The sequence below is a fragment of the Coregonus lavaretus genome, assembly GCF_964263955.1.
Source record: "Coregonus lavaretus genome assembly, chromosome: 11".
Taxonomy (NCBI): Eukaryota; Metazoa; Chordata; class Actinopteri; order Salmoniformes; family Salmonidae; genus Coregonus; species Coregonus lavaretus.
Window position 1 is genome coordinate 25,494,348 of NC_139998.1, and position 144,179 is coordinate 25,638,526.

At 42.8% G+C, this 144,179-nt stretch overlaps 5 protein-coding genes across 5 annotated transcripts in view; 3 read left to right on the forward strand and 2 right to left on the reverse strand.

Annotated features, from left to right (window-relative positions):
• Positions 1 to 37,755: 37,755 nt before the first annotated feature.
• LOC311137231 (dynein light chain roadblock-type 2) lies at positions 37,756 to 54,373 on the reverse strand. The gene is made up of 4 exons (XM_084171614.1): positions 54,238 to 54,373; positions 38,714 to 38,789; positions 38,231 to 38,398; positions 37,756 to 38,028 (listed from the first exon to the last, which is right to left on the reverse strand). The coding sequence occupies exons 1-4, from the start codon at positions 54,238 to 54,240 to the stop codon at positions 37,985 to 37,987; spliced, it is 291 nt and encodes a 96-aa protein (XP_084027740.1). The 5' UTR covers positions 54,241 to 54,373; the 3' UTR covers positions 37,756 to 37,984.
• Positions 54,374 to 54,385: 12 nt separating this feature from the next.
• LOC311137228 (26S proteasome non-ATPase regulatory subunit 7-like) lies at positions 54,386 to 57,360 on the forward strand. The gene is made up of 8 exons (XM_084171611.1): positions 54,386 to 54,533; positions 54,972 to 55,063; positions 55,225 to 55,317; positions 55,437 to 55,534; positions 55,686 to 55,766; positions 55,906 to 55,997; positions 56,185 to 56,383; positions 56,672 to 57,360. The coding sequence occupies exons 1-8, from the start codon at positions 54,460 to 54,462 to the stop codon at positions 56,924 to 56,926; spliced, it is 984 nt and encodes a 327-aa protein (XP_084027737.1). The 5' UTR covers positions 54,386 to 54,459; the 3' UTR covers positions 56,927 to 57,360.
• Positions 57,361 to 60,137: 2,777 nt separating this feature from the next.
• Positions 60,138 to 69,603, forward strand: LOC311136980 (hypoxanthine-guanine phosphoribosyltransferase-like; the record flags this gene model as incomplete). The annotated part of the gene is made up of 10 exons (XM_084171313.1): positions 60,138 to 60,155; positions 60,387 to 60,440; positions 61,476 to 61,582; positions 65,469 to 65,652; positions 66,082 to 66,147; positions 66,328 to 66,345; positions 66,604 to 66,686; positions 67,165 to 67,211; positions 67,942 to 68,018; positions 68,206 to 69,603. 10 exons carry the CDS (start codon positions 60,138 to 60,140, stop codon positions 68,251 to 68,253), a joined length of 702 nt encoding a protein of 233 aa, XP_084027439.1. The 3' UTR covers positions 68,254 to 69,603.
• Positions 69,604 to 77,628: 8,025 nt separating this feature from the next.
• On the reverse strand, positions 77,629 to 120,246 carry LOC311137216 (nuclear factor of activated T-cells 5-like). The gene is made up of 12 exons (XM_084171585.1): positions 120,133 to 120,246; positions 90,814 to 90,945; positions 86,637 to 87,261; positions 86,295 to 86,478; positions 85,987 to 86,177; positions 85,610 to 85,782; positions 85,279 to 85,413; positions 85,053 to 85,105; positions 84,767 to 84,899; positions 84,421 to 84,605; positions 81,957 to 84,207; positions 77,629 to 81,867 (listed from the first exon to the last, which is right to left on the reverse strand). Exons 1-12 carry the CDS (start codon positions 120,203 to 120,205, stop codon positions 81,449 to 81,451), a joined length of 4,554 nt encoding a protein of 1,517 aa, XP_084027711.1. The 5' UTR covers positions 120,206 to 120,246; the 3' UTR covers positions 77,629 to 81,448.
• Positions 120,247 to 134,511: 14,265 nt separating this feature from the next.
• Positions 134,512 to 144,179, forward strand: part of LOC311136981 (WW domain-containing oxidoreductase-like) — a gene marked incomplete at its 3' end in the record, with an annotated part of 25,659 nt that continues 15,991 nt past the window's right edge. Inside the window, exons 1-4 of the mRNA XM_084171314.1 lie at positions 134,512 to 134,742; positions 135,007 to 135,071; positions 136,688 to 136,745; positions 137,257 to 137,426. Of these exons, the coding sequence (XP_084027440.1) occupies positions 134,636 to 134,742; positions 135,007 to 135,071; positions 136,688 to 136,745; positions 137,257 to 137,426 (400 nt within the window). The 5' untranslated portion in view covers positions 134,512 to 134,635. The remainder of the gene's footprint in view (positions 134,743 to 135,006; positions 135,072 to 136,687; positions 136,746 to 137,256; positions 137,427 to 144,179) is intronic.

Here is a 144,179-nt window from a genome sequence, read left to right on the forward strand (position 1 = left end):
GTTCAAATCCTGTTTAGTGCAGAATTAGATCACTTCTGTACTCATATCCTTCCATATCCTTGTCTGTACATAATGCCCTGAATCTATTCTACAACTCCCCTTTTATTCTCTGTACCCAACGCACTAGAAGACCAGTTCATAAAGCCTTTAGCCATATCCTGCTTCTATTCCTCCTCTGTTCCTCTGGTGATGTAGAGGTTAACCCAGGCCCTGTAGCCCCCAGTATCTCTCCTACTCCCCAGGCGCTATCATTTGTTCACTTCTGTAACCGTAAAAGCCTTGGTTTCTTGCATGTTAACATCAGAAGCATCCTCCCTAAGTTTGAGTTATTCACTGCGTTAGCACACTCCGCCAACCTTGATGTTCTGTCAGTGTCTGAATCCTGGCTTAGGAAGGCCACCAAAAATTCTGAAATGTCCATCCCCAACTACAACATTTTCCGTCTAGATAGAACTGCCAAAGGGGGCGGAGTTGCAATCTACTGTAGAGATAGCCTGCAGAGCTCTATCATACAATCCAAGTCTGTGCCCAAACAGTTTGAGCTTCTACTTCTAAAAATCCACCTTTCCAGAAATAAGTCTCTCACTGTTGCCGCTTGCTACAGACCCCCCTCAGCCCCGAGCTGTGCCCTGGACACCATATGTGAACTGATTGCCCCCCATCTATCCTCAGAGTTTGTACTGCTTGGTGAGCTAAACTGGGATATGCTTAACACCCCGGCCGTCCTACAATCTAAACTAGATGCCCTAAATCTCACACAAATTATCAAGGAACCTACCAGGTACAACCCTAAATCCGTAAACATGGGCACCCTCATAGATATCATCCTGACTAATTTACCCTCTAAATACACCTCCGCTGTCTTCAACCAGGATCTCAGCGATCACTGCCTCATTGCCTGCATCTGTAATGGGTCCGCGGTCAAACGAACACCCCTCATCACTGTCTGATATTAGGTTTTTATAGTGTTATGATGTCATGTCATAGTATCGTGGGGAACAGGTTAGAGTTACTAGATAAGTGGTTTCGGACCATGGAGTCTACATTCCGTTATGTCAAAGGAGATTACTGATGTTTAGGATAGCATGATTGATGGACAGGATATACTGACTTGGGGTAAAGAGTAATAACATCAAAGAATGGGAGTGCTCATTGACGATGGCCAGATGTGGTTGAAGAAATGTGTAACCAAGAGTATAAAAGATGTGAGATTTGTGTACGTGGGCAGTTCAACAGACAATGGGGCAAGGCTATGTCTGTTTGTTAGATGAACCCACGGGCTCGTGATCAAATAAAATCTCCACAGTAAATTCTTGCATCTTGAACTTCTCAATACCAGAAACTCATCATAACACAGGCCTTTCTAATTGATCTGGCCCGGGTATCCTGGATAGATATTGACCTCCGTCAGTAGAGGATGTCTGGTTGTTCTTTAAAAGTGATTTCCTCTCCATCTTAAATAAGCATGCCACATTAAAAAAACTAAGAACAGATACAGCCCCTGGTTCACCCCAGACTTGACTGCCCTTGACCAGCACAAAAACATCCATTAGCATCGAACAGCCCCCGCGATATGCAACTTTTCAAGGAAGTCAGGAACCAATATACACAATCAGTTAGGAAAGCAAAGGCTAGCTTTTTCAAACAGAAATGTGCATCCTGTAGCACTAACTCCAAAGAGTTTTGGGACACTGTAAAGTCCATGGAGAATAAGAGCACCTCCTCCCAGCTGCCCACTGCACTGAGGCTAGGAAACACTATCACCACCGATAAATCTACAATAATCGAGAATTTCATCAAGCATTTTGCTACGGCTGGCCTTGCTTTCCACCTGGCTACCCCTACCCCGGCCACTAGCTCTGCACCCTCTGGTGCAACTTGCCCATGCCCCCCCCACTTCTCCTTCACACAAATTCAGACAGCTGATGTTCTGAAAGAGCTGCAAAATCTGGACCCCTACAAATCATCTGGGCTAGACAATCTGGAACCTTTCTTTCTATAAATTGCCACCGAAATTGTCGCAACCCCTATTACTAGCCTGTTCAACCTCTCTTTCGTAACGTCTGAGATCCCCAGAGATTGAAAAGCTGCCGCGGTCATCCCCCTCTTCAAAGGGGGTGACACTCTAGATCCAAACTGTTACAGACCTATATCCATCCTGCCCTGCCTTTCGAAAGTTTTTGAAAGCCAAGTTAACAAACAGATCACTGACCATTTCGAATCACACGGTACCTTCTCCGCTATGCAATCCGGTTTCCGAGCTGGTCATGGGTGCACCTCAGCCACGCTCAAGGTCCTAAACGATATTATAACCGCGATCGATAATAGACAGTACTGTGCAGCCGTCTTCATCGACCTGGCCAAGGCTTTCGACTCTGTCAACCACCGCATTCTTATTGGCAGACTAAATAGCCTTGGTTTCTCAAATGACTGCCTCGCCTGGTTCACCAACTACTTCTCAGATAGAGTTCAATGTGTCAAATCGGATGGCCTGTTGTCTGGACCTATGGCAGTCTCTATGGGAATGCCACAGGGTTCAATTCTTGGGCCGACTCTTTTCTCTGTGTATATCAATGATGTCGCTCTTGCTGCTGGTGACTCTCAGATCCAAATCTACGCAGACGACACCATTTTGTATACATCTGGCCCTTCATTGGACACTGTGTTAACAAACCTCCAAACGAGCTTCAATGCCATACAACACTCCTTCCGTAGCCTTCAACTGCTCTTAAACACTAGTAAAACTAAATGCATGCTCTTCAATCGAACGCTGCTGGCACCCGCCCACCCGACTAGAATCACTACTCTCGACGGGTCTGACCTAGAGTATGTGGACAACTACAAAAACCTAGGTGTCTGGTTAGACTGTAAACTCTCCTTCCAGACTCACATTAAGCATCTCCAATCCAAAGTTAAATCTAGAATCAGCTTCCTATTTTGCAACAAAGCCTCCTTCACTCATGCTGCCAAACATGCCCTCGTAAAACTGACTATCCTACCGATCCTTGACTTCGGCGATGTCATTTACAAAATAGCCTCCAACACTCTACTCAGCAAATTGGATGTAGTCTCTGGATGCGGCTCACTCTTGGATTGCGTCCTACCTGACAGGTCGCTCCTACCAAGTGGCGTGGCGAGAATCTGTCTCCGCACCACGTGCTCTCACCACTGGTGTCCCCCAGGGCTCAGTTCTATGCCCTCTCCTATTCTCGCTATACACCAAGTCACTTGGCTCTGTCATATCCTCACATGGCCTCTCCTATCATTGCTACGCAGACGACACACAACTAATCTTCTCCTTTCCCCCTTCTGATAACCAGGTGGCGAATCGCATCTCTGCATGTCTGGCAGACATATCAGTGTGGATGACGGATCACCACCTCAAGCTGAACCTCGGCAAGACGGAGCTGCTCTTCCTCCTGGGGAAGGACTGCCCGTTCCATGATCTCGCCATCACGGTTGACAACTCTGCTGTGTCCTCCTCCCAGAGTGCAAAGAGCCTTGGCGTGACCCTGGACAACACCCTGTCGTTCTCCGCTAACATCAAGGCGGTGACTCAACCCTGTAGGTTCATGCTCTACAACATTCGGAGAGTACGACCCTGCCTTACACAGGAAGCGGCACAGGTCCTAATCCAGGCACTTGTCATCTCCCGTCTGGATTACTGCAACTCGCTGTTGGCTGGGCTCCCTGCCTGTGCCATTAAACCCCTACAACTCATCCAGAATGCCGCGGCCCGTCTGGTGTTCAACCTTCCCAAGTTCTCTCACGTCACCCCGCTCCTCCGCACACTCCACTGGCTTCCAGTTGAAGCTCGCATCTGCTACAAGACCATGGTGCTTGCCTACGGAGCTGTGAGGGGAACGGCACCTCCGTACCTTCAGGCTCTGATCAGTCCCTACACCCAAACGAGGGCATTGCGTTCATCCACCTCTGTCCTGCTGGCCCCCCTACCTCAAAACTGTTCGCTGCTCTGGCACCCCAATGGTGGAACAAGCTCCCTCACGACGCCAGGACAGCGGAGTCACTCACCACCTTCCGGAGACACTTGAAACCCCACCTCTTTAAGGAATACCTGGGATAGGATAAAGTAATCCTTCCACCCCCCCCTTACCCCACCCCCCAAAAAAAACATATTGTAAAGTGATTATTCCACTGGCTATAAGGTGAATGCACCAATTTGTAAGCGTCTGCTAAATTACGTAAATGTAAATGTAATGTAAATGTCTATCACAGTGCCATCCGTTTTGTCACCAAAGCCCCATATACTACCCACCACTGTGACCTGTACGCTCTTGTTGGCTGGTCCTCACTACATATTTGTCGCCAAACCCACTGGCTCCAGGCCATCTATAAATCACTGCTAGGCAGATCCCCACCTTATCTTAGCTCATTGGTCACCATAGCAACACCCACCCGTAGTATGCGCTCCAGCAGGTATATCTCACTGGTCATCCCCAAAGCCAACACCTCCTTTGGCCGCCATTCCTTCCAGTTCTCTGCTGCCAATGACTGGAACAAACTGCAAAAATCTCTGAAGCTGGAGACTCTTACCTCCCTCACTAACTTTAAGCATCAGTTGTCAGAGCACCTTACCGATCACTGCACCTGTACACAGCCCATCTGAAATTAGCCCACCCAACTACCTCATCCCCATATTGTTATTTATTTTGCTCATTTGCACCCCAGTATCTCTATTTGCACATCATCTCTTGCTCATCTATCATTCCAGTGTTAATACTAATTGTAATTATTTTTCACTATGGCCTATTTATTGCCTTACCTCCATAACTTCCTACATTTGCACACACTGTATATATATATATATTCTGTTGAATTTTTTACTTTATGTTTTGTTTTACCCCATATGTAACTCTGTGCTGTTGTTTTTATCGCACTGCTTTGCTTTATCTTGGCCAGGTCGCAGTTGTAAATGAGAACTTGTTCTCAACTGGCTTACCTGGTTAAATAAAGGTGAAATAAAAATAAAAATAAAAACATACCAGTCTACTGTATCCTTTGTTGTTTACAGATGAACATGCTTTATTGTATGGTTACACATCCTCATGATCAGTTTTCATGTTTTACACATCCTCATGATCAGTCTTCATGTCTTTCCAGGAGACTTGCAGTACAAACAAATATTCTACAAGAGATCGAAGCAGTGGGTGGTGAAGAAAGTGTACAAGTGGCGTGTCCACCTGGCTGTGGAGTGCAGAAAGGACCAGACGGTTGTCTACAAAGAGTCAGAGTCACAGCCCCCCAAATCCAACTTCATCACCACCGCGCCAAAGCTTGCTAAACCAGCTGCCATTACCCAACACAAGAACAGGTTCACCAGCTGAAGAACATTCTGGAACCTGCCTGGAATATTCAACAAACACAACATCCATATTCAGTTAGACTGATGTTGTGGTATAATATAGAATGCCTAGTATACTCACAACTGCATTGTGGTATAGATATTGCTAGCTGTTGTACATATGTATATAATGGTGTTTTATATATAATTTTTTACAAGTGTACTGACAAGTGGCTAAATTATTCTAGCTGCATCAGAAACCAATAAAGTGTTGATTTCAACTTCTTCAAAAATGTATTTGAATAAACTAGCTTCAGTCTTATTGCTAAAACAAATGATGCAGGGAGTTGGTGTATCATTTAAACTAATTTGTTGGCAAGTAAACATGTTTTAATAAAACAGTAAATTAGTCTGTCAATATAGCAAATAAGTAGACGTGGCTTGTATTCAAGATAACGTTTTTTTGCTCTGGAGACCGAGTTGAGTTTGGACAGCAGTATGCAGGAACATGGCGACGTATGATATAGTAAAATAAAAATATACTACTAATGCTTATAATAAATACTACAGTTCTACAAAGGGAATACTAGCATATGGTGTGTTTGGGTGGTGCAGTGAGGTGTTCGGAGCCACTTTGATACAAGGGGAGTTTGTTGTTATGGGACCTTTCACATCTCCTCTTGAGAGTCAGCAACTTCTTTGTATCTAAGTGGTATTGTCTGTGAGAGAAAGATTAAAATTATATTACACATTTATGAGCAATCGTTGTGTACTGTCTGTATTCCTACTGTAGCTGCATGGTGTAGAATATGAGACATCTGACAGACACACATTAGCTAGCACACAGGTATAGTTACTCCAATACTAATATGAGTCATCAAGCCAAAATCATTCCTTTACTCTCTGCCATCATCATAAAAAAGAAATATCCAGTTTTGCTCATAATGAGAGGCACTGAGGCTACCTAGGCTAGTTAGCTAGCTAGCTATACCGTTAGACTACAGTACATTTTAGGTATATCAAACAACACAGCTAGCTAGCTAGCTAGCTAAACTTGGCCATCTTGGCTTGTATTGGTTCTACCAAGTCCCATTATGGCTGAATAGATCCCAAAATTGTACTGTACTGAACAACACTACCTCGGTTAAAAGAGAGCTAGCTAGCTACCGACAGCAAAACAACTTACTCGTTTGTCAATACCCTCCTGTCCTGGTCCAGCTGGTCTAAGCTGCCACCGCTGCTTGCTGGTCTCGCAATTATTTTTCTCGCTGTCCCCTCTTCAGTGTATCCGGGCTCAAATAAATAGGGCTGTATGTTCCTATGTAAAAGGACATCAAAATATGTTTTCTCGTCCAGCTCCTTTTGGAAGGAGGAATCATCAGAAGCAGCCATTAACCACGTTTCCATCCACAGTTTTATTGCGAGTAAAGTCTTACCATATAAAAATAAATCACGACAGCTGTGATGGAAACAATACGTTTCGGTACAATTTTTTTTAATGCCGACAGATAATTTGTTAGTTTGACATGGTGGGATCTTTTTGTGTGTATAGAATTAATAATGCAAGAAATGGCGGTGGAAATGCCTTTATGCACAAATATTGATATAATAACCATCATATCGAATTAAACTTCAAGTCACACGATGATATTGTGTGTGGTCCACCCACTACGACTCGGGAAACCATGCAGTTTATTAGGCTACAGAGGAAATAACTTATGATTAACTGTTTTTGTGACAAAACTATCAGTACAGTTGAAAATCCAATGGAAATTAATCCAATGAACTTGAAAAAAAATCCAATGAACTTTCGATTTTTATTCTGTACGTGAAAACTTAAGCGAAAAAATATATTTTGCGTCATCACGTAGTGATTTTTATCCATAACAAGTCAGTTTGGTGGAAACACACCACTGGTGGGAAAATGCGCATATTCACTTTATGCGCTTTTTTGAATATTCGCATGAAAATCTGTCGCCAATTGGATGAAAACCTAACTAGTGTAGCTAATTATTTAGCAGTCTTGGATAGACAGTGCACGTTAATATAGCTCCCATGAACCTGTAAACTAGTACCGCCCTGTTTTGAAAAATCTACTCGCTGCTAGCGTGTTGTGCAATCGGCAAAACACGAAGGCCACAATAATTGCTAAAAAACATGACTCCATTTTTAGATCAGAGAGCAGCCTCAATCAACCAATGACGTCATTGGTTGAACTCTCCTGGCACGGAAATTCAAAAATACAGCTATAGTGCATAGTTATGTCTGAAACACCCTCTCTACACTCATCGTTATGTAGGGAGACTTGAAAAATACCCCAAATAGTGTCTAGTGGTGAAGTTTCCCTTTAAGAACCAATTTCAGTTCAATTAAGGCTTTCTGCAGGGCAATACGTTCTGACAGAGCCTGGTCAGCTGTGGGGGCAATTGCATACACCACAGTACAGTATCATCTGCATACAGGTGAAAGTTCAAGATTATTTTTATTTAAAGAAAAAACAATATTGTTAAAATATTGAAAAGAACCGGACCAAGAATCGATTCTTGTGGGAAACCCTTTGTTATGTCCAGAAAACCTGATTTAACACCATCAGTAAATACACACTGTCCTTTCAAGTGATCCACTGTCCTTTAAATAATTTTCAAACCAGCTACACGCAGTCTGGTCCAGGCCAATTGATGAAAGCATCTGTATAAGTAACGAGTGATCCACAGTGTTGAAGGCTTTAGATAAGTCAATAAAAATGCTGCACAGTGTTTCTTCTTATCCAAACAATTAAGAACCTCATTTAAAACCAAATAAGTATCAGAGATGGTGCTATGACCTGGTCTGAAACTGACTGCTGTACATTTAGTAGTTCAAAAGAATCGAAATTGAGTATTTACCAAGGATTCTAGAATTTTTGCTAGACAAGAAAGTTTGGAAATCGGGCGATAATTATTTAGGTCACATGGGTCACCACCTTTGTGAAGGAGGAATATATGGGTAGCTTTACAGACCCTAGGGATTGTACCAGAAATAGTTGACTGGCTGACCAGGGTCAGTTAAACCACCATTTATTTCAAATAAAAAGCCTACTAAGATAAAATGCTGATTAAAAGCATCACTTATCTCATTTTTCTCAGTAATGATGCCAGAGTCTGACAACTAGCTTAGGCAGGGGAGAGGAATTTCCATGCTTCAGTGCATTAACTGTTTTCCAAAGGTTTGACGGATCATCAGCAGAGTCTGAGATAGAACTTAGAAAGTAACTAGATTTAGCTTTCTTGATTGAGGAAGTGCATCTATTTCTCATTGTCTGAAAAACTGACAATCAGCTGCAGTCAGTTTAGCTAGCCTTGGCCCAGGCCTGATTTGTCATCATAACAAGATCTGAAAGTTCTGTAGAGAGCCAAGGATTTGTTTTATTTTTTCCCTCTAAGGCGTTTAAAGGGAGCGTGTTTGTCTGCCAGAGAGATACAACCAGATGAGAACAATTCTAGAGCTAATTCAGGGTCAAGCATGCAGCTGATCACCACTTTATTTTAAGAATGTGAAAGAGAATGATTTCTTTCAGCTTTTATTTCTTTCATCACATTCCCAGTGGGTCAGCAGTGTACATACACTGAATTAGTATTTGGAGCTTTGCCTTCCAATTGTTTAACTTGGGTCAAACGTTTTGGGTAGCCTTCCACAAGCTTCCCACAATAAGTTGGGTGAATTTTGTCCCATTCCTCCAGACAGTGCTGGTGTAACTGAGTCAGGTTTGTAGGCCTCCTTGCTCGCACACGCCTTTTCAGTTCTGCCCACACATTTTCTATAGTATTGAGGTCAGGGCTTTGTGATGGCCACTCCAATACCTTGACTTTGTTGTCCTTAAGCCATTTTGCCACAACTTTGGAAGTATGCTTGGGGTCATTGTCCATTTGGAAGACCCATTTGCGACCAGGCTTTAACTTCCTGATTGATGTCTTGAGATGTTGCTTCAATATATCCACATCATTTTCCTTCCTCATGATGCCATCTATTTTGTGAAGTGCACCAGTCCCTCCTGCAGCAAAGCACCCCCACAGCATGATGCTGCCACCCCCGTACTTCACGGTTGGGATGGTGTTCTTCAGCTTGCAAGACCCCCCTTTTTCCTCCAAACATAACGATGGTCAGTATGGCCAAACAATTATATTTTTGTTTCATCAGACCAGAGGACATTTCTCCAAAAAGTACGATGTGCAGTTGCAAACCGTAGTCTGGCTTTTTTATGGCGGTTTTGGAGCAGTGGCTTCTTCCTTGCTGAGCGGCCTTTCAGGTTATGTCGATATAGGACTTGTTTTACTGTGGATATAGATACTTTTGTACCTGTTTCCTCCAGCATCTTCACAAGGTCCTTTGCTGTTGTTCTGGGATTGATTTGCACTTTTCGCACCAAAGTACGTTAATCTCTAGGAGACAGAACACGTCTCCTTCCTGAGCGGTATGACGGCTGAGTGGTCCCATGGTGTTTATACTTGCGTACTATTGTTTGTACAGGTGAACGTGGTACCTTCAGGCGTTTGGAAATTGCTCCCAAGGATGAACCAGACTTGTGGAGGTCTACAATTTTTTTTCTGAGGTCTTGGCTGATTTCTTTTGATTTTCCCATGATGTTAAGCAAAGAGGCACTGAGTTTGAAGGTAGGCCTTGAAATACATCCACAGGTACACCTCCAATTGACTCAAATGATGTCAATTAGCCTATCAGAAGCTTCTAAAGCCATGACATCATTTTCTGGAATTTTCCAAGCTGTTTAAAGGCACAGTCATTTTAGTGTATGTAAACTTCTGACCCACTGGAATTGTGATACAGTGAATTATAAGTGAAATAATCTGTCTGTAAACAATTGTTGTAAAAATTACTTGTGTCATGCACAAAGTAGATGTCCTAACCGATTTGCCAAAACTATAGTTTGTTAACAAGAAATTTGTGGAGTGGTTGAAAAACTAGTTTTAATGACTCCAACCTAAGTGTATGTAAACTTCCGACTTCAACTCTATCATGAAGAAAAGCTTGTAGGGGAAAATGTTTAATTATAATTATACGAGGATCATTGTTAACCTGTTTGGTATCTCTAATACATGTACTAGGACAGTGATCACTGAGATCATTAGCAAATACATCACTAGACAAGTACTTTTGTCAGAATTTGGTCAATCAGTGAGGAGTTTGCTGGATTTTTTACATTAATCCGTGTGGGTTTTGCAATCAGTTGAGTCAGGGTTAAGTCAAGACAAATATTCTTAAAATGGGGTGGTAAATCCTTGCAACAGATAAATGTGTATTTTGGCTTATGGCCACATTAACCAAAAGCTCAAAAGTGGAATTCAACTTTATGGTCACAAGATTATTACTGACAATACCCCTGGGAATATGGTTATCTGTAGCAGTGCGATGATAACGCTGTGAAATAGTGGGAATGGGAAAAAGTTCCCTGAGCAGGGGTTGGGCAGTTTTTGAGTCAATGTTTTACAAGAGCCTCCTCGATGTTGGCTGAGATAAATTTTGCCCCTTTAATATTAGGATGCAAGCCATTCCTCTTGTAAAACTGTGGCCTCTCCCAAAAGTGGTCAAAATTGTCAATGTACTCCAAATCCATCGAGGAACAGTAGGATTTAAGCCAGTAATGTAGCCAGTAGACGACTAAACCGTTCCATTCCGTGACCTATTGTTGGTAGAGGCCTAGAAATGAGAACCCGCTTGTCTGTCTCTACTTTGGCTATGAGCACTCTGAAGTCAACCTTTAATTTACGAAGATTGATGTTGTTTGTACCAACATGAATGACTACATTGTGAACATTTGGGGGCTTCTCCATCACAGCAGGGACCTGGTGATATATGTAGAATATAAAAACAGCTTCTAAACTGTCCATCCACTGTTAGTGTAAAACAGATCAATAGCATTCTGTTATGAGAGAGAATCGTGTCTTATTCACTAGAGCAGACATACACATTTCATATGTTTGTAATAAGTTGCACATAGGCCTACTTGTAGAAAGAGAGCGGAGGAGGGAGAGAGAGTTGTGGGGGAGAAGCAGAGAAGAAAGAAAATGGAAGAGGGAGGAAAGGAAATGGAAGAGGGAGGAAAGGAAATGGAAAAAGGATGCTTCCATGCTGTTTCAATGTGTAGTATCTCTGCAGCTTGTGGGCTATTTTCTATCTAGATCATAAAGTACATAACATGCTGTCCTTTATAGAAATAGGTACACATTAACTGCATCCCTTAACCGATTTATGTTGCATGCTCACTTACACACACATCTGTGTGCATGAGTGTGTGAACATGTGTGTGTGTGTTGAGCTGTCAGAGGAGATCAGGTGATAGTGGGGTAATCGGTGTTAATTCCCCATCTGTCGGATAGCCAGCAGACCTGGGTCGTTAGTAGAGCCAGTACAGCCACAGGGGAGACTCATACTTTCTTTCTATTTCCCTCTCTCTATCTCTCTCTCACACTCTCTATTCTCTCTCTTTCTGCCTACGTATATTGTTCTCCCCCTGCTCTCCTCTCCTTCTCACTCTCTTGGTATCACTCTCTCTCTCTCATTTTAGAATGATCACGTGGATTAGCAGCCACAGGTGATGACTCTGAGAAGATGATTTTCTATCTGTTTGTAATGAAAACATACTCCAGCATTCTGATTATCTTAATGCTCCTCAGATTTAATGATTTATACCAATGTTTCAGTATCAATAAACCATCATCAGGGTTTTTCTCTGGTTTTGACAGACAACATATGCCCTCTGCTGGCCAGACACTGTCTGATATCTGAGTTCACACAGAACCAGAGAGAAAGCCAAGTTTCAAGTTCAGTGGAACCAACTCCTACTGCTCAGAACAAACCGTTAAAGGGAAATTACACTTATCTCTGTGACTCTGCTACTCAGTGTGTGTATCACCATGGCAGAAGCAATTTTAGAAGATAAGGATTTGATGACTTGTTCAATCTGTCTGGATGTACTGAAGGATCCAGTGACCACTGTCTGTGGACACAGCTACTGTATGGGCTGTACTAAGGACAGCTGGGATCAGGACAATCTGAAAGGTGTCTACAGCTGCCGCCAGTGCAGACAGATCTTCACCCCAAGACCAGCATCTTGGATGACTGTCATTCATATTCCATTCATCCACTCAGTGTAACATCGATAGGTTTAAACTGAATGTTCCCTATACCCATCATGAGGTTGCTACAACCTAGCCTACGAATTAATGTTTACAACGTAGGTGCACAGGTCAAGAGAAAATGTTGAGTAATGAATGTGACAGACAGTGACACATTCAATACTGCCTTCCACACTCTTGCCTGCATCTAGCTGATCTAGGTTGTAATCATTAGTCCAACAGCTGCAATCGAGAGTTTCTATTGGACAAATTCAGGTATGTTTATTCCCATTTGTTGCGTTTGCTTCCGTTTAAGAAACATTTTTCAACAGAATATGCGTAATGAATACACCCCTGATCACATACAAAAAGCATGCTCACTTTGCTCGTTGTATACAGTGCATTCGGAAAGTATTCAGACCCCTTCACTTTTTCCAAATTTTGTTGCGTACAGCCTTATTCTAAAATGGATTAAATTAATGTTTTTCCTCATCAATCTACCCCATAATGACAAAGCAAAAACACGTGTTTAGAATTTTTTTCAAATGTATTACATATAAAAAACGTAAATATTACATTTACATTAGTATTCAGACCCTTTACTCAGTGCTTTGTTGAAGCACCTTTGGCAGCGATTACAGCCTCGAGTCTTCTTGAGTATGACGCTACAAGCTTGGCACACCTGTATTTGGGGAGTTTCTCTCTTTCTTCTCTGCAGATCCTCTCAGGCTCTGTCAGGTTGGATGTGGAGCATCGCTGCACAGCTATTTTCAGGTCTCTCCATAAATGTTAGATCGGGTTCAGGTCCGGGCTCTGACTGAGCCACTCAAGGACATTCAGAGACTTGTCTCAAAGCCACTCCTGCGTTGTCTTGGCTCTGTGCTTAGGGTCGTTGTCCTGTTGGAAGGTGAACCTTCACCCCAGTCTGAGGTCCTGAGCACTCTGGAGCAGGTTTTCATCAAGGATCTCTCTGTACTTTGCTCCATTCATCTTTCCCTCGATCCTGACTAGTCTCCCAGTCCCTGCCGCTGAAAAACATCCCCACAGCATGATGCTGCCTTTGTCATTCTCTCTCTTTGAGTCAACTACTCACCACATTCTATGCACTGCAGTGCTAGCTAGCTTTAGCTTATGCTTTCAGTACTAGATTTATTTTCTGATCCTTTGATTGGGTGGACAACATGTCAGTTCATGCTGCAAGAGCTCTGATAGGTTGGAGGACGAAATTGTCCTAATTATGTGTAAGTCTATGAAAGGGGGTGAGAACCATGAACCTCCTAGGTTTTGTATTGAAGTCAATTTATCCAGAGGAGGACGGAAACTAGCTGTCCTCCAGCTACACCATGTTGCTACCCCAGAGAGTGCTGTTGAGGCTACTGTAGACCTTCATTGACAATTAGTGTGTTTTAATCAATTATTTGGTGACGTGAATATATTTAGTATACTTTCATCTAAAAATTATAACTTTTTTAATGTTTCACTATTTTATTTTTATGAAATTCACTGAGGAGGATGGTCCTCCCCTTCCTCCTCTGATGAGCCTCCACTGCCCAATACCTTTTCTGAGGAAAAACACTGTACTTACTGAATTAGTGGAAAAACTGATGAAGACAGGACTCCAATCTGCTCCTCCCCTTCACTGTTATGCTGGACCTTTAGGTGTGGGGTGTGACATCTTCACTGGGAGAAAACCCATAGCTGTCAAGTCCTGTCTGATGTGTCTGGCCTCTTACTGTGAGACTCACCTGAAACTTCACAATGCCCTCAACCCAGGAAAAAAACACATGTTGATTGATGCCACTGGACAACTAGATATGAAGAGCTACTCTCATCATGCCGTACCGATCAGCAGTTTATCTGTCTGCTGTGTGTGATGGATAAACATAAAGGCCATGATACAGTCTCAGTTGCAGCTGAAAGGACTGAGAAACAGGTAAAGTTCCACATCTAGCTACATTTTAATTTTTTTGTCTGGCATCGAGACCAGTGACTGAGAATAGTGTAATAAGAAGAGTAGAGAGACTCACACGTAGTTCATTAACTAGCAAAAACAGTCTGATATTGCCACATTGATTCGTAGAACAAGTTACAATTCTGGTTACATAGTCTGTTCACTTTTTGCTACCTCATGTTCCATCTGATAGGTTGATACCTCTGGTTCTGCATACAAAACAGGGAATGATAGGTTCAATTTGAAAAGGGGTCATCCAATCAGTGTAAAGTCAAAATCAAATCAAATCAAATTGTATTGGCCACATGCGCCGAATACAACAGGTGCAGACATTACAGTGCATTTATTTCGTAATAAAAAAGTAAAATAAAACAACAACAAAAAAGTGTTGAGAAAAAAATAGCAGAAGTAAAAAAAATAACAGTAGGGAGGCTATATATACATGGGGGTACCGGTGCAGAGTCAATGTGCGGGGGCACCGGCTAGTTGAGGTAGTTGAAGTAATATGTACATGTGGGTAGAGTTAATGTGACTATGCATAAATAATTAACAGAGTAGCAGCAGCGTAAAAAGATGGGGTGGGGGTGGGGGGACAGTGCAAATAGTCCGGGTAGCCATGAATAGCTGTTCAGGAGTCTTATGGCTTGGGGGTAGAAGCTGTTGAGAAGTATTTTGGACCTAGACTTGGCACTCCGGTACCGCTTGCCGTGCGGTAGCAGAGAGAACAGTCTATGACTAGGATGGCTGGAATCTTTGACAATTTTGAGGGCCTTCCTCTGACACTGCCTGGTATAGAGGTCCTGGATGGCAGGAAGCTTGGCCCCAGTGATATACTGGGCCGTACGCACTACCCTCTGTAGTGCCTTGCGGTCGGAGGCCGAGCAGTTGCCATACCAGGCGGTGATGCAACCAGTCAGGATGCTCTCGATGGTGCAGCTGTATAACTTTTTGAGGATCTAAGGACCCATGCCAAATCTTTTCAGTCTCCTGAGGGGGAATAGGCTTTGTCGTGCCCTCTTCACGACTGTCTTGGTGTGTTTGGACCATGATAGTTCGTTGGTGATGTGGACACCAAGGAACTTGAAGCTCTCAACCTGCTCCACTACAGCCCTGTCGATGAGAATGGGGGCGTGCTCAGTCCTCTTTTTTTTCCTGTAGTCCACAATCATCTCCTTTGTCTTGGTCACGTTGAGGGAGAGGTTGTTATACTGGCACCACACGGCCAGGTCTCTGACCTCCTCCCTATAGGCTGTCTCATCGTTGTCGGTGATCAGGCCTACCACTCTTGTGTCGTCGGCAAATGTAATGATGGTGTTGGAGTCGTGCTTGGCCATGCAGTCATGGGTGAACAGGGAGTACAGGAGGGGACTGAGCACGCACCCCTGAGGGTCCCCCGTGTTGAGGATCAGTGTGGCAGATGTGTTGTTACCTACCCTTATCACCTGGGGGTGGCCCGTCAGGAAGTCCAGGATCCAGTTGCAGAGGGAGGTGTTTAGTCCCAGGATCCTTAGCTTAGTGATGAGCTTTGAGGGCACTATGGTGTTGAATGCTGAGCTGTAGTCAATTAAAAGCATTCTCACGTATGTGTTCCTCTTGTCCAGGTGGGAAAGGGCAGTGTGGAGTGCAATAGAGATTGCATCATCTGTGGATCTGTTGGGGCGGTATGCAAATTGGAGTGGGTCTAGGGTTTCTGGGATAATGGTGTTGATGTGAGCCATGACCGGCCTTTCAAAGCACTTCATGGCTACAGACATCAGTGCTACGGGTCAGTAGTCATTTAGGCAGGTCATCTTAGTGTCCTTGGGCACGGGGACTATGGTGGTCTGCTTGAATCATGTTGGTATTACAGACTGGGTCAGGGACATGTTGAAAATGTCAGTGAAGACACTTGCCAGTTGGTCAGCACATGCTCGGAGTACACGTCCTGGTAATCCGTCCGGCCCTGCGGCCTTGTGAATGTTGACCTGCTTAAAAGTCTTACTCACATTGGCTACGGAGAGCGTGATCACATAGTCATCCGGAACAGCTGGTGCTCTCATGCATGCTTCAGTGTTGCTTGCCTCGAAGCGAGCATAAAAGTGGTTTAGCTCGTCTGGAAGTCTTGTTTCACTGGGCAGCTCGCGGCTGTGCTTCCCTTTGTAGTCTGTAATAGTTTTCAAGCCCTGCCACATCCGACGAGCGTCAGAGCCGGTGTAGTACGATTAAATCTTAGTCCTGTATTGACTCTTTGCCTGTTTGATGGTTCGTCGGAGGGCATAGCGGGATTTCTCATAAGCGTTCGGGTTAGAGTCCCGCTCCTTGAAAGCGGCAGCTCTACCCTTTAGCTCAGTGCGGATGTTGCCTGTAATCCATAGCGTCTGGTTGGGGTATGTACGTACGGTCACTGTGGGGACGACGTCATCGATGCACTTATTGATGAAGCCAGTGACTGATGTGGTGTACTCCTCAATGCTATCTGAAGAATCCCGGAACATGTTCCAGTCTGTGCCAGCAAAACAGTCCTGTAGCTTAGCATCTGCGTCATCTGACCACTTTTTTATTAACCGAGTCACTGGTGCTTCCTGCTTTAGTTTTTGCTTATAAGCAGGAATCAGGAGGATAGAGTTATGGTCAGATTTGCCAAATGGAGGGCGAGGGAGAGCTTTGTATGCGTCTCTGTGTGTGGAGTAAAGGTGGTCTAGAGTTTTTTTTCCTCTGGTTGCACATTTAACATGCTGGTAGAAATTAGGTAGAACAGATTTAAGTTTCCCTGCATTAAAGTCCCCGGCCACTAGGAGCGCTGCCTCTGGATGAGCGTTTTCCTGTTCACTTATGGCCTTATACAGCTCATTCAGTGCAATCTTAATGCCAGCATTGGTTTGTGGTGGTAAATAGACAGCTATGAAAAAAATAAATGAAAACTCTCTTGGTAAACAGTGTGAGCAAAACCTTGAGACTTCCTTAGTATTTAATTTTGTGCACCAGCTGTTGTTTACAAATATACAAAGACCGCCACCCCTTGTCTTAACGGAGTCAGCCGTTCTATCCTGCCGATGTAGCGTATAGCCCGCTAGCTGTATGTTGTCCATGTCGTCGTTCAGCCACGACTCGGTGAAACATAAGATATTACAGTTTTTAATGTCACGTTGGTAGGATAACCGTAATCTTAGGTCATCCAATTTATAAATCCAATCCATTTTACTGACAATTGAGTGTTTACAGAAACCAGACTGTTCAGTCATATCACAAATTGTAAGAAAAAGCAAGATTTCTCACATACAGAAAAAAACTGTCCGTTAGGTTTTATTACATTTTATTAGGATCTCTTTTCGTCCTCATTTGGACTAATCTTCCAAGAGTCCTTAAAATGTTTTAATACAATTTATAATACAATCACATTTTCACATATACAGTGGCTTGCGAAAGTATTCACCCCTCTTGGCATTTTTCCTATTTTGTTGCCTTACAACCTGCATATTAAAATTGATTTTGATTGATGATTTGATTTTTTTTTTAATCATTTGATTTACTCAACATGCCTACCACTTTGAAGATGCAAAATATTTTTTATTGTGAAACAAACAACAAATAAGACAAAAAAACTGAAAACTTGATCGTGCATAACTATTCACTCCCCCAAAGTCAATACTTTGTAGAGCCACCTTTTGCAGCAATTACAGCTGCAAGTCTCTTGGGGTATGTCTCTATAAGCTAGGCACATCTAGCCACTGGGATTTTTGCCCATTCTTCAAGGCAAAACTGCTCCAGCTCCTTCAAGTTGGATGGTTCCGCTGGTGTGCAGCAATCTTTAAGTCATACCACAGATTCTCAATTGGATTGAGGTCTGGGCTTTGACTAGGCCATTCCAAGACATTTAAATGTTTCCCCTTAAACCACTCGAGTGTTGCTTTAGCAGTATGCTTAGGGTCATTGTCCTGCTGGAAGGTGAACCTCCATCCCAGTCACAAATCTGTGGAAGACTGAAACAGGTTCCCCCTATATTTAGCGCCATCCATCAGTCCATCAATTCTGACCAGTTTCCCAGTCCCTGCATATGAAAAACATCCCCACAGCATGACGCTGCCACCACCATGCTTCACTGTGGTGTTCTCTGGGTGATAACAGGTTTAGGGGTTTGCGCCAGTCATAGTTTTTTCCTTGATGGCCAAAAAGCTCAATTTTAGTCTCATCTGACCAGAGTACCTTTTTCCATATGTTTGGGGAGTCTCCCACATGGCCTTTGGCGAACATCAAACGTGTTTGCTTATTTCGTTAAGCAAAGGCTTTTTTCTGGCCACTCTTCCGTAAAGCCCAGCTCTGTGGAGTGTACGGCTTAAAGTGGTCCTATGGACAGATACTCCAATCTCCGCTGTGGAGCTTTGCAGCTCCTTCAGGGTTATCTTTGGTCTCTTTGTTGCCTCTCTGATTATTGCCCTCCTTGCCTGGTCTGTGAGTTTTGGGGGGCGGCCCTCTCTTGGCAGGTTTGTTGTGGTGCCATATTCTTTCTATTTTTTAATACTGGATTTAATGGTGCTGTTCAAAGTTCCGGCTCCGGGCTTGACCCCCACCCTCCCACAAACCCCCCAAAGCGCCCCTGGTCCGGTCTGGCCCTGCTGGCCGGAGCTGGACTGAACACTTGTGGAGCGGATTGCTCTAGCTCCGGAGTGGAGCAGCTGACCGGTGCCGGACCAGACACCGGTGGAACAGGCACGGGCTGTGCCGGACTGACGACGCGCACCACAGGCTTGGTGCGGGGAGCAGGGACGGGCCGGACCAGGCTTACGACGCGCACCATTGGCTTGGTGCGGGGAGCAGGGACGGGCCGAACCGGGCTGACGAAGCGCACCACTGGCTTGGTGCGGGGAGCAGGAACAGGCCGGACCGGGCTGACGACGCGCACCACAGGCTTGGTGCGGGGAGCAGGGACGGGCCGAACCGGGCTGACGAAGCGCACCACTGGCTTGGTGCGGGTAGCAGGAACAGGCCGGACCGGGCTGACGACGCGCACCACAGGCTTGGTGCGGGGAGCAGGGACGGACCGAACCGGGCTGACGAAGCGCACCACTGGATTGGTGCGGGGAGCAGGAACAGGCCGAACCGGGCTGACGACGCGCACCACAGGCTTGGTGCGGGGAGCAGGGACGGGCCAAACCGGGCTGACGAAGCGCACCACTGGCTTGGTGCGGGGAGCAGAAACAGGCCGGACCGGGCTGACGACGCGCACCACAGGCTCGGTGCGAGGGACAGGAACAAGCCGGACCGTACTGGGAACACACACCACTGGCCCTACGCGGGGATCAGGAACGGGCCGGACCGGACTGGCAACACACCCCAGTACCTCTCGTCGTGCCTCTACATTCTCCTTCCCCCTGGTGACCAGTGACTCCCGTAACCTGGCGGCCTCCTTTGCCAACCCGCTGAACCACTCTATCCTGGCCTCCTGCTGCCCCGTCGTCCACGGCGTGAGCCCCCCCCCTAAAAAAATTCTGGGCGTCTCTCCTCCCCATGGGCCAGGCCTCCATGGCTCTCGCCAGACTCTCGCTCCTCTGCTCCAAAGTCCAGCCTCTCTCCTCCTCACGCTGCTTGACCGAGTCGAGGTTGATATTCATCAGAGTCACCTCTGGCGTTGGCTCCTGGACACGCTGCTTGGTCCAGTTAGGGTGGGATCTTCTGTCAAGATCGCTGGAGGAAGTGGACCAATGCGCAGCGTGATGAGTGAACATACTTCTTTAATTGAGAACAAAACAACAAAACGATAACGTGACGTCCTTGGTTACAAACACTAACCATACACGGAACAAGATCCCACAACACACTGTGGAAAACAGGCTGCCTAAGTATGGTTCCCAATCAGAGACAACAAGCAACAGCTGATACACGTTGCCTCTGATTGAGAACCACACCGGCCAACATAGAAACAAATGAACTAGATAATAACCCTAGCACACAAAACACATAGAAACAACACACCCTGGCTCAACATAACAGAGTCCCAGAGCCAGGGCGTGACAATATGAAACTGAGTCAAAACATTCAGATACTACCCACTGGGCACAAACCGGTTGAATCAACGCTGTATCGACATATTTTGACGTGGAATCTATGTGTAAAATACATTGGTTTTGAGGGTGAAATTTCAACCACAGGATTATGTAATCAAGGTAACCAAATTTCAACATAGACAAACCTTGTATGAAATAAGTTGAATTTGTACCTTTAAAACAATGTCAGATCGTCAACGTTATATTAACTATCATGAAAATAAACTATAGGCTGGGCATCACCACCTACTGTAGAATGTATATACAGTTGAAGTCGGAAGTTTACATACACTTAGGTTGGAGTCATTAAAACTTGTTTTTCAACCACTCCACTAATTTTTCCAACAATTGTTTACAGACAGATTATTTAACTTATAATTCACTGTATCACATTTCCAGTGGGTCAGAAGTTTACATACACTAAGTTGACTGTGCCTTTAAACAGCTTGGAAAATTCCAGAAAATGATGTCATGGCTTTAGAAGCTTCTGATAGGCTAAATGACATCATTTGAGTCAATTGGAGGTGTACCTGTGGATGTATTTCAAGGCCTACCTTCAAACTCAGTGCCTCTTTGCTTGACATCATGGGAAAATCAAAAGAAATCACAAGTCTGGTTCATCCTTGGGAGCAATTTCCAAACACCTGAAGGTACCATGTTCATCTGTACAAACAATAGTACGCAAGTATAAACACCATGGGACCACGCAGCAGTCATACCGCTCAGGAAGGAGACGCGTTCTGTCTCCTAGAGATGAACGTACTTTTGTGCGAAAAGTGCAAATCAATCCCAGAACAACAGCAAAGGACCTTGTGAAGATGTTGGAGGAAACAGGTACAAAAGTATCTATATCCACAGTAAAACAAGTCCTATATCGACATAACCTGAAAGGCCGCTCAGCAAGGAAGAAGCCACTGCTCCAAAACAGCCATAAAAAAGCCAGACTACGGTTTGCAACTGCACATGGGGACAAAGATCGCACTTTTTGGAGAAATGTCCTATGGTCGGATGAAACAAAAATAGAACTGTTTGGCCATAATGACCATCGTTATGTTTGGAGGAAAAAGGGAGACTTGCAAGCCAAAGAACACCATCCCAACCGTGAAGCACGGGGGTGGCAGCATCATGCTGTGGGGATATATTGAAGCAACATCTCAAGACATCAGTCAGGAAGTTAAAGCCTGGTCGCAAATGGTTCTTCCAAATGGACAATGATCCCAAGCATACTTGTTGTGGCAAAATGGCTTAAGGACAACAAAGTCAAGGTATTGGAGTGGCCATCACAAAGCCCTGACCTCAATCCTATAGAAAATGTGTGGGCAGAACTGAAAAAGCGTGCGCAAGCAAGGAGGCCTGGGCCAAAATTCACCCAACTTATTGTGGGAAGCTTGTGGAAGGCTACCCGAAACATTTGACCCAAGTTAAACTTTTTAAAGGCAATGCTACCAAATACTAATTGAGTGTATGTAAACTTCTGATCCACTGGGAATATGATGAAAGAAAAAAAAGCTGAAATAAATCATTCTCTCTACTATTATTCTGACATTTCACATTCTTAAAATAAAGTGGTGATCCTAACTGACCTAAGACAGGGAATTTTTACTAGGATTAAATGTCAGGAATTGTGAAAAACTGAGTTTACATGTATTTGGCTAAGGTGTATGTAAACTTCCGACTTCAACTGTATATCTCCCTCACAAACGACTCTCCTCTAGACTTCTTTCCCAGTGAAATGTGCTTGAAAAAAATAAAACGTTGTATTTTTCAATATTGTAGTTTCCAGTCTCTCTGTGTCTCTCCTGGATCTGAGGCCATACCCAGCATCATTGTCACTTTTAAGCATGTAAAGAAATTTGTCTCTGAACTGAAAGAGCGACTACAAGACATCTGCAAGGAGGAAATGGACAGGATATCTGGGAAAGGTTGGTAGAAAGCTCTTCAGTGCTGTTTTGTAAATTACTTTTTGCTAGAGATAAAGTTAAATCTATTGTGCTATTTGATGGCTAAGTTAGCATCACTCAGTGATGTTGCACTCCTGAAACGTGTTGTGTAGCTTACTGATGATGGGCAGGAACTCTGTCTTTTTACATTGTCTCTGACCACATTCACTCAACCCCTCAATCCAGGATTTGGGGTTGGTTCATCTGTGAGGATACTGACACCTATTGAGTGGTAACTAACAAGTACTGTGTAAAACATAATGTACATACACTGTGATTAAACTGTACTTGCCCATGTAACTGCTATGTAAATACATAAGTATTATGGACACATTGTAAAGTGGGACCATTATTTTTGTATTTAAATTTGGAAAATGCCCTGCTGACTTGGAAATGAGATTCCTCTACAATGATGTGGATTAGACCACCTTCTTGTGTCCTCTTTGAAAATCTCCCACATATATCATCCTCCCTACACCGGCAATATGTACAGCAAAGGATAAGTTCAGATGCTGTACAACATACTCAGTGCCAACATCTGGCCAAGGTCACGTTTTGCTGCCAAAACAAACCATAACTCTATCTTATTATATTACCTTGATTGTAATCATGTCATGTCATGTATGAAGTATCCTTCTATATAAGTCTAATAAAAATGAGACAATGATTTGTTATGAGCTTTCTGCATATCTATTCTCAGTCCAGTGACAGACCACTTACGACTTCTTCTGGCCAGACCTAGTACCTGACATCACCGACAGAACCAGGAAGCCACTACTACACCTCAGAACAAACAGGAAAATAAGGAAACTCTGTCTCTGTTACTCTGCTACACACACTGTCCGTTAGTGCAGTGTTTTTAATTCCTGGATCCTGGTTAAACATAGTTTCCTTCGGTGGGGCACTAAATACTGTGTGCTGTGCTCTCCACACTTGTGAAACATAGACATCTACAGTGAGGGAAAAAAGTATTTGATGCCCTGCTGATTTTGTACGTTTGCCCAATGACAAAGACATGATTAGTGTATAATTTTAATGGTAGGTGTATTTGAACAGTGAGAGACAGAATAACAACAAAAAAATCCAGAAAAACGCATGTCAAAACATTTATAAATTGATTTGCATTTTATTGAGGGAAATAAGTATTTGACCCCCTCTCAATCAGAAAGATTTCTGGCTCCCAGGTCTTTTATACAAGTAACGAGCTGAGATTAAGAGCACACTCTTAAAGGGAGTGCTCCTAATCTCAGTTTGTTACTGTATAAAAGACACCTGTCCACAGAAGCACTCAATCAATCAGATTACAAACTCTCCTCCATGGTCAAGACCAAAGAGCTCTCCAAGGATGTCAGGGACAAAATTGTAGACCTACACAAGGCTGGCATGGGCTACAAGACCATCGCCAAGCAGCTTGGTGAGAAGGTGACAACAGTTGGTGCGATTATTCGCAAATGGAAGAAACACAAAATAACTGTCAATCTCCCTCGGCCTGGGCCTCGTGGAGTTGCAATGATCATGAGAACGGTGAGGAATCAGCCCAGAACTACACGGGAGGATCTTGTCAATGATCTTAAGGCAGCTGGGACCATAGTCACCAAGAAAACAATTGGTAACACACTATGCCGTGAAGGACTGAAAGCCCGCAAGGTCCCCCTGCTCAAGAAAGCACATATAAAGGCCAGTCTGAAGTTTGCCAATGAACATCTGAATGATTCAGAGGAGAACTGGGTGAAAGTGTTGTGGTCAGATGAGACCAACATCGAGCTCTTTGCCATCAACTCAACTCGCCGTGTTTGGAGGAGGAGGAATGCTGCCTATGACCCCAAGAACACCATCCCCACCATCAAACATGGAGGAGGAAACATTATGCTTTGGGGGTGTTTTTCTGCTAAGGGGACAAGACAACTTCACTGCATCAAAGGGACGACGGACGGGGCCATGTACCGTCAAATCTTGGGTGAGAACCTCCTTCCCTCAGCCAGGGCATTGAAAATGGATCGTGGATGGGTATTCTAGCATGACAATGACCCAAAACACACGGCCAAGGCAACAAAGGAGTGGCTCAAGAATAAGCACATTAAGGTCCTGGAGTGGCCTAGCCAGTCTCCAGACCTTAATCCCACAGAAAATCTGTGGAGGGAGCTGAAGGTTTGAGTTGCCAAACGTCAGCCTCGAAACCTTAATGCCTTGGAGAAGATCTGCAAAGAGGAGTGGGACAAAATCCCTCCTGAGATGTGTGCAAACCTGGTGGCCAACTACAAGAAACGTCTGACCTCTGTGATTGCCAACAAGGGATTTGCCACCAAGTACTAAGTCATGTTTTGCAGAGGGGTCAAATACGTATTTCCCTCATTAAAATGCAAATCAATTTATAACATTTTTGACATGCATTGTTCTGGATTTTTTTTTTGTTATTCTGTCTCTCACTGTTCAAATAAACCTACCATTAAAATTATAGACTGATCATGTCTTTGTCAGTGGGCAAACGTACAAAATCAGCAGGGGATCAAATACTTTTTTCCCTCACTGTATGTGACTGGTTCAGATTTGGTCCAGTCTGGACTGGACCAAATCTGAACCAATCATGGATGTCTATGTTTGGGCCAAATCAAGGCCAGTCCGGACCGAACCAAAAATCCACATCTGTGGACGTTGAAATCAAGACCAGGACGGACTGACCAATTTTCCACTACTTTTCAACATCCGGTGTCGTTCGGTGCTCAGTGGGTAAGGATGATGGTTACAGTAAATGGAAAGAGAGGGGGCTCATGGGTAGGTGTCAGTAAGAGCTGGGAGAGATTACATTAACTGGAGAGAGAGAAAAGAGAGAGAGGGATGGGGTTGTCCAGACTGTTTTCACACCAGACAACAGAAAGAAAACAGTTATGAGTTGAACGTAACAGTATGCCAGTGGAAGGGAGGACTGTAGAAGGTGACCCAACTGTGGTTTGTGACTACTATAGTTTCCCATTGTAGCCAATTCAATTTCAGTAATTCCGTTATTGATTTTTCTAAAATTCCGTTAACAATTGGGTAACAGAATTGAAAGTCTTAATCACTTAATAATTCATAAACCAATAGATATCAGTAAAACACAACTAATTGGTAGGTCTAGCTTCACTTGTTACTTCTGTGAACTTTCATTATCCTCCATCGTCATGAGGGAGAGAAATTAGAAATAATCTTAAAGATCTGTGGGTTCTAGGTAACGTAATTTCAAGGCACAAGGTAATGTTTCTTAAACGTACACAAGGCAAATAATTTATCCCAAACTAAATATAAGTGTTGGCAGTGTTTTTTGGCACATTTTTGTGTTTTGATGTGTTTATAATACCTTTTAAGACTTTTTATGGTAGATGTTTTCTAAGAGCCCTTTTCCAACTGTTTGACCAGAAGTCAAAGCCTTTGCTTATTCCTAATATTTAGGATAGAAAATGGTTGAGAAATGTACAGTACCAGTCAAAAGTTTGGACAAGTTAATTTGTGGAATTTCTTTCCTTCTTAATGCGTTTGAGCCAATCAGTTGTGTTGTGACAAGGTAGGGTTGGTATACAGAAGATAGCCCTATTTGGTAAAAGACCAAGTCCAAATTATGGCAAGAACAGCTCAAATAAGCAAAGAGAAATGACAGTCCATCATTGCTTTAAGACATGAAGGTCAGTCAATACGGAAAATGTCAAGAAAAACATCAAGCACTATGATGAAACTGGCTCTCATCAGGACCGCCACAGGAAAGGAAGACCCAGAGTTACCTCTGCTGCAGAGGATAAGTTCATTAGAATTACCAGCCTCAGAAATTGCAGCCCAAATAAATGCTTCACAGAGTTCAAGTAACAGACACAACCGTTCAGAGGAGACTGCGTGAATCAGGCCTTCATGGTCGAATTGCTGCAAAGAAACCACTACTAAAGGACACCAATAAGAAGAGGAGACTTGCTTGGGCCAAGAAACACGAGCAATGGACATTAGACCGGTGGAAATCTGTCCTTTGGTCTGATGAGTCCAAATTGGAGATTTTTGGTTCCAACCATCGGGTCTTTGTGAGACGCGGAGTAGGTGAACGGATGATCTCTGCATGTGTGGTTCCCACCGTGAAGCATGGAGGAGGTGGTGTGATGGTGTGGGGGTGCTTTGCTGGAGACACTGTCAGTGATTTATTTAGAATTTAAGGCACACTTAACCAGCATGGCCACCACAGCATTCTGCAGCGATACGCCAATCCATCTGGTTTGCGCTTATTGGGACTATCATTTGTTTTTCAACAGGACAATGACCCAACATACCTCCAGGATGTGTAAGGACTATTTGACCAAGAAGGACAGTGATGGAGTGCTGCATCAGATGACCTGGCCTCCACAATCACCCGACCTCAACCCAATTGAGAGGTGAAGCTGGTTGAGAGAATGCCAAGAGTGTGCAAAGCTGTCATCAAGGCAAAGGGTGGCTACTTTGAAGAATCTGAAATATAAAATATATTTTGATTTGTTTAACACTTTTTTGGTTACTACATGATTCCATATGTGTTATTTCATGAGTAGGTGCGTCCAAACTTTTGACTGGTACTGTATATGTGCTTTAATTTCTCAAAAATATAGACTCTTAGCTTTCATTTGACACCAGATTTGACATGCTCCTATGAACTTCACGTTGGTGCTCATGGTTCCTTTTAAATGGAAATAACCATAACCTATATTTATACATGGACTCTCATTAAGTACACATAGAGCTTTTTGATGTATCAGACACTAAATTAATTTCAGTGTGGTATGATTTCTTTCTCTGCAGAAACACTTCGTGAAGAATCATCAGAAATCCAGGCGAGAGAAGCAGATGCAGGAGCTGAGACAAGCTGTGGTCTCTCTGAAGGTTAGTGTTGGGCCATCTACAGTATATTTAAATTATATATATATTCCCGTTTCTATTTGCAGGCTGTCTGAGGTCCTGGTAAGGCTGAGTAAATGGGCTGGTTAAAATGGAACCCCTCCTCTCTTTCAGTTTGCCCTAACAGCGCTCTGCACAGGCAGCAGTTGAGGACAGTAAGAGGATCTTTGCTGAGCTGATCCGCTCCATTGAGGGAACACGCTCTGAGGTGAAAGAGCAGATCAGAGCCCAGGAGAAGGCTGACGTGAGTCGGGCTGAAGGACTCCTGGAACAGCTGGAGCAGGAGGTTGCTGAGCTGGGGAGGAGAGATGCTGAGCTGGAACATCTCTTCCTCACAGAGGATCTCATCCATTTATTCCAGGTAACATCACTGGTTCTATACAGGCCTGAGCAGTCTTGGATAGGTACGGCAATATGGTGGTGCACTGTACTGTTTTACTCCTGTTGTGTCCTGTGTACGTGGCGAACAGTGGCGGCTCCTGAAAAAATTCTCAGGAGGGGCAATTTTTCTGATGATTTAGGTGACCTACACACATTTAAAAAAAGATATGTCCAGCAACAACATGAAGACAGGGGCAGCATATAAGTCAATACCAGAAGCATTTATTGACTGATCTGGGGAGATGGATTCCAGTTTCTGTGACAGATTATAAATAATCTCTGATGCCTTTGTTATATTAGCTTTTGGTTGAATGTACTGTCGTAGTAAATATATAATGTTATAGCTTGGTCTGACTAAAATCTTGTGCATGACCCATTTTGTGTTGGGCGTTTGTTTTCAATCAATGCTGTTCCTATCCTATAACAATGGACAAAAGAGTCCTATCTTGTCAGCCTTGTCAGCAGGTGGCCAAGGACAACACCCACGCCATAGGTCTCTCAGTTCTTCCAACTCACGAGTTCTTGCTCTGAGGACACACACACACACACACACACACACACACACACACACACACATCATCACTGATAACACACACACACACACACATCATCACTGTTAAACACACACACACACACACACAAAAATCCCCTCTCTTTAGGCTGAACATTTGAAGACAGAGAACCCGACTCAGAGCCAATGCAACAGTGGAGGGGACCTCGCCCAACTCATCAGGACCAATCAGAAGATCAGAACTACTAGATTCAACCTACATAATTTATTGTATAAAATGTCTGCACACAATGTTTTCGGGGCTCTCTTCAGATAGCTCCCTAAGAGTTTGACGAACGAGTCCGTGCACGCGATTCCAGATATCTTTACCTCTGAATAAACTGCCTTTATTATACCATATCCACCCTGTCCAAAGTCTCTACTTGGTCTCAGTTCTCCAGTAAACTTGTGATTATCAACAGTACACAACGGTAACAAACAATTGGGGGAACTCACGGGGCAGATAGTAAGGTCGCAGTGACACAGAAAGCAGTTCAATGTCGGGGGTACAGAGTCGCTCTCTTACCAGGATCGATTTTCCCTGTGACTGTCAGATCGCGGTCCGCTCTGACCAGGGTGAAGCCGGCCGGCTCCACTTCTCTGTCCGGGACTCTGTCATCCAGCCAAGTCTCCCAGCTGTATTGGATTCCGCTGCCAGCAGCGTTTTCATTATTTAGTCCGTTCGTAGCGGGTATGTACACGATCAACAAGATCAGTCCAAAACCCACCACTGGAAATCCATGGTTGGCAGAATGTTTGTAAACTAAGTGTACAAATTAAAAACATAAAATAACGCCACTAAGTGTACAAATTAAAAACATAAGATAACGCCACACTGCAGGTCGCAACAGAGACGCTGCTAGCCGCTATTTTCTTAGTTACGTTCATGGTTACGTCACGTATGACGAAAGCGCGTAAGTGCAAGCCCACAGACACCCATAGAGATTGTATTGAAAGCTTTGAAATTTGAAAAAAATAGATTTTACACGGGAGTCTATGACAGACTTCTGGGCGATTTTCAACATGACTGAAATCGCCCCAAAAACGGGCGGGGCCATTTGAAGCACGACTTTAGCCTGATTTGACATTTAGTGGCAGTCAGATCAGATTAGAACACTGATAACTACTGTTGCCGTGATATAATTGATTAGAAAAAAAATCCCTTCCTTTTCCCGTTTGGCAGTGCGTCGCCCATATCGCCCTATTGAACACACCGCCCCTGGTGGCGAATAAACTTTGAATCTTGCTCCATCTTGTCCTCTGAAAGGCCATGTGGAATTGTTACCACACTGTGGGACACTTCTCCAATTTCTCAGATCTCCAAAAGTTATAGATTCTAAATGCCTTTACTCCTCTCTGTAGTTTCAAGTGTTTATGTGTCCCTCCTGGATCTGAGGCCTTGCCAAGGATCTCTGTCAACCAATTTATTTCCACATACTGTAAGTATAAACAAATTAGGCATACATGCACTTCAATGGTGGAGGAAATTATTGTGAAGTGAAATACTATATTCAATGTCTGGGAGTGCAATACTGTTGAACTATTCCAGGGTAGTAATCAATTATACTTGATTATTAAGTATTTTGGCTTTTGCACTATAATCCAGCAGGTATATCTCACTGGTCATCCCCAAAGCCAACACCTCCTTTGGCCGGCATTCCTTCCAGTTCTCTGCTACCAATGACTGGAACGAACTGCAAAAATCTCTGAAGCTGGAGACTCTTATCTCCCTCACTAACTTTAAGCGTTAGTTGTCAGAGCAGCTTACCGATCACTGCACCTGTACACAGCCCATCTGAAATTAGCCCACCCAACTACCTCATCCCCATATTGTTATTTATTTTGCACCCCAGTATCTCTATTTGCACATCATCTTTTGCACATCTATCATTACAGTGTTAATACGAAATTGTAACTATTTTGCACTATGGCCTATTTATTGCCTTACCTCCATAACTTACTAACTTCACACACACTGTATATATATTTTCTGTTTGTATTTTTGACTTTATGTTTTGTTTTACCCCATATGTAACTCTGTGTTGTTGTTTTTATCTCACTGCTTTGCTTTATCTTGGCCAGGTCACAGTTGTAAATGAGAACTTGTTCTCAACTGGCTTACCTGGTTAAATAATGAAAAAGTGTGTATTTGGGACAAAAGTAAATCTTTAATGAAAATAGTACTTTATACTGTATGTTGATTGTGTGCCTTAATGAAGATAACTGATTGATTGTATTATATAATGTTTGTGTCAAATGAGGTAGAACAACCTTTCATTTCATGAAGTGGAGGGAATTTGGTTCACATTCAGTGTCAGAGAATGGCGCCGAAAGAGATGGCTGCCGTTTTACGGGCTCCTAACCAATTGTGCTATTGTGTGTTTTTTCGCATTATTTATAATTTATTTTGTACATAATATTTCTGCCACTGTCTCTTATGACCGAAAAGAGCTTCTGGATATCAGGACAGCGATTACTCACCTCGTACTGGACGAAGATTTTTTCTTTAATGAGTCGGATGCGAAGTATATACTTCAGACACCCGACAAGGCCCAAATCCCGGTGCATCAGCAAGATAGAACAGCTGCCTCCGGCAAGACAAGGGGTGGTGGTCTGTGTATATTTGTAAATAACAGCTGGTGCACGAAATCTAATATTAAGGAAGTCTCAAGGTTTTGCTCGCCTGAGGTAGAGTATCTCATGATAAGCTGTAGACCACACTATTTACCAAGATACTTTTCATCTATATTTTTCGTAGCTGTCTATATACCACCACAAACCGATGCTGGCACTAAGACCGCACTCAACGAGCTGTAAAAGGCCATAAGCAAACAAGAAAATGCTCATCCAGAGGCGGCGCTCCTAGTGGCCGGGGACTTTAATGCAGGGAAACTTAAATCTGTTTCACCTCATTTCTACCAACATGTTACATGTGCAACCAGAGAAAAAAAAAACTCTAGACCACCTTTACGCCACACACAGAGACGCGTACTAAGCTTTCCCTCGCCCTCCATTTGGCAAATCTGACCATAATTATATCCTCCTGATTCCTGCTTACAAGCAAAAACTAAAGCAGGAAGTACCAGTGATTCGCTCAATACAGAAATGGTCAGATGACGCAGATGCTAAGCTACAGGACTGTTTTGCAGACTGGAATATGTTCTGGGATTCTTCCGATGGCATTGAGGAGTACACCACATCAGTTACTGCCTTCATCAATAAGTGAATCAATGACGTCGTCCCCACAGTGACCGTACATACCCCAATACGAAGCCATTGATTACAGGCAAAATCCACACTGAGCTAAAGGGTAGAGCTGCCACTTTCAAGGAGCGGGACTCTAACCCGGACGCTTATAAGAAATCTCGCTATGCCCTCTGACGAACCATCAAACAGGCAAAGCGTCAATACAGGACTAAGATTGAATCATACTACACCGGCTCCGACACTCGTCGGATGTGGCAGGGCTTGCAAACTATTATGGACTACAAAGGGAAGCACAGCCGAAAGCTGCCCAGTGACACGAGCATACCAGACGAGCTAAATTACTTCTATGCGCGCTTCGAGGCAAGCAACACTGAAGCATGCATGAGAGCATCAGCTGTTCCGGACGACTGTGTGATCACGCTTTCCATAGCCAATGTGATTAAGACCTTTAAACAGGTCAACATTCACAAGGCCACAGGGCCAGACGGATTACCAGGACGTGTACTCCGAGCATGTGCTGACTAACTGGCAAGTGTCTTCACTGACTTTTTCAACTAGTCCCTGACAGAGTCTGTAATACCAACATGTTTCAAGCAGACCACCATAGTCCCTGTGCCCAAGAGCACCAAGGTAAGCTAAATGACAACCGATCCGTAGCACTCATGTCTGTAGCCATGAAGTGCTTTGAAAGGCTGTTCATGGCTCACATCAACACCATTATCCCAGAAACCCTAGACCCACTTCAATTTGCATACCGCCCCAACAGATCCACAGATGATGCAATCTCTATTGCACTCCACACTGCCCTTTCCCACCTGGACAAAAGGAACACCTATGTGAGAATGCTATTCATTGACTACAGCTCAGTGTTCAACACCATAGTGACCTCAAAGCTCATCACTAAGCTAAGGACCCTGGGACTAAACACCTCCCTCTGCAACTGGATCCTGGACTTCCTGACGGGCCGCCCCCAGGTGGTAAAGGTAGGTAACAACACATTTGCCATGCTGATCCTAAACATGGGGGCCCCTCTGGGGTGCGTGCTCAGTCCCCTCCTCTACTCCCTGTTCACCCATTACTGCATGGCCAAGCACGACTCCAACACCATCATTCAGTTTGCCAACGACACAACAGTGGTAGGCCTGATCACCGACAATGAAGAGACAGCCTATAGGGAGGAGGTCAGAGAGCTGGCCGTGTGGTCCCAGTATAACAACCTCTCCCTCAACGTGAGCAAGACAAAGGAGATGATTGTGGACTACAGGAAAAGGAGGACCGAGCACGCACCCATTCTCATCGACAGGGCTGTAGTGGAGCAGGTTGAGAGCGTCAAGTTCCTTGGTGTCCACATCATCAACAAACTATCATGGTCCAAAGCCTATTCCTCCTCAGGAGACTGAAAATATTTGGCATGGGTCCTCAGATCCTCAAAATGTTCTACAGCTGCACCATCGAGAGCATCCTGACTGGTTGCATCACCGCCTGGTATGGCAACTGCTCGGCCTCCGACCACAAGGCACTACAGAGGGTAGTGCGTACGGCCCAGTAAATCACTGGGGCCAAGCTTCCTGCCGCCCAGGACCTCTATACCAGGCGGTGTCAGAGGAAGGCCCTAAAAATTGCCAAAGACTCCAGCCACCCTAGTCATAGACTGTTCTTTCTGCTACCGCACGGCAAGCAGTACCGGAGCGCCTAGTCTAGGTCCAAAAGGCTTCTTAACAGCTTCTACCCCCAAGCCATAAGACTCCTGAACGGCTAATCAAATGGCTACCCAGACTATTTGCATTGTCCCCCCCACCCTTTTTTACGCTGCTGCTACTCTGTTTATTATCTGTGCATAGTCACTTTACCTCTACATATGTACATATTACCTCAATTACCTTGACTAACCTGTGCCCCCGCACATTGACTCTGTACCGGTACCCCCTGTATATAGCCTCACTACTGTTATTTTATTGTTGCACTTGAATTAATTTGTTTTTTTCTTTTTTACTTATCTGTTTTTTACTTCAGTTTATTTGAGTAAATACTTAACACTTATTTTTCTTAGAACTGCATTATTGGTTACGGGCTTGTAAGTAAGCATTTCACTGTAAGGTCTACACCTGTTGTATTCGGCGCATGTGACAAATAACATTTGATTTGATCTATTTGTTGATTTCTATGTTAAATTGTTGTTAGGTTTATCAATATCATTATCACTATACAAGATACTCAATAATCCAAAGAACAGAATCTGTCTTAAACGGATAGTTCACTTAAATTACAAAATGACACATTGGTTTCCTTAACCTGTAAGCCAGGGGTGTCAAAACTCATTCCATGCAGGGCCTAGTTACATTTTAGTCATTCAGCAGACGCTCTTATCCAGAGCGACTTACAGTTAGTGAGTGCATACATGATTTATTTATTTTATTTTTCATACTGGCCCCCCGTGGGAAACGAACCCACAACCCTGGCGTTGCAAACGCCATGCTCTACCAACTGAGCTACATCCCTGCCGGCCATTCCCTCCCCTACCCTGGACGACGCTGGGCCAATTGTGTGCCGCCCCATGGGTCTCCCGGTCGCGGCCGGCTACGACAGAGCCTGGATTCGAACCAGGATCTCTAGTGGCACAGCTAGCACTGCGATGCAGTGCCTTAGACCACTGCACCACTCGGGAGGTGTGTCTTCAGGTTTTTGGTTTTCATTTCAATTCACCCTAGACAACCAGGTGTGGGAAGTTCCTTACTAATTAGGGACCTTCATTTATCAATCATCTGTAATTAGCCCACCCAACTACCTCATCCCCATATTGTTATTTACATTGTTATTTATTTTGCTCATTTGCACCCCAGTATCTCTATTTGCACATCATCTTCTGCACATCTATCACTCCAGTGTTAATACTAAATTGTAATTATTTTGCACTATGGCCTATTTATTGCCATAGTGCAAAACTTACTACTCCATAACTTACTACATTTGCACACACTGTATATAGATGTTCTATTGTGTTATTGACTGTACATTTTGTTTTTGTTTATTCCATATGTAACTCTGTGTTGTTGTTGTTTTTATCGCACTGCTTTGCTTTATCTTGGCCAGGTCGCAGTTGTAAATGAGAACTCGTTCTCAACTGGCTTACCTGGTTAAATAAAGGTGAAATAAAAAATTAATTGGCATGAGTTTGACACCTGTGCTGTAAGTAGTCTTTGGACAAGGTACACTGTAAGACTTTTCTGTAATTTCAACAGTAAAAAACTGTAGAATGCACAGTAAAATAGCATAAATGTGTTTTACAGCATTAATGCTGTAGATTGCAATGCATTATGGGTAAAATGCTGAAAAATACTGGTATTAACTGTAATTGGAAGCCTCCTGTAAAAGTTACTCTAACATACTGTATTTCTTTACAGTAACAGCTTATGACTACTGTAGATTGAAAAGATCTGTTTCAAACGCCAACCTCATGCTGTGGGGTGAGACACATGAAGCTCAGACTATTTTAGTAAATATCTTCTTGAAGTGGAATAATATTTTCAGCAGCTGCTGGGTAGATACATTGACTTGTTTATAAGTCTCTTTATTGCTAGCCAACGTTAAGTTACTGCATGTTTTCTTAGCTAATCTAGCTAGCTAGCTGGCTAACATTTGTTTGCTAGCTAGCGCTTTCGGTCTGCTCTAGCCATTTTGGTCTGCTCTTAATTGCTTGTAAATGTGACCTAGAAAAAAAAATCACCCAGATAATAACTGTTGTGATAGTAGGATTCACTGCCTGTACTGCAGCCTCTGAGTGCCATAGAGAATAAACTGACCGCAGATTTGTGACCGTTTTTATCATGACTACAGAGAACATTTCTTGTTTTTAGCGGTTCAAAAGATATGACGACCGTAGCTGGTTGTCACTTGTTACCACGGCCCACAAAGTCAAAATTGGCAATATCCTAAAAATGTATGCAAACACAAATCAGCTTTTTGGTCTTAATTTAAGGTTAGCCATAAGTTTATCAGTGTGGTTATGGTGAGGGTTAGGTTTAAAATCCGATTTTAAGAAGATAAATTGTAGAAATAGACAGGGTTTAGCCATAATTATGACTTTTTGGCTGTGGTAAACTACCGGCGCAACCACGGTGTGAGCTGTTAAACTACTCGCAAACTGCTAAAGCCGATGCGAATGACCCGTGCACCGGTATTGTATCGACGTGCCTGCCGACCTAGGTAGCAAGTAGCATGGCCAATTTTTTCCCTCCCAGGATTATATTTCAAGTAGGATAGCCGCCTACACAAGAAATAACTAATATTGGTATCCATCTAGATGCCACCGTGATACAGTCTACTCAATGGGGAGAGCATGAACGGCACCAACACTGGGACAGTGTCCTCCTTAGCTGTCACAACCCTGTGTGATTCGGATCACTCGGCTCTCAGCAGGTCTCACACTTTGTCTCTCGCTCCCCCACACCAAGGCACACAATATAGTTTTGAAATTAGTGTTGTAATGATGCTCTTATTTGGTTACATATGTGTTAACTGTTGTTAGTTCTATTGTTAATTTGTTAATGTTTTTACCAATTTGAATAAATGTATTTTATGTACAAATTGGTTTTTCTTACATTTAGATTTCAGGGAGAATTTCACTGTACATTTACAGCATTACACTGGCACCAGAGTTGCCAGTTTAATACTGTAATTTTGCTTTACAGCAGAGATGCTGCAATATATTTTACAGTACTATTTTCCTTACTGTAAAACATATTACAGCCTCCCAACTCTGGTGCCAGTATAATGTTGTACATTCACAGGGGAAAGTTTTACAGTGTATGACAGCAATCCATGCTTTGGTTTGATGCATGAAAAATGCTAATATCGGCCGTATGACTTAAATGGGATTTTTGCCACAAATTCTAAAACATTAGCATGTGGAAACAGTGCCAGGGAAACTAAACCAAAGCATGGATTGCTGTCATACACTGTAAAACTTTTCCCTGTAAATGTACAGCATTATACTGGCGCCAGAGTTGGGATGCTGTAATATGTTTTACAGTAAGGAAAATAGTACTGTAAAATATATTACTGCATCTAGGCGGCAGGTTGCCTAGCGGTTAAGTGTTGGGCCAGTAACTGTAAGGTCGCTGGTTCGAATCCCCATGCTGGCAAGGTGGAAAAAATCTGCCATTCTGCAAGGCAATTACCCCCAACAACTGCTCCCCGGGCGCCGATGACGTCGATTAAGGCAGCCCCCCGCACCTCTCTGATTCAGAGGGGTTGGGTTAAATGCGTAAGACACATTTCGGTTGAATGCATTCAGTTGTGCAACTGACTAGGTATCCCCTTTACCTAAACCAAAGCATTCATTGCTGTCATACCTTGTCCATAGACTGCTTACAGGGTAAGGAAACCTTTGTCATTTGAGTGAACTCTCCCTTTAAGTGCCATTCAACAACACTGTAATACACTGTGCTTGTGTAACTGATGACCAACATATCCTATTTAACTATCATGTAAATAAATAGGGTAGGTATTAAGGACACATTGTAAAGTAAAAAAAAAAAAACATTTGTTCTAGCCCAATAAAAGTGAGCCAATGATTTGTTGTGAGTTTGTGTTGTAGTTCTATTCCAGTAACTGGAACCTGAGGAGAGGCACATGTAGACCACATCCCCCACCTCCAGCAGTAGTGGCTGTGTACTCGCTATGGTCACTAGTAACATTTCCCTCATTCTCTTTACATTATCACACCCACATACATGCACAATTCTGAACTTCTGTTTTGAAGATGTAAAAAACACAAAAAAACGTATACATTTTTGCACTCACTACTGTAAGTCGCTCTGGATAAGCGTCTGCTAAATGGCTAAAATGTAAAATCACTGAGAATGTGCTGTGACAGCCAGCGTATGCCCTTTGCTGGCCTGACCTGGTATTTGATTTCTGAGTTCACACCATAGATTTCTACCAGAGTGGGGTATTCTGGAAAGCAGAATTATTAAATTAGCCAGCTAACTTTGATAAAACAGCCACATATGACACTTTGATTTTCTGATGAAGAAAGCTAAATTTGTATATGGGGTTGTTGTCAAGTCAATTATACCTTGTCAATTGTAATTATACATTTCCCAAAAAATGAAATGTATTTCAAGCAATTTTGGAAAGTTAGCTAGTTAACTCAATCACACCCCAGGAAGCTCTTTAGAACAAACAGTTGAATGAAAATTAAACATGTCTGATACTGCTGCTCTGTGGTAACTCTGACCATACACTACAGCTCTGTCTCTGACACATTGACCTTCCTCAGTTCCTCTACATTAACTCAGAATAAAGTAATTCAGATTCAGTCATTATCTACCCTCCTTACATAAGACTATATTCATATCATCATACAGGGGTCGACATGGGACATAGGAAAATAGGACATACACAATGCACCAATTGTTATGACATTCTTGTTTCTTCTATTTTTTTAATTGATGACAATGGCTAAGAAGAAGGAGAATGAATAGAATAAGGCAACATATTGCAGAGTACAAAAAGCCGAAAAATAAGAAAATACACAGAAAGCAAAATGTGTGGTCCAGTTAAACAAAACATCTATTCTTGACAGAGACAAAGATCAGTGTGTGAGGAGCTACTGCCTGACTCTCACAGGAACATCCTGGGGCTATTCACTAGGGTTCTGGATGACTATCAATAGATACTCCTTGTCTGGAAAAGAGTGAGAAGAGAGAGGAGAAAAACTGTAAAACCCCTAAATGTGTTTCATTACATTTCAATATTGAATTACATTTATGTTAACAATGAATCAAATAATCAAATGATGAGCACAATATCAACACGTCAGATACATAGATGATCTTCACGTGTCTGGGCCTCCCTTGAGAACCTAAACCACCTCTGCTACACTCACCAGGTGCCACCATGATCTCATGCTTCTTGGAGCGGATTCGGAGGAAGGTCAGGTCGTTCTGAGGGTCGATGTCTCGGACTGTGCTCCTGGCTTTCATAGTGAGCTGGTGCAGCAGACCAGCATACTGCACCGTGGTGGAGTTGTCTAAGGTAGTTCTGATTGGGATACCTAAGAAAGACCAACACACAGCATCAACTTTATAATAGAGAAGTGATGAGAGTATTACTGATTAGTTAGCTTGCTACATAAATTCAAATGGTATGTCTAAAGTGTAAAATTGTCTTCACATGTCTCTGACGCCCAGCGACTACAGATGAAAATTAGCTATCTAGCTAAATCTGGCGCAATGGCATGTTGTACATGGTCCCTGACAAATAAAAGTAATAATAATGTTGTGGCTATAGGTACAGCTCCTGTAAGAGAATGTAAACATAGGATTGTAGCGAGGGAGGGATACTGTTACTTCAGTGTTGTCTTGCTTACCCTCGGCATTAACAACTATTGTTCCAATTACACCTTTGTGAGTTTGAATTCTCTTTAGTGTCTCCTCGACTTCTGCCTGTTTATGGAAGAAAATAAAGCATGTCAGTATTTTTTATGATTTCTTACTGTTGTTGCATTCTCGAGAAGGAACCTGCAAGTAAGCATTTTGTTGGACGATGTATACCATGTGTATCCAGTACATACAACTAATAAAACTTGAAACAGATATTTTCTTTTGGCTATACAGTGTTTGTTGACATTTACTTTCTTTACAAACATTGGAGTAAAACAAGCTTATATTATGGCCACTGATGGGGTATGTCAGCTGAACTAAGCTCATGAGGCACTTATAAGTTATATTCTTCAAGAATCAATGGGTACATATCATTAATTTATAAGTCAAAAAATGTATGTAGCAACTGCTGATTGCCCCTTTAAAGTGCAATGGGTTCATAGCTGCGGGGAGTACAGGTGCTGAAGGTGCTGCAACACCCCCTGGTAGTGAGATGGTAAAATTGCAAGAATTTGTGTTGTTGCAATAAACTATTAAACGATTTTTCGGTTGCATTATTGATATAAATTACACTATATTTATATATGGGCCCCATTCTGCAAGGAGAGCTCTCAGCTCTGTTTTGTATGTGGTGGGCTCCTGATATGCTTTTTTTCTATTCAGTTGTAGGGGTTTGGTGTCGGACACACGCTCTGCTGTATGATAGACCGTTTTTTCTTTCTTTTTTAGGGGGTAGATCAGCTTAATATTGCAGATAGATTGTAACTTCCATCAATGTAATTGTCTGCATCACTTCCAATCCCCCATGTTTTTATATATATATATATATATATACATATACACACACACACACACACACACACATATACATACATATCCTTTAAAAAAAATATATATTCCCCTTTATTACTTTCCAACCCCACCACCCTTTCCCTAATTGGAGTAAACTAGTGAACAACAATGCTTAGGCCTCTACTTCCAGCTTATACTTACTATATACATTTTATGGACACAGTCAATTTTACAATAATTATATTTTGTTAGTTTTTTCTCCTGAACTTCTTCTACTCTCAACCTCTCCGATCATTTTCATGATGTCCATCCGGTTTGCTTCTATATGCCATAACTTTCTAATTGTGCTCTTTCACAAAAGCTCCCAACCTACAACCTATATACTTATTATGGACACAGTATGCTTACATTATTAGTTATCTTGTTATTAGTTGTTGTTATTAGTCCCATCCTTCAACTCCATTCAACACCTCCCATCTATCTCTTAACACCATCCATATAGGATTTCTATTCGCCATATATTTTTCAACTGTACTGTGATGTTTTACAAAAGTTCTGAACCTTTCTATTCTCATTGTTTCTACAGATTGTAAATTGAATTGAATTTTTTGCTAAAAGTATTATTATACACTGCTCAAAAAAATAAAGGGAACACTAAAATAACACATCCTAGATCTGAATGAATTAAATAATCTTATTAAATACTTTTTTCTTTACATAGCTGAATGTGCTGACAACAAAATCACACAAAAATGATCAATGGAAATCAAATTTATCAACCCATGGAGGTCTGGATTTGGAGTCACCCTCAAAATTAAAGTGGAAAACCACACTACAGGCTGATCCAACTTTGATGTAATGTCCTTAAAACAAGTCAAAATTAGGCTCAGTAGTGTGTGTGGCCTCCACGTGCCTGTATGACCTCCCTACAACACCTGGGCATGCTCCTGATGAGGTGGCGGATAGTCTCCTGAGGGATCTCCTCCCAGACCTGGACTAAAGCATCCGCCAACTACTGGACAGTCTGTGGTGCAACGTGGCGTTGGTGGATGGAGCGAGACATGATGTCCCAGATGTGCTCAATTGGATTCAGGTCTGGGGAACGGGCGGGCCAGTCCATAGCATCAATGCCTTCCTCTTGCAGGAACTGCTGACACACTCCAGCCACATGAGGTCTAGCATTGTCTTGCATTAGGAGGAACCCAGGGCCAACCGCACCAGCATATGGTCTCACAAGGGTTCTGAGGATCTCATCTCGGTACCTAATGGCAGTCAGGCTACCTCTGGCGAGCACATGGAGGGCTGTGCGGCCCCCCAAAGAAATGCCACCCCACACCATGACTGACCCACCGCCAAACCGGTCATGCTGGAGGATGTTGCAGACAGCAGAACGTTCTCCACGGCGTCTCCAGACTCTGTCACTTCTGTCACGTACCCAGTGTGAACCTGCTTTCATCTGTGAAGAGCACAGGGCGCCAGTGGCGAATTTGCCAATCTTGGTGTTCTCTGGCAAATGCCAAACGTTCTGCACGGTGTTGGGCTGTAAGCACAACCCCCACCTGTGGATGTCGGGCCCTCATACCACCCTCATGGAGTCTGTTTCTGAACGTTTGAGCAGACACATTTGTGGCCTGCTGGAGGTCATTTTGCAGGGCTCTGGCAGTGCTCCTCCTGCTCCTCCTTGCACAAAGGCGGAGGTAGCAATCCTGCTGCTGGGTTGTTGCCCTCCTACGGCCTCCTCCATGTCTCCTGATGTACTGGCCTGTCTCCTGGTAGTGCCTCCATGCTCTGGACACTACGCTGACAGACACAGCAAACCTTCTTGCCACAGCTCGCATTCATGTGCCATCCTGGATGAGCTGCACTACCTGAGCAACTTGTGTGGGTTGTAGACTCCGTCTCATGCTACCACTAGAGTGAAAGCACCGCCAGCATTCAAAAGTGACCAAAACATCAGCCAGGAAGCATAGGAACTGAGAAGTGGTCTGTGGTCACCACCTGCAAAACCAGTCCTTTATTTGGGGTGTCTTGCTAATTGCCTATAATTTCCACCTGTTGTCTATTCCATTTGCACAACAGCATGTGAAATGTATTGTCAATCAGTGTTGCTTCCTAAGTGGACAGTTTGATTTCACAGAAGTGTGATTGACTTGGAGTTACATTGTGTTGTTTAAGTGTTCCCTTTATCTTTTTGAGCAGTGTATTACTGATCGATTGACTATGACTTTTCAGATCACCCAGTAATGCTATCTGCAAGATTAGCTCCAGGTAAATATTGCAATCCTTTAGCCATTCCTGGACCTGTGTCCAAAAACAAGCTACAAATGGACAGTACCAAAACAAATGATCTAATGATTCTGTCTCTTCGCAGCAAAATCTGCAGAGCTGGGACGATTGTATCCCCCATATAAATAACATTCTATTGGTAGCAAGAATTTTATATAATAATTTAAAATTGAAAGATTCTAAGTTTTGAATTCGGTGTCGTTTTGCGTATCAGTTCATAAACACTATGCCATGGGATCGGTACGTCAAAAATCTCTTCCCAGCTATTTTGCAATCTATATGGGACGGCTGTCAATCCTTTTGTCCTTAAATGAAACTGGTATACTTTTTTATTTTTCACAGTTGTTTTCTTTAACCAATTATGTTCTTTCATGCAAGGCTGACAGACAAGTTCCTTACTTTCTCCCCCTTCCAATTTCCTCTTCCATTTTTGCAGTAAGGCTGCAATTATTTGGTTGTAATTTTGGGTAGAGCAGACATTTCCATTTGTTTTTGTTAGCTGCATGTACGACATAACTCCACCAGTCCTACCGATGATATAATTTACGAAGATTATACCTTTTTTAAACATTTTGTCAAGGTTTTTTGTCAATTAGTATATTTGAGTTTAACCACAATATTTGTTGCATTATTTGTTCTGTCGTTTCTGGAGGATTAATAATAATTTTGTATGACTGAAGCTTTTAGTGATAGGTCTAATGCTTTAATATTTAATAATTTCTGTCCTCCGAATTCATATTCATTATATAAATAGGCCCGTTTAATTTTGTCTGGCTTGCCGTTCCAAATAAAATTGAATATTTTTTTCTCATATAATTAAAAAAACTGTTAGGCGTAGGCAAGATCATAAGCAAATAGGTAAACTGGGATAATACTAAAGAGTTAATCAGGATGATTTTTCTACAAATTGACAGGTATTTACCTTTCCATGGTAGCAAGATCTTATCAGTTTTTGCTAACTTTCTATTACATTTTATTGGAGTGAGATCATTTATTTCCTTTGGGATATGTATTCCGAGTATATCCACATCACCATCAGACCATTTTATTGGTAAACTACATGGTAATGTAAAATGTTTATTTTTTAGTGATCCAATACGTAATATAGTACATTTGTCATAATTTGGTTGTAATCCAGAGAGGTTAGAAAATGTATCTAGATCCTCTATGAGGCTGTGGAGGGATTCTAGTTGTGGATTTAAAAGAAAACATGAATCATCAGCGTACAATGACACCTTTGTTTTTAAGCCCTGGATTTCTAATCCCTTGATATTATTGTTGGATCTGATTTTAATAGCTAACATCTCAATGGCCATAATAAATAGATATGCCGATAGTGGACAAACTTGTTTCACTCCTCTTGACAGTTTAAAACTTTCTGAGAAATAGCCATTATTTACTATTTTACACCTAGGGTTACTATACATGATTTTGACCCAGTTTATAAGAAATTCTCCAAAATTGAAATGCTCCAGCATTTATATATAAACCTCAATCGTACGTTATCAAATGCCTTTTCAAAGTCTGCTATGAATAGCAGGCCTGGTTTCCCAGATTTTCCATAGTGTTCTATTGTTTCCAGTACTTGCCTTATATTATCTCCAATGTATTTTGTAAACCTGTCTGATTAGAATGAATAATGTCCGACAATACCTTTTTAATTCTATGCGCGATACATTTTGCTAGAATTTTTGCATCACAACACTGAAGTGTAAGGGGCCTCCAATTTTTTAATGGACTGGGTCTTTATATTTTCCACTTGTATCCTGTTTCAGTAATAACCAGAAATCAGACCTTCTTCTTGAGTGTCTGATAATCTACCATTTACATAGGAGTGGTTAAAACATGCTAATAACAGTCCTCTTAGTATATCAAAAAAGGTTTGGTATACCTCGACTGGTATGCCATCCAACCCTGGAGTTTTCCCGGACTCAACCCCTTTCCTCCACAATCAACCATAAAATCAGATGCTCAACGGTTGTTACATCCCAGAGCCCAACTCAAGAAAGGACCTGATTTACGAATGCATATACAGTTACAGCTGATTGAGAAAGCATGCAAGATTGAGCAGAAATTGAAAACAATGTGAGATTTGATTAATCTATTTAATCTATGTCAAGTCCTAGGTGATGGAGATCAGATCCACCCTCTTCACCTGAGACACAAACACTCTGATCTCCGTGCAGTCAGACCTTTGATTATTTTGTGCCACCTGGGCCACAATGATAAGCCCCCTCTCTGATTGTCCGAGTGTGACCCCCTCCCCATGGGTTACTGCAGCCAGTGTTGCCAGCACTGCCACTACCTGGGTGGGGGTACCCCACCGGAATCCCCACCGGCTAGGTACAAGGTCGTCAAGGTTCTCATTAGCAGCTTTGAGAATTTCCTTGTATATAATGCTCTCCCATCAGGGAGCTTTGTAGGACCAACCCTGCCAGGCAGGCTCAGAATCTTGGGGGGGGTGGTGCTGCTCAAGTAGGTCTCTGACCACATTTATTTTCCTGTTTTGGCTGCATATAGGCAACTCACAGCAGGTCCATAAAACAGATGGGGACTTCACTTTGGTGTATGGGTCGCTCAGGTGGGTGTCTAGGATATAGGATTTGGGGATCGTTCCATCATGATAGGACAATAAAAAATATATTACATGTATACATTTTACATTTTAGTCATTTAGCAGACGCTCCTATCCAGAGCGACTTACAGTTAGTGCATACATTTTTTATTTATTTTTTCATACTGGCCCCCCGTGGGAATCGAACCCACAACCCTGGCATTGAAAACGCCATGCTCTACCAACTGAGCAACACGGGACTATACTTTAAAATGTATTGAAAGCTCTCTCTCACAACTCCTGCTCACAGACACATGTTGGTTCTGGGATATGCAACCATTTCCTTTCTCACTCACTTAACGCCACACTTATTCAAACACCAAAACGCACACCACACCTTCCATCACAATTCATCCACACATATCCCCACACTGTGCCTTCTATTTGCTATGTTTTTATCTCCACTATGTTGATTGAGTACTTGTGTTCTAATTTAGTTGTATTTGAAGATGTATTATTTAGCTTGTTATCTTTTCTTGTAATACTGTCTTATCCCTTTATAAATTACTATACCTACTATAAATATGTTTTATTATTACAATCCCTACCATGACTAGTATTGGGTGTTCCATTATTCGACTCCTCTATTAGAACTTTCAGAATAGCCATGGAGTAGTCTTTGTGTCGCGGAACATTTGGTTTAGGGCTGCACGATATATCATTTCAGCATCGACATTGCGATGTATGCATCCGCAATAGTCACATCGCAGAACGTGCGATTTAGTAAGGTAAACATATATCAGTCTACAATATATATATATATTTTCAATGTTAAACTAGCATTATATCTGTCTGATATAACGTAATTTACTCCAATTTATGGGTTATTGGATACACAGTTTATTATTTTTAAACACGGAGTTCGTTGCTGCACGTGGTTGACATGCAGGCTCTGCTTGCGCATGACGAAATGATGAGCGAGGAACAGGCAAAAAAGACCGAAATGGAGAATTTGGTGGCAAAAATAAATGCATCGTCAATTATATGGAAATATTTCGGCTACAGACAGGATGATGTTGACCAAAAACAGGTACTTTGTCGAGAGTGCCTTGCAATTGTTGCCACAACACGAGGCAACACGACCAATTTGTTCGATCATTTAAGGCGGCACCACAAATCTTCGTATGACGAGTGCAAAGCATCTCAATGCCCTCCAAAGCAAAGATCTAGTTCGGATGCCTTTGCCAGTATTACACCATACGAGAAAGGTTCCAAACGGCAGAGAGAAATCACAGATTCAATAACATTTCACGTCGCCAAAGACATGGTACCAATTAACATGGTTACCAAAGAGGGTTTTAAAAACATGATCCGGTCGCTTGACAAGCGGTATGTAATGCCATCACGCAACAATTTTTCTCAAGTTGCCCTCCCAGAGTTGTACGAGAAATGCAAGGCACAAGTTGAAACAGAGCTGTCACAAGTGGAATATTATACAGCAATAACAGACTTGTGGTCCAGCCGGACAACGGAGCCCTACATAAGTCTGACCGTACACTTTATTAATGACGACTTCCACCTGAAAAGTCGCTGTTTGCAAACTGCATTTTCCCCAGAGGATCATACATACATCCTGTATTTTTTCATTTCGCAATATATATCGCAGAAAAACAAAATATCGCAATGTCAGTTATTTCCAATATCGTGCAACCCTAATTTGGTTGTCAATATACAGTTTATCAACAATGAGAGCAACACGCTTTCCTTTTAATCTGTTTTCCTTGAAGATTGGGTACAGAACTTTGCGCCGTTCTGCAATCTCCCTCGGGAACTGATCATTCATGCCTATTTTCATGCCAGCAAGTATTTTTCCTAGGTTTTTAACCATTACTTTGTCCTTAAAAAAGGCAAATTTGGCAACGATTGGACGCTCATATCTCTGCCCTCTTTGTCCGAAACGGTGTACACGTTCGAGTTGGATTTTATCGACAGCCTCGAGTGGAATCTGCAGCGCTGTAAGAAAGAAGTCCCTCACTATTCTTTCTGTAATCTCTCTCTCCTTTTCCTGGATACCCGTAAGTACTAGCTTTTCTCTCATCAATCTAGTTTGTATATCTAGTAAGGCTTCTTTCAGAAAGTTGTTCTCCTTTTTAAGTTCCTTAACATCCGTTTCCATCCTAGTGACTGTCCCTTTTAGTTTTTTTGTATCGCTCTCCATTATCGCAGCATTTCCGTCACTCATTTCCAGACTCGCCTTCAACTCTTTTACATCATTACTGACCAACTCCAGTATGCCCAGTTTGTCATTTATCTACTTCAACAGGTCACTTTCCACACTTACCAGTCCGATGATAGACAGTTTGCGTTAAGTCCGGTCTCTCTCGCTCCCTTTCTGCCCCTCTTCCCTTCTCTCACCCTATCAAGAGTAACGCTCGCAACAGTTTTCCACATCTATTTTATATTAGTTCAGAATTCTAAACTTGGAAAAAAGGGAATGGGAACAACTCAATGGCTCAAACACGAGACATGTGGCAGGGTCTACAGACAATCACGGACTACAAAAGGAAAAACAGCCACGTCGCAAACACCTTCTTCGCCCGCTTTGAGGATAACACAGTGCCAACAAGATCATCAAGGACATCAACCACCTGAGCCACTGCCTGTTCACCCCGCTATCATCCAGAAGGCGAGGTCAGTACAGGTGCAACAAAGCTGGGACCGACAGAATGATAAACAGCTTCTATCTCAAGGCCATCCGACTGTTAAATAGCCATCACTAGCACACTACAGGCTGCTGCTGCCTATTGAAATCACTGGCCACTTTAAGAAATGGAACTCTAGTCACTTTAATAATGTTTTCATATCTTGCACTACTCATCTCATATGTACAGTTGAAGTCGGAAGTTTACATACACCTTAGCCAAATACATTTGAACTCAGTTTTTCACAATTCCTGACATTTAATCCTAGTATAAATTCCCTGTCTTAGGTCAGTTAGGATCACCACTTTATTTTAAGAACGTGAAATGTCAGAATAATAGTAGAGAGAATGATTTCTTTCAGCTTTTATTTCTTTCATCACATTCCCAGTGGGTCAGAAGTGTACATACACCCAATTAGTATTTGGTAGCATTGCCTTTAAATTGTTTAACTTGGGTCAAATGTTTCGGGTAGCCTTCCACAAGCTTCCCACAATAAGTTGGGTGAATTTTAGCCCATTCCTCCTGACAGAGCTGGTGTAACTGAGTCAGGTTTGTAGGCCTCCTTGCTCGCACACGCTTTTTCAGTTCTGCCCACAAATTTTCTATAGGATTGAGGTCGAGGCTTTGTGATGGCCACTCCAATACCTTGACCTTGTTGTCCTTAAGCCATTTTGCCACAACTTTGGAAGTATGCTTGGGGTCATTGTCCATTTGGAAGACCCATTTGCGACCAAGCTTTAACTTCCTGACTGATGTCTTGAGATGTTGCTTCAATATATACACATAATTTTCCTTCCTCATGATGCCATCTATTTTGTGAAGTGCACCAGTCCCTCCTGCAGCAAAACACCCCCACAGCATGATGCTGCTACCCCCGTGCTTCACGGTTGGGATGGTGTTCTTTGGCTTGCAAGCACTCCCTTTTTCCTCAAAACATAACGATGGTCATTATGGCCAAACAGTTCTATTTTTGTTTCATCAGACCAGAGGACATTTCTCCAAAAAGTACGATCTTTGTCCCCATGTACAGTTGCAAACCGTAGTCTGGCTTTTTTATGGCGGTTTTGGAGCAGTGGCTTCTTCCATGCTGAGCTGCCTTTCAGGTTATGTCGATATAGGACTTGTTTTATTGTGGATATAGATACTTTTGTACCAGTTTCCTCCAGCATCTTCACAAGGTCCTTTGCTGTTGTTCTGGGATTGATTTGCACTTTTCGCACCAAAGTACGTTCATCTCTAGGAGACAGAACGCGTCTCCTTCCTGAGCGGTATGACGGCTGCGTGGTCCCATGGTGTTTATACTTGCGTACTATTGTTTGTACAGATGAACGTGGTACCTTCAGGTGTTTGGAAATTGCTCACAAGGATGAACCAGATTTGTGGAGGTCTACAATTTTTTTTCTGAGGTCTTGGCTGATTTCTTTTGATTTCCCCATGATGTCAAGCAAAGAGGCACTGAGTTTGAAGGTAGGCCTTGAAATACATCCACAGATACACCTCCAATTGACTCAAATTATTTCAATTAGCCTATCCAAAGCTTCTAAAGCCATGACATCATTTTCTGGAATTTTCCAAGCTGTTTAAAGGCATAGTCAACTTAGTGTATGTAAACTTCTGACCCACTGGAATTGTGATACAGTGAATTATAAGTGAAATAATCTGTCTGTAAACAATTGTTGTAAAAATTACTTGTGTCATGCACAAAGTAGATGTCCTAACCGACTTGCCAAAACTATAGTTTGTTAACCAGAAATTAGTGGAGTGGTTGAAAAACGAGTTTTAATGACTCCAACCTAAGTGTATGTAAACATCCGACTTCAACTGTATATAGTGTATTCTATAATATTCTACTGTATCTTAGTCCATGCCGCTCTGTCATGGCTTGTCCGTATATGTATATATTCTTCAATTCCATTCCTTACTTAGATTTGTGTATATTGGGTATATGTTGTGAAATTGTTAGATATCACTTGTTAGATATTACTGCACTGTCGGAGCTAGAAGCACAAGCATTTCACTACACCCGCAATAACATCTGCTAAATACGCGAATTTGACAAATAAAATTTGATTTGATTTGATATCAAATAAGGAACATGGCATTCTCTAGCCCTCGGCTCACAGGCCTGCTCCTGCCCATGTCAAACACGTAGGTGTACTAGCCCACTAGTCTAGCAAGCAACACAGTGCTGGGTGGTGCGTGGTGCTTTCCACCCGCTGGTGCTGGATCGAGGGGAGCGCTTTTCTCCGCGATGGATCGAATAGCTGTCCATTTGTGCTCAGTTTTAATAGGCACAATCTTAGTTACAACAACCCTCTCATTATCTCTCTCTCACACACACACACACCTGTTGTAATTACGCAGTACAAAGAATGTGCGATCTGTTCACAACGGTCTATTCCTAGGTGGCACGTGAGTTTCAAGTTTGTGATTATCAAGGGGGAAAGTGTTGGAAAGATTTTTCAAATACTGAGAGGAACTATTATCATTCACAATGGATTCTTTTTTTTAAATGACTTTGTTGACTCAAGGTGTGAGGTGGAGAAAAATCACTGAGTAGCCCACCTTATTAGTGGTGGTGAGATAAGACAACCAGAAATCAGACATCCCCAAATGGGCACTTTCCTACATTTGAGCGCAGCAGGCCAGTTAGCCTACTTCTACGCATGCTCAGGCGCGCGCGCACTCCGTCAACACTAAGAGGACAGAAAAACCACACACATGCTCATTGCTCACATGGAGCGCTCCAAACAAAATACAATGAAAAAATTGACAAAATGTGCATTAACAGAAATTAATGTAAGTAAATGATGGGGATTAACAGTACATTTACTATTGGTGACATTGTAATGGGGAATTTACCAAAATAAACAATCGAAGGGCAAACAATTAATACAATACAAAAATGAAAGTGCAAGAATTGGAGGGAGACAGCTCAGCGCATTCTGTAGCATGTTGACTCACTGCTGTACAATGTAGAGAAAAACGGGGCAATTCAAGAGGGTGCTACGAAATTGTCAAAACTTAGTTTTGTTTGCCCCATGTCATTATACATTTCATAGAATTAATAATTAGATTGTTCTCTACAATATTGTAACCTTAATATACTTGTACTTGACAGTGTTGATTAAATAAGAACGTTCATTTGCTAGTTTAAACTGCTCCGCTCTTGGTTGTATCTCTTCCATATTTGGCACTGTGGTACCGTTTGGAGGTGTTTCCGCTCGTTAGACCAACCAAAATCAACTTGATACCTTCCTCATTTTCACATCCAGATCCTTTGCTTTCATTGCCTATAGAGTGCCTTGCAAAAATATTCATCCCCCTTGGCGTTTTTCCTATTTTGTTGCATTAAAACCTGTTATTTAAATTTCAGGTAATGGACATACACAAAATAGTCCAAATTGGTGAAGTGAAATGAAAAAAATTACGGAAAAGTGGTGCGTGCATATGTATTCACCCCTTTGCTATGAAGCCCCTAAATAAGATCTGGTGCAACCCATTACCTTCAGAAGTCACATAATTAGTTAAGTAAAGTCCACCTGTGTGCAATCTAAGTGTCACATGATCTGAGTATACAGTTGAAGTCGGAAGTTTACATACACTTAGGTTGGAGTCATTAAAACTCGTTTTTCAACCATTACACAAATGTCTTTTTAACAAACTATAGTTTTGCCAAGTTGGTAAGATCATTTACTTCGTGCATGACACAAGTCATTTTTCCAACAGTTGTTTACAGACAGATTATTTTACTTATAATTCACTGTATCACAATTCCAGTGGGTCAGAAGTTTACATACGCTAAGTTGACTGTGCCTTTAGACAGCTTGGAAAATTCCAGAAAATGATGTCATGGCTTTAGAAGCTTCTGATGGGCTAATTGACATAATTTGAGTCAATTGGAGGTGTACCTGTGGATGTGTTTCAAGGCCTACCTTCAAACTCAGTGCCTATTTGCTTGACATCATGGGAAAATCAAAAGAAATCAGCCAAGACCTCAGGAAAAAAATTGTAGACCTCCACAAGTCTGGTTCATCCTTGGGAGCAATTTCCAAATGCCTGACGGTACCACGTTCATCTGTACAAACAATAGTACTCAAGTATAAATACCATGGGACCACGCAGCTGTCATACAGCTCAGGAAGGAGACGCGTACTGCCTCCTAGAGATGAACGTACTTTGGTGCAAAAAGTGCAAATCAATTCCAGAACAACAGCAAAGGACCTTGTGAAGATGCTGGAGGAGACAGGTACAAAAGTATCTATATCCACAGTAAAACGAGTCCTATATCGACATAACCTGAAAGGCCATTCAGCAAGGAAGAAGCCACTGCTCCAAAACCGCCATAAAAAAGCCAGACTTCGGTTTGCAACTGCACATGAGGACAAAGATCGTACTTTTTGGAGAAATGTCCTCTGGTCTGATGAAACAAAAATAGAACTGTTTGGCCATAATGACCATCGTTATGTTTGGAGGAAAAATGGGTAGGCTTGCAAGCCGAAGAACACCATCCCATCCATGAAGCACGGGGGTGGCAGCATCATGCTGTGGGGGTGCTTTGCTGCAGGAGGGACTGGTGCACTTCACAAAATAGATGGCATCATGAGGAAGGAAAATTATGTGGATATATTGAAGCAACATCTCAAGACATCAGTCAGGAAGTTAAAGCTTGGTCGCAAATGGGTCTTCCAAATGGACAATGACCCCAAGCATACTTCCAAAGTTGTGGCAAAATGGCTTAAAGACAACAAAGTCAAGGTATTGGTGTGGCCATCACAAAAGCCCTGACCTCAATCCTATAGAAAATTTGTGGGCAGAACTGAAAAAGCGTGTGCGAGCAAGGAGGCCTACAAACCTGACTCAGTTACGCCAGCTCTGTCAGGAGGAATGGGCCAAAATTCACCCAACTTATTGTGGGAAGCTTGTGGAAGGCTACCCGAAACGTTTGACCCAAGTTAAAATAAATCATTCTCTCTACTATTATTCTGACATTTCACATTCTTAAAATAAAGTGGTGATCCTAACTGACCTAAGACAGGGAATTTTTACTAGGATTAAATGTCAGGAATTGTGAAAAACTGAGTTTAAATGTATTTGGCTAAGGTGTATGTAAACTTCCGACTTCAACTGTATATGCACCTGTTCTGAAAGGCCCCAGAGTCTGCAACACCACTAAGCAAGGGGCACCACCAAGCAAGCGGCACCATGAAGACCAAGGAGCTCTCCAAACAGGTCAGGGACAAAGTTGTGGAGAAGTACAGATCAGGGTTGGGTTATAAAAGAATATCCAAAACTTTGAACATCCCACGGCGCACCATTAAATCCATTATTAAAAAATGGAAAGAATATGGCACCACAACAAACCTGCCAAGAGAAGGCCACCCACCAAAAGTCACGGACCAGGCAAGGAGGGCATGAATCAGAGAGGCAACAAAGAGACCAAAGATAACCCTGAAGGAGCTGCAAAGCTCCACAGCGGAGATTGGAGTATCTGTCCATAGGATCACTTTAAGCCGTACACTCCACAGAGCTGGGCTTTACGGAAGAGTGGCCAGAAAAAAAGCCTTTGCTTAAAGAAAAAAATAAGCAAACACGTTTGGTGTTCGCCTAAAGGCATGTAGGAGACTCCCCAAACATATGGAAGAATGAGACTAAAATTGAGCTTTTTGGCCATCAAGAAAAACGCTATGTCTGGCACAAACCCAACACCTCTCATCACCCCGAGGACACCATCCCCACAGTGAAGCATGGTGGTGGCAGCATCATGCTGTGGGATATTTTTCATCAGCAGGGACTGGTAAACTGGTCAGAATTGAAGGAATGATGGATGGAGCTAAATACAGGGAATTTTTTTAGGGAAACCTGTTTCAATCTTCCAGAGATTTGAGACTGGGACGGAGGTTCACCTTCCAGCAGGACAATGACCCTAAGCATACTGCTAAAGCAACACTCAAGTGGTTTAAGGGGAAACATTTAAATGTCTTGGAATGGCCTAGTCAAAGCCCAGACTACAATCCAATTGAGAATCTGTGGTATGTCTTATTTCTTGTTTGTTTCACAATAAAACATATTTTGCATCTTCATGTTGTGTAAATCAAATGATACATACCCCCCAAAAAATCAATTTTAATTCCAGGTTGTAAGGCAACAAAATAGGAAAAATGCCAAGGGAGGTGAATACTTTTGCAAACCACTGTATTGGCAATCAATCTACGTTGAGAGGGCCGTTTCTATGAAGATTTAAAGGGAAAGACTCAGAAATACACAAACAAACAGGAACATATTGTCTTCGCGGAGGGTGGATATTGAAATTCAGCTTTGTAAATAAATACATATTTATAATAATAATAATAATAATATATTATTATATTTAGTCCCTATTCAGTTTTGTATTCAACTGATTTCATTTGGGAAAAAAACATGTTTTACTCACAAACCTGCAGCCACTAGTTAGCTTGTGAGTTGACATTCGAAGTTAGCACCGTTCTGCTTCGCAGCAGCGCCACAGTTCTATTGAGCAGTGACCACTTTGTGATCATGCCTGTGATGACATTCCATTTACTCTAAACATGCTAAATGTTCAGAGTAAATCGTCTGTAACGTTTGAACCATATATGGTAGAGGCATGGGGTTTCGACTATTGTTTTTCTTTTGGAATTCTCTATTGAATGGACATATTTGTATAAACCTTGAATTAATTTATCCTTTTATGGGTGAACGCCGTACATTCTGGAGAGCTGAGCGCATTCTGGGGAGAGGCCCGCCAATATATTCACCACGCACCACTCCCCTTCTCGTCTCAACATTTCAAATTATACTCAAAACAAATTATCTTCACACATATTTTAGATGCATTGGTTTTCACTGACAGCCACATCTCAATAATCAGCTAGGCCTATTGCCACGCCTTCTGCCCAAATTGAGGTCTTCCCAACTAGGCATACAAACAATCCACATCATTAAAATAAACTAATGATCCTCTGTGGCTAAGATTGTATGTACTTCCTCTGCACCCCGTACTCAAAACATCTTCCCGCGACTATGAATGGCTTGGTATTGACATCAATATTTGTTATTAGGCCTGCCTGCACGTAACTACCTTTTACATAACTATTATTGAACTAGCTAACAACTTGAGAAAAAACATTTAATAATGAAATCATTAATTCTATTTTACCATATTTGCAGGTTCTGATTAACGTTAGCTGTCAAATCAATGTTGTTGTAGTCTAACAAGCGGCTTCCAAAGATATTCCTTCTTCACTACCGTCGCGTTCTGTTTAGTGGTTCTGTTGCTACGTTGAAACGGAAGTAGCTAGCCATTTGACAGGAAGTAGCTACCTAGCTAGACAGCTAGCATCACAGAGTTTGGTTGTATCCTCAAACACTTCACATAAAAATGCCGGAGTTAGCGGTAGAAAATGTGGTTGTCCATCCACTGGTGTTGCTCAGCGTGGTGGATCATTTTAATAGGTATGTCATTAATAGTATATCTGTTTCGAAATCATATCCATTCGCTACCTCTTTACTAACTTGCCACTTTTTGTACGAGAGATTATGTTGCAGCCAGGCCTAGCTAACCTGCTGAGTCAGAAACCCATATGAAGCTGTGTATTTGTTAGCCATGACAGTAGCATAGCTAGCTAGCTAATTTTGGCTAGTCAATTGTATTTACAGGCCACTCACTATCAGTTAGTATTAGCAAGTAACATAAACTGATTTCTAAATAATGGAATAATTGGAAAACCTTTTCAGTCTGTTTCGTAGAGCACAACGTCATTATGGATCAGGGTAGTTAACTTCGCTAGTGCCGGGGTAAAAGTAGCTAGTTATGTTCACTTTAGTTGATTTTTGATTTCCTCTAAGACATCCTATGGTATTGATTGTGTAAATGTTATGTTGTTTTTACAGAATAGGGAAAGTAGGCAACCAGAAGCGAGTAGTGGGTGTTCTCCTCGGCTCTTGGCATAAGAAAGTCCTTGATGTGTCCAACAGCTTTGCAGGTGATTTCTTCTCCTTTCATCATGTACTAAAATAACCTGTTATGTCATATGGCTAGTTTATAACATTCATATAACATTTGTGATGGCAGAGTAATTATGATGACAAAATGTTTAGCTATAAAAGCCTGTAGTTGGATCCATATTGATTGGGTTTTCTCCAGTGCCTTTTGATGAGGATGACAAGGATGATTCTGTGTGGTTCCTGGATCATGACTACTTGGAGAATATGTACAGCATGTTCAAGAAAGTCAATGGTGAGAACACACACTCAAACACACTATACATTAGTACATTTTAACTATTAAATTCAGTCTCATCGACTTCTACAGTTATCCTATAAGATTCTTAAACCTTTCCCTTTTCTTCTCTTCAGCCAGAGAGAGGATAGTGGGCTGGTATCACACAGGTCCTAAACTACATAAGAATGACATTGCCATCAATGAACTCATCAAGCAATACTGCACCAATTCAGTAAGTGCTTTCAACCCTGTAAATATTCCACATTAATAAATACCAGTAAGACATATTTGTCTCATCTCCTGTTGAAATTATAAAATTGTATTGATAATGCAGCAGAGATTTTAACAATGACTGTGTTTGTATGGAACTTCCTCCCTCTCAGGTTTTAGTGATCATTGATGTGAAGCCTAAGGACCTGGGCCTGCCTACAGAAGCCTACTTTTCTGTGGAGGAAATACATGACGTAAGTGGAGCATAGACATGTATGAGCCTAAATGACAAAATCAGTCAAACCCTGGACCAGCCAACCCCGGGGTCTCTGGGCTGATTTTGGACTAGGCATACAAGTGATCACACAAGTTCTTGTTACTGTACTCCTCCAGGACGGCACTCCGACCTCCAAGACGTTTGAACATGTGACCAGTGAGATCGGAGCAGAGGAGGCGGAGGAGGTGGGCGTGGAGCACTTGCTCAGGTACGCATTATCTTTTAACTAGACCACACACAGACGTTCCACATACCAATCTCTCTTTCTCTCTCACTGACACGCACAATAAAGCTTTTCACAGAGTCTTCTGACTTCAAGCTTAACTCCACACTGAATTCTAAATCCTTTTCTATTCTCCTCTGATATATTCTATCATATAATCTTGTGTCCACAGAGACATCAAGGACACAACAGTGGGTACTCTGTCTCAGCAGATCACCAACCAGGTACATGGCCTGAAGGGACTCAACTCCAAACTGCTGGACATCAGGTCTTACCTGGAGAGAGTGGCTGCAGGCAAGCTGCCCATCAACCACCAAATCGTTTACCATTTACAGGACGTCTTCAACCTGCTTCCCGACGTCAACCTACTGGTATGATGGGGTGTGGGGGTAGGCTTGAGTGTGTGTGGGAGCAAGGGGGATAGGGGCAGGGGGTGGCAGGCATGGTAATCGATATTACCTTTTTTTATTTAGGAAAAAGTGCACATTGATACATTTTCATTCTCAAATCAAATAAATTCAGGTTTGTAGGATCTACTACCTCATTACAATGAACAGGTAGCGTGGCTTTTTCCACCAGATTCCTTGTTGTGCTGATCAAATCCCCTGGTTAGTTAATCATAATTCACAATGCCCTAATCCTGCCACCTCTCCCTGCAGGAGTTCACTAAGGCCTTCTACCTGAAGACCAACGACCAGATGCTGGTCGTCTACCTGGCTTCCCTCATCCGCTCAGTGGTGGCTCTCCACAACCTCATCAACAACAAGATCTCCAACCGCGACGCAGAGAGGAAGGAGGGACAGGAGAAGGAAGAGGGCAAGAAGGAGAAGAAAGAGGACAAGGAGAAGAAGGACGAGAAAGAAAAGGAGAAGGGTGACTCCTCATCCAAGAAAGAAGAAAAGAAGAAGAAATAAGTGTGCACTATTTTGTTGTCTTATTCATACCCTATTCCCCTGGATAGTGCACTACTTTTGGCCTGAGCCACATGCGTCTGTGTATATGGTCTAGCTAAAAGTAGTGCTCTATATGGGGATATGGTGTCATTTGAGACTTGCCCTTTGTCATAACTGACATAATAACTATAGTGCTGAGGGTGAGAGGATGGTTATGTGTGTTGATGTTCTCTACAATGAGAACGTTTGTTCTGCACCGTCTGGGCTGCGTTCAGTAGGGCACAACGTTAAGGAACGCTCAGATAGAAATGCATATTGTAGAACAGACATGCCTCTCTGATGTGAGTAATCACGTCAGCTCTATTCTGTTATTTCTATCGGTAACGTTCAGTAAATTGCCCCCTCCTGAATGCGACCCTGGTGGTGTGTGTGTGTAATATATATATATATAATATATATATATATATATATATATATATATATATATACACATACATACATACATACATACATACATACATACATACATACATACATACATACATACATACATACATACATACACACACAATTGCCTGGGAGCTCTTATCTTTCGTATGGTGAAAAGGAACCTTCAATTTCTGTGTCACTCATTAAAGTGGGGTCATATTAAATAATTTTGTTATGTTTCCAATTGGCAAATGTTTTCTTTTGTCCCTTGCATTTATTTGGGTGTTTTTTGTACTGTATAATATTTAATGTAATAGAAACCCAGGGAGGAGAATTGTGAGGTTATGCTGCCTCCCCTGCAGTCTTGCCAGGCATTTGTGGGGAAGACATAGGGCTTGTTTTACAGTGCAGGCGACTGCCGACTGACTGATCTACAAAGAACCTTGCATCATAAATAACTACTCATCAGTCAGTCAAAATGTACCCATATACAGTCGTGGTCAAAAGTTTTGAGAATGACACAAATACTAATTTTCACAAAGTCTGCTGCCTCAGTTTTGATGATGGCAATTTGCATATACTCCAGAATGTCATGAAGAGTGATCAGATGAATTGCAATTAATTGCAAAGTTCCTCTTTGCCATGAAAATGAATTTAATCCCAAAAAAACATTTCCACTGCATTTCAGCCCTGCCACAAAAGGACCAGCTGACATCATGTCAGTGATTCTCTTGTTAACACAGGTGAGTGTTGACGAGGACAAGGCTGGAGATCACTCTGTCATGCTGATTGAGTTAGAATAACAGACTGGAAGCTTTAAAAGGAGGGTGGTGCTTGAAATCATTGTTCTTCCTCTGTTAACCATGGTTACTTGCAAGGAAACACTTGCCGTCATCATTGCTTTGCACAAAAAGGGCTTCACAGGCAAGGATATTGCTGCTAGTAAGATTGCACCTAAATCAACAATTTCTCAGATCATCAAGAACTTCAAGGAGAGAGGTTCAATTGTTGTGAAGAAGGCGTCAGGGCGCCCAAGAAAGTCCAGCAAGCGCCAGGACCGTCTCCTAAAGTTGATTCAGCTGCGGGATCGGGCACCACCAGTGCAGAGCTTGCTCAGGAATGGCAGCAGGCAGGTGTGAGTGCATCTGCACGCACAGTGAGGCGAAGACTTGGAGGATGGCCTGGTGTCAAGAAGGGCAGCAAAGAAGCCACTTCTCTCCAGGAAAAACATCAGGGACAGACTGATATTCTGCAAAAGGTACAGGGATTGGACTGCTGAGGACTGGGGTAAAGTCATTTTCTCTGATGAATCCCCTTTCCGATTGTTTGGGGCATCCGGGAAACACCTTGCCCGGAGAAGACAAGGTGAGCGCTACCATCAGTCCTGTGTCATGCCAACAGTAAAGCATCCTGAGACCATTCATGTGTGGGGTTGCTTCTCAGCCAAGGGAGTGGGCTCACTCGCATTTTTGCCTAAGAACACAGCCATGAATAAAGAATGGTACCAACACATCCTCCGAGAGCAACTTCTCCCAACCATCCAAGAACAGTTTGGTGACGACCAATGCCTTTTCCAGCATGATGGAGCACCTTGCCATAAGGCGAAAGTGATAACTAAGTGGCTCAGGGAACAAAACATCTACATTTTGGGTCCATGACCAGGAAACTCCCCCGACCTTAATCCCATTGAGAACTTGTGGTCGATCCTCAAGAGGCGGGTGGACAAACAAAAACCCACAAATTCTGACAAACTCCAAGCATTGATTATGCAAGAATGGGCTGCCATCAGTCAGGATGTGGCCCAGAAGTTAATTGACAGCATGCCAGGGCAGATTGCAGAGGTCTTGAAAAAGAAGGGTCAACACTGCAAATATTGACTCTTTGCATAAACTTAATGTAATTGTCAATAAAAGCCTTTGACACTTATGGAATGCTTGTAATTATACTTCAGTATGCCATAGTAACATCTGACAAATATCTCATAACACTGAAGCAGCGAACTTTGTGAAGACCAATACTTGTCATTCTCAAAACTTTTGACCATGACTGTACATGATGGTTTTGATCCTAACATGGCCATACATTCAAGGCTGGTGATGGACTGCATATTATGAATCTGTATCTAACATAACACAGGCTATACCAAGCGAAAGGAGTGGTTTGAAGTTTATTTTCCCATTTGGATAAACTGTAGACAAACTATTGATCGGACCAATACTGGGTTACAGACAATGAACTAAATAGTCATGGAATACGCTGTATATAGATCATCATTGAGCAGCATGTCACTATGACAGCAAGCCTCCCAAATCTATGATAATCCTTGTCATGGCGCAGCTATAGGCTAGCACAGGGAAGACGCGTTTCTGCATTGATTTGGATGTGTGGATTTATATTATAACATACGATATAACGGACGGTGATTTACGACAAATATTCACTAGGCTACAATTATTTTCACAGTTCAGCTAATTCGACAATTGTACCATTCATTTCAACGCAATGAGTACGGCGGTATTATGAAATGTGCAACAGCCAGTGCATTAAACGCAGGTTGCGTCCGGTAAATCAGATTATTGGTCGGTAAAAGGCTAGCTGTGGTAAAATGGATTGTGACGTGATGGTTTAAAATCCCGGGGGAGGGAGAGCATCGCATGTACTCGACCACGGTAAAGTAGGTCGACAGAGCACATACGAGAGACGCCCCACCCATTACACTAAATAACATTATTTCTTCCCTATGGATCCGGGCATGACTCCTCAAATATCACCCTAGTGAGGCGTGAACAGCACGAGCGGTAACATGGCCTCCTATCTCCAGGTAAAGTGTACCCTATGTTCTATTTTCCAATGTCAGTCAGACAGATCCCTTGTCTTGCTCTGGACAGAATGGGTTTCTGCAGAATGGACGTTTTTGATTTATGTGTCGGAGTGTGGTTTCATAATGACTTCAGGATTGCGGGACAGGACAGGTGTGAATAAATCCCTGGCATATGTTAGCTACCTTGTCAATTGACATAATTTCACAATTGACGCAGCCAGTCAGGCCTAGTATGAAATCCTGAAAGCGGATCGCACCCGCTATCTCTGTCTCACCCAGAAACAGGTGGTTGAAAGCAAGCTTAAAAATGTTGCAGGGGTGACGTTAGTGTGTGATCGCGCGTGCGTATGTGCTTCCGTTTGCGAAGACTTGGTCAACTCAATGAAGACTTGTGCCATTCTGTGCCAACATTTCCAGACATTGGAACTATATAAGGTTATATTTTGTTTAAAAAAAGTGTTCAGTCACATATAATTTGATCTTTAGATGCTTCTTCATATGACTTTGATGTGAGATTTTTTTAAAAGTTAGTTTTAAGTGAAACAAAAATGGAAAAACTAGAAAGTTCTATCTGCATAAATACCTTTTGAATTTGGCAGTATAATGTTCTATCTGCAATCCAATCACAAGCCTGAACAAATACAGACGTACCAATCAGAAAATGTCTTTGCTATCTCCCTCTAATAATGATGGAGTTCGTTTTTCATGGCCCGGTGCCCAGGGTGGGTGGAGATTTCTATTTAAGACCAATGGAAAGGTTTAAAATTACCTAACTCCGTTCACCTGGGGCACAGGGCCATGCAAAATGAACTTGACCTGTGTTGTAGTCTAGTCTAGCAAGTAATAATGGCACGCAAACAAAATACAACGTCAGAAATCTTAAAAGTATATCTTGTCAGATCGTTTTTCAGGTGATGATAGTAATTCGTCTGATCATAATATATTTCTTAATGTATTTGATGAGTTCTGACTCTATCTTGGTAAAATAGTTATTCTGTCATTTATGTATTCAAATAGCTACAGTTCTTAACTGAATGTTTAATTCAGAAGTGTCAATAGGCTCTGAAATGTCAATCTGGGTTCAGCCATAAGGTTCTATCTGTGATTGCACCCCCCTAAAACAACAGATTGACAAATGTCTCAGGATTTTGATACTCTGCAATTTAGGTACCTGAAAGAACAATTCACTACAAAACAGTTCTGACATCTGGAATGTGAAAACTTTGATGCTCAATATCTCAGAACTATGCTTTGCACAGATATAACCTTACTCCCAAGGTCATGATTTGCTAAATGTGTTTTATCTCTTTGCTCCTTCAGATACCTGATGATGAGAAAGGGTATGAGTTGGACCTCTTCTGTGTCCCCAAACACTATGAGGAGGATTTAGACCGGGTCATCATCCCTCATGGACTGATCATGGACAGGTAAGTCAAACCATCACCACTGGACTGGCACTCATGGGACCTGGGTAGGCTACTGTACTGTAGCATCATCATCAAACCCCAAGGCACGATGCTGCGTCAAGGTTATTATAGTAAACAAAGAAAACAAAAACTAATCATGAAAAACATTTAGTAAAATGATTAAGAAACCCGTTTGGAAAACAAAAACTATACTGAAACTATTATCTTTGACTCCAAAACGAACTAAAATAAAAACCATCGTACATTTTGTTCAGCTTTAGTTTTTTCTCTTTTAATCTTTGGGCAAAAATCAAATTGGGTTTTCAAGCTTTTTTTTCTAATGGGGTATTCAAGCTTCTGAATCTGGCAGGTAAATGCTGCCAGGAGATGGCGATGTTTCAAATAGGCTTAGCTTGTGCATCATTAGCGATCCAGTCTCTCATTAGCTATCTCTCTAGACAGATGGGTTACCTTCCACAATGTTCCAGCATACAAGTCTGTACAAGTACCTGCGTCAGTTTGGACAGGCACGGGGGATTGGAACAGGGAAGCGCGTCACATCCGGTGACGTCACCACCTTCTCCACTTGTTGCCCTAGCGTAAACACCCCCGCCGGACACAAAGTAGTAGATAGCTAGCAAGATGGAGAATGTGGAGGTTATTTTAATGAGTGCATTTTGCAAGTGGCTAGTTTGCATCATCTACCTTCAAGCCAGGTTTTGTCTGTCTACAGGCTACGGAAACAGTTAGATTTTTCAGGCTTTGCCCGCCTACCCAAACTCATGATTAGTTGAGAGATTTGTCTGTCTGAAGAGGCCCCTCCCCGGAACCTTTTTTTTTTTTTTTATGTCCAAGAGAATCTGACATCTTCACCAGACCTTGTGCTGCTGCTATAGGTCTGGGATTTCCGAGACTTCTAGCTATCACCAAAGATGATCTATTATATTGACAAGATAGTCGAGTGACTGCGCTAATGATGGAAATACAGGTCCACAAAGATGGAAGGCAGGCGGTAGGAGGAGAGATCAGGTGGGATAATTCTAGCCAATGAGAGGGCAGATACGCGTGTGAACAACAGACACAACTCCGTGTGGCTGATACCATTCCATTTACTCCATTCCGGCCATTATTATGAGCCGTCCTCCCCTCAGCAGCCTCCACTGAACTCCGATAGTCTTTCTTTCAAAGTTGCTGAAATGCCACGTGCATCCACTTATCAGTGCATTCGTAACAACCTAACCATTACGAAACTTCTATTCGATCAAATAAGCCTCAGATAGCAAATACTAATTATATTTTTTGTTGACCAAATTAGACACTCTCATTGACCTCCATACAAAAACTCCTCACTTCCACTAGTTAATGCAGATTTTCGCGCAGACAGATTTAGGGGTGGAGTCAGCCCTCTCGCTTCGCCTTTTTTCTCTCTGTTATCACTAACTAACAGGGAAGAATTACAACCTACAACACCTAAATGGCTCCTAGCCTCCCATACATACAGTGGGGAGAACAAGTATTTGATACACTGCCGATTTTGCAGGTTTTCCTACTTACAAAGCATGTAGAGGTCTGTAATTTTTATCATAGGTACACTTCAACTGTGAGAGACGGAATCTAAAACAAAAATCCAGAAAATCACATTGTATGATTTTTAAGTAATTAATTTGCATTTTATTGCATGACATAAGTATTTGATTACCTACCAACCAGTAAGAATTCCGGCTCTCACAGACCTGTTAGTTTTTCATTAAGAAGCCCTCCTGTTCTCCACTCATTACCTGTATTAACTGCACCTGTTTGAACTCGTTACCTGTATAAAATACACCTGTCCACACACTCAATCAAACAGACTCCAACCTCTCCACAATGGCCAAGACCAGAGAGCTGTGTAAGGACATCAGGGGTAAAATTGTAGACCTGCACAAGGCTGGGATGGGCTACAGGACAATAGGCAAGCAGCTTGGTGAGAAGGCAACAACTGTTGGCGCAATTATTAGAAAATGGAAGAAGTTCAAGATGACGGTCAATCACCCTCGGTCTGGGGCTCCATGCAAGATCTCACCTCGTGGGGCATCAATGATCATGAGGAAGGTGAGGGATCAGCCCAGAACTACACTGCAGGACCTGGTCAATGACCTGAAGAGAGCTGGGACCACAGTCTCAATGAAAACCATTAGTAACACACTACGCCGTCATGGATTAAAATCCTGCAGCGCACGCAAGGTCACCAGTTTGCCAATGACCATCTGGATGATCCAGAGGAGGAATGGGAGAAGGTCATGTGGTCTGATGAGACAAAAATAGAGCTTTTTGGTCTAAACTCCACTCGCCGTGTTTGGAGGAAGAAGAAGGATGAATACAACCCCAAGAACACCATCCCAACCGTGAAGCATGGAGGTGGAAACATCATTCTTTGGGGATGCTTTTCTGCAAAGGGGACAGGACGACTGCACCGTATTGAGGGAAGGATGGATGGGGCCATGTATCGCGAGATCTTGGCCAACAACCTCCTTCCCTCAGTGAGAGCATTGAAGATGGGTCGTGGCTGGGTCTTCCAGCATGACAACGACCCGAAACACCCAGCCAGTGGCTCCGTAAGAAGCATCTCAAGGTCATGGAGTGGCCTAGCCAGTCTCCAGACCTGAACCCAATAGAAAATCTTTGGAGGGAGCTGAAAGTCCGTATTGCCCAGCGACAGCCCCGAAACCTGAAGGATCTGGAGAAGGTCTGTATGGAGGAGTGGGCCAAAATCCCTGCTGCAGTGTGTGCAAACCTGGTCAAGACCTACAGGAAACGTATGATCTCTGTAATTGCAAACAAAGGTTTCTGTACCAAATATTATGTTCTGCTTTTCTGATGTATCAAATACTTATGTCATGCAATAAAATGCAAATTAATTACATAAAAATCATACAATGTGATTTTCTGGATTTTTGTTTTAGATTCCGTCTCTCACAGTTGAAGTGTACCTATGATAAAAATTACAGACCTCTACATGCTTTGTAAGTAGGAACACCTGCAAAATCGGCAGTGTATCAAATACTTGTTCTCCCCACTGTAGGAGGCTACTTTCTGTCCCCAACACTAACACTAAAACTGAAACTAAATAATATAAAAACGAAATAGAAATGTTTTTATAGAAATAAAACTGAATAAAAACTAGTTATTCATGCCGGGAAACCAACTGAAACTAAACTGAATTTCAAATAAATAAATAAAAACAAATAGAAATGAATATATAGCTAATAACCTTGTGCTGCGTACAATAAATGGAGAGCAGAATATTATAGGTTCAACTCGTCGGATCAGGTTACAGTGAGTTGTTAACAGAAATAGTGTCTCTCTCTGACACACACTTTCCTATTCACTTATGGAGTAAATCAGGCCTCAACGTTCTCACCAACTCCTCTGTGCCTCTATTGTTTTCTTAATTTACCCATGGTTGCAAAGGTATTTTGTGTGAAACAGCTCACCAACATATTTGTTAGGCAAATCACTGTTAGGCATTCAGACCAGCAGGGAAGTTACAGCCACCATCAATTTGAATTGCAGACATGGGGGTGGCAAGCAGCAGGCTTATGAATGCGGTGGCAAGCAGCAGGCTTATGAATGTGACATGGGCAATCAGACTACCCGGTTGTAGAATGCCATGTTAAACCCTGTTCTGAATACGGTAGAAGGACTCCAACCAGATCATTTGATTTGACCCAGGCAGCAACTTTTCATCAGGTGGCCAGACTAACCACAAACCATTATTTATTTTTTTGACTAACCAGATCACAAACCAACTGAAGATTGATGAGCCTGCACATAAATTACAGTTCACATGCCATTGTATCTTCCTCTCTCCTTCTCTCTCTCCATCCCCCTTCTTTATCCTTCTCTCTCTTTGTCTCTCTCTCTCTAGGACTGAGCGTCTGGCTCGTGATATAGTCCGTGACATGGGGGGACACCATATAGTAGCACTGTGTGTTCTCAAAGGAGGTTATAAATTCTTTGCCGACCTGCTGGACTACATCAAGGCCCTAAATCAGAACAGCGAGAAGTCTGTCCCGTTGACTGTGGATTTCATTAGGCTAAAGAGCTATTGCGTGAGTGAACCATTCCACATTTATCTTCCTCCTTCAATAGCTTCCAAATCTGTTATATACAGTAGATGGCAATCTTTATGTACAGTAAATGCCGGGTTACATGCTTATTCTGGGGGTATTGTTGCTGGAGAATTGTGTTGTCTAGCCTGGTCTTAGATCAGTGTGTGTGTTTAGCCAACTCCTTTGTTATCTGTTCTAATGCCAACAAACACAACACAGGGGTTGGCTAAAGCACAATCAGATCTACTACTAGACTCTGATCTGCTACTGATGCATGAGCAGATAACACTGCCATTGGCCGACACTGTTATGAGGTATATTTAGATCACCACTAGATCACCTTATGATAGATTTAGACCATCACCCTCTTCCTGGATGAGATGTGTAGTTTTACTGGTGTGTGTGTGTGTGTGTGTGTATTGTCCCCAGAATGACCAGTCTACAAACAGTGTCAAAGTTATTGGAGGGGATGAGCTCTCGACTCTAACGGGGAAGGTGAGATTTGATTGCTTGCCATAATCACTGATAAAATATTGTACATCTTAGGAGTGAAGTTGTAACCCTTTTACCAATGAGGCTCTGTAATTTTTAAATAAATTATTCAAATGTTCTGATCTGTACATATTCATCAACAGTATATTTGTGTGATCAATTGTTTCGTCATTTCCTTTGCAGAATGTTTTGATAGTTGAGGTAAGACAATTTCCCTCTGTCTTTCTAGCACTTCATCTGAATTGTCAATCATGCTAAATGTTAAAACTGCTGTAAATAAATGTGTGGAGCATGCTAGCTCTCACATGAACCGTAGCAATATGACCAGGGCACAAATCACATTCACTCTTGGGTCCACATAAATATTTTATTGCTTGCCTTGAATTAGTGAAGGACTGCTTTGCATGCCATAAATTGAAACCCCTTATCCAACTGTATCTGTCCTGCTGATTTGTTTAGGACATTGTGGAGACGGGGAGGACTATGGAGACACTGCTATCACTGCTGAGTGAATGCAATCCAAAGATGGTCAAAGTGGTCAGGTGAGAACCATTGTATACAGTACTCTCTTTTCTCCCATATCATGCCTACTGAACATCCTCTAGAAGTGCTGTGTAGCCCTGATTTAGACAGAAGTGTTTCAGCTCAGAATGTCAGTCACTTTGCCGATCCAGACAGCACTCTCTGTCTACCCTAATGCTCTCTCTTCCCCTTAAGCACTGATTTAGAGATGTTATGTGACTGGGGCAGCTTAAGAGTTAATCTATGCACTGTTAACAGATCTGTGGCAGGACGGGATATCCCTCTGCTATCGAAGGGACTGTTTGACCCTCTAGTTTAGGTTGTAGATGGCTATGTTCTTGAGTGCATTATATTATTAAGAACAATACAACACCATTGAGTGAATTGTATTGTTTGCTGTGTCATTGAGATTGTTGTATAGACTATGTCATTGACAACATCGCATGGTTTGCCTAGAGATCCTATTCATTTCTCTGGTTGTATGCATTGTCATTTCAGCCTTCTAGTCAAGAGAACACCAAGGAGCTCAGGATACAGACCAGACTGTGAGTTTTGCTGGTGTGTGTTGGGGAAAGGGGATACCTAGTCAGTTGTACAAGTGAATGCATTCAACTGAAATGTCTTCCGCATTTAACCCAATCAGAGAGATGCAGGGGGCTGCCTTAATCGAAGTCCACGGTGCAGTTGTTGGGGGTTAAGTGCTTGCTCTAGGGCAGAACAGCAGATCTTTCCACCTTGCCGGCTCGGGGATTCGAACCAGCGACCTGCCGGTTACTGGCCTAGCAATCTTAACCGCTAGGCTACCTGCCGCCTGTGTGTGTGTTGTGTGTGCCTGCCCACTGTTGATGTACTACTGTACTAGAAAGAGCCTCAGCCTTTGGAAGGATGACCACATATGATGCAGTTATATTTTCCACGAGATTAATATGCTTATCTGAAAATCTAGACCTGCTCTATGGCCCTGGCAGCTAAAGGGTAAACCCCAGTCACAGACAACAGGAGTAAACTAGCTAGCCTCGAGAGATATAAAGTATGGTGCTCTTTTCTATCTGCCTTAATGTTGTTATGTAATACTAATGCATATAGCTGTAAAGGAGAAATGTACACTAAAACACATCCCATAAACTCATTATACGGATGTCTTGGTATTTAGCATGCCAGGAACTAGAGACTCGTATCAATATGTTAAGACATGTTGCACATATAGCTGTTTTGCATGTATTTGTAGAGTGATTTTTGTCTGTTTGTGTTTACGTCTGTCTCTGTATTTCCCAGACATCGGGTTTGAGGTGCCTGATTCGTTCCTGGTGGGATATGCCCTGGACTACAATGAGTACTTCAGAGATCTCAGTGTAAGTTGTCTGGGTTAGAGATGATACTGATATTCTGTTATATTCTCTATCCTAGATTCAGCATGTTGAATCTTAGTGAAATACCTAAATATAAGATGGGTCTGTTAAATCAAGTCTGTCATTGGTGTATTCTTTTACGCGTGTGCGCACACACATACTCGTTACCATGTGTTTTTGCTCTGTGCAGCACATCTGTATACTGAACGAGAACGCAAAGGAGAAGTACAAAGTGTGAGCTGAAGAGGAGGCGATGGATGAAGGGAGTCTAGGACCACTGTGATGATCCTGAGCTTTTTGGGGTTCTGAACCGTATTTTTTTTTCTACGTATGGAACTTACTTACATACTTAATAGAGCCTCACAGTGGAGGTGTCATAATACCCATAAAACTTAGCAGTCAAACAGAGAAATGGTTCCAATAGTTTTTCCACCATTCATTTTTCCCATAGGGAATTTTAGAAATAATTAAAATAAGGGCTGTGTTTCGTGCAGGCTTACCCTGGTGTGACATTTTGATAACCATGTAAATCTCTCTGACAAGGTGACTTTTATCAATATATTTGCCTCTATTTACTCTCAAATTCAAAAATGCTAATTAGCATCAAAGTAGACATCATGTAAGACTACAGATCCCTGCAAGCTCCTGCACGTCATCTCTAGCTGACACCTTTGCTAATAGTCAATTGTGTCAATTTAAAACTTGCACAAGACCGTTCACAGAATTGTCAATTTTAAAGAAATGTAGTCAATTTATTCATTACTAAATTTAGCTAACATTAGATAAGAATCTCTGGATTAACTACCTTTGCCTCGATTGGGCAGTCTCGTCCAGATCATCATTTGTAGTTCTTTATGATAGCCACATTAGCAGCTAATTATCATTTCATTTTTGGGGGGTAAATACAGGCAAATATATTGATGTCACCTTGTCCTAGAGAGATTTACACCGTTATCAAAAAGTCACATCAGGGTAAGCCTACACGAAAAACACAGCCCTTATTTTAAGTGTGTCTAAAATCCCCTATGGGAAAAATGAGTGGTGGAAAAACGATTGGAACCATTTCTTTGTTTGACCGCTAGATTTTATGACTCCTACTGTGGTACTCTGTGAACACATGGACTGTGAATTCACTTTGCAAGATGCTCTTTGAGAAAACAAACTTTTTATTTATTTATTCTTATTTAACAAAATCTTGTTCCCCTGCAAGGAATGGGATGAGTAATGTGTTTAAGTAGAGGAGGATGTCGTGTAAAGATGGTTATGGGAGATATTACACTATTATCATTTCGATTTTTTTTATACATTCTTTTGGGGCCTTGAATGCCTCTGAGTCTGATTATGTTAGTAATAGTGAATATTGATTTACAATCCACAGGGTCTCAGACTGTACATATCCACAATGAACTCTGAGTCTAAAGTCATGTATCAAACACTTTTACTGCATCGAACAAACTACAAACCAATAATGCTGGAATGTACTGTAACATAATTTTGTTTCAGATACAATGGAAATGTTGTGCTGTCAGTGATGTTTTCTTTCACCACTCATTGACCGCAATATTAAATATTATTGTTGTTCATCTTTAAAACCTTGTGCTAGGGTGTGTGTGTGTGTGTGTGTGTGTCAAAGCTGACTTCCATGGATTGCCTACAAACTCATTCCACGGAGGGTCCAATGATTGCGGGTTTTCGCTCCTCCCTTGTACTTGATTGAGGAATTAAGGTTGCTGATTAGTAAGGGACTTCCCTACCTGGTTGTCTAAGTCTTAATTGAAAGGAGAAACCAAAAACCAGCAGACACTAAGCCCTCCGTGGAATGAGTTTGACACCTGGCCTAAAGGGTTGCAAGATTGTGATTTATTTCAGGGCCCGGTTTCCCTTTAGAGATGGAGTTTAGGTTTACCGAGTGTTTTAATGATGCATCTTTCCTACAACTGCCTAAACTGTAACGTGCGCTTCCCAAAACACCACGCAGAGAGAGCAGTCGCAAGGTGCATCGTTGGAACGTATCGATACTGACAGGATCAAAAGAAAGGAAGTGCTGCTCTTGGGTCAGCTTTCTCCATTCAAATCTGGTATTTTTGACGTCATGAAGAAGACGTCTTATTTTTGTTTATCTGTTTTTTGGTTGAAATCTGATTAAACTCCTGACCACTTATCTAAATGCTACATGTGCATAGTGTTTGTGGGCCATGCACCCATTGCACATAAGACACTAGAACCATTACAATTATAAACATTGGAGTAATGTTATTTTTCAGCAGTTATTTTTTTTGTATGAGTTTAGCAGCTTAGCACACTTGGCAAACAACAGCTGGCAGAGCGCATCAAAGCAGGTTAAGGTCTGGTGGCATGCTGTACCCAGTCAACACACTGGGCTCGGGCCTATTCTGTTTGAGGCGGGGGGGGCTTCGTGCGAGCTCTTCCCAAATCCAGCAGAATCATATTACTCTGGGCTCCGGCAAATAGTACTCGGGCCGAGTCCACATCAGCTTATCCGGCCCAATTAACTTTTCAGGAGTAGGGCCATTTGAGGTGTTTATTCGTCAGGTGATGAAATACCAATTTTAAAAAACAATGACATTTGATATATTTTACCTCCAAGTCATCAAATTTACAAGGTCATTAAAAGCTCAAAATTGTGACAGTCTCTGCGGTCCTGTAAGTATCAAAGATGGTCCCTAATTTAGAGAATCTCTGATGCTATATTATGCTTTTACTACAGGCTATGGCAGTGTTTTTTGTGGTTTGCAGTCCACCCAACTGAAAAGTGCACATTCACTTCCATAACATTTTGTTCTAGGCTACCAGCATGTAAGATAAATATGCACAATAATATAGGATTCCCTTACAAACTGCAGTACAATTAAATAATGGTTGTTTAATTAATTAACACGCAGCAGTAGCTCGAGAGCATCCATCAACATTCTATATTTGTATTTATTTGATTTCACCTTTAATTAACCAGGTAAGCCAGTTGAGAACAAGTTCTCATTTACAACTGCGACCTGGCCAAGATAAAGCAAAGCAGTGTGATAAAAACAACAACAACACAGAGTTACATATGGGATAAACAAAACGTACAGTCAAAAATACAACAGAAAATATATATACAGTGTGTGCAAATGTAGCAAGTTATGGAGGTAAGGAAATAAATAGGCCATAGTGCAAAATAATTACAATTTAGTATTAACACTGGAATGATTGATGTGCAAGAGATGATGTGCAAATAGAGATACTGATGTGCAAATGAGCAAAATAAATAACAATATGGGGATGAGGTAGTTGGGTGGGCTAATTTCAGATGGGCTGTGTAGTTGGGACAGAGCTCCCAGTAAGCTACAACACGGCTGGAAAACAACGACAGTTTCTCAAACTGTACACAAAAACTTCGAAAAGATTTGACAGCTAAGTGGTAGTCCCTGTTCTCCTGCATTATTGTTGTGTAAAGCGGCGGTTTGGGAGAAGAACGGTCAAGGAGTGATTTGCTAGCTAGCTAATTTTGGCTAGCTAGCAAGCGAACATTAGCTCTCTCAAATCCTCCATGGACATGCCATGGTACATTTTTATTTTTACCTGTTGTAGGCGTTGGTTGTAACTAGCTAACATTAGACATTTTGATTTATGTTTAGTTAATGATAGTACATGTATGTGTGTGTGTGACAGAGAGATTATCACAATCACTTTAGAAAACATTGTCATGTCAGCGTTGTCACGTTAACTACCTATGTGTGTATCTGTGTGTGTGTGTGTGTGTGAGAGAGAGAGATGATGACAATAACTTATAGAAAATATTGACATCGTGTGTGTGTGTGTGAGAGAGAGAGAGAGAGAGAGAGAGAGAGAGAGAGAGAGAGAGAGATGGTACATGAAAACACGAAACACAGTAAGCTAGCCTCATTCTTGAAACGTGTACCCCCAATATGGATGTGAAGATTTTCTTGATTCATCGGAGATCCTTGTATTTGAGTATTTTGTATATGACAATACTATGTATTTTGCTTATTCTTGCTCCCCATCAACACTCATTCTAACGTTACACCTCTCAACTGCCATTTTCAAATCTTGATTCTCTTGTTTTGCAGGAATCTTCTAGCTTGGATGGAGAAGGGAACAAAGGGAAGGAGTACAGAAGTTATCCAGCCTGCTGACTAACTAGACTATGTTTTGCTGTCTAGCTCTCGCCGTCTGTCTGCCTGACTGCCAGATTGATGAGGGTCAACATATTGCATTCAAAAAGTATTCAAACCACTTTCCTTTTTCCACATTTTGTTACGTTACAGCCTTATTCTAAAATTGATTACATTATTTCCCCCCCTCATCAATCTACACACAATACCCCATAATGATAAAGTGAAAACAGGTTTTTCGAAATTTTTGCAAAGTTATTAAAAATAAAAAACAGAAAGAACTTATTTAGATAAGTATTCAGGAGGAATAACGTTGTGGGAGAGACAGAAAGTGAGTAAAAAACACCCTAAATATGTTTAGAACTACAAATTAACTTTCTTCTGTCGATTCTTGTTTTTTTTAATGTCACAATTCCAACCCTCCTCCTTTATCCGGGCTTGGGACCGGCAAAAGTGACCCAAAACAGACACTTCGGCGGAGTTACTATTTTAAAAAAAAGTTTTGTTTTGTTTTTAACATTATGGTCCACTTAGGAGCCTACAACAAGTCACAGTAAAACAAGTAAACCATAACATTTTAACAATTTTTTTGTATACAATTAACAATCTAAATGGACCAAAAAGAGACTATAAAAAAAACGGTCAATGGCAATGTGAGAAAATTATGGTAACTAGTCTGGCCCTAATTCAGACCCCCCTCCACACACACACAGGCTGTGCTGGCTCACAGAAAGAGTGGGTCATCGTCATTTTGGTCAAGGCTCTCTATGGCAGGTTCAGCAACTGAGGGAGCTGACTTAAATGAGTAAGCAGCTGATGTGCCAAAAAGCTGCAAAACATTATCAGGCAGCTGGTGCTCATAGCAAGCCTCACCAGACAGCTTCAGTCCATATCGAATGTACAGGATGGAGTTAAGGGTCTGCAAGGACATCCGATTTCTAAGTTTGCTTTTTACCACACTCATCTGGCTGAATACTCTCTCGGCTTCAGCATTCGAGTGTGGCAAGGACAACACAGACACAGCAGCCATGGCAAGTTCTTGAAATGGGTTGAAGTGGCGCCGGAGAAGATGGCTGCCGTTTTACAGCCCTCTAACCAATTGTAATATTATGTGTATTTTTCGCGTTATTTGTAATTTATTCTGTACATAATGTTTCTGCCACCGTCTCTTATGACCAAAAAGAGCTTCTGGATATCAGGACAGCGATTACTCACCTCGTATTGGACAAAGATTTTTTCTTCAACGAGCCGGACGCAAAGGATATCGTACAGACACCCGACAAGGCCCAAATCCCTGTCATTCGCATGAGAAAGAGACGGAGATATCATGGACGTAGGTCGGGGTGCCTTGTAAGGACCCGACGGCGAGCAAGTAAACTGCGTCTTCCATCAATCCTATTAGCCAATGTTCAATCATTTGAGAACAAATTGGACGACCTAAGATTACGGTTATCCTACCAACGAACTATCATGGTCCAAACACACCAAGACAGTCATGAAGAGGGCACGACAAAGCCTATTCCCCCTCAGGAGACTGAAAAGATTTGGCATGGGTCCTCAGATCCTCAAAAAGTTATACAGACTGATCATGTCTGCACCATCGAGAGCATCCTGACTGGTTGCATCACCGCCTGGTATGGCAACTGCTCGGCCTCCGACCGCAAGGCACTACAGAGGGTAGTGCGTACGGCCCAGTACATCACTGGGGCCAAGCTTCCTGCCATCCAGGACCTCTATACCAGGCAGTGTCAGAGGAAGGCCCTCAAAATTGTCAAAGACTCCAGCCACCCTAGTCATAGACTGTTCTCTCTGCTACCGCACGGCAAGCGGTACCGGAGCGCCAAGTCTAGATCCAAAAGGCTTCTCAACAGCTTCTACCCCCAAGCCATAAGACTCCTGAACAGCTAATCATTGCTACCCGGACTATTTGCACTGCCCCCCCACCCCCACCCCCCTCTTTTACACTGCTGCTACTCTGTTTATTATTTATGCATAGTCACTTTAACTCTACCCACATGTACATATTACCTAAATTACCTCGACTAGCCGGTGCCCCCGCACATTGACTCTGCACCGGTACCCCCCTGTATATAGCCTCCCTACTGTTATTTTATTTTACTGCTGCTCTTTAGTTATTTGCTTTTATTTTTTTTTACTTAACACTGTAAGTAAGCATTTCACTGTAATGTCTACACCTGTTGTATTCGGCGCATGTGACAAATACAATTTGATTTGATTTGATTTGATATCAGCTGCATCCCTGAACTTCCAAATCTCACTCCAGAAGCCCAGTGTGTTTTTTGTCTCATTCCATTTACTAAGATTGCTGGACAATCTTGTCTATCTCTGCAGGGGAGTAGCCAAGGAGCTTAGCTATTTTTTTTATTTCTCCAGGGCTCTTATTGTGCTTTAGAGGTTCCTCCACATTGAAAACTAACATGTACTGCAATGCTTCGATGATGTCCGGCAGTCTCACCCTCAACTCATTAGTGAGGGAGATGGTGAAGGCTACACACTGCTTTCGGACATTGTTTTCATCCTCAGGCGCAAGGTGGAGCTCAGCTGCCTTTGACTCAAAAAGGTAACCAAGGTACGGTTTGGGACTTATGTATCCATCTATTGGCCCTTTGAGTACATCAACATTTGCCAGTGGATTCAGCACCCTGCTGCTCACAGACTTGATCAGGCTACCCAAGCTGTCAAGTTGCTTAAGAGGATCTACTTGCTGTCCCTCAAAAGCCTTGATGGCCAACTGTCCCTCACCCAGCACTGACTTCAAAAAAGTCAGATACAATATGTTTTGAGGATCACTGTACATGGAGTATAAAACCTCAGCCATGTAGCAGTGTTCACTGGACTTGGTGACTGTGAAATGCAGCCTAAGCTCCTCCCACTGGTCCAAAATGCATGTGAAACTGCGGGTTCAATGGAGAGCCAACGTGTGGCACACACCTTGGTTATCTGTAAAGGTTTCTCCCCACAGTTGATGGTCTCATATATGGCCTTGTAGGGCTCCCTGCGCTTTGGAGACACTGAAAACCAGTTATACAGTGAGAGAAAAAAGTATTTGATCCCCTGCTGATTTTGTACGTTTGCCCACTGACAAAGACATGATCAGTCTATAATTTTAATGGTAGGTTTATTTGAACAGTGAGAGACAGAATAACAACAACAAAATCCAGAAAAACGTATGTCAAAAATGTTATAAATTGATTTGCATTTTAATGAGGGAAATAAGTATTTGACCCCTCTGCAAAACCCTTTTTGGCAATCACAGAGGTCAGACGTTTCTTGTAGTTGGCCACCAGGTTTGCACACATCTCAGGAGGGATTTTGTCCCACTCCTCTTTGCAGATCTTCTCCAAGTCATTAAGGTTTCGAGGCTGACGTCTGGCAACTTGAACCTTCAGCTCCCTCCACAGATTTTCTATGGGATTAAGGTCTGGATACTGGCTAGGCCACTCCAGGACCTTAATGTGCTTCTTCTTGAGCCACTCCTTTGTTGCCTTGGCCGTGTGTTTTGGGTCATTGTCATGCTGGAATACCCATCCATGACCCATTTTCAATGCCCTGGCTGAGGGAAGGAGGTTCTCACCCAAGATTTGACGGTACATGGCCCCGTCCATCGTCCCTTTGATGCGGTGAAGTTGTCCTGTCCCCTTAGCAGAAAAACACCCCCAAAGCATAATGTTTCCACCTCCATGTTTGACGGTGGGGTGGTGTTCTTGGGGTCATAGGCAGCATTCCTCCTCCTCCAAACACGGCGAGTTGAGTTGATGCCAAAGAGCTCGATTTTGGTCTCATCTGACCACAACACTTTCACCCAGTTCTCCTCTGAATCATTCAGATGTTCATTGGCAAACTTCAGACGGCCTGTATATGTGCTTTCTTGAGCAGGGGGACCTTGCGGGCGCTGCAGGATTTCAGTCCTTCACGGCGTAGTGTGTTACCAATTGTTTTCTTGATGACTATGGTCCCAGGTGACTTGTCCCGTTGACAAGATCCTCCTGTGTAGTTCTGGGCTGATTCCTCACCGTTCTCATGATCATTGCAACTCCACGAGGTGAGATCTTGCATGGAGCCCCAGGCCGAGGGAGATTGACAGTTATTTTGTGTTTCTTCCATTTGCGAATAATCGCACCAACTGTTGTCACCTTCTCACCAAGCTGCTTGGCGATGGTCTTGTAGCCCATTCCAGCCTTGTGTAGGTCTATATTACAATCTTGTCCCTGACATCCTTGGAGAGCTCTTTGGTCTTGGCCATTGTGGAGAGTTTGGAATCTGATTGATTGATTGCGTCTTTTATACAGGTAACAAACTGAGATTAGGATCTCAGCTCGTTACCTGTATAAAAGACACCTGGGAGCCAGAAATCTTTCTGATTGAGAGGGGTCAAATACTTATTTCCCTCATTAAAATGCAAATCAATTTATTACATTTTTGACATGCGTTTTTCTGGATGAATGCCAGTGGCGGCTTCCCGCATGTGCGATTCATTTGCGGTCTGGACGCGGAGGGGTGAACATCTCCTGCTCTGACTGCAGCGCGAGACTGGGCCGCCTGTGAGTGCTTTGGGACGGGGCCCACGCAGCACCCGCTGCTCGTTGAGAAGAGTAAGAACGATACGTGCTTTCACGTCAGTCTCCAAAAGTCTCCAATAACACCAGAAAAAGTTGCTAGATTTGTCACTAGTCGATGTTTTTGAAAATGTGTCGCTAGAGGGGTCTGAATACTCACTAAATATAGCGACAGTCACTAAGTTGGCAACACTGGACAGCAGTCATTTGCTGACAAGGCTACACAAGTTGTCATAGTAACGACATGTGTGCGTGTGCAGTGGTGTAGGCTGATTGGTGGTGGTGCCTGTGCTTATGTAGCGAGCTAAGGTGACAATGCCTGCCATGGATGTTTCCCAGTTGCTTTGAATGGTCAAAATCATAGGGTAAGAACACTTTTAAAGCCTCAAAGGATAAGATGATCCAACTTTCAAAACAAGTTCTTTTTGGCTAGCTCCAGCAGTCAACTAAATATCTAGGTAGCTAGCTGTTTAGCTTTCAATCACATTCACTAATTTGTTTGTAAACAACAAGCTAGTTGGCTACCACATGTTCTTGTCAAACTGTCAACAGAGTAGCTAGCAAGCAACAAGATATGCCGAATAACAGTCTAATAACCACTTGAGGGCAAATAAATCAGATTTGACCATTCAGACACATGGCCAGGAATCATATTTGTATCTGACTTCAAACCACCTTCGTAGTGGCTTGAAATATCCGATTCCATGTGCTTTTTGGCTGTTCAGACTGCAGGAAAAATAACATTCTAATCAGATATGCAAATAAATAGGATTTGAGTCACTTCAAAATCTAGGCCTAAAGCTATACAAAGAACAGTTGAACAGAGGAAAAGTGAGACACAGAGGGTGACATTTGTGAGTAAGCAAACTGACTGATAATGCACAAAACACAGCTCACACTGTTGCCAATAGGAGTCTTTATTATTACCGCATTTTGATCTCATGTTAAACTCTTCACAGCAACAACAGTTATGCTGACAAGCACACACACTTACACGAGAGCTTTCCACAACACCTGATCTGAACAATCTCCACCTCTTTTCCCTTTTACCTCACAATTATGAATCACGACAGGCATGAAGTAGGGATACTTATAGAAACAAACAGGTATACAGTCGACTGGTTAAGCTGCACAGAAGTTCTACAGCAGTGGTTTCCAACGCCAGTCGTTGAGTACCCCCAACAGCACACATTTTTGTTGAAGCCCCGGACAAAAAAAACAGCTGACTCAACTCATTGAGAGCATGATGATTAGCTGACAAGTTGAATCAGGTGTGCTTGTCCGGGGCTACAATAAAAATGTGTACTGTAGGGGGGTACTCAAGGACTGGAGCTGGAAACCACTTGGATGGATGAAATTAAAACACGTTAGGTGGTCATGTAACTAAAAGCAGAACACGGACACTGGCTAGACTGAATTATGAGAAGTCAGAGATCATCTAGGGAAGAGGAACATTAGACAAGGGACATGAACAGTCATGACACAAAGGGAATCTGGTAAACTTACTACACTGATGGTTTGTCAAGGCACACTTGAGAAATTCACAATAACTGATAACCCCAGTCTCATATTTCAACATGGATATTCATGAGTTAATGACAACTGATGTGTGTGGAGACCATGTGTGTGATATTTTGCCACCTTAAAGTTAACATTTTCAGATGAATATGTAGTCACTCAAACAGTTAAACTAAGCAATAGATCAATCCAAATAAGAGTGCTTGACCTTGGAACATGAAACCAGAAATTAGAACCACATTAAAACAATGTATTTCCACACATGTACAATGCACTAAACGTTCAAGATTAGGCTAAGTCAAATATTTTCTCTAAAAACAGTATATCTAGTTGGTCCGGTGGCAGATGCGGTACAAATTGATATTTCCCACACTGTGAGGTAAAGTTACATTCATCACACTGACAGGAGATACTCAGAGGTTGGCTTTTTCTGTTTGTATGGCTTAGTGAGGCACCATGAGCTCTTGAAAATCCCCAATAAAAATGGAATGGAACGCTTGGAAATCAGTAATGGACGTGATCATCTATTGTGTTTAGGCCTAACTGACATTTTGGATGGGTGAAACCAAATGTGGGGTTCAAAATAGTTTACATTTTCTGTGGGTGTTCTCAAAAAGTATGTGCCACCATCTTTGACAGGCTCTATCTCATATGGAATTATAGAATTACAGTAGAATTAGAACGGTGTCCCTTGCATACATTCCATTTATATGGTTAGCACAGAATGAGAGTATACTGTAGACTATTGGCTCGTGTTCTACATGAAGAGATCTGGTAGTATACACACCCCCAAACTGTACACTGGATTTCAGTCCAATTTTTGAACAACAACATACTATACTGCATGTATATAAAACTGAACATCTGTTATAAAAATACTATGTAATCTGATTCATGGGTAAGAAACTTTCTAAAATTACATTTTAAAATTGAGTAATCCTACTTCTGCAAGACAGAATGTGAAAATATGACAAATGTAAACATGAGCATATAGGAATCTGAGCAACAACCGAATAGTTCTCATTCCATCCGTTTGTGTCAATGGCTACATTTAGACAGGCAGCCCATTTGATGTTTTTTCACTAACTGGTCTTTTGACCAATCAGATAAGCTCTGAAAAAGATCTGATGTGATTGGTCAAAATACCAATTAGTGGGGAAAGAATATCAGAATTGGGCTACCTGTGTAAACACAGCCAATATGTCAAACAGACTACTATTTATCAGATATGGAATAACAGTAGTATCACCTTGCATCTAAAGCAAAGTAGAGCAACATGCTTTAAAATGCATATTAATTTGGATGGATATAACAGAGGCAAAACTGTTGGGAGGAGAGTTCCTTACACAATGTGTGTACTACTTAAAGTTTGTAATTTGTACAAAAACAATGTTAATATTATCCATGAAAGCTGTATGATTTAAAATGAGTAAAACATTTACAAATGAGTAAACAAACATTAGGATATTTTAAATGGAACAAATATGACAAGAGTTTGAAAACAGGATACACTCCCCACACACTGCCTGCTCACAGCAATTACTCCAACCTTAGTAACAGAGATTTTAGGCCACATTCCAATGTCCATACTAGCATACCACAGAGTACATGCCCAAAACATTGCTTTATAGTAAGTGGTATGCTATTGTAGCAGAGTTTTTGTGTAGCAGTGAGTCCCTGGTGTCAATGCATGGGACAGGTACTGTGTGTCTATTTCACACAGCTCTGCCCTGAACACTGACAGTAGTGGTTCAACATCTGTCAGTACATGAACCAGAAACCAACCAAAAACTACAACCACACACAAAACAAGGTAAAACACTGTCTGTTAACTTACACAGATTGCAAAGTACAAGGTAAATAGTAGGCTACAGATAGCAATGTGCTGTACATTCTTAATAAAAATAACACACGCACAAATGTACACACAATGTATCGACACAAAAAAAGTATAATTGGTGGGGATGTAGGCAGAGATATGAAAGCCTAGGAACAGTAGCTAGTTACAATCAGAGACACACCAAAACAAACACTGTATACTCGTTATGGGAATGACAATTGACAGAGACACTGACTGGACCACTCAGTATAAATAGGCTTCAGATGAATTCACAGACAATCTTTAGAAAAATCTCAAAAATATCTCCAAAAATATAGTGAATGAAAAATGTATGAATACATGGTCAATGTGTTTAAATGTATACCTTGACAACTTTAAAAATTATAATTTTTTAATGGACATCAACAAGTACAAAGTGACTAACCATAGAAAGCCTCTGGATGGATATAAGGATTTGCTGGTCACACAAAACAGTTTATAAAGTGCTTAATGTTTATAAAACCACACAACGCTTCACTCTCCCTAGTAGAAAGCATAATTATATTCACAATATACTGGAAAGACTTCCAAATCCAATTCTAAAATCCCCCAAACACAAGTCGCACGATATATGCAAATGCTTCATAAACATGGAAAAAGCCTCTGTAACCACTTGTAATAATAAGAGACCACATGGAGACTGGGAAATGCAACAGCAAGAGATATTATGAGTTACACTGACTGCTGTATGACCAGATACACTGACTGCTGTATGACCTGAATGAAGCTTTGCAATCACAAACAAGAACAGGGTGAGATACCTTTCTCTGGCCGCACTTCCCTTTCCATCATAAAAATCTCACAATCTTTTCGCCATCTCTTCGGTCTCTCTCTCTAGCTCCAACTTTCTCTATCCCTCTCCTGCTTTCTCTCTCAGTCTTCCTCCCTCCACTCGTAGCCATCAATAACACAGTACATTATGAAAAAGAAGAACCACTGTATATGTTAAACTGATGGATACAGGAGTTACTTTCCTCTGATCCAGCAAAATGAGCAATCACATTTACATTTACGTCATTTAGCAGACGCTCTTATCCAGAGCGACTTACAAATTGGACCAACTCATCATAACAGTGTCTATATGTCTGTCCTTCTCTATGAATGCATGTACAAACACATCAAAATATGAGCTAAGGGCACAAGAGTACATCTGATAAAAATATTTAAAACATCATCATGACATGTTCTTAGCCTAGGTGGCTCATACCATGGTCAGACACCTCTATCCCCATTATCTGTATCTGTGGGGGGTTGAATTTGTAAGCAGAAGACACAACCTGTCCCAGTCTAAGAGTGGGCAGACGTCACTAGAACCCCCAGTAATGATCACTGTTTCTGTAGACTCTCCAGCAGGTCCTCCATCTTCTCCATGTTCTGGGAGGTGCTCATGGACGTCTGCATGTTGGTCTGTATGGCGTTCTGTAAGCTAGTCTGGACGTTGGTCTGCATGAGGGTTGGCAGGCTAGTTTCTATGGCAGTCTGTATATTGGTCTGCATTGCAGTATGTGTGTTTGTCTGCATTGGGGTCTGTAGGTTGGTCTGCATGGCGTTTTCTAAGCTACTCATGGTGTTTTGTAGACTACTTTGCATGGGTGTCTGAAGGTTAGTCTGCATGGGTGTGGCTGTCTGGGATATGTTTGGGTCCAGTAGAGACTGGATGTGGCTTGCCTGCACAGGGTTGGGGTTCTGGGGTTGGCCCTGGGCTGACAGTGTAGGACCAGAGGACGTCATCAGCTGGGAGGAATCTGAGGAGAAATAGTAGAGGAGGATGTCACACAAATATTATTTTAACATTTAAAACAATTTATACAGTATATATAAAATAAAATCTCACCATTCTGGAGGCCGAACACAAACAGGTTGGGTTGTCCTCCTGGCTGGCTGACGTTCCCGCTCACTCCCGTCTGGAACAGCTGCTCTGGGGGTCTCTGACCGGGGGAGGAGGTGGTACTCTGCAGCCCCACCACCCCCAGCCCGCTCTGCATCACAAAGATGTTTGCAGCTGCTGCAGCCTGGTTTTCTAGTTCCTGCGTGGCCATGCTGCTCTGCAGACCAGACAGAGAACCCTGTGGCAGGAACAGCTCCACCTGCTGATTGGCAGGGCCACTGCCTGAGCTGGAGCCCACCTGCATTGGCTGCTGCCCCTGGAACAGGCCCTGCTGAGAGGGATTGATGGAGGCAGGGGTCCCCCCTACTGTGGAGCTCTGGTCCTGGAAGGACATGGGCTCTGCTGGGTCAGACTGGGCCACCCCTACCCTGATCCCCACCATGGTGGGCTGGGAGAACAGGAGGGGAGCAGGGGTGTCCTGGGGGTGAGGGGTGCTGCTGCTGCCCATGGAGGGGCTCTGGGCCTGGGTACTGAAGAGGAGGGCTGGGGGCAGAGCCTGGGGGTTGAGGGAGGCGGTGCAGAGGAGCAGGTCTGCGGGCTGGGGCTGAGGGTGCTGGCTGGGGGACAGAGTGCTAGTCTGGAACAAGGAGCCCTGCTGAGCCATGGGAAGCTGCTGCTGGGTTTGCTGTGGTTGTGTCTGCTGGGGGGACTGCTGTTGGTCCATGGGGGTGCTCTGCTGCTGCTGCTGGGTCTGAGGCTGGAACACTGACAGAGTCTGGGGCTCACTGGCTGAAGTCTCCATGGAGGACAGGAATGCTAGCTGTTGCTGACTACCCTGGTTAGAGAGTGTGTTGGGAGAGAGGAAAAGTGTTGACCTCGTGACCTGCTGCTCATGATCTAGGCTACCACTGGTCAGCACAGTCAAAGTGTTCTGAAGCAGGGCGGCCTGGACCTGGTGCTGCGGGCTGGGGGTCTCCGACAGAGGCCTGGGGGACTGGAGGAGCTGCTGGGGGGATGAGGTGTGGGAGGGGGGCTGCTGGGGGAAGCTGGAGGTCTGGATGGTGAGCAGCTCCCCAGCCTGCTGGAGGAGAGACACAGGCTGCTGCTGCTGGGGCTGAGACGAGCAGTGGATCTGGGGCTGGAGGAGCTCAGCCTGGAGCTGCTGCTGGAAGTTCTCCAACACCTGCTGCTGTTGTAACTGTTGTTGCTGCTGCTGTTGTAACTGTTGTTGTTGTTGCTGCTGCTGCTGCTGCTGTAACTGTTGTTGTTGTTGCTGCTGCTGCTGTTGTAACTGTTGCATGTTGCCTACTGCTTGGTTTTGTTGTTGTAGGTTGCCCAGTAGTTGTTGTTGATCCTGTAGCTGTATGTTGCCTAGGACCTGCTGCTGCTGTTGTTGAAACTGTTGATGTTGTAATTGTTGCTGTTGTAGGTTCCCCAGTATCTGTTGTTGCTGTTGCAGTTGTTGATCCTGTGGCTGTAGTAATAATTGTGGTTGTAGCTGTATGTTGCCAAGGACTTGGTGTTGCTGTTGATGTAACTGTTGCTGCTGCTGTTGCTGTATCTGTTGCTGTTGCTGTATCTGTTGCTGCTGCTGTTGCTGTATCTGTTGCTGCTGCTGTTGCATGTTGCCAAGGATCTGCTGTTGTTGCAACTGTTGTTGTATCTGCTGCTGCTGTTGTTGTTGTATCTGTAGGTGTTGTTGTGTGGCCAGAGAGCCCTCAGTGCACCCCAGTCTCAGGCTGTTCATGGTGTCCTGTACGTTTTGCTGCAGGGTGTCAGTGGAGGGCGTGGGGCTGTACAACACTGAGTTGAGTTGCTGCTGGGCCACTGCTGCCTCTAGAACCTGCTGTACCAGGCTGCTGCCCCCCGCCTGGAGCTCCCTTACCGCCCTCTCCAGCTGGGGGGCCTGGGAGGGGGGAGCCATCTGGGACATTCCTACTACCATCACCCCGCTGCTGGAGCTGGAGGCCTCTTGAGGCAGGCTCTCCTGGGGGTCCCGGAGGAACTGCTGGGGTACCTCTGGGGGGACAGGGGGGAGGGTGGTAGTGTCGCTGGAGACAGGGAAGGAGGTGATGGGGGCGATGTCCTGCTTCTGGATGGTGCCGAGGGGCTCCAGGGAGGGAAAGACGGGGGCCTGAGGGAGGTCCACGTCCCCAGGCTGGAGGGGCATGGGGCTAGGGAAGGACTCATTGCTAGGCGGGGCGCTGGAGCTCAGGTCAAGGGTCTGCTGGACTAAGATAAGGGTGTCAGAGGGTTGCTGAGGGAGAAGACAAAAAGAGAGTAATTAAATAATTTTGAATAGAGGTATTTTCTAGAATCTACATACTCCCCTAAAAGTTGGCCAATGACTCTGGATCCAGATGTTTTCTTTGATTGATACAACTAAAGAGTGATGTCCCAGCAAAACCATCTGATAATAAATGTACATACAAGGATCCTTGGTTAAATACGATCTGTATATTGTTCCTACCTTGAAGAGTGCTTTGGATGGGGTATTGCTGGAGACCTCCATAGGTGTGACCTCCTGTCGTTTGACCAGTTCACCAGCAGACTGGGCAGGGTCAGAGACCAGAGAATTGATCTGGTCATGGAAGGTGCAGGCCTTGACCAGAGAAGAGCCCTCTGTCTTCACAGACATGTTCAGGGAGTTTTCTGCTGTGGGACAGAACAGAAACACAGCTTGACCATGAGAGAAACAAACACACTGTTTCTATATATACACACCATACCATTACTCAAACCTTCATCACTCCCTTCTTCAACCCATCTCTTACTCCCTCTATCCAAACACTGAAGGAAGGTATCAGTGCACACACCTGAGTCTGGGGTATATGTGAAGGGCTGGATGTCATGTGACCTCCCGGCGTTGGTCATGATGTAGACACCCACAGAGACAGGAGAGGAGACAGACAGGCTGTGGTACGGAGGAACCTTCACGACCACATGGTTCTGGAGAAAACAGAACAACATCATTAGGATTAGGACAGTCAGCTCATGATCCGTATGCATTACTCTCTGATTCTGGTTGGGTTAAATGCATTCAGTTGTACAACTGACTAGGTATCCCCCTTTCCCTTTCATGCATCGATATCAATGGGCTACCTGATGGAACAGCTCCATGTCAATCTCTGCCTCGGCCTGCCACGAGTTATCATCTAGAAAGAAAAGGAATCAATATCATTAATCAATCATTTTTAATAAATGTATCTCAACATCGTCACTATGAGGAGACATCACAGACACCACAGAGAGAGGAAGAAAGGGATGTGAACAAAAGGAAAAGAGGACAGGGAAGAAAGGAGGAAGACGGGCAGGTTGGTGCTGGTACCGGCTTGGTTCTCCTGGAAGATGACCTTGGTTCCTTTGAGGAAGTTCTTCCCTATGATGAAGAGCTCCTCTCCTCCTCTCACTGAACAGCTATGGAGACTCTTCTTCAGGATCTCTGGCACCCCCGCTGGCTGGGCTGGGGAAGGACATGCACAAAGCAGAGTGTGCAGAATTGCTGTTCACAAAACCCTACTATTGAAACTAAGTGGTGTGCCAGCTTTTGTTCCAGCCTGACAAGAACCTAAGGAATTTAATGAACATCAAACAAGCACATACACATACCTGATAGTTATTTGTGTTTGTATGAATAGGGTGATAGTTGGTTGACTCACTGCAGAGGATGGGTGACGAGGTGGTCTGCAGGGTGAGGACAGACCCGTCAGGCTGGGGGATGTTGACCCTGAATGCCAGCCTGGCCCGGGTGCTCTTCTTCTTGGACCCGGCCACACCGATACGAGCCTCCACGTCCGCGTTACGCAGCTTCAGGATCCCCACACAATCAACCCTGTAAAGATTCAACGTTACAGAATGTTCAGATGATGAAAGAAACATTATAAACTGGGTGGTTGGAGCTGTCGTGCCTAAGAACAGCCCTTAGCCGTGGTAAATTGGCCATATACCACACCCCCTCGTGCCTTATTGCTTAAATAACACACTGATATTTCACCAATGTTTCAATGTTCATTAACTCAATGAATGAGGCCCTTACGCAAGTGACATGGTGCTGCTGGGCTCCAGAGGGACCTCTATGACGGTGGTTCCCTCGATGTCCACCTCCTTGCAGGCTGTGGTGTTGCGTCCTGTCACCCTGCAGGCCTGGTAGAACCCATGAGGCTTCACTCTGCCTGCGTCACTGGCAACAAACACCTGCAGCACCACCGGCTCACTGACGCCCTCTAACTGGAGAGAGAAGGGGAGAAGATGGTGAGTAGAGTGCAACACAGCTCAACCAAACACAACTTAGCACAATTGTATACGACTAACCAATGGTTAAAAATAAAATAAAGTGTTGCTCACCTTGACCGTGGGGAAGCCCTGTTGTGTGCGGTCTTTGACAGAGCCGCGGCTGCCCTCGGTTAGGTAGCGTGCCCGGTGCTGGGTCTCTGGCTGCACCAGGATCTTCAGCTCCTTGCCCTCACTCTTCTGGGGATACTGACCTGACAGCAGGCCTCCCTTCAGCATGCACCCAGCCTCCAGAGAACTGGAGAACACACAACACACTCTTTATTAGGCCTCCAGAACATCAGGTGATGACTCTGCTTTGCTGTGTGTGCAACAGAGTCAATGGTATGTCAACTTAAATCCTCATGTTCTTAGCAAAGATACATTAAAAGAAGACTAGCATTCTATTCAACCTACCTGGGCTTGGGGCTGGCCTTGTCTGGGCCCAGCTGAGACAGGACAAAGTGTGGGGCCTTGGCGCTGTCTGCATCAAACACATCCATGCTGTCCTCTGGGGGTGCAGGCCTGGGCCCGGGCCGCTGGCGGGGGGTGCGTTTACGGGACTTGCGGGGGACCTCTGTGTTGTCGTTGTAGGAGCTGGAGCTGATCAGGCTGAAGTTGGAGGCCGAGTCGTCAGCCCAGATGCTGCTGCTATGTTCTGAGTCTGGGCCTGCTGGCCCGGCCGGGGCTGGATCCTCCTGGCAGGACATACTGCTGTCATCAAACAGGTCCTCTGGAGGGGGGGAGATGCTCAACACTGGCCTCCGCTTAGAGGGGGTGTTCTGGGGCTGCTGCTGCTGGGCTCCCACCCCCACTGCCCCTGGTGCTCCTGGGTCTCCTCCTCCTGTTCCAGAGCTGGTCTCACTGCCGTCTCCACCTTCAGGGGCAGACAGAGCTCCCTCCATGCCTTGCATCTCTGATCCTTCTGGGGCTCCGGACACCTCTCTGGGGGCACCGCTGGGATGGTGTTGGAGGAGGAGAGGAGGCTTGGGCTGGTCCATGGCCAAAGAGGAGGATGGAGAAGGGCTAGATGAGGTGGCATCTGGATAGAATGTGGAACGATCACAATGTTAGTATGGATGTCAATACAGAGCAGGCTAGCAGTCCCATTCACGCAGCTGAATTTGTGCATGATTTGTCCAGAGTTTTCCCTCTTCCCAACTCTAAATTCCTTTGTCATGGTTTGTTGTGTGGCTAAATGCCCTCACTGTGCATACCAGAGCTCTCTGGTGTCGGGCAAATTTTCTGAAGTTAAAGTTGAGAATGGTACAAATAGGCCCCATGTTCCCCCCAATTGAATGTTTGATTCCTACAAAAACTTGCTCAATAAAAATCAACATGACAAAACTGACATGCTGTGTTTAGAAAAAACAAAAGCAAGCTTTTAAAATTGTTACATACATTGCCCCCAAAAATTAAATAAAACATCTGGTCAGTCAGACTTTCCTCTTAACAGCCAAATTTGCAAACTAATGATGCGGTGCCAAATTAAATGTAAATGGGGGCTAGAGCAGTTTGTGCATACAGTATTCGGCCTATACAGCGGTCTGAGCATGCCAATTGGAGGATTGGGTTGGGACTGAGCGTAGCCATGGCAACAGAATAAACAAGGCTCTGACCTATGGAGCAGTGACCTGCAGGCCATTTTATATGCAGACGCCCCCTTCCTCAGAGGGAGGGAATTTCCTGCAATACAAACGAGACAGCCAATGAACAACAAGAGCTGATCAGTCATGACTCAGTCTATAATTTTAAAGGTAGGTTTATTTGAACAGTGAGAGACAGAATAACAACAAAAAAATCCAGAAAAACGCATGTCAGAAATGTTATAAATTGATTTGCATTTTAATGAGGGAAATAAGTATTTGACCCCCTCTCAATCAGAAAGATTTCTGGCTCCCAGGAGTCTTTTATACAGGTAACGAGCTGAGATTAGGAGCACACTCTTAAAGGGAGTGCTCCTAATCTCAGTTTGTTACCTGTATAAAAGACACCTGTCCACAGAAATAAACAATCAATCAGATTCCAAACTCTCCACCATGGCCAATATCAAAGAGCTCTCCAAGTATGTCAGGGACAAGATTGTAGACCTACACAAGGCTGGAATGGGCTACAAGACCATCGCCAAGCAGCTTGGTGAGAAGGTGACAACAGTTGGTGCGATTATTCGCAAATGGAAGAAACACAAAAGAACTGTCAATCTCCCTCGGCCTGGGGCTCCATGCAAGATCTCACCTTGTGGAGTTGCAATGATCATGAGAACAGTGAGGAATCAGCCCAGAACTACACGGGAGGATCTTGTCAATGATCTCAAGGCAGCTGGGACCATAGTCACCAAGAAAACAATTGGTAACACACTACGCCATGAAGGACTGAAATCCTGCAGCGCCCACAAGGTCCCCTTGCTCAAGAAAGCACATATACAGGGCCGTCTGAAGTTTGCCAATGAACATCTGAACGATTCAGAGGAGAACTGGGTGAAAGTTTTGTGGTCAGATGAGACCAAAATCGAGCTCTTTGGCATCAACTCAACTCGCCGTGTTTGGAGGAGGAGGAATGCTGCCTATGACCCCAAGAACACCACCCCCACCGTCAAACATGGAGGTGGAAACATTATGCTTTGGGGGTGTTTTTCTGCTAAGGGGACAGGACGACTTCACCGCATCAAAGGGACGATGGATGGGGCCATGTACCGTCAAATCTTGGGTGAGAACCTCCTTCCCTCAGCCAGGGCATTGAAAATGGGTTGTGGATGGGTATTCCAGCATGACAATGAACCAAAACACACAGCCAAGGCAACAAAGGAGTGGCTCAAGAAGAAGAACATTAAGGTCCTGGAGTGGCCTAGCCAGTCTCCAGACCTTAATCCCATAGAAAATCTGTGGAGGGAGAAGAAGGTTTGAGTTGCCAAACGTCAGCCTCAAAACCGTAATGCCTTGGAGAAGATCTGCAAAGAGGAGTGGGACAAAATCCCTCCTGAGATGTGTGCAAACCTGGTGGCCAACTACAAGAAACGTCTGACCTCTGTGATTGCCAACAAGGGTTTTGCCACCAAGTACTAATTTTTTGCAGAGGGGTCAAATACTTATTTCCCTCTTTAAAATGCAAATCAATTTATAACATTTTTTACATGCGTTTTTCTGGATTATTTTGTTGTTATTCTGTCTCTCACTGTTCAAATAAACCTACCATTAAAATTATAGACTAATCATGTCTTTGTCAGTGGGCAAACGTACAAAATCAGCAGGGGATCAAATACTTTTTTCCCTCACTGTAAATACTGTTTGAGGATAGCTGATCCTTTGTTTATTTAAGTGTCTTTGGATAACATGATGATGCATGTAGTGCTTGCTTGGGCTAGCATGAAGCCAGCTCTCCAACTCTGAAAATGAACTTGTGGTAGAAGCTGTCCCTAACCACAGATCTAGAATCAGATTACCCTAGCCTGGTTCATGTATGGCATGACTACAAGAGTCAGAAGAATTGGCTAAAACACATATAGATCTGGGACCAGTCTACCCTACACCCCAATCCTAGCAGTAACCATTAAAGGGGTTGAGAATTATCTGAGCCTCTACCAGTGGTTATAGGGTCAACTTCTACCTAATCCTGGGTTACTGTGCATAATGACAGCAGCCTTATGACTACTGAGTTCAGTCAGCTTCCTGTGCTAAAAGGTATGAATACTCTGCCGTAAAAAAAACACACTGAGTCATGTAGAACAGTGAGACAGAGACATACAAATGGTATCCAGGAGTTCAACTGACTCTGGGGAAGTAGATAAAGAGCCTCATTGCCAAAATCCCCAAGTATCCCTTTAATAGCCCAACCATGCTGAAGTGACACAACATATTGTTTTTCTGATCTAATATAAATGCCATCTCTTGAGATATCATGAGATGTTTTCTTTATGCTGGTCTACATGACTCTGTGTGTGTGTTTGTGTGTGTGTATGTAATTTTATCTTCACAGAAAGTCTATCGCAGACAGATTCAGACAGGCGTGCTAATTCAGAAGTGCTAAAAGGACACAATAACTGCTTTGCTAATTATAGCCTAGCTCTTTTAACCTGTTCTCATCATCTAAGAACAAAAACGGACATAAGGTTGTCTCTAGTGGTGGGGCTAATTTACATTGCTCCATCTAAGAGAGATGAAAACGTAGGACAATCGAAAGAAAACAAAACAATTTTTTATCCATTTTTGATTAGACCCGAGAGAGACAGATTGCAAGCAATACCAGCCTAATATGACTTTAGCTATAGGCTAATGCAAATAAAATAATATATAGACCAAGGCCATGTTCGTTCATTCAAACAAAACAATATTTATTCCCACTCTCTCACACCTGTCCTGTCTACAGTAACCATGGCCCACATTTACCCTACAGAGGTGAAAACTAAATTTCCCAGAATACACCAACACTAGCACCAACTGCCCCACAGGCACACACTGAAGTAAACTAGGGTGAAGTTTTCGACTAGACATTGAACTAAGGTCAGTCTTATGTTCTGCATCCTAATGATCTAGGTGAGGATGCGGACAGAGTAATCTGATCCTAGGTCAGGCTGGTGGGGTCAGAGTGAAGGGCTTACCTGAGGCCATGGCTGCAGAAGGGGGCGGTCCGGCCTCTCCCCCACTCTTCTGGCTCATGGTGGGTGCGTCTGTCTGGGAGGAGGAGGATGGCTGCAGCTGGAGCTCCTTAGGGAGGAGGTTATACACAGACTCTGGTGAGGAGGAGAGAAATCAAGGGGTTTGTTAGTGCACCAAACACCACCACCAACCAACTACAGTTACTGATTTAAGAGTGAGAGGTAATCTGGTTGCTAAGAAACACAACCCATAGACACCCTGACATAGATATATCTGCCGTGAATGTGCAGCATATCCATCCATCATATGCAGCCTAGCAAGCAGTCATCTAATCTGCCTGTGATGCAGTCAACCCCAGCAGCATAGTGAGACTGACTGACACATAATCTCTGGCTCTGGGATGTCAGCCCAGGGGGAGGGGGGGGGGGGGGCTACAGCCAGTATACGGTACAGTACAGCACTCATGTTCTGCTTCATGTGTGTCTATTGTGTTCTGTTCCACTGAGTTAGAGTGAGAGAGTGGGCGAGTGGGGCTTTGTGAATGGTGATGGTGCTGGAGGGATGACGAACTAGCATGACCTCAGCCTTGTGTGAGTCACACTAATGACTGTCAGGTCAGGGCCCAGTGCAGGAGCTGCTCCACTGGCACAGTCTCTCCTCCCTCTCACTTCCACTATCACAGTCACCTCTCTCGTTTTCCATAGTAGCTGGGGTCTGCTCATTTTCTATGGAAATTAGACATTTGCAAAAGCCCCACTGTTTGCATAAGGCCAAGATATCAACAGAAACAAAATGTGATTTGTGAAGATTCTTAAAGAGAGATAGGCCTATTAATACATTACCCTACGTATTTATTTGGACAGTGAAGCTAAAATGTTTAAATTTGGCTCTACTCAAGCATTTTGGATTTGAGGTCAAATGAGGCGACAGTACAGAATGTCATACACATTTTGTTTTACCATTTAGAAATGACATCTAGTCCTCCCATTTGCAAGTGTCATAAGTATTTGGACAAATTCACTTAGTGTATTAATTGTATTTATTTATTTTTTACCTTTGTTTAACCAGGTAAGCCAGTTGAGAACAAGTTCTCATTTACAACTGCGACCTGGCCAAGATAAAGCAAATCAGTGCGATAAAAACAACAACACAGAGTTACATATGGGGTAAAACAAAACATAAAGTCAAAAATACAACAGAAAATATACAGTGGGGAAAAAAAGTATTTAGTCAGCCACCAATTGTGCAAGTTCTCCCACTTAAAAAGATGAGGCCTGTAATTTTCATCATAGGTACACGTCAACTATGACAGACAAAATGAGGAGAAAAAAAATCCAGAAAATCACATTGTAGGATTTTTAATGAATTTATTTGCAAATTATGGTGGAAAATAAGTATTTGGTCAATAACAAAAGTTTCTCAATACTTTGTTATATACCCTTTGTTGGCAATGACACAGGTCAAACGTTTTCTGTAAGTCTTCACATGGTTTTCACACACTGTTGCTGGTATTTTGGCCCATTCCTCCATGTAGATCTCCTCTAGAGCAGTGATGTTTTGGGGCTGTCGCTGGGCAACACGGACTTTCAACTCCCTCCAAAGATTTTCTATGGGGTTGAGATCTGGAGACTGGCTAGGCCACTCCAGGACCTTGAAATGCTTCTTACGAAGCCACTCCTTCGTTGCCCGGGCGGTGTGTTTGGGATCATTGTCATGCTGAAAGACCCAGCCACGTTTCATCTTCAATGCCCTTGCTGATGGAAGGAGGTTTTCACTTAAAATCTCATGATACATGGCCCCATTCATTCTTTCCTTTACACGGATCAGTCGTCCTGGTCCCTTTGCAGAAAAACAGCCCCAAAGCATGATGTTTCCACCCCCATGCTTCACAGTAGGTATGGTGTTCTTTGGATGCAACTCAGCATTCTTTGTCCTCCAAACACGACGAGTTGAGTTTTTACCAAAAAGTTCTATTTTGGTTTCATCTGACCATATGACATTCTCCCAATCCTCTTCTGGATCATCCAAATGCACTCTAGCAAACTTCAGACGGGCCTGGACATGTACTGGATTAAGCAGGGGGACACGTCTGGCACTGCAGGATTTGAGTCCCTGGCGGCGTAGTGTGTTACTGATGGTAGGCTTTGTTACTTTGGTCCCAGCTCTCTGCAGGTCATTCAGTAGGTCCCCCCGTATGGTTCTGGGATTTTTGCTCACCGTTCTTGTGATCATTTCAAATCAAATCAAATCAAATTTTATTGGTCACATGCGCCGAATACAACAGGTGCAGACATTACAGTGAAATGCTTACTTACAGCCCTTAACCAACAGTGCATTTATTTTAAACAAAAAAAGTAAGAGTAAAACAACAACCAAAAAAGTGTTGAGAAAAAAAAGAGCAGAAGTAAAATAAAGTGACAGTAGGGAGGCTATATATACAGTAAAATAAAGTGACAGTAGGGAGGCTATATATACAGGGGGGTACCGTTGCAGAGTCAATGTGCGGGGGCACCGGCTAGTTGAGGTAGTTGAGGTAATATGTACATGTGGGTAGAGTTAAAGTGACTATGCATAAATACTTAACAGAGTAGCAGCAGCGTAAAAAGGATGGGGTGGGGGGGCAGTGCAAATAGTCCGGGTAGCCATGATTAGCTGTTCAGGAGTCTTATGGCTTGGGGGTAGAAGCTGTTGAGAAGTCTTTTGGACCTAGACTTGGCACTCCGGTACCGCTTGCCGTGCGGTAGCAGAGAGAACGGTCTATGACTTGAGTCTTTGACAATTTTTTGGGCCTTCCTCTGACACCACCTAGTATATAGGTCCTGGATGGCAGGAAGCTTGGCCCCAGTGATATACTGGGCTGTACGCACTACCCTCTGTAGCGCCTTACGGTCGGATGCCGAGCAGTTGCCGTACCAGGCGGTGATGCAACCAGTCAGGATGCTCTCGATGGTGCAGCTGTATAACCTTTTGAGGATCTGGGGACCCATGCCAAATCTTTTCAGTCTCCTGAGGGGGAAAAGGCGTTCTCGTGCCCTCTTCACAACTTTCTTGGTGTGTTTGGACCATGATAGTTTGTTGGTGATGTGGACACCAAGGAACTTGAAACTCTCAACCTGCTCCAATACAGCCTTGTCGATGTGAATGGGGGCATGTTAGACCCTCCTTTTCCTGTAGTCCACAATCATCTCTTTTGTCTTGCTCACGTTGAGGGAGAGGTTGTTGTCCTGGCACCACACTGCCAGGTCTCTGACCTCCTCCCTATAGGCTGTCTCACAGTTGTCGGTGATCAGGTCTACCACTGTTGTGTCGTCAGCAAACTTAATGATGGTGTTGGAATCGTGCTTGGCCACGCAGTCTAGGGTGAACAGGGAGTACAGGAGGGGACTAAGCACGCACCCCTGAGGGGCCCCTGTGTTGAGGATCAGCGTGGCAGACGTGTTGTTGCCTACCCTTACCACCTGGGGGCGGCCCGTCAGGAAGTCCAGGATCCAGTTGCAGAGGGAGGTGTTTAGTCCCAGGGTCCTTAGCTTAGTGATGAGCTTTCTGGGCACTATGGTGTTGAACGCTGAGCTGTAGTCAATGAACAGCATTCTCACATAGGTGTTCCTTTTGTCCAGGTGGGAAAGGGCAGTGTGGAGTGCGATTGAGATTGTGTCATCTGTGGATCTGTTGGGGCGGTATGCGAATTGGAGTGGGTCTAGGGTTTCCGGGATGATGGTGCTGATGTGAGCCATGACCAGCCTTTCAAAGCACTTCATGGCTACAGACGTAAGTGCTACGGGGCGGTATTCATTTAGGCAGATTACCTTCACTTTCTTGGGCACAGGTACTATGGTGGTCTGCTTGAAACATGTACAATGGCTTGCGAAAGTATTCACCCCCTTGGCATTTTTCCTATTTTGTTGCCTTACAACCTGGAATTAAAATTGATTTTTGTTGGGGTTTATATCATTTGAGTTACACAACATGCCTACTACTTTGAAGATGCAAAATATTTTTTCTTGTGAAACAAATAAGAAATAAGACAAAAAAACTTGAGCGTGCATAACTATTCACCCCCCCCAAAGTCAATACTTTGTAGAGCCACCTTTTGCAGCAATTACAACTGCAAGTCTCTTGGGGTATGTCTCTATAAGCTTAGCACCTCTAGCCACTGGGATTTTTGGCCATTCTTCAATGCAAAACTGCTCCAGCTCCTTCAAGTTGGATGGGTTCCGCTGGTGTACAGCAATCTTTAAGTCATACCACAGATTCTCAATTGGATTGAGGTCTGGGCTTTGACTAGGCCATTCCAAGACATTTAAATGTTTCCCCTTAAACCCCTCGAGTGTTGCTTTAGCTGTATGCTTAGGGTCGTTGTCCTGCTGGAAGGTGAACCTCCGTCCCAGTCTCAAATCTCTGGAAGACTGAAACAGGTTTCCCCTCAAGAATTTCCCTGTATTTAGTGCCATCCATCATTCCTTCAATTCTGACCAGTTTCCCAGTCCCTGCCGATGAAAAACATCCCCACAGCATGATGCTGCCACCACCATGCTTCACTGTGGGGATGGTGTTCTCGGGGTGATGAGAGGTGTTAGGTTTGCGCCAGACATAGCGTTTTCCTTGATGGCCAAAAAGCTAAATTTTAGTCTCATCTGACCAGAGTACCTTCTTCCACATGTTTGGGGAGTCTCCCACATGCCTTTCGGCGAACACCAAACGTGTTTGCTTATTTTTTTCTTTAAGCAATGGCTTTTTTCTGGCCACTCTTCCGTAAAGCCCAGCTCTGTGGAGTGTACGGCTTAAAGTGGTCCTATGGACAGATACTCCAATCTATGTTGTGGCGCTTTGCAGCTCCTTCAGGGTTATCTTTGGTCTCTTTGTTGCCTCTCTGATTAATGCCCTCCTTGCCTGGTCCGTGAATTTTGGTGGGCGGCCTTCTCTTGGCAGGTTTGTTGTGGTGCCATATTCTTTCCATTTTTTAATAATGGATTTAATGGTGCTCTGTGGGATGTTCAAAGTTTTGGATATTTTTTTTATAACCCAACCCTGATCTGTACTTCTCCACAACTTTGTCCCTGACCTGTTTGGAGAGCTCCTTGGTCTTCATGGTGCTGCTTGCTTGGTGGAGCCCCTTGCTTAGTGGTGTTGCAGACTCTGGGGCCTTTCAGAACAGGTGTATATATACAGAGATCATCTGACACTTAGATTGCACACAGGTGGACTTTATTTAACTAATTATGTGACTTCTGAAGGTAATTGATTGCACCAGATCTTATTTAGGGGCTTCATAGCAAAGGGGGTGAATACATATTAGGGTATTCACTTTTCAGTTATTTTTTTTTAAACAAGTAATTTTTTTCATTTCACTTCACCAGTTTGGACTATTTTGTGTATGTCCATTATATGAAATCAAAATCAAAATCCATTTAAATTACAGGTTCTAATGCAACAAAATAGGAAAAAACGCCAAGGGGGATGAATACTTTTGCAAGGCACTGTAGGTATTACAGACTCGGTCAGAGTGAGGTTGAAAATGTCAGTGAAGACACTTGCCAGTTGGTCAACGCATGCTCTGAGTACACGTCCTGGTAATCCGTCTGGCCCCCGCAGCCTTGTGAATGTTGACCTGTTTAAAGGTCTTGCTCATATTGGCTACGGAGAGCGTGATCACACCGTCGTCCGGAACAGCTGGTGCTCTCATGCATGCTTCAGTGTTGCTTGCCTCGAAGCGAGCATAAAAAGGTATTCAGCCTGACTGGTAGGCTCGCGTCACTGGGCAGCTCGCGGCTGGGTTTCCCTTTGTAGTCCGTAATAGTTTGCAAGTCCTGCCACATCCGACGAGCATCAGAGCCGGTGTAGTAGGATTCAATCTTAGTCCTGTATTGACGCTTTGCCTGTTTGATGGTTCGTCTGAGGGCATAGCGGGATTTCTTATAAGCGTCTGGATTAGTGTCCCACTCCTTGAAACCGGCAGCTCTAGCCTTTAGCTCGGTGTGGATGTTGCCTGTAATACATGGCTTCTGGTTGGGATATGTACGTACGGTCACTGTGGGGACAACGTCGTCGATGCACTTATTGATAAAGCCGGTGACTGAGGTGGTATACTCCTCAATGCCATTGGAGGAATCCCGGAACATATTCCAGTCTGTGCTAGAAAAACAGTCCTGTAGCGTAGCATTCACATCATCTGACCACTTCCGTGTTGACCGAGTCACTGGTACTTCCTGCTTTAGTTTTTGCTTGTAAGCAGGAATCAGGAGGATATAATTATGGTCAGATTTTCCAAATGGAGGGCGAGGGAGCGCTTTGTACGCGTCTCTGTGTGTGGAGTAAAGGTGGTGTAGAGTTTTTTTTCTCTGGTTGCACGTGACATTCTGGTAGAAATTATCCAGAAGCTCTTTTCGGTCATAAGAGAATACATCCCCTATTACATTTTAGTCATTTAGCAGATGCTCTTATCCAGAGCGACTTACAGTTAGTGAGTGCATACATTTTCATACTGGCCCCCCGTGGGAAACGGGAAACGTTTGGTCCTCTGTAGCTCAGCTGGTAGAGCACGGCGCTTGTAACGCCAAGATTGTGGGTTCGATCCCCGGGACCACCCATACACAAAAATGTATGCACGCATGACTGTAAGTCGCTTTGGATAAAAGCGTCTGCTAAATGGCATATTATTTATTATTATTATATTATTAAACGAACCCACTACCCTGGCGTTGCAAGCGCCATGCTCTACCAACTGAGCTACAGACCGATTACCTCATCGCATACTTACTGTATGTTATGTAGGCTGGCTACACACTCCTCACATTACATTAGCTTTGAAGCTGTGCCAAGCCAACGGTTAGACTTTATTGTTCGCAGCTGGCCCTTTGCTTTGATGACACAGAAATATGTCGGCCCACAAGCAGACGGCAAGAATCCACCACAGTCTATAGCAATGCCCCGGTTTCTAACATGCATCTTGAACTCACAGGTAATTTTGAATGCTAGACTTTACAGCTACAGAGTATGCAATATTTATAGACACACGTCTGGTTCTATGAGATTAACGCAGAGTAAAGACAAAGATCCTATACACTCTGCGGTCTGCACTGAAACGGCAAAGACAAAGCCAGACATTGAAATATACTGCTCAAAAAAATTAAGGGAACACTTAAACAACACAATGTAACTCCAAGTCAATCACACTTCTGTGAAATCAAACTGTCCACTTAGGAAGCAACACTGATTGACAATAAATTTCACATGCTGTTGTGCAAATGGTATAGACAACAGGTGGAAATTATAGGCAATTAGCAAGACACCCCCAATAAAGGACTGGTTTTGCAGGTGGTGACCACAGACCACTTCTCAGTTCCTATGCTTCCTGGCTGATGTTTTGGTCACTTTTGAATGCTGGCAGTGCTTTCACTCTAGTGGTAGCATGAGACGGAGTCTACAACCCACACAAGTGGCTCAGGTAGTGCAGCTCATCCAGGATGGCACATCAATGCGAGCTGTGGCAAGAAGGTTTGCTGTGTCTGTCAGCGTAGTGTCCAGAGCATGGAGGCGCTACCAGGAGACAGGCCAGTACATCAGAAGACGTGGAGGAGGCCGTAGGAGGGCAACAACCCAGCAGCAGGACTGCTACCTCCGCCTTTGTGCAAGGAGGAGCAGGCGGAGCACTGCCAGAGCCCTGCAAAATGACCTCCAGCAGGCCACAAATGTGCATGTGTCTGCTCAAACGTTCAGAAACAGACTCCATGAGGGTGGTATGAGGGCCCGACGTCCACAGGTGGGGGTTGTGCTTACAGCCCAACACCGTGCAGGACGTTTGGCATTTGCCAGAGAACACCAAGATTGGCAAATTCGCCACTGGCGCCCTGTGCTCTTCACAGATGAAAGCAGGTTCACACTGAGCACGTGACAGACGTGACAGAGTCTGGAGACGCCGTGGAGAACGTTCTGCTGCCTGCAACATCCTCCAGCATGACCGGTTTGGCGGTGGGTCAGTCATGGTGTGGGGTGGCATTTCTTTGGGGGGCTGCACAGCCCTCCATGTGCTCGCCAGAGGTAGCCTGACTGCCATTAGGTACCGAGATGAGATCCTCAGACCCCTTGTGAGACCATATGCTGGTGCGGTTGGCCCTGGGTTCCACCTAATGCAAGACAATGCTAGACCTCATGTGGCTGGAGTGTGTCAGCAGTTCCTGCAAGAGGAAGGCATTGATGCTATGGACTGGCCCGCCCGTTCCCCAGACCTGAATCCAATTGAGCACATCTGGGACATCATGTCTCGCTCCATCCACCAACGCCACGTTGCACCACAGACTGTCCAGGAGTTGGCGGATGCTTTAGTGCAGGTCTGGGAGGAGATCCCTCAGGAGACCATCCGCCACCTCATCAGGAGCATGCCCAGGCGTTGTAGGGAGGTCATGCAGGCACGTGGAGGCCACACACACTACTGAGCTCAACAGCGCCGGAGAAGATGGCTGCCGTTTTACAGCCCTCTAACCAATTGTACTATTATGTGTGTTTTTCCGCGTTATTTGTAATTTATTTTGTACATAATGTTTCTGCCATCGTCTCTTATAACCAAAAAGAGCTTCTGGATATCAGGACAGCGATTACTCACCTCGCATTGGACGAAGATTTTTTCTTCAACGAGGCGGCCGCGAAGGATATCATACAGACACCCGACAAGGCCCAAATCCCCGTCATTCGCGTGAGGAAGAGACGGAGATATCGCGGACGCAGATCCGGGTGCCTTGTAAGGATCCGACGGCGAGCGAGTAAACTGCCTCTTCCATCAATCCTATTAGCCAACGTTCAAGCTTTTGAGAATAAAATGGACGATTTAAGATTACGGTTATCCTACCAATGGGACATTAAAAACTGTAATATCTTATGTTTCACGGAGTCGTGGCTGAACGACAACAATGATAACATTCAGCTAGCAGGCTATACGCTACATCGGCAGGACAGAACGGCTGACTCTGGTAAGACAAGGGGTGGCGGTCTGTGTATATTTGTAAACAACAGCTGGTGCACAAAATCAAATACTAAGGAAGTCTCGAGGTTTTGCTCGCCTGAGGTAGAGTATCTTATGATAAGCTGTAGACCACACTATTTACCAAGAGAGTTTTCATCTATATTTTTCATAGCTGTCTATTTACCACCACAAACCAATGCTGGCATTAAGATTGCACTGAATGAGTTGTACAAGGCCATTAATCAACAGGAAAACGCTCATCCAGATGCAGCGCTCCTAGTGGCCGGGGACTTTAATGCAGGGAAACTTAAATCCGTTCTACCTAATTTCTACCAGCATGTTAAATGTGCAACCAGAGGGAAAAAAACTCTAGACCACCTTTACTCCACACACAGAGACGCATACAAAGCTCTCCCTCGCCCTCCATTTGGCAAATCTGACCATAACTCTATCCTCCTGATTCCTGCTTATAAGCAAAAACTGAAGCAGGAAGCACCAGTGATTCGGTTAATAAGAAAAGTGGTCAGATGACGCAGATGCTAAGCTACAGGACTGTTTTGCTAGCACAGACTGGAACATGTTCCGGGATTCTTCAGACAGCATTGAGGAGTACACCACATCAGTCACTGGCTTCATCAATAAGTGCATCGATGATGTCGTCCCCACAGTGACCGTACGTACATACCCCAACCAGAAGCCATGGATTACAGGAAACATCCGCACTGAGCTAAAGGGTAGAGCTGCCGCTTTCAAGGAACGGGACTCTAACCCGGATGCTTATAAGAAATCCCGCTATGACCTCCGACGAACCATCAAACAGGCAAAGAGTCAATACAGGTCTAAGATTGAATCATACTACACTGGCTCTGACGCTCGTCGGATGTGGCAGGGCTTGAAAACTATTACAGACTACAAAGGGAAGCACAGCCGCGAGCTGCCCAGTGACACAAGCCTACCAGACGAGCTAAACCACTTCTATGCTCGCTTCGAGGCAAGCAACACTGAAGCATGCATGAGAGCACCAGCTGTTCCGGATGACTATGTGATCACGCTCTCCGTAGCCGATGTGAGTAAGACTTTTAAGCAGGTCAACATTCACAAGGCCGCAGGGCCAGACGGATTACCAGGACGTGTACTCCGAGCATGTGCTGACCAACTGGCAAGTGTCTTCACTGACATTTTCAACATGTCCCTGACTGAGTCTGTAATACCAACATGTTTCAAGCAGACCACCATAGTCCCCGTGCCCAAGAACTCTAAGATAACCTGCCTAAATGACTACCGACCCGTAGCACTGACGTCTGTAGCCATGAAGTGCTTTGAAAGACTGGTCATGGCTCACATCAACAGCATAATCCCAGAAACCCTAGACCCACTCCAATTTGCATACCGCCCCAACAGATCCACAGATGATGCAATCTCTATCGCACTCCACACTGCCCTTTCCCACCTGGACAAGAGGAACACCTACGTGAGAATGCTATTCATTGACTACAGCTCAGCATTCAACACCATAGTGCCCTCTAAGCTCATCACTAAGCTAAGGATCCTGGGACTAAACACCTCCCTCTGCAACTGGATCCTGGACTTCCTGACGGGCCGCCCCCAGGTGGTAAGGGTAGGTAACAACACATCTGCCACACTGATCCTCAACACGGGGGCCCCTCAGGGGTGCGTGCTCAGTCCCCTCCTGTACTCTCTGTTCACCCATGACTGCATGGCCAGGCACGACTCAAACACCATCATTAAGTTTGCCGACGACACAACAGTGGTAGGCCTGATCACCGACAACGATGAAACAGCCTATAGGGAGGAGGTCAGAGATCTGGCCGTGTGGTGCCAGGACAACAACCTCTTCCTCAACGTGACCAAGACAAAGGAGATGATTGTGGACTACAGGAAAAAAAAGAGGACTGAGCACGCCCCCATTCTCATCGACGGGGCTGTAGTGGAACAGGTTGAGAGCTTCAAGTTCCTTGGTGTCCACATCACCAACGAACTATCATGGTCCAAACACACCAAGACAGTCGTGAAGAGGGCACGACAAAGCCTATTCCCCCTCAGGAGACTAAAAAGATTTGACATGGGTCCTCAGATCCTCAAAAAATTCTACAGCTGCACCATCGAGAGCATCCTGACTGGTTGCATCACCGCCTGGTATGGCAACTGCTTGGCCTCTGACCGCAAGGCACTACAGAGGGTAGTGCGTACGGCCCAGTACATCACTGGGGCAAAGCTTCCTGCCATCCAGGACCTCTATACCAGGCGGTGTCAGAGGAAGGCCCTCAAAATTGTCAAAGACTCCAGCCACCCTAGTCATAGACTGTTCTCTCTGCTACCGCACGGCAAGCGGTACCGGAGTGCCAAGTCTAGGTCCAAAAGACTTCTCAACAGCTTCTACCCCCAAGCCATAAGACTCCTGAACAGCTAATCATGGCTACCCGGACTATTTGCACTGCCCCCCCACCCCATCCTTTTTACGCTGCTGCTACTCTGTTAAGTATTTATGCATAGTCACTTTAACTCTACCCACATGTACATATTACCTCAACTACCTCAACTAGCCGGTGCCCCCGTACATTGACTCTGCAACGGTACCCCCCTGTATATATAGCCTCCCTACTGTCACTTTATTTTACTTCTGCTCTTTTTTTCTCAACACTTTTTTTGTTGTTGTTTTATTCTTACTTTTTTTGTTTAAAATAAATGCACTGTTGGTTAAGGGCTGTAAGTAAGCATTTCACTGTAATGTCTGCACCTGTTGTATTCGGCGCATGTGACCAATAAAATTTGATTTTTGATTTGATTTGAGCCTCATTTTGACTTGTTTTAAGGACATTACATCAAAGTTGGATCAGCCTGTAGTGTGGTTTTCCACTTTAATTTTGAGGGTGACTCCAAATCCAGACCTCCATGGGTTGATAAATTTGATTTCCATTGATAATTTTTGTGTGATTTTGTTGTCAGCACATTCAACTATGTAAAGAAAAAAGTATTTAATAAGATTATTTCATTCATTCAGATCTAGGATGTGTTATTTTAGTGTTCCCTTTATTTTTTTGAGCAGTGTATAATAAGCTGTCTATTTATTTATTTATTTCACCTTTATCATGGATAGCATAGCCAAGATCTATCCATGATGATGATATAAGATGTAGCCACTCTACAAACAGTAAACCACTTGAGATGTGTTCATTAGAAGTGTTTATGAAGCAGCAACACTGCTATCGTCCTTAGCCAATTACTGTCATCTAAATAGGCTACACACCCCTCATCACGTTAGACAGCAGCACCATATGGCCAGCTCCTGTTAGCATGGCATGGCCACTAATACACTGGCTCATTAGTGTAACACACACAAGGTCCGGACAGATGTCTGAACCATTGTGTCAGGAGGCAGGTAGTCCATGCACAGAGCATCTGTGAACTGTGGAGAGAGAGAGACCAAGTTCAGAGAAAAAAAATAAACATTTTTAGTTGAGTTAGGCCTATGTCAGCCTACATGTGGAGAAAAAAAACAGCAGTAGTGCTTCGCTGCAAGCCCAGTTAGGCCTAGATGACTAGCCAACGATGAATAAGAGAGAGGTCCAAATCCACTAGCAAACCTCATGCACCAAGACAGCTGATATAATGTCTTGCCATAGTGTTGTATGAACAAAGTTAAATCTGTTAGATAGGTAATTCTTGGTGCCACAGAGTCTGAATGCTAAGGATTCCATTATGTCGAGGGAGCTTACTAGGGTTTTTCTTAGAATGATTGATATATGGAATATACTGACTTGGGTACAGGGTGATACCATCAGAGTGGGGGGTGCCCACTGAAGGTTACCAGATGTTGTTGAAGAAACGTGTAACATGAAGTATATAAACTGAGAGATTTCCTTTGTCCAGAGTTCGGATGACGAGGGAAAGCACGTGCCATTTGTTATACGAACCCGGTACCGTATCTATTAAATAATTTGCATCAACTCTCCATCTAAGTGTTAAATATCTTCTTGCATCATGAATTACTTGATACCAGAGAAACTCGTCATAGCAGATTGGCGTCACGAAAAGATGCAGTTTACAGCCGAAATAACAGGTAAGCAGACTTTCATTTTTTTGGATTATGTCAAATTCTGTTTATCTGTAGTAAAGCTGAGCTGTAACGAACGTTTAAAATTCAATATTTTTTTGAGGGGAATAGATGAGTGGTTTTCAAGTACGTAAACAGATGTAAGGAGAAATATCAAATTAGACAATGACATGGTGCTATGATTTTAAACAGGGTTTGTTCAGAGTAATGAGTAAAAAAACAGAGGAGAAGGAGAGTGGGTTTAACAAGATTGGGCGTAGGGTCTTTTAATGTGAACGACATAAAGATAGAGGTTTGAGTCCTTTAATGTGAAAAATCATTATAAAGTTGTTAAGAGGTTCAAGTCCTTAACGAGACGAGATTATAAAGATAGAGGTTGTGAGGTTTGAGTCCTGTGGTGTGTAAGAATCATCATAAAGTGTTAGATTTGTTAAGAAGTCCTCAACAACATTTGTTAAAGGTTGTAGGCATTTTGTTAGAGGTTTGAGTCCTTTGGTGTTTATAAACATCATAAAGAATGGGTTTGAGGCCTATGTTCAGTCCTCTTGGTGAAGGGATAATTACTCCTTTGTGAATTACTCAAAGCGGCCAGGAGAGAGAGCAGACACAATGAGCATGTTGAATCATAGCACCATTGACAAAATAGGAAAATGAAATTTTAATAAAGATCAAGTTGGGGATTTTATTCAAGTATTTGATTACTAATAGTGCATGAACTAATAAAAGCAAGGGATAGCCAACTTAGTAGACTGGAATCTGGCATGACAGTCACCATTAAGAATAAATCAGAGCTTCATTTACCTCGGAGAGCGAAGGGAAATTACGAAATTATTACAGACAAATCCGCATTTAAAACAAGTCTCTTTTAAAAGTATTGAAAATCAGACAATGTGCGAATGGATGTTAAGTAAATTAGGATTTTTCTATGGGGAACCATTTCTCAGTGATTTATCAGCATGGACAGATAATGAGTATCTTCAAGAAGGTATTTTTAAAAAGGATAAGTTACAGATAATAAATATATAATTGACAATATCGCCGTAAGCAACACTAAATGGGATTTAGATTATATGAAAGAGGCGTATAAAGCATGCGATTTAATGAGCGCACGATGACCTGGAATATAATTAATAAGGAGAAAAAGTCAGCTAACGAAGTTAAGTAATTGAATGGAACAACATGGGCTACCTTATGAACAAAGAGCAGAAAGTAATTTTAATCTGAAGGGTACATAATAAATTATAGAAATGGGTATGATAATTTGATATAAGTTTGGATAAGAAGTTTCGATATATAACAGAATTAGGTCATAGGAGTGGTATGGAGAGCGTGAGGTTATTTTCGAGAGAAGTGGAAAAGTCTGTATTTTCTGGGAGGATCCCATGAAAGGCAAGGCAGTGTCCTGGAAACTACAGTCTGTTTTTTGGTTCCGCTGGGAGTATTTTATTAATTTTTATTTTACCTTTATTTAACTAGGCAAGTCAGTTAAGAACAAATTCTTATTTACAATGACGGCCTACACCGGCCAAACCCGGACGACGCTGGGCCAATTGTGCGCCGCCCTATGGGACTCCCAATCACGGCCAGTTGTGATACAGCCTGGAATCGAACCAGGGGGTATGTAGTGACGCCTCAAGCACTGAGATGCAGTGCCTTAGACCGCTGCACTACTCGGGAGTATGTTTGAAGAAGTTGATTTGTGTCGATTGAGAATCGTTTAAAAACACAAAAGGATTGTTTGATGTGAGTACCTAGGAGTTCTAACGTTCTAGGTGGATTATGTGAATATATTAAAATATGATGAATTTTATGGGTGTTTAAGCAATTACTAGAGATTTGATGAAGTAATAATTGGAATATTATTAGTATCCAATACGTTAACCCCAAAACGTAGACGTACGTCAAGGGTGGGAAATGATAAATAAAAGTTTTCGGAGTTGGTGCCTTTGATGGATCATGTGATAGCGATAAGGTTTAAGGAATAAACTGCCCATAAGGACTGGAATTTATAGACGTAACTTATAACATAGTACAAAGCCAATTTGGGGTTTCCATTAAATAAATTATCATTGAGGAGCTATGGTGAGGAAGTGAAGTAATTTCAATATGGATCAGATGTTAAGACGACAAACTATTGTAATTGGGCTATTTGCGGGATTTCTTTGTCATTTCAATAGCATTGAGTCAATGGTATAGAGTAAAATCTGGGTTTCTGAGTGTAATTCAACTGTTGGAATGTGTTGGTTAGACAGATGCTGCAAACAGTGTTTGGTTTGGTGATGTAGAATGGACGATTTAGCAGCGTGCTTGGTTCAAATGGAAAGACTCACTTATGCCATCGGAATAGTGAGACGATTTCGAGGTAGACATTTTTTGAGTTGCCTAAATGGTTTGCTAGCTTAAACTACTGTGCATGGAGTCGTAATTTAAATAACTAAATTGAATATTAATACTATGGGATACAAATTGAATGTATGCTTGTCAACTACAGCACGTGTTTGGTTTGTTACCTGTAGCCTGTAACTACAGGACAGTTACATAGACCTGCTGACTTCTAATAATGGCGGATTGGTGGTTTCATAAGAGCTGTGGCTATGATCTTAATTGATAACATTAACTGAGGAATATAGAAACTTTTAGCTGAGATCACTACAGAAATGTTACTGACCCAATATCGTAACAGAGACACTAAACCAAAACATAAAGCTACAACAGCAATCTAGGATTGTGAAAGTTGTCAAGTTAGTTTTTTAACCCTACGATAGAGGTAAATGCAGAACGCTGTTTGAGAATGGGTTTTGTTTTTGTATACTAGTAAGAATGGAAGAGTTTCCATGTTTTTGTCTGCGGGTGTTAGCGACTGGAGCTCGCTGAACTCGAGCGAGTTGTAAGGGACATAATGGGTTAAGTTTGGTGTAGTGGGATCACTGGTTGCATTGATTAGATTACACGAAAGGGATTGTCCTACCAACCCATGGTGGCCTAGCATAACATAGTAATTAAAGTGGCCTCCCTGTGAATAGATGTTTTGTTTGTTTTGACTATAATTTAACAATAATTTGTCACCTGCTAAAGTAACATTGGATGGAAAGACAGAGGTAGAGAATAATAGAGATTGTAGAGGGTTTTCTGGGTTAAAAGGAAAGTAGCTTAACATGTCGAATTAGATTGTTTGAGTAGACTAGTATTAAAATAATGCCTTCAAGTAACGTGAATGCAAATATGTTATTAGGTAGTAGTGGTTTGTGAATAGAATTGACTAATGCCATGATTTAGTCCGCGGGTGAAAGACAGTCGTGCTCGCTGGTCTATATCGGGATGTAAAGGACGCAGGGGGTAATGTGAAGCAGAAATCTGAATAGTTGAATAAGAAACGTTCTTTGACTATTTTTAATTATTGTTATTCAATTCTATAGTTTGCGTAACACCAGTGAGTTATGTAGACAGTTAACTAATTCTAAAAACGATAATCTGTTTCTGGTACGTTGAACAATGGGAGGTAGTTTTGACTATTACGCTGATGGGGAAGTACACATTTTTGTAGGTTCTGGATTTATTAAACAATAGGTTTATATTTTAATACATCAATGCAACAGGTTGCGATGATTACATTACCAGAAAGGGGTTATAGGTTTATATTAGAAGGTGTCTATTCCAATTAATGAAACGTGGTATTATCTGATGTGTTTTGAGTAGGATTATTTCTTATAGGATTGGTGGAAGTACCCTACAGTATATATGTTAAGGAAGACATAGGATATCACATCTCAAACACCTTTTTATTAGACGCTTGGGATCAAATATCACTGATTCTTTATGCGTAGTAATTGATTATATTTGCGAATGACTAAAATATTAAATTTATAGGGGTGACAGAAACAATCTAAGGGGAAACAGATATTACCTGTGTCGTTGGACAGTGATCCAGTAACGATACCATGATAATTTGATATGGGATCAAATGTAGCCGATTTTGGGGTTGAATAATCATTGTGAGAATTACAGAGAATGAAGTCTAAAGGGTAATCAATTAAACATACTAATTGTAAACTCAGAGAACCTTGAGTGGTTTTCATCTTTTGAGAGATTTTATGTCATCTTCTTCTGGAGTAGTCACGAGGAATTAAATAGAAACAAACGATTAATGAGTTAAGGGAAGACAGTGGAATTATCGTTGCCATGCTTGTTGATGATTACAAGTAAATGTTAACCATTTGTAAACTTTATTTTCCAGGAGAAAAGGGCTTTCATTATCTTTTACAGATGTTCCCGTGTATGTGGTCTTAGGAAGAGATGTTAGTTACATTTGGCAGTTTGATAAGTATGAAAATATACGGAGTAGGCAGTGAAGGGAGCTACCAACTAACACAAGGCCTGGCCATTTTTTTGTTTTGTTTATCATATGGTTTGCAAATAACCACACAATACACTTGTTATGTACATTGGGTAGTGGTGTTAAAACATGTTTGACTCATTAAGTGGACTATTTAATTTAGTTGAGGGGGTTTTCACGGGTTAGAAATTATATGTCTTAAAGGGACAAGTTTTATTTTCTAAGTGAGTTTTAATGAAACTTGATTTATTTTGATAATAACTGTAATGAAGTCTTACTGTACACTGGGGATACGATATGTATGAAATGTTTTGACTGTTGTTAAGGATTAGTCTACTATAAAATGAAGCACTTCTTTGAAGGATTTGATTGACCTCTGACCTCTGTCCTGACTTTCTAGTGTGATTTGATCACCCACACTGGAAAACCGAGAGACATAGGATGAGGAATTTAAGGTAATTTATTATACCGCGTTGAGGGTTATATAATCAATGATAATTATGAAGAAGTTTATAATTTGGCAATAGTCCTATATATATGATTCGGACCATGACAAGGACAGGGAGAGAGTGCTATCCCTGAATGATGGATACCTGTCGCTAGTCAATTTTACTATTCTTGAATTACCTTATGGGATACAATTAAGTTAAGGTATTATCAAAGGTTGTCATTTTAATTTAATATTTTGGTTTAACATGCAATGTTGTTGTTTTGTTTTTTGAACGCATGAATCACGATGTGAGTCATGTGTCCAAAGGGGGGAAGTACTGGTCAAATGGGCCTTTTTGGTAAATAGGCAAATTGTATTAAGAATATGAGCAGTAGTAATTAATGTGTTATGGGTTAGATTAAATGTTTTATGTGCAAGTGTATTTGTGGTAGGAGGCAGGTTGTAGAGGAGGCCTGTCTATGAAACTAGTGGACTACAATGAGCTGTAAGGATGTGCACTTCCTAATCTCAAGGCTTCTCCTGACTGATAAGAAGACATGGTATAGTAGCATACTGTGTATCACCTAACAATGTTTTTAAGACTTTGTTCCCACGGGTGAAGGCAAATCTGCCCAACCTAGCAGGAGAATCTGAGCATTTTCTGCACCCTGGAGGCTTTGTGGCGGTAAAGGATTACAGGAGGTCAGTACTAGGTGTTGCTGGCTACTTCGATGGAGGGGAAAGTAACAGAGACAGATACCTAGATCCAGGTGTCTCACTGTAGGAGAGGTCCAACCCCAGAAGAGGATAATTGTTTTCTTTTGTGTCTGTCTGTGTGTCTTTGCAGCAGTGACTCTCAGCTTCCCTATTGGTACGCTGCCAGAAGGACACACTCCACAGACCGATGTTGGTGGATTGAGAGGGACTCTACCTGATCGGAGACCCTAGTGACGGAAGAAGATTCCGAGCTAAAAAGGGCCCATACATCGTCATCCAGGCTACACCAACGGCTGTATGGATAGAGGGGAGATCGACCTGGTATCATCTAAACCACTGTACCAGAGTACCATGAGGAAACCGCCGACCTAGAGATGAGGGAGATAAGGATGACAATGGGAAGGCTACTGATGAGCTACATGCTCTGGCTGATTCGATAGGGTGATAAGGAGAGTGTATTAGTAAAAATTGGTAAAAACATAATAAATTGTCATATAGTCAATGCTTACATGGATTTCTTGGATTAGAAATTAACTCAGCTACTGTTATGATCTGTCCTCTCTCGAGGTAACTACAGATGGTGTCTGGAATGCATAGCAGGGATAATTCGGTCAAGAACGGTGTGAACCTAAAAAAAAACGTCTAAACCGGCTGAAGATGAGCAACAAAGGCGTTGAAGACGTTACTGTACAGCACCACTTCTACCTGCAACCGATGTACAACATCCAATGGAAGCTATCAACTGTTTTTTATCTCATGCTTTTCTCGCTGGAGTGTGTCTCGCTGGAGTGTGACAGGAGTCCATGTGGAGTGTGACAGGAGTCCATGTGGAGTGTGACAGGAGTCCACGGGGAGTGAGGATGGAGAGAGATCCGTTCAAATACAACATTTCTCATGTTGTTGGTATACTGGTTGGCAAATGGACGAGACAGAATGGGGGGTAGAGATGGTAGCTGCTCGGATGAGACATTGAAATTGGGACATTGTTATGGGCAATTCAAGTTGAAATATAAAGCTACCTGAAGAACATAATGAAATGCCAGAAGATTGAGTGCCGGGGAAGGACTGGGGTTGGTCAGCTGTGTCTATAATTAATTTGGACTTCTCTAAATTTGATAATTTGGGTATGAGGTTGATGTAGAAGGTATATACACTGCTAAATTTATAGTAATTTGGACTAAGAATGCATTGTGATAATGATCTGTAGTTATTCTCGTGATGAGGAAGGTAATACGAGAATTATGGATAGTTATACTGTATGTTAATATAAATGTACATTCTGCCAGTCTCATGGGTGCTAAGTTGAGGGTTTTAACTTTGAGTGATAGGACCAATGTGAATCACTAAGAATTGTCATTCTAAATTTGTTTTAGGATAATTAATTGGATTACAGTTATGAGTTGTAAGCTTACTTATGGATTTGAGTAAGTTATTAATATGTTCATAACTAAAGATGTTGACACTGCTATTAATGCATTAGATATTGATAGTTATACTACTTGTAATATGGGTAAAGAAGTTATGTGAGCTAAAGATGTTGAAACTATTCTCAGCATGCCCTGGTAGTGCTGGTACAATCGCAAGATAAATGTCTTAAATATATATTATGGTTAAAATAACGCTACATTAGTTTTAATGTGTTAGGATACACTTATATGATTTATTTAGAATATACATTTTTTTATATTACTGTTTGGAAGATATAAGGTTGATGCAAGGAGTGTGTCTTATATCAGGAACATGTTGAATTTTTATGTTGCAGTATTCATATAGTAGTAACTATATATGTTTGAAGTATTGGGATGTATTGATATGAGACCTATGAGGGATTGATGTGTATTTTTACATTGAAAGGTTTAGATGAGTACATACAGTGGGGGGGGAAAGTATTTAGTCAGCCACCAATTGTGCAAGTTCTCCCACTTAAAAAGATGAGAGAGGCCTGTAATTTTCATCATAGATACACATCAACTATGACAGACAAATTGAGATTTTCTTTCTCCAGAAAATCACATTGTAGGATTTTTTTATGAATTTATTTGCAAATTATGGTGGAAAATAAGTATTTGGTCACCTACAAACAAGCAAGATTACTGGCTCTCACAGACCTGTAACTACTTCTTTAAGAGGCTCCTCTGTCCTCCACTCGTTACCTGTATTAATGGCACCTGTTTGAACTTGTTATCAGTATAAAAGACACCTGTCCACAACCTCAAACAGTCACACTCCAAGCTCCACTATGGCCAAGACCAAAGAACTGTCAAAGGACACCAGAAACAAAATTGTAGACCTGCACCAGGCTGGGAAGACTGAATCTGCAATAGGTAAGCAGCTTGGTTTGAAGAAATCAACTGTGGGAGCAATTATTAGGAAATGGAAGACATACCAGACCACTGATAATCTCCCTCGATCTGGGGCGCCACGCAAGATCTCACCCCGTGGGGTCAAAATGATCACAAGAACGGTGAGCAAAAATCCCAGAACCACACGGGGGGACCTAGTGAATGACCTGCAGAGAGCTGGGACCAAAGTAACAAAGCCTACCATCAGTAACACACTACGCCGCCAGGGACTCAAATTCTGCAGTGCCAGACGTGTCCCCCTGCTTAAGCCAGTACATGTCCAGGCCCGTCTGAAGTTTGCTAGAGTGCATTTGGATGATCCAGAAGAGGATTGGGAGAATGTCATATGGTCAGATGAAACCAAAATAGAACTTTTTGGTAAAAACTCAACTCGTCGTGTTTGGAGGACAAAGAATGCTGAGTTGCATCCAAAGAACACCATACCTACTGTGAAGCATGGGGGTGGAAACATCTGTTTTTCTGCAAAGGGACCAGGACGACTGATCCGTGTAAAGGAAAGAATGAATGGGGCCATGTATCGTGAGATTTTGAGTGAAAACCTCCTTCCATCAGCAAGGGCATTGAAGATGAAACGTGGCTGGGTTTTTCAGCATGACAATGATCCCAAACACACCGCCCGGGCAACGAAGGAGTGGCTTCGTAAGAAGCATTTCAAGGCCCTGGAGTGGCCTAGCCAGTCTCCAGATCTCAACCCCATAGAAAATCTTTGGAGGGAGTTGAAAGTCCGTGTTGCCCAGCGACAGCCCCAAAACATCACTGCTCTAGAGGAGATCTGCATGGAGGAATGGGCCAAAATACCAGCAACAGTGTGTGAAAACCTATTAGAAAACGTTTGACCTGTGTCTTTGCCAACAAAGGGTTTGTAACAAAGTATTGAGAAACTTTTTTTATTGACCAAATACTTATTTTCCACCATAATTTGCAAATAAATTCATTAAAAAATCATACAATGTGATTTCCTGGATTTTTTTTTCTCATTTTGTCTGTCATAGTTGACGTGTACCTATGATGAAAATTACAGGCCTCTCTCATCTTTTTAAGTGGGAGAACTTGCACAATTGGTGGCTGACTAAATACTTTTTTTCGCCACTGTATGTGGCGCTAAGCAAGAACTTAATTGGTTCATCTCACTGGGTTTGGGGTGTGAAAGAGGAATGTTTGTTTTCTATCTTTATCTGATCTGACCTAGGGTTGAATTCCTCACTCCTAACTAATCCAAGGCTGTCCTGATTTATCAGTGACTGAAACCAGAGTGTTATCCTTTGTATCTCTCCTCAGGCATATTATGGAAACATAGTCAGGGTTGAACAGAGTTGAACATGGTACCTATTAACAGTCTTGGGTTTTCAAGCAATTGGGTCTGAAATGGCACTCATTAGACAATATGCAATTGTTAACCGCATAGCATTGGATGCTATTACAAGAGCTAAAGGGGGAGTGTATGCGATTATAGGGGGAGATGCATGTTGTACATACTTGCCATCAGAATAGGAAGGATTTGGGAATTTAACTAAAGCTATGGGAAATATTAGAGAAATACAGGATGGAATTAACAATACGAAAAGAGATTCAAAAATATTAGGGGGATATAGCAATTTGGATGCTGTTGAAGTATTTTCTAGGGTTTTTAGTGGTAATTCAATAGGAACATGGATGGCAAGCATTCTAGGTCCCCTAGTGGCCATATTAATTATTGTAGCCATAGTTAAGAGGTGTTTTCCCATATTTCAGGGATTGATTTTGAGATCTGTACAAACAATTACTAACATGCCAGTGATTACAGCTAGAGATGTATCAGTCAATATTAATGCAAGGAGGGAAAGTACAAATTCTTCATCTATAGATGTGACCAGAGAAAAGCTTGGGGTTCCTCTGAATCAAGACAATGAAGAATTAAGTTTTTATTGGGATATGTTCATATACAGTGGGGAGAACAAGTATTTGATACACTGCCGATTTTGCAGGTTTTCCTACTTACAAAGCATGTAGAGGTCTGTAATTTTTATCATAGGTACACTTCAACTGTGAGAGACGGAATCTAAAACAAAAATCCAGAAAATCACATTGTATGATTTTTAAGTAATTAATTAGCATTTTATTCAATGACATAAGTATTTGATACATCAGAAAAGCAGAACTTAATATTTGGTACAGAAACCTTTGCTTGCAATTACAGAGATCATACGTTTCCTGTAGGTCTTGACCAGGTTTGCACACACTGCAGCAGGGATTTTGGCCGACTCCTTCATACAGACCTTCTCCAGATCCTTCAGGTTTCGGGGCTGTCGCTGGGCAATACGGACTTTCAGCTCCCTCCAAAGATTTTCTATTGGGTTCAGGTCTGGAGACTGGCTAGGCCACTCCAGGACCTTGAGATGCTTCTTACGGAGCCACTCCTTAGTTGCCCTGGCTGTGTGTTTCGGGTCGTTGTCATGCTGGAAGACCCAGCCACGACCCATCTTCAATGCTCTCACTGAGGGAAGGAGGTTGTTGGCCAAGATCTTGCGATACATGGCCCCATCCATCCTCCCCTCAATACGGTGCAGTCGTCCTGTCCCCTTTGCAGAAAAGCATCCCCAAAGAATGATGTTTCCACCTCCATGCTTCATGGTTGGGATGGTGTTCTTGGGGTTCTTCTTCCTCCAAACACGGCGAGTGGAGTTTAGACCAAAAAGCTCTATTTTTGTCTCATCAGACCACTTGACCTTCTCCCATTCCTCTTCTGGATCATCCCGATGGGCATTGGCAAACTTCAGACGGGCCTGGACATGTGCTGGCATGAGCAGGGGGACCGTGCGTGCGCTGCAGGATTTTAATCCATGACGGCGTAGTGTGTTACTAATGGTTTTCTTTGAGACTGTGGTCCCAGCTCTCTTCAGGTCATTGACCAGGTCCTGCCGTGTAGTTTTGGGCTGATCCCTCACCTTCCTCATGATCATTGATGCCCCACGAGGTGAGATCTTGCATGGAGCCCCAGACCAATTGTGATTGACCATCATCTTGAACTTCTTCCATTTTCGAATAATTGCGCCAACAGTTGTTGCCTTCTCACCAAGCTGTTTGCCTATTGTCCTGTAGCCCATCCCAGCCTTGTGCAGGTCTACAACTGTATCCCTGATGTCCTTACACAGCTCTCTGGTCTTGGCCATTGTGGAGAGGTTGGAGTCTGTTTGATTGAGTGTGTGGACAGGTGTCTTTTATACAGGTAACGAGTTCAAACAGGTGCAGTTAATACAGGTAATGAGTGGAGAACAGGAGGGCTTCTTAAAGAAAAACTAACAGGTCTGTGAGAGCCGGAATTCTTACTGGTTGGTAGGTGATCAAATACTTATGTCATGCAATAAAATGCAAGTTAATTACTTTAAAATCATACAATGTGATTTTCTGGATTTTTGTTTTAGATTCCGTCTCTCACAGTTGAAGTGTACCTATGATAAAAATTACAGACCTCTACATGCTTTGTAAGTAGGAAAACCTGCAAAATCGGCAGTGTATCAAATACTTGTTCTACCCACTGTACCTATATTGTAGTTTACATGTAACTTAGAAATTGTCATGAATCAATGTATCTGGTTGGATGATGTCATGATGTTCAACATTCATTTTATGTATGTTTTTCTTGTATGGTCTATGTGGGATTTTTCCTTATGTATAATTGAGGTTTTGCCTACATAGATATTAAGCGTGAATATAGTAGTTAATCGTATCGATCTTTTACTCAGACTGAGTCCATAGAGGTTTGATTGTGCATGAGCTAGGTGACTGAGAATGTATACCTTTGTTGATTACATATATTGAGAATCTGGTTGGATTCAGGTATAGAAAGTAGAGGGGGATGAATTCTCAGTTATCTAGCTTAGTTTAGGCTTTAAACATATATCTATACTACTGATTGGGGAAAATTTTAGTTGATATGAAGTTTTATGTGAATTGTTGGGTTTAAGTAAGGTTAGACAAGGGGAATTTTACATACAACAAAATAAAAATAAATGGTGGATTGATATAACGTCTTGTCATAGTGTTGTATGAACAAAGTTAAATCTGTTAGATAGGGCGGCAGGTAGCTTAGTGGTTAAGAGCGTTGTGCCAGTAACCGAAAGGTCGCTGGTTCTAATCCCCGAGCCGACTAGGTGAAAAATCTGTCGATGTGCCCTTGAGCAAGGCACTTAACCCTAATTGCTCTTGTAAGTCGCTCTGGATAAGAGCGTCTGCTAAATGACCAATTATTATTAATTAATTATTATTTATTTTAGGTAACTCTTGGTGCCACAGAGTCTGAATGCTAAGGATTCCATTATGTCGAGGGAGCTTACTAGGGTTTATTTTAGAATGATTGATAGATGGAATATACTGACTTGGGTACAGGGTGATACCATCAGAGTGGGGGGTGCCCACTGAAGGTTACCAGATGTTGTTGAAGAAACGTGTAACATTAAGTATATAAACTGAGAGATTTCCTTTGTCCAGAGTTCGGATGACGAGGGAAAGCACGTGCCATTTGTTATACGAACCCGGTACCGTATCTATTAAATAATTTGCATCAACTCTCCATCTAAGTGTTAAATATCTTCTTGCATCATGAATTACTTGATACCAGAAAACTCGTCATAACAACTGCGCAGTGTACATTTTTACTCAAATGTTTTGCAAGGCAGCCATATCTGCCACCTGTAGAAGGTCTTTAAACTGAAACCCCCTAGGCTTTGATCACATTCAGACACAGCTGGACTGAAGGAGTAGTGGACTGAGCAGAGAGAGGACAATGGAGCCTGTTCATAGCACAGTGTTATCACAAGAGCAGCTTTGCGTCGGCCATGACTCAGTCAGCACCCACCAGCCACCACATCAACTGGCAAAGCAGCTAGATAATATAGCTACTGCATCATGCTTAATATAACTAATTCTGAGGAAATCATGATCTAACCTTCCTTCCACTTTTACGTCAATCTACTTCACTTTTGACAAGGCCTGCCAATGAATGAAGGTGAACTTGCCAATAACACCCACATCCACACGACAAGTGCAAGCACACAAAGATAAGGCCACTTTCACTCATCTGAAACCAGTGGAGGCTCCACAGAGGAGGAAGGGGAGGACCATCCTCTTCAGTGAATTTCATAAAAATTAAAATGGTAAAACATTAAAAAGTTATCTTTTTTAGATGAAACTATACTAAATATAATCACGTCACCAAATAACTGATTAAAACACACTATTTTGCAAAGAAGGTCTCCAGTATCCTCAACAGCACTCTATTGAGGAGCAACATGGTGTAGCCGGAGGACAGCTAGCTTCCGTCTTCCTCTGGGTACATTGACTTCAATACAAAACCTATGAGGCTCATGGTTCTCACCCCCTTCCATAGACTTACACAGTAATTATGACGTCCTCCAGCCTATCAGAGCTCTTGTAGCATAAACTGACATGTTGTCCACCCAATCAAAGGATCAGAGAATTAATCTAGTACTGAAAGCATAACCTACAGCTAGCTAGCACTGCAGTGTATAAAATGTGGTGAGTAGTTGACTCAAAGAGAGAAAGACGATAGTTGAAGAGTTTTGAACAAATTAATTTATTCCAAAATGAAGGAAAAGCAAGAGAGAAATAGAGAGAGACTGTCATTTGCAGCTAGCTAGTTTAGAGTACTGAAACACCCTGCTCAAACAGCTGGCTATGACTTTCCAACACAACACTGGAACTCTTCCAAGTCAAGGTAAGCCTTTGGTATTACTAATGTATTGCCACCGGGGCCCGCCGGTGTAACTGCTTACTGACTGTACACTAACGTTACTGCACGATTGTAGCGGGTTTACTAACGTGTTAGTTCTATTAGCTATGCTGACTATGACGTTACTTTAGCTAATATGGTGACAACGATGTAGGCAGTTTGTAGAGGTTTGGCTTTGAAAGGCTTTTTTGCCTGGTCACATACAGCTGATTTGTGGTGCATTGAAGTCCACAAGCGATGGGAAGAGAAGGAATACAATGTGGCTGTTATGAGCGTGAAATCTTTACCCGTGATCAGGGGTGTATTCATTCCGCCGATTCTGTTGAAAAAAGTTTCTTAAACGGCACAAAATGGGGATAAACATACCTGAATTTGTCCAATAGAATCTCTCGTTTGCAACTGTTGGACTAATGATTACACCCTATATCAGCTAGATGCAGGCAAGAGTATGCAAGGCGGTATTGAATGTCACTGTCGGTCACCTCAAATTTGTCTCACGACCTGTGTGCACCTACGTTGTAAACGAGGCTAGGTTGTAGCAACCTCATGAGGGGTATAGTAAAAATTTGAGTATCATGTAGTAGCCTAAACCTATCGCTGTTACATTGAACTGGAATAATGGAATATGAATGAGAGTCATCCAATATGCTGCAATAGAAATAAGACCATGCTCATGAAAAAAAATCATCCCACTTGATTTGATTTCAAATAGGATATATTGGTAGTAGTCATCTGGAGGTCGCCGTGATACAGTCTACACTGCTCAATGGGGAGAGTTTGCGCTGCAAGCCGACAACACGGGGCACAGTGTCCTTTGCTCCCACTTGTCGCTGTAAGGAGAGGTAGCTAGATATTGTAGCCAATATCAGGCCAGGGTGACAGGTAAAGCACATTTATTATAGTGATTTTCACTATAACTACGGCATTAACGTCTAACTTTACTTTTTTACTCTGTTACTTTTTTTTACGTTTACTCTGATAAAACAATGATTCCCAATTTTGGCAGAGAAGTTCCAAATTCTTTCAAATTCTTGAAGTTTCTAGCCACAAGCCTAAACTAGCTAGCTGGGAAGGGCTCATCAGGACAACTGACTGAACTGAACTGACAATCTGTTTGTCTCCACTCCACTCTCGCTGCACAACAAACGTAATCAATTTAGGCACCGGGCATGTCCGTGTAGCAGCAACCACAGCAGACATTTTGGAATGGCAGTGTCAGCCAAATCAGCTCCTTTGTTGTTCAACGCCATGTGTCATTCCATAATGGCTGCTGTGGCTTCTGCCATCTAGCACAAGGACGAAAACTGCAGTTTACTTAAAAACTAGCAGTCATTCAATCTTCTTGGTGTGACAGTTGGGATAATGGGAATATTCAGAGTACAGCGCATTTCTCATCCATGGATTGAGGGAACTTTTTCCAAGACATATCTTGCGCTGGCTCTGTGGTGTCTTAGGGTGTTTTCACACTTGGTCCCTTTCAGACAATTTTGGGGAACTCAGTGTGAGATAAAGAACTCAGACACGCCAAAAGAACTCGGACCCCTCAAAAGAGACCCCGAAGCGAACCGAACTGAGACAATCTCGAGAGGTGTTCTGAGTTCGGTTCACTTGAAGTCTGTGGTTCGGTTCCCTCTTTTAGTGCAATGTGAACACAACAAACTCTCCAGGTTCACTTCTAATTTATTTACACCAAGCACTATAGGCTACTGCAACACCATTTCCCCTGCCATAGGCCCCTCACATTAGTCCCACAACCTAAAAAAAAATATGATGTGCAGGTTGGCGGTATAATTTTGAGTACACATTTTTCAATTAAAGCATTATTTAATCTGCAATTATTCTTCTGCCATTTATCCTGTTACCAGTCATTTTTACATGTAAATATTATATTGATTTTTATTAGTATGTCTTATTTTGTAACTAAATGTAAACTATTAGCTTCCAAAATGTATGCAGGTACATTCCTGGCTGTCCGATAACAGGTTCTGATGGTATGACTTGTCCTGCACTGTGTATTTACCCAGAGTCCATTGAGTGAATGTTGGAAAAAGGTCTTGGTTCCTTTCGGAACATAGCCATGTGAATGCAAAGATGTTGAAGTGAGCTGTCAAGAAAGCTGAGTCCTCATTCAAAGGCAAGGGCAGTGTGAATACAAAGATAACTGAGATATTTTGCTTTATTTCACCCAATAGTTCACTTTAAAGAGGACTGAGATTGTTTATTTTAAAGAGGACTACATCTGAAAACAACCTTAAATTACACAGGAAGCCTGTATGACGCTAGTGCAGCTGTATACAAGCGGGCCGGATCTGCTGGCTAGATAGCTAACTAAACAGCTTAACTAAAGACTGCTAGCTAAGTAGCTAGCTAACCTATGCTAACAATCGTGACAAATTCAGCAAGCAATCGAGGAGGGGTTTGTTACAATGCAAACTGGACCTGACGTTTTGATACTGTAACCATGCCATAGTCATGGGGGACCGAACCACGAGTGCACCGGGGGAAAACAATAACACAACACGCCTCCTGCTGCTACCTAACGTTAGCTGCTAGTTTGTCCATCATGCACACATTACTAGTTAACTAGCTAGCTATAAGCATAGCTAGCTGCTAGCTAACGTGATAATAATCCGTGATCTATCCGTTCATCAGTCCTAGTCCAAAACCATGGCAATACAATGCACATGCAGCCATGCCATAACATGTATACAAGTCTTACCTTTAGAGTAAAGAGATTTGGGGGAATTAAGGTCGAGATCCGCGCTGAGTAGAGATATAAAATCAGAGGGCATCGCAGCGCTTCATGGAGGGAGGCGAAGCAGACGCCCTCTACTATATGGATCAGAACGAAGCCAGCCAGCTAACGTTAGTGAGCAATGAACCAAAAAAATATGTCTGGGGCAAATAAAGTGTTAAGCAACAAAAGTTTAATAGCCACAGATAACCGTTCGTTATGTTGTCTTTTATGCCCAGACTCGCAGTTGCTATGCTAATGCCGCGTTCACGTGTTATCGGAAATTCCTAGTTCCTACTGAGAAGGGGGTAGATGAAGCCCAATATGGCGACCGGAGTATAGATACACACGGCGAGGCGTGGCTTAACGTGACCACGCCCCCAAGAAGGGTACAGACATAGGGTACTCCCTTCACTCTCATGTAATTAGCCTAACTTTTGCATCATCCTGAGCAAACTACTGACACTTTTTTGTTATTTCAATAAACGTTTTCAGCAGCATCAGGTGTCATTAACATACTTGGCTGTCACAACAACAAATTATTTGCATGATACTTATTCTGCCACTCTGTGTTACCCAACCTGCTAACACTGACAATAAAGCTAGTAAAGCTGTCGCATAATACTTATGTCACTGTTTGTTTACCCCTAGCTTTTTCGCCGGTTAACTGACGTTAGATGGCTGGCTAGCGAGAGAAGTTAGTCTCGATCTAATTCACTAGTCTTAGATATGTCGCGTAACTACTTCCAGTCTTTGCCAGCCCTTGAACGGTCATTTAGAAAATACAAGTTGATTCTTGTTGGCTTGCCTATATGTCCTTTCAACTTGCCGGAGACCAGCTGTGCAGACAACCCTACCAAATGGCCCAAAGTAGCCTATGGCGAAATCTACACCTACATGGTAGAATCCCCAAGTTTACACAGGCAATACACATAGCGAGTTAGATACAAACAAGTGTTAGCTAGCAACTTACCGTGAATTAAGTGCTTCGAACACACACGTGTCGATAAACCGGAGCTTTCCATCATCATCGCGGCGTATAGCCTGAAAGCATGAGGTTTGTCTAACCTGGTCCTTGGGCAGTTTAAACTTAATTTGGTGGTATTTTCTCCTACTATTGTTCAAACAAAATGGTACGCAACATCGTTTCGGCATTTTAGCTATAAAAGCAGGGTTAAATAGCTAATGTTAGCTAGCTGAAGAAAGTCCATTGGAATCATCTCTTCGGCTGATAATCATGACGTACATTCCATGCGACAGTCTATCTGTTCATGCTAACATTTTTACCTTTAGAATCAAAGTGTTTTTAGGTATGATGTTTACTGAACAAAAATATAAATGCAACATGTGAAGTGTTGGTCCCATGTTTCATGAGCTGAAATAAAAGATCCCAGAAATTGTCCATACACACAAAAAGCTTATTTTTCTCAAATGTTGTGCACACATTTGTTTACATCACTGTTAGTGAGCATTTCTCCTTTGCAAAGATAATCCACCTGACAGGTGTGGCATATCAAGAAGCTGATTAAACAGCATGATCATTACACAGGAGCACCTTGTGCTGGGGACAATAAAAGGCCACTCTAAAATGTGCAGTTTTGTCACACAACACAATGCCACAGATATCTCAAGTTTTGAGGGAGAGTGCAATTGGCAAGCTGACTGCAGGAATGTCCACCAGAGCTGTTGCCAGAGAATGTAATGTTAATTTCTCTACCAACGTCGTTTTAGAGAATTTGGCATTATGTCCAACCGGCCTCACAACCACAGACCACGTGTAACCACGCCAGCCCAGGATCTCCACATCCGGCTTCTTCACCTGCGGGATCATCTGAGACCAGCCACCCGGACAGCTGATGAAACAGAGTATTTCTGTCTGTAATAAAGCCCTTTTGTAGGGAAAAACTCATTCTGATTGGCTGGGCCTGGCTCCCCAGTGGGTAGATTAGGGCCTAATGAATTTATTTCAATTGACTGATTTCCGTATATGAACTGTAACTCAGTAAAACCGTTGAAATTGTTGCATGTTGTGTTTATATTTTTGTTCAGTATAGTTTATTGATTAAAACGACATGGAAGTATGTTACAATATATAATTTGTAGATAACTGGGCCTCTTTCTGGGACTCACCCACAAACAGGACCAAGCCTGGTCTGCTGAGGAGTGACGGACTCCATCCTAGTTGGAGGGGTGCTCTCATCTTATCTACCAACATAGACAGGGCTCTAGCTCCACAATGAGATAGGATGCAGGCCAGGCAGCAGGCTGTTAGCCAGCCTACCAGCTTAGTGGAGTCTGCCACTAGCACAGTCAGTGTAGTCAGCTCAACTATCCCCATTGAGACCGTGTCTGTGCCTCGATCTAGGTGGAGCGAAACAAAACATGGTGGTGTTCACCTTAGCATTCTCACTGGAATAAAGTTCTCATCCATTCCTGTCATTATTGAAAGAGATTGTGATATCTCACATCTCAAAATAGGGTTACTTAATGTTAGATCCCTCACTTCCAAGGCAGTCATAGTCAATGAACTAATCACTGATCATAATCTTGATGTGATTGGCCTGACTGAAACATGGCTCAAGCCTGATGAATTTACTGTGTTAAATGAGGCCTCTCCTCCTGGTTACACTAGTGACCATATCCCCCGCGCATCCCGCAAAGGCAGAGGTGTTGCTAACATTTCTGACAGCAAATGTCAATTTACAACCAAAAAAAAGACTGCGTTTTCATCTTTTGAGCTTCTAGTCATGAAATCTATGCAGCCTACTCAATCACTTTTTATAGCTACTGTTTACAGGCCTCCTGGGCCGTATACATCGTTCCTCACGGAGTTCCCTGAATTCCTATCAGACTTTGTAGTCATGGCAGATAATATTCCAATTTTTGGTGACTTTAATATTCACATGGAAAAGTCCACAGACCCACTCCAAAAGGCTTTCGGAGCCATCATCGACTCAGTGGGTTTTGTCCAACATGTCTCCGGACCTACTCATTGCCACAGTCATATCCTGGATCTAGTTTTGTCCAGTGGAATAAATATTGTGGATCTAAATGTTTTTCCTCATAATCCTGGACTATCGGACCACCATTTTATTACGTTTGCAATTGCAACAAATAATCTGCTCAGACCCCAACCAAGGATCATCATAAGCCTTGTTATAAATTCTCGGACAACCCAAAGATTCCTAGATGCCCTTCCAGACTCCCTCCACCTACCCAAGGATGTCGGAGTACAAAAATTGGTTAACCACCAAACTGAGGATCTTAATTTAACCTTGCATAATACCCTAGATGCAGTCGCACCCCTAAAAACAAAAAAACACTTGTCACAAAAAATTTGCTCCCTGGTATACAGAAAATACCCGAGCCCTGAAGCAAGATTCCAGAAAATTGGAAAGGAAATGGCGCTCCACCAAACTGGAAGTCTTCTGACTAGCTTGGAATGATAGTACCGTGCAATATCTTAGAGCCCTCACTGCTGCTCGATCATCCTATTTTTCCAACCTAATTGAGGAGAATAAGAACAATCCAACATTTATTTTTATACTGTCGCAAAGCAAACTAAAAAGCAGCATTCAACAAGAGAGGATAGCTTTCACTTCAGCAGTGATAAATTCATGAACTTCTTTGATGAAAAGGTCATGATCATTAGAAAACAAATTACGGACTCCACTTTGAATCTGTGTATTTCTCCAAAACTGAGTTGTCCTGAGTCTGCACAGAACTGCCAGGACCTAGGATCAATGGAGACACAGGTTTTTTAAATACTGTATCTCTTGACACATTCATGAAAATAGTCATGGCCTCTAAACCGTCAAGCTGCATACTGGACCCTATTCCAACTAAACTACTGAAAGAGCTACTTCCTGTGCTTGGCCCTCCTATGTTGAACATAATAAATGGCTCCCTATCCACTGGATGTGTACCAAACTCACTAAAAGTGGCAGTAATAAAGCCTCTCTTGAAAAAGCCAAACCTTGACCTGGAAAATGTAAAAAACTATCGGACTATATCGAATCTCCCATTCCTCTCAACATTTTTAGAAAAAGCTGTTGCACGGCAACTCACTGCCTTCCTGAAGACAAATAATGTATACGAAATGCTTCAGTCTGGTTTTAGACCCCATCATAGCACTGAGACTGCACTCGTGAAGGTGGTAAATTACCTTTTAATGGCATCAGACCAAGGCTCTGCATCTGTCCTTGTGTTCCTAAACATTAGTGCTGCTTTTGACACCATCGATCACCACATTCTTTTGGAGAGATTAGAAACCCTAATTGGTCTACACGGACAAGTTCTTGCCTGGTTTAGATCTTATCTGTCGGAAAGATATCAGTTCATCTCTGTGGATGGTTTGTCCTCTGACAAATCAATTGTACGTTTTGGCGTTCCTCAAGGTTCCGTTTTAGGACCACTACTGTTTTCAATATATATTCTACCTCGTGGTGATGTCATTTGGAAACACTGCTATGCGGATGACACACAGCTGTACATTACGATGAAACATGGTGAAGCCCCAAAATTGGCTACCCTGGAAGCCTGTGTTTCAGACATAAGGAAGTGGATGGCGGCAAATGTTTTACCTTTAAACTCTGACAAAACAGAGATTCTAGTTCTAGGTCCCAAGAAACAAAGAGATCTGCTGTTGGATCTGACAGTTGATCTTGATGGTTGTACAGTCGTCTCATATAAAACTGTGAAGGACCTCGGCGTTACTCTGGACCCTGATCTCTCTTTTGACTAACATATCAATAATATTTCAAGGACAGCTTTTTTCCATCTTCGTAACATTGCAAAAATCAGAAACGTGTTGTCAAAAAATGATGCAGAATAGCAAATCCATGCTATTGTCACTTCTAGATTAGGCTACTACAATGCTCTACTCTCCAGCCACCTGGATAAAGCACTAAATAAACTTCAGTTAGTGCTAAACACAGCTGCTAGAATCCTGACTAGAATCAAAAAAATTGATCATATTACTCCAGTGTTAGCCTCTCTAAATTGGCTTCCTGTTAAAGCTAGGGCTGATTTCAAGGTTTTACTGCTAACCTACAAAGCATTACATGTGCTTGCTCCTACCTATCTCTCCGATTTGGTCCTGCCGTACATACCTACATGTACTCTACGGTCACAAGACGCAGGCCTCCTTATTCTCCATAGAATTTCTAAGCAAACAGCTGGAGGCAAGGCTTTCTCCTATAGAGCTCAATTTTTATGGAATGGTCTGCCTATCCATGTGAGAGATGCAGACTCGGTCTCAGCCTTTAAGTCTTTACTGAAGACTCATCTCTTCAGTAGGTCCTATGATTGAGTGTAGTCTGGCCCAGGGGTGCAAAGGTGAATGGCAAGGCACTGGAGCGACGAACTGCCCTTGCAGTCTCTGCCTGGCTGGCCTCTGACCCTATTACGGGAGCTGAGTCACTGGATTACTAGTGCTCTTCCATGCTGTCCCTAGGAGGGGTATGTTACTTGAGTGGGTTGAGTCACAGACGTGATCTTCCTGTCCAGTTTTGCGCCCCCTCGGGCTTGTGCAGTGGAGGAGATCTTCGTGGCCTATACTCAGCTTTGTCTTAGGGTAGTAAGTTGGTGGTCTGTTGATATCCCTCTAGTGGTGTGGGGGCTGTGCTTTGGCAAAGTGGGTGGGGTTATATCCTTCCTGGTTGGCCCTGTCCGGGGGTATCGTCGGACGGGGCCACAGTGTCCCCCGACCCACCCCTGTCTCAGTCTCCAGTATCTATGCTGCAATAGTCTATGTGCTGGGGGGCTAGGGTCAGTCTGTTATATCTGGTGTAATTATCCTGTCTTATCTGGTGTCCTGTGTGAATTTAAGTTTGATCCCTCTAATTCTCTCTCCCCCCCCCGGAGGACCTGAGCCCTAGGATCATGCCTCAGGATTACCTGGCCTGATGACTCCTGGCTGTCCCCAGTCCACCTGGCCGTGCTGCTGCTCCAGTTTCAACTGTTCTGCCTGCGGCTAGGGAACCCTGACCGGACGTGCTACCTTGTCCCGGCCTCTCTCTCTCTCTACCGCACCTGCTGTCTTGACCTCGGAATGCTCGGCTATGAAAAGCCAACTGACATTTAATCCTGAGGTACTGACCTGTTGCACCCTCTACAACCACTGTGATTATTATTTGACCCTGCTGGACATCTATGAACGTTTGAACATCTTGAAGAACAATCTGGCCTTAAATGGCCATGTACTCTTATAATCTCCACCCGGCACAGCCAGAAGAGGACTGACCACCCCTCAGAGCCTGGTTCCTCTCTAGGTTTCTTCCTAGGTTCCTGCCTTTCTAGGGAGTCTTTCGGGATGTGCTGTAATATGGAGGACTTGGCAAGCCAGCCTATTCCCTATAATGTAAATTCCAACAGATTTTAACTTCAAATACAGTGCATTCGAAAAGTATTCAGACCCCTTCCCCTTTTCCACATTTTGTTACGTTACAGCCTTATTCTAAAATGGATTGAATATTTTTTTCCCCCTAATCAATCTACACACAATACCCCATAATGACAAAGCGAAAACAGGTTTTTAGAAATGTTTGCAAATGTATAAAATAAAATAAACTGAAATACCTTATTTACGCAAGTATTCAGACCCTTTGCTATGAAACTCGAAATTGGGCTCAGGTGCATCCTGTTTTCATTCATCATCCTTTCATGTTTCTACAACTTGATTGGATTCCACCTGTGGTAAATTCAATTGATTGGACATGATTTGGAAGGCACACACCTGTCTATATAAGGTCCCACAGTTGACAGTGCATGTCAGAGCAAAAACCAAGCCATGAGGTCGAAGGAATTGTCCGTAGAGCTCCGAGACAGTATTGTGTCAAGGCACAGATCTGGGGAAGGGTACCAAAACATTACTGCAGCATTGAAGGTCCCCAAGAACACAGTGGCCTCCATCATTCTTAAATGGAAGAAGTTTGGAACCACCAAGACTCTTCCTAGAGCTGGCCGCCCAGCCAAACTGAGCAATCGGGGGAGAAGGGCCTTGTCAGGGAGGTGGCCAAGACCCCGATTGTCACTCTGACAGTGCTTCAGAGTTCCTCTGTTGAGATGGGAGAAACTTCCAGAAGGACAATCATCTCTACAGCACTCCACCAACCAGACGGAAGCCACTCCTCAGTAAAAGGCACATGACAAACCCGCTTGGAGTTCGCCAAAAGGCCCCTAAAGGCTCTCAGACCATGAGAAACAAGATTCTCTGGTCTGATGAAACCAAGATTGAACTCTTTGGCCTGAATGCCAAGCATCAAAATTTGGAAAAAGTAAAGGGGTCTGAATACTTTCCGAATGGACTGTATCTCCTAGATATAGGACAAACACTTCCAAACCTTGTTTCTTATGATTTCTATTTTTTTTTTGCCATTTATGAATGTGTTATTCAATGTATTTCTCTGGGTTATAGTAGTAAAGGCCAAATTCAATATTTTATAATGTTTTTATATTTCTTTATACCTGAAGGGGTCCTACAATTCTAAATCAAATAGCTAAATGATCCATCGTATGACCATCTTAAAACAATTCCATGTCAGCTTTGAACCCCCCCTCCAACGGCTTTGACTTTTAAGAATGAATAAATATGTAATAACCCAAAAACATTAACCAGATCATGACTACAACTAAGTTACAAAGTCTTTGATCACACTGTGTTATTAACTTGGTGAGTAAAAACTCATGCGTCCTACCCTTTAAAATCGACCAAGAACCATGAAAAAATTGGAAATCTCTAGTGTAAAGCCCAAAAAGTAGGTTACCATTATGTCAGATCGTGATATGCATGTTCAAATCAATTTTTACCTGGCCAAATGATTAGATTGTCTGCAAAAAAGAATACGATTGAATGACGTGCACTCCCCACAATTTATTGTTCTGCAGTGAGGATTTACCATCTTTAGAGAATGATTTTGTAACTTATTTACAGTAGTAACAATATGCAAATCAAGGAGCCAAATGTACGGTATGGTGATGGGTCCCTCGTGAAGGACCAATCACTATACAGTACATAGAGCTACCATATCTCAAGAGTTTGGACTTCTGTTTTGAAGCCAGCGAATGAGTCAGTCGTATTTCACTGTTAGTTTTACACAAATAATTGTATAAAACTGACAATGGTTTATTTTTTATTAAAACACTGATGATTGGTGTACTATTGCTTTATGCGTTGTATGCGTGTGCTTACTGTGACTGTCACCCTGATACTGGCTACTTGGTAACTCCTTCCCACGCTGTTGCCGAACAGTAGTGCTTGGCAAGCGGGAGCGAAGGGCACTGTGTCCCAGTGTTGTTGCCGTTCATGCCCTCCCAATTGAGTAGTAGACCGTAGTAGTGCCTTCAGAAATTATTCACACCCCTTGACTTTTTCCACATTTTGTTGTGTTACAAAATGGGATTAAAATGGATTGAATTTTCATTTTTTGTCAACGAACATTTGTAAAAAAAATTAGAGCACACACCATGCAATCTCCATAGACAAACATTGGCAGAAGAATGGCCTTACTGAAGAGCTCAGTGACTTTCAGCGTGGCACTGTGATAGGATGCCACCTTTCCAACGAGTTAGTTCGCAACATTTCTGCCCTGCGAGAGCTGACCCGGTCAACTGTAAGTGCTTTTATTGTGAAGTGGAAACATCCATGAGCAACAACGGCTCAGCCGCGAAGTGAGTGCTGAAGCACGTAAAAATTGTCTGTCATCGGTTGCAACACTCCCTACTGAGTTCCAAACTGACTCTGGAAGAAACGTCAGAACCAGAACTGTTTGTCGGGAGCTTCATGAAATGGGTTTCCCTGGCCGAGCCGAACACAAGCCTAAGATCACCATGCGCAATGCCAAGCGTCAGCTGGGGTGGTGTAAAGCTCACCGCCATTGGATTCTGCAGCAGTGGAAACGCGTTCTCTGGAGTGATGAATCACGCTTCCCCATCTGGCAGATGAATCTGGGTTTGGCGGATGCCAGGAGAACGCTACCTGCCTGAATGCATAGTGCCAACTGTAAAGTTTGGTGTAGGAGGAATAATGGTCTGGGGCTGGTTTTCATTGTTCCGGCTAGGCCCCTTAGTTCCAGTGAAGGGAAATCTTAACGCTTCAGCATACAATGACATTCTAGACGATTCTGTGCTTTCAACTTCGTGGCAACAGTTTGGGGAAGGCCCTTTCCTGTTTCCACAAAGCGAGGTCCATAAAGAAATGGTTTGTCGAGATCAGTGTGGAAGAAATTGACTGGCCTGCACAGAGCCCTGACCTCAATCCCATCGAATACCTTTGGGATGAATTGGAACTCCGACTGCGAGCCAGGCCTAATCGCCCAACATCAGTGCCCGAACTCACTAATGCTCTTGTGGCTGAATGGTAGCAAGTCCCTGCAGCAATGTTCCAACATCTAGTGGAAATCCTTCCCAGAAAAGTGTAGGATATTATAGCAGCAAAGGGGGGACCAACTCCATATTAACGCCCATGATTTTGGAATGTGATTTTCGACAAGCAGGTGTCCACATACAGTACGTGACCAAAAGTATCTTGATTATATACTGTAAGTATTCAACCCGCTGAGTCAATACATGTTAGAATCACTTTTGGCAGCGATTACAGCTGTGAGTCTTTCTGGGTAAGTCTCTAAGAGCTTTGCACACCTGGATTATACAATATTTGCACATTATTCTTAAAAAAATTATTCAAACTCTAATGTTGGGTGTTGATCATCGCTAAACAGCCATTTTGGAAAGAAGACTGAACCAGGTATTCCTCTAGGATTTTGCCTGTGCTTAGCTCTATTCCATTTATTTTTATCATAACAAACTCCCTAGTCCTTGCCAATGACAAGCATACCCATAACATGATGCAGCCACCACCATGCTTGAAAATATGAAAAGCGGTAATCTGTGATGTGTTGTATTTGCTCCAAATATAACGCTTTGTATTCAGGACATAAAGTTCATTTCTTTGCCACATTTTTTCCCGTTTTACTTTAGTGCCTTATTGCAAACAGAATGCATGTTTGGAATATTTTTTATTCTGTACAGGCTTCCTTCTTTTCACTGTCAATTAGGTTAGTATTGTGGAGTAACTACAATGTTGTTGATCCATCCTCAGTTTTCTCCTTTCACAGCCATTAAACTCTGTAACTGGCCTTATGAAATCCCTGAGCAGTTTCCTGCCTGTATCTTTGTAGTGACTGGGTGTATTGATACTGAAAAATAGGGGTCAGGTTGTAGAGAATCGAAGGACCATGAATATAATAACAAACCTTAGGTGCTGGCTTAAGGCCGGTAGCAACCACTACAGAATGTCCGGTAAGAATAAGGTGGATGTCCAGGTGAGGGGAGTTTAATGGAAGAAGATGTGTGTGTGAATGTGGACATCTGACCACTCATGGTTCAGATAACTGAGAATCATGTCCTGTGAGAACTGACATTGACTATGGTTCTGAAAGGGAAGAGGAGAAAGAAAACTTAGGCTATAGCACTGCTATAATATGAATGACATGGCTGTATAAGCTAGCACAGGTAAGTATATAACAGCAAGGGCTATACACTACAGCAGGCATAAGGCCTAGTCACATGGCAAAAGACTAAAAAGCCTATTGGATGTACACATGAAACTCAGGCAAATGTGCTGAAATAAACATTACAGTAATGTTGAAATGTATACATAATATAAATACAATGAGCATGAGTGATATATATATATATATATATATATATATATATATATATATATAGAATAGAAAATAGCCTAGCACCATAAATGAGCAATGCTAATAAACGGTTAATAGCTAACAGTCATGCTAAAATGCTCATTCATTCCAATGCAAAATGCTTACAATAGTATGAACGCTAGCGGGACCGTGAGCTAGCTAACAAGCTCAACACACGGTAATTGTACACAATAAACCACAAAACTTAGCGGCACATAATGACACAGATCTCAAAGCACTTACGTTTAGATGCACGCACAATTAAACATCAGACATACAGGGACTCAGTCCACAGGAGGAAAAGTTCAGCAGGAGGGAAACTATGGAAGTGCTCATCAGGATGGGGAAAGCACGTTTCTGATCACACAACGTGCTGGGGTCATAGACTAACTGAAACTGAAGTCCCAGGAATCAAGGCCACTGATAGGCTGAACGAGATGTGGTGATAAGTATTTGGCATGACCCTGACCAATAAGACACTAAAAAAAGTGGGGGAGACTAAGCTGTCCGACTAGAACTAACCAGAAGGGATGGCTAGACTCAGCTGACTGAAGCTGGCAGTTTTAACAGATACACCATCCAAAGTGTAATTAATAACTTCACCATGCTCAAAGGGATATTCAATGTCTGCTTTTTTTAAACCCATCTACCAATAGGTGCCGTTCTTTGCAAGGCATTGTAAAACCTCCCTGGTCTTTGTGGTTGAATCTGTGTTTGAAATTCACTGCTCCAAAAGTATTGGGACAGTGACAAAACATTTTAATCCCAGATTTAACCCCTTTTTTGTTGGCACTAAAGTACTTCCATACTTCCATTAATTTTGTTTAACTGGTACCAGGTTACCTTCAAACAAGTCTCGTGAGGCTTGTGGGAGGCGTAGCGCAAAACAAATACAGATTTTCGGGATGCCTCCTGGTCTGACAAACACCACTGTAGCTCTGGAGATGTGGAAGGCCGACATCGGCAGATCTAATCAAATCAAACTGTATTTGTCACATGCTGCGTAAACAACAGGTGTGGACTAACAGTGAAATGCTTACTTACGGGCGCTTCCCAACAATGCAGAGAAAGAAAATAGAGAAATAATAGAAAAGTAATAATAGATACACAAGGAGTAACGATAGCTTAGCTGTACAAAACACCTTCCTAATATTGAGTTGCACCCCCTTTTGCCCTCAGAACAGACTCAATTCATCCGGGCATGGACTCTACAAGGTGTCGAAAGCGTTCCACGGGGATGCTGGCCCATGTTGACTCCAATGCTTCCCCCAGTTGTGTCAAGTTGGCTGGATGTCCTTTGGGTGGTGGACCATTCTTGATACACACGGGAAACTGTTGAGTGTGAAAAACCCAGCAGCGTTTCAGTTCTTGACACAAACCAGTGTGTCTGGCACCTACTACCATACCCCGTTCAAAGGCACTTAAATTGTTTGTCTTGCTCATTCACCCTCTGAATAGCACACATACACAATCCATGTCTCAGTTGTCTTAATGCTTAAAAATCATTATTTAGCCTGTGTTCTCCCCTTCATCTACACTGATTGAAGTGGATTTAACAAGTGACATCAATAAGGGATCACCTGGATTCACCTGGTCAGTCTGTCATGGACAGAGCAGGTGTTCCTAATATTTGTTACACTCAGTGTACAAGGGGTACCAGTACCGAGTAGATGTGCAGGGGTACGAGGTAATTGAGGTAGATACTGTATGTACATATAACTAGGAATAAAGTGACAGATAGTAAACGGTAGCAGCATCATATGTGATGAGTCAAAAAAGTTAGTGCAAAAAGGGTCAATGCAGATAGTTAAATAGTTAACTAAATAGCTACCTGGACTAACTATTTTGCAGTCTTATGGCTTGGGGGTAGAAGCTGTTCAGGGTCCTGCTGGTTCCAGAGTTGGTGCATCGGTACGGTTTGCCATGCAGTAGCAGAGAGAACAGTTATGACTTGGCTGGCTGGAGTCTTGGAACATTTTGGAGCTTGGAGGGCACTATGGTATTGAAAGCTGAGCTGTAGTCAAAGAACAGCATTCTCACGTTGGTGTTCCTTTTGTCCAAGTGGGAAAGGGCAGTGTGGAGTGCAATAGAGATCTGTGGATCTGTTGGGGCGGTATGCGAATTGGAGTGGGTCCAGTGTGTCTGGCATGATGATGTTGATGTGCCCCATGACCAGCCTTTCAAAGCATTTCATGGCTACGTATGAGTCCTACAGGGCAATCGTCATTTACACAGGTTACCTTGGCATTCTTGGCACATGGACTATGGTGGTCTGCTTTAAACATGTAGGTATTACAGACTGGGTCAGGGAGAGGTTAAAAATGACCAGTGAAGACAGTTGGTTAGCGCGTGCTCTGAGTACACATCCTGGTAATCCGTCTGTCCCTGCGGTCTTGTGAATGTTAACCTGTTTAATGGTCTTACTCACATCAGCTACAGTCTTCCGGAACAGCTGGTGCTCTCAAGCATGGTTCAGTTGCTTGCCTCGAAGCAAGCATAGAAGGCATTTAGCTCGTCTGGTATGCTCGCGTCACTGGGCAGCTCACGGCTGGTTTTCCTTTTGTAATCCGTGATAGTTTGCAAGCCCTGCGACATCCAACAAGCGTCAGAGCCAGTGTAGTAGGATTCGATCTTAGTCCTGTATTGACGCTTTGCCTGTTTAATGGTTTGTTGCAGGGCGTTGCAGGATTTCTTATAAGAGTCCGGGATAGTGTCCCGCTCATTGAAAGTGGAAGCTTTCCGAATGGATGCGGTGGATTGAGACGCAGCCCATATAAAAAAACATATCTCTAGTTTAAACCAGGGGAGAACAACTGCCTCGTCTCATTGAAGCCATGGAAGTTCAAGGCCGACCGCGGTACTGCAGGCATTGTTAGCAGAACGCAGAGTCCCCATTACAGTGAATGGAAAAATTGCAATCTTTGTGGTCAATCTTTGTGCAAATAAAACATTTTTAGAACTCAATCATGGTACCAATAATTGCTTCTAATACACCATATGTATGTTTTTGTACTGATTTTTATTTATTTATCACACGCAGAAGAAGTTATAAGGCTAATTAATTGAGTTGCTAATGGCAGCCTGCAGTAACCCGGTCGGCCTTTCACTTGAGTCACTCAATGAGAGGTGGCAGCACTGAGCTAGCCTGCAACGTCACTTCCTGGAGTAGCTCAAACTGTGCATGTTATGGGAGACTCTGGTTTGACAAAAGACTGTCCTCTGTCCTACGTGACCCGGAAACCGATGAGTGGTCGGTGAGTGTGTCAATTCATTAGTAGGCAAACGGAAGTGTCCTCTCCTCGATAGCCACCTTTCATTGAGGATACTCATCTGTATCCTTCCGCAGAAGAGTTTTGAAATTGGCCACACCCCTTTGAATCAGTGTTTGTTTTGTCAGAGAAAAACATGCACACGTTTAAAAACAATATGCTTTTGTTTTGAGCTTACTTCGCCGTGGGCTTTGAATGGGTCACTTGGCTCACCCCGAGGGAGGCAGCCAATTACAAAACGAATGCAATCACTTTTCACCCGCTGGAAACTCCTCACTACTGGGTAACCCGGGGCAGATAATCGAATCCCCTCAATTTACTCTTGCAGGACTTCAATACCCAGACAACACTTCGTAGACATCAGAATCGTCACCGTATTATTGCGGAAGTGCTGAGGCAGGATTATAATAATAATAATAACGTGAATTTCGGTTTTCAGGGCTCCTTCGCTTCTGCAAAATATAGATTGTAATTTGTGATTTTGCTATATCTCTGTATTCGTAAGAAACACGGGCTATGGCAGCTTTAAAGTATGCTGGTATGGATGATACAGACAGCGAGGATGAGCTGCCTCCAGGATGGGAAGAGAGATCTACGAAGGATGGATGGGTTTACTATGCAAAGTAAGCGAAAATGAACTATTGCGCATAGTTTCAATGAATCATTATATTTCTACAAGCGCTGCTTGCCTTTATGGCAGTGTTATCCTTGCCATAAACCAGTCTTTGAACATACTAGCCTTTCGGCTATTACCTTATCTATGCAATATTGCCCACAATAGGGCAGAGCAGCTTATATTTGATGCAGTTAGTTACTAACAGTAATAGTTAGCTAGCTAGTTTGATGGATTCTCTCTCCCCCCTCTACACCTCTCCCTCTCTACACAGTCATGAGGAAATGAAGACTCAGTGGGATCATCCCAAGACAGGGAAGAAGAGGCGCTGTGCTGGACGTTTGGGTTACTGTCCAGTCTGACCCCATTTCCTCCTTTTCTCTTTCTCCCACCCACCTGTTACATCTCACCTTCCCCCATTCAATAGGCCTTTTTGCAAGTGTGTGTGTGTGTGTGTAATTGTCATTACTTGTGCACATTGGACCCAACTAGGGATGTTAACGGTTAACCATTAATCTGTTAGCAACCGAAAATACATTTAACGGTAAGGCTTATCGGGTCTATAGATTAATTTGCATAATTGTGTAGAATGAAATTGGCCCGTGTGTATTTTCTTTAGTCGTGATGCATTTTATTTATCACACGCGCACAGCATACAGAGCATAGTTTGAGGAGGGGAATAGCCTACCATCTGTCAGACAGCGCGAGAGTAACTCCTCAAAAAGCCTGTAGGCTACTGGAGTGAAACCTACTTTCGTAAACCCAGTCATTACGCAACAAATAACAATTCTAAATGCCAAGATTAAAAATGAACTATTTTTATTTTTCAATCTCAACTCGTAAAGCGTGCCTCCTATTCGCCATTCGGATGCATATGCTGTAGCCTGCCTACGGTTGACTATCAGCGCGTCCCCCACCACTTTGCAATGTGAGCTTGAGGCAGTATAATTGTTTGAAACCTGAACGTCTTACCTTGCTTCAAAGTAGCCTTGCGAAAATCCATCCATAGAAACGTGGAGGCAATTATTTTATAAAGACTTCCTCATGCCATTAACCAGCATTTCTCTCCTGTTCTATTGGTTTTCATATCAACTTTATTTCGTAGTCCAGAAGCCAAAGGCACAGTCCTTGTCATATTAGCAACCCATCATAGTATCTGCTATTAGATTCCCCCTCTTTCTAAGTTTCTAACGGAGATTTTCATCTCTGTCACATATGGTACTGCTCGCATTAGGTGCGCAGTTTAGAACTGTGTTTTCCGCGAATTGCATTTGGGCAAAAGTTTGAAAATAACGTTTTATTAGCTGCTTCATTACAGGAGTTGCATGTTCAATAATAGGTTATAGCCGTTTGACTGTCAGGCGATAGGCTTGCTATTGTTGCATGTTTCCATTAAACTCTTAAAGAAAATGCCCGGTCCTTATATGCATGCATAGAATCAGAGAGGAAGAGGCGAAGAGAGAGGTTTCACTCTCGCCTAAATAAGTACAATGCGTTCCTATGGGCTTATTTTTGGCCTACGCTTATCGCCTGCATTCTCGCCTTGGGACAACTCCCATTGTTAGGGCGGAAACATAAGCATCTCGTCATTATATGCAGATCTCTGATAGTATTTTCTGTTGGTCAAGTCATTTTACTGTTTGGAAAAAATTTAACCATTTGTTGACCGGTTAATGAGGATCAGTTAGTCGGTAGCAAAATTGACCGATATTTGCATCCCTATACCCAACCTAATGTGCACATGACTCACCAGATTTTTCTTATGGCACTGGGTGCACTTGAATATTCATAGTGAGAGGTCAAAACAGTGATACATATCATTCTGCGATTGTAGAGTTATCCTTATGTTAGGATGGTATTCAGTAACAGACCATTCAGAGATATTGAGTTAATGGTATGAATCTAGCTTCTGAATGGCTTGGGGAGTCTTAACAGGAGGGTTTTCTTCTCCACAGATCTACCATATGGATGGGAGCAGAATACAGATGATAAAGGACAGATCTTCTATGTAGAGTAAGTCAGTCCTCTTTTCCGGATATCCTGAACAACTAGCAAGCTAAGGGGTGGCAGTAAAAAAAGAAAAGAAGCACATTATTTGACAGTACATACATTTACCAGGCATTTACTAATAAATTACAAGGTAACAAACAAGTAATTAGGTTGTCACTGTGTAATTAACACAGTGACAACCTAATTACTTGTTTGTTTCTTTGGGATTCATTCAAATGAGCACCATTTCATATAAGAATGTACCAGAAAGTAGCAATTGTTAGTGTATTTCCTGTTTAATACCAGGTAAATATCAGTGGAAACTGGTGTAAAGTCTGTAGACCCATGGCTGTGAGCAGCCTATCTATGTCCCACTGCCTGCCTGAGACTGTTCATGAGGCCTTGTTTCGGTAGAGAGGGACCTCTCAGAGCATCCTTACAACCACTTAGCTTAATAGTTATCGCAAGTTCATACAACATGAAACGTACTCCACATGAAACACGCTCGCCTCTCCCTTTCCCCCTTCCCTAACAGTCACATTAACAAGAGGAATACCTACTTTGACCCACGGCAGGCATTCACGGTGGAGGATGTGCTGGTGAAGCCGAAGCGTTATGATGGGAACACAGCAGCCCTGGAGATCCTGCAGGGTCGCGACCTCTCAGACAGGGTGGTCCTCATCACCGGGGGCAACGCTGGCATCGGTGAGTTTACGACTGTGTGTGTGTGTGTCTGTGTATGTGTAATTCACTTACTGTATTTATGCCTTGATAGTTAGGAAGTGCACCATCATTCCTTCACCAGTAGGTGGGGGTATTGTACCACAGTATTTTTAGTCCAGTACTGACAGTGCTTCTCTATCTTCCCCCTGCAAGCCAAAGCTTAATTGTATCCCTTTAAAAGCAGGCATTCATCAACATTAACCTCCAAAATGATATACTTAGACTGAACAAATCATTCCCAACATGATTACCCAACATGATTGTATTGAAGTTCATTAACCGAGCTGAATTGGATGTCATTGTTAACTGTAATGAATGACGGCCATTTGTGGCGAGCAATTGCATGGCTCACTACATAATGGCCCTGGAAACAAATGCATTTCCTCTTCCTCTCTGTGTAAATTAGCACAAGTAGAAGCTTTTTATCCAGTTTGAGGGAAGATAACGACAGCACGAGGGAAATTAAACAAACATAAAATTGTTAATTGTCTTTATATTAAAATCATTCCTCTTTCCTAAAGTTATGGCTTTGTAAATGGAGTGAGTATATCACTAGAGTTGGTTGTGAAACAGTGTTGTTGTTTTCGGATTTATAATGGTCAAGACTTCAGACTTTATGAACTGGAGAGGTTGCAGACTTTCTCAGCACTTAGCTTCCCACCCTTAATGACATTTTAATATATATATATTACTTTTGGCCAGGGGTTCTGCACCACTGTCAAGTTTGTACCCAAGAAGGAACAAAACAAGAAGGAAAACATACAGGGTAGAATAAAGGGCAAAACTCTAGGAAAACATACAGGGTAGAATAAAGGGCAAAACTCTGGCTATCACATTGAAGTCATTCGAGAGAAACAACTTTTGCCACGTAAGAATGGACTAGTCAAATGCAAAACATATAGGCCTACTGTCACAAAATACCTATTGTCAACTGGGTAAAGCTGATGTAGTTTACAGTCCTCATGCCAAGACACTTTCCAGTGAGTGAGATGGTGTTTTTTTTCTTCTCCACAAGAGGGCACAGAAGCTCTTTCAGATGGTATGTGGCGATCAGAATAATACACTGATCTTTACACACATCAGTCCTTTTGTTTCTCTTAAAGGGGCAATCTGTGATTGGTGCATCCATTTTTGGACTTATAAATTATTGATATATATAACCAATACCTCTTGATGAATATAACTTAGAAATACTTCATGAGCTTAGTTCAACTGTCGTACCCCATCAGAACCCAAAATATAAGCCTGTTTTATTACTTTGTTTGTAAACAATGTAAATGTAAACAAACACTGTATAGCCTCAAGACATGGTTAAATCTATAGTTTTGATGTCATGTATGGTCAGTCCTTGTATCCATAGCTCTATCTATGAATTTGAGAGTGGTTACATTTCTCCACCCCCATCCCTCAGCTGTTTACCAAATCAGTGGCTGGTGGTCTCGCTGTTATTGTTCGAACTGCAGATTGCCACTTTAAGATACAGAATATCTAACTTATCAAAAACACACTTTGATATTTTAACTATAGATTTAGCTGTTGTTCCATTGATTCTGATGAACTGTGATGCATTGCGCCCTGTCTCTAATTTATTTTCCTCAGTGACGGGGGTTCTTGTATTTCAGTGAAAATTATCCAAAAGTATCAGAGACAATTATAAACAAAATAACCCATTGATGTTATTATTATTACTAATATTGTCTAAAGTTCAATGTTTTTTCGGAAGTGTCAATGCCTAATGAACACACATTTACCTTTATCCTCCACTTTTCTCCCAGTGTACTGTATATGAATTAATCTGCTATAATGAACAGTATGCCAATAGTAATTGCCACCAGTAGCGAGCTCTCTTGACATCCCAATGGCCTATGTGTGAAATGTGCTTATGCCAATTGACTAGACACAGTGGGAATTTTAATTGCATCAATAGTGTCCATTCATTTGGTCAAGGGAATTGTTTCAACAGGCAATACCAGGACATTTATTTTTCACTATAACGTTAGCGGGCTATTATTTAAATTACGTTTCCATTTTATTGTGTTAATTTAGCTCTTAACGCATGGGGAATGTACATACAGTTGAAGTCGGAAGTTTACATACACTTAGGTTGGAGTCATTAAAACTCGTTTTTCAACCACTTTTTAACAAACTATAGTTTTGGCAAGTCGGTTAGGACATCTACTTTGTGCATGACACAAGTAATTTTTCTAACAATTGTTTACAGACAGATTATTTCACTTATAATTCACTGTATCACAATTCCAGTGGGTCAGAAGTTTACATACACTAAGTTGACTGTGCCTTTAAACAGCTTGGAAAATTCCAGATAATTATGTCATAGCTTTAGAAGCTTCTGATAGGCTAATTGATATCATTTGAATCAATGTACCTGTGGATGTATTTCAAGGCCTACCTTCAAACTCAGTGCCTCTTTGCTTGACATCATGGGAAAATCAAAAGAAATCAGCCAAGACCTCAGAAAAAAAATTGTAGACCTCCACAAGTCTGGTTCATCCTTGGGAGCAATTTCCAAACGGCTGAAGGTACCACGTTCATCTATACAAACAATAGTACGCAAGTATAAACACCATGGGACCACGCAGCCGTCATACCGCTCAGGAAGGAGACGCGTTCTGTCTCCTAGAGATGAATGTACTTTGGTGCGAAAAGTGCAAATCAGTCCCAGAACAACAGCAAAGGACCTTGTGAAGATGCTGGAGGAAACATATCTATATCCACAGTAAAACGAGTCCTATAGCGACATAACCTGAAAGGCCGCTCAGCAAGGAAGAAGCCACTGCTCCAAAACCGCCATAAAAAATCCAGACTACGGTTTGCAACTGCACATGGGGACAAAGATCGTACTTTTTGGAGAAATGTCCTCTGGTCTGATGAAACCAAAAGAGAACTGTTTGGCCATAATGACCATCGTTATGTTTGGAGGAAAAAGGGGAGGCTTGCAAGCCGAAGACACCATCCCAACAGTGAAGCACGGGGGTGGCAGCATCATGCTGTGGGGGTGCTTTGCTGCAGGAGGGACTGGTGCACTTCACAAAATTATGTGGATATATTGAAGCAACATCTCAAGACATCAGTCAGGAAGTTAAAGCTTGGTCGCAAATGGGTCTTCCAAATGGACAATGACCCCAAGCATACTTCCAAAGTTGTGGCAAAATGGCTTAAGGACAACAAAGTCAAGGTATTGGAGTGGCCATCACAAAGCCCTGACCTCAATCCTATAGAACATTTGTGGGCAGAACTGAAAAAGCATGTGCGAGCAAGGAGGCCTACAAACCTGACTCAGTTACACCAGCTCTGTCAGGAGGAATGGGCCAAAATTCACCCAACTTATTGTGGGAAGCTTGTGGAAGGCTACACGAAACGTTTGATCCAAGTTAAACAATTTAAAGGCAATGCTACCAATTACTAATTGAGTGTATGTAAACTTCTGACCCACTGGGAATGTGATGAAAGAAATAAAAGCTGAAATAAATCATTCTCTCTACTATTATTCTGACATTTCACATTCTTAAAATAAAGTGGTGATCCTAACTGACCTAAGACAGGGAATTTTACTAGGAATAATTGTCAGGAATTGTGAAAAACTGAGTTTAAATGTATTTGGCTAAGGTGTATGTAAACTTCCGACTTCAACTGTATATAAGGCCATTCATGCATGAAATGTATTGTGGTATGGTTTTGTGAACAGGCCTGAATAGGCACTGGTAATATTGCGGTGATACAGGACTGTGGTGCGTCTCAGCAATGTGATCACTGTTCTGTATTCACAACATTAGTCTTCTTTTCTCCCTCTCTCCTTTGTAATTTAAAAACTAGTAAGAACTCAGATTGTGTCTTTAATTGTAATGGAAATTAATGGTCACTGTCTCGAGCGCTCTCTCTCTGTCTCTCTTTCTGTCTCTCTCTCTGTCTCTCTCTCTCTCTCTCGCTCTCTCTGTCTCTTGCTCTTTCCCCCTGACGCTCTGTCTCTCTCTCTTTCTCTTTCCCTCTCTCTGTCTCTCTCTCTCTTTCCCTCGCTCTCTCTGTCTCTCTCTCTCTTTCTCTCTGTGTAAAGGTAGTGTTCACTAGCCCTCAGGTCCACCTATATGTGTACCATTGATCCTGTAGTGACTGTGACCCTGACTCAAGCCTCCCATCCATCCCCATTAATAGCTCTTGCTCTAGCCTTCATTATCCTCCATTCAACTAACTAACTCTACACAATTACTGTAATTACTGGCCAAGGGTCCACTGTACTGCTTGTCCTTAAAGGGTAGGTAGCATAAACGTAACCACATGTAACATGGATTTGCATAGTATATGTAGTATATGCATCAAAAGTCCCAATGCAAAGTTACACCTCACATTTCTATTTTTCTAGTTATTACATAAAACCGATCACAATGCCGAAGTCATGCCAGAAAATGTTTTTGCTGGGTGTGACGTAATATGGAGGACCAGGCAAGTAAGCCTTATTCCCTTTTAATGTAAAACTCCAACAGAAATAACTTCAAATATATAACTTCAAATTAAACCAAATCGTTTGCACTTGTGACTATTGGTTTCAATTACATTTTCAGCCAATTTACAAGAGAATAGTTTATGAATTTATTGTTTCAAATCAGCTTGCAAGGTTGCTAGCCAACTAGCCTGCTAATGTTCGCCCTACTAGCCTGCTAACGTTAGTCCTAACAGCCTTCTAATGTTACTTTTGCACTGCATGAGTCAGACAGTTGCTAACACCTACAGTATTCACCCACCCATGGCATTTTTCCTATTTTGTTGCCTTATAACCTGGAATTAAAATGGATATTTGGGGGGTTTGTATCATTTGATTTACACAACATGCCTACCACTTTGAAGATGTGTTTTTTGTTGTTGTTGTGAAACAAACAAGAAATAAGACAAAAACAGAACTTGAGCGTGCATAACTATTCACCCCACAAAGTCAATACTTTGTAGAGCCACCTTTTGCAGAAATTACAGCTGCAAGTCTCTTTGGGTATGTCTTTATAAGCTTGGCACATCTAGCCACTGGGATTTTTGCCCAGTCTTCAAGGCAAAACTGCTCCAGCTCCTTCAAGTTGGATGGGTTCCGCTGGTGTACAGCAATCTTTAAGTCATACCACAGATTCTCAATTGGATTGAGGTCTGGGCTTTGACTAGGCCATTCCAAGACATTTAAATGTTTCCCCTTAAACCACTCAAGTGTTGCTTTAGCAGAATGCTTAGGGTCATTGTCCTGCTGGAAGGTGAACCTCCATCCCAGTCTCAAATCTCTAGAAGACTGAAACAGGTTTCCCTCAAGAATTTCCCTGTATTTAGCGCCATCCATCATTCCTTCAATTCTGACCAGTTTCCCAGTCCCTGCCGATGGAAAAACATCCCAACAGCATGATACTGCCACCACCATGCTTCACTGTGGGGATGGTGTTCTCGGGGTGATGAGAGGTGTTGGGTTTGCGCCAGACATAGCGTTTTCCTTGATGGCCAAAAACCTCAATTTTAGTCTCATCTGACCAGAGTACCTTCTTCCATATGTTTGGCGAGTCTCCCACATGGCTTTTGGCGAACATCAAACGTGTTTGCTTATTTTTTTCTTTAAGCAATGGCTTTTTTCTGGCCACTCTTCCGTAAAGCCCAGCTCTGTGGAGTGTACGGCTTAAAGTGGTCCTATGTACAGATACTCCAATCTCTGCTGTGGAGCTTTGCAGCTCCTTCTGGGTTATCTTTGGTCTCTTTGTTGCCTCTCTGATTAATGCCCTCCTTGCCTTGTCTGTGAGTTTTGGTGGGCAGCCCTCTCTTGGCAGGTTTATTGTGGTGCCATATTCTTTCCATTTTTTTTATAATGGATTTAATGGTGCTCTGTGGGATGTTCAAAGTTTCTGATATTTTTTAAATAACCCAACCCTGATCTGTACTTCTCCACAACTTTGTCCCTGACCTGTTCTCCTTGGTGTTCATGGTGCCGCTTGCTTGGTGCTGCCCCTTGCTTAGTGGTGTTGTAGACTCTGGGGCCTTTCAGAATAGGTGTATATATACACTGACATCATGTGACAGATCATGTGACACTTAGATTGCACACAGGTGGACTTTATTTAACTAATTATGTGACTTCTGGTTGCACCAGATCTTATTTAGGGGCTTCATAGCAAAGGGAGTGAATACATATACACGCACCACTTTTCCGTTATTTATTTTTCTGAATTTTTTGAAACAAGTTATTTTTTTCATTTCACTTCACCAATTTGGACTATTTTGTGTATGTGCATTACATGAAATCCAAATAAAAATCAATTTAAATTACAGGTTGTAATGCAACAAAATAGGAAAAGCACCAAGGGGGATGAATACTTTTGTAAGGCACTGTATCTTACAGCCACATTAACATAAACCAACGTTTTGGAAATGCATAACACCATCTAACCAGTTAAAACCAAATAATGCTACCAGTACATGCAGTTATCTTAGCCAGCAAGCAAGCCAGCCAGCTAAAGTTATTTTAGCCTGCTAGCTAGCCTAGCCAGCTAACTAGCCTAGCTAGCCAACCACCCCGGTCGACATAGCTAAGTAGTAGAGAACAACACCAACTAGTCTAGCACAGGCAGGAACCCACAGAACACACACAAAATAAGACAGCAAATAGAAAGTAGGTAGAGCAGAGACTTACCATTTGACGGCTGAGTTAGCTACCAAAGAAGAGCCAAGGAGAGAGGGGCTTCAGAGGGAGAGGCCATT

Coding starts and splice junctions, on each gene's coding strand:
- LOC311137216 (XM_084171585.1), bottom strand. CDS start 120,205: ATGCCCTCTGATTTTATATCTCTACTCAGCGCGGATCTCGACCTTAAT. Junction 85,414..85,609: donor CTCGTCACCCATCCTCTGCA/GTGAGTCAACCA, acceptor GTCCTTCCCCAG/CCCAGCCAGCGGGGGTGCCA. Junction 85,106..85,278: donor CTTCCAGGAGAACCAAGCCG/GTACCAGCACCA, acceptor TTTTCTTTCTAG/ATGATAACTCGTGGCAGGCC.
- LOC311137231 (XM_084171614.1), bottom strand. Junction 38,399..38,713: donor AATAGTTGTTAATGCCGAGG/GTAAGCAAGACA, acceptor GGTCTTTCTTAG/GTATCCCAATCAGAACTACC. Junction 38,029..38,230: donor TGAGATCATGGTGGCACCTG/GTGAGTGTAGCA, acceptor ACTCTTTTCCAG/ACAAGGAGTATCTATTGATA.
- LOC311137228 (XM_084171611.1), top strand. CDS start 54,460: ATGCCGGAGTTAGCGGTAGAAAATGTGGTTGTCCATCCACTGGTGTTG. Junction 55,064..55,224: donor TGTGTCCAACAGCTTTGCAG/GTGATTTCTTCT, acceptor GGTTTTCTCCAG/TGCCTTTTGATGAGGATGAC. Junction 55,998..56,184: donor GGCGTGGAGCACTTGCTCAG/GTACGCATTATC, acceptor TTGTGTCCACAG/AGACATCAAGGACACAACAG.